This window comes from Pogoniulus pusillus, chromosome 26 (genome assembly GCF_015220805.1).
Source record: "Pogoniulus pusillus isolate bPogPus1 chromosome 26, bPogPus1.pri, whole genome shotgun sequence".
Classification (NCBI taxonomy): Eukaryota; Metazoa; Chordata; class Aves; order Piciformes; family Lybiidae; genus Pogoniulus; species Pogoniulus pusillus.
Genome location: NC_087289.1, coordinates 3,650,198 through 3,772,855, shown reverse-complemented (window position 1 = coordinate 3,772,855; position 122,658 = coordinate 3,650,198). Strand labels below are relative to the sequence as shown.

At 48.5% G+C, this 122,658-nt stretch overlaps 1 protein-coding gene and 2 long non-coding RNA genes across 6 annotated transcripts; all 3 read right to left on the bottom strand.

The window, feature by feature from the left end:
* Positions 1–10,140: 10,140 nt before the first annotated feature.
* P3H2 (prolyl 3-hydroxylase 2) lies at positions 10,141–83,465 on the bottom strand. Of its 2 annotated transcripts, none has more exons than XM_064164883.1 (15): positions 82,514–83,465; positions 28,865–29,011; positions 27,743–27,932; positions 24,594–24,725; positions 22,519–22,661; positions 20,324–20,413; positions 19,785–19,825; positions 18,797–18,891; positions 17,987–18,114; positions 16,327–16,422; positions 16,085–16,235; positions 14,761–14,878; positions 14,518–14,593; positions 13,493–13,633; positions 10,141–12,350 (listed from the first exon to the last, which is right to left on the bottom strand). In XM_064164883.1, the coding sequence occupies exons 1-15, from the start codon at positions 83,003–83,005 to the stop codon at positions 12,258–12,260; spliced, it is 2,133 nt and encodes a 710-aa protein (XP_064020953.1). In that variant the 5' UTR covers positions 83,006–83,465; the 3' UTR covers positions 10,141–12,257. The 2 variants fall into 2 exon arrangements, with proteins under 2 accessions (XP_064020953.1, XP_064020954.1); XM_064164884.1 differs by lacking the exon at positions 82,514–83,465 and adding an exon at positions 32,542–32,558.
* LOC135186820 (uncharacterized) lies at positions 43,482–45,050 on the bottom strand. The gene is made up of 2 exons (XR_010307122.1): positions 44,966–45,050; positions 43,482–44,185 (listed from the first exon to the last, which is right to left on the bottom strand). It is a non-coding gene; the product is annotated as an uncharacterized LOC135186820 (long non-coding RNA).
* Positions 83,466–85,485: 2,020 nt separating the features above from the next.
* LOC135186819 (uncharacterized) lies at positions 85,486–101,365 on the bottom strand. Of its 3 annotated transcripts, none has more exons than XR_010307119.1 (6): positions 101,331–101,365; positions 100,889–101,027; positions 94,208–94,388; positions 93,683–93,808; positions 92,947–93,062; positions 85,486–85,917 (listed from the first exon to the last, which is right to left on the bottom strand). It is a non-coding gene; the product is annotated as an uncharacterized LOC135186819 (long non-coding RNA). The 3 variants fall into 3 exon arrangements; XR_010307121.1 differs by lacking the exon at positions 85,486–85,917 and adding an exon at positions 92,464–92,667; XR_010307120.1 differs by lacking the exon at positions 94,208–94,388 and having other exon boundaries at positions 85,488–85,917.
* Positions 101,366–122,658: the final 21,293 nt, after the last annotated feature.

Sequence of the window (122,658 nt, the reverse complement as noted above, 5' to 3'; positions counted from 1 at the left end):
GGACTGTGCCCATGCCAACCAACACCACTGCCGCTGAGGCATTCACAAAGACCGAACGCATCCTCTGGCAAACCAGGAGAGAAGAGTGAGCTACCTCTAGGTAGCTCCTGGGAGCCAAAACCATCAAGATAAGCCCTTTGTTGGTGAACCTCTGTCCAGAGATGTCTCCAGAGCCAGGTCCTACCCCCCCCCAGAAGGTTGGTTGGCGGCACACTGGAAGCAAGCAGTCTTTCTGGGTTACTCCATGCTGTAGGCACAGCCGGAATGCATCAACACCCCAGGCTCCCAGCGCCACGTGTGCCATGCCCAAAGGCATGAGGGGTGCTCCAAGCACACACACAGCGCCGCGGCTGCAGAGGTCCTCCCTGCCCAAGCGATACGCATCTCTCCTTCCAGCTGAGAACATAGCGCCAGGCACGGTGCGGGGAACATGCCGCAGCCGGGAACTCCCACGGCAGCACCTGGCTGGAGCGCTGGTGGCCAGCTCCGTGCTCCCACGCCGCTTCGGCAGCCAGCTCAGCCAGTCTGGGTGGGGAGCCTGGCACCCTGCCAGCAGCACCCAGCGCCCTGCTGTGCACCTGCATAGCTCCGCAGGCTGCTGAGTGCAGAGGGGGGGCTCTGCCCTGGGGCTCCGTGCGGGCCGTTGGCTCGGAGGCTGCGCGCTGGCTCTGGCTGGGTTTGCTGATGCACGCTTTGAAAGCTTGTCCTGTTCATTTGGCCCACGTTCAGTTCTGCCCCGGGGCAAGCCAAACGCGAGAGTAGCCCCCAGCACTGAGTGGGCACCTGGCACAGTTGAGGGCTGTCTCATGGAGAGTTTGCAGCTCCCAAGTTGAAGCCAGGAAGGTGGAGAGGATGGCACTCACCTTGCCTGGCATGTGGGGAAGGGGTGTGCTGTGCTGGCAGCCGTGAGCAGCTTTTGTGAAGGATCTGAGCTCCAGGGCTATGGTGTACCCACGCAGGCGCTCTGCTCAGCAATGAGGTGCCCCTGTTGCTCACCCCTACCCTGGCCTCCAGGTAATTGGGTAAGAAATGTTACAACAGATCCTAGTAGTTTGTATCAAGGATGTTAGGAAACATAATATTGCACATAGTGCTGCATAACCCCCCCTGTGATTAATTAGCAGCGTGGGTGGCTGCACAATTGCATCAAGTTACTCACGTGCCATGACAAAAGGTGAGATACATGCAGCGATTTCTTATTCCAAAGATGTGGTCGAGCAGCTCATGCTGACCCTGAAAAAGAGGAGTTGCCAACTTGAAGATGACCACGAGTGTTTTCATAGAATTGTTTTGGTTGGAAATGGAGGTGTTTTTTACAGAGACAGGAGGAAATGAGTCACCTCTAGCACAGTGTACCTAGAAGGTGCTGCAGTGCCCACGTGTATGAAGCCCAGCCCCAGAGCAGTGTTCAGCAGCCTTCCCCCAGGGGAATATGTGACCCTCTGAAGGCTGACAGAGAGTTCTTGCACACTGAGCAAATGCCTAGCCCTGGGCATTGGCTTGTGTGAGCCAGTTCTCACCCTTCTGGCATTTAGGTGCTGGTCTGAGCCTCAAACCCACAACATTGTTTGAAAGACCTGAGCAGGGCTTCCATTTTGTAGAGGAGTAGCCTGTGGTGGTGCCTACCTGCACCTGAGAGTGAGCTGGAAGGCACCAACCTCATTGGTTACCTATAGCTTTAAGTGCCATCAAGGCAGTTACTTCTGTTACAGTTTCAGAGAACTTCAAAGAATCAGCCAGGTTGGAAGAGACCTCTAAGATCATCCAGTCCAACCTAGCACCCAGCCCTAGCCAGTCAACCAGACCATGGCACCAAGTGCCTCATCCAGGCTTTGCTTCAACACCTCCAGGGACGGCAACTCCACCACCTCCCTGGGCAGCCCATTCCAATGCCAATCACTCTCTCTGTGAAGAACTTCCTCCTAGCATCCAGCCTAGAACTCCTCTGGCACAACTTGAGGCTGTGTCCCCTTGTTCTGTTGCTGCTTGCCTGGCAGAGGAGACCAACCCCACCTGGCTACAGCCTCCCTTCAGGTAGCTGCAGACAACAATGAGGTCCCCCCCTGAGCCTCCTCTTCTGCAGGCTGCACACCCCCAGCTCCCTCAGCCTCTCCTCACAGGGCTGTGCTCCAGATCTCTCACCAGCTTCGTTGCCTGAGTTCTGGCATTCATTGCTGCTAAATTAGTGACTTGAGCAGAGAAGGCTGCCAGTGTTTAGAAGCCATCAGCGTGTGGGATTGGGTTGCACAGTGAAAGTTAAGGGCTCACTTGTGAAAACATATTCACACACACACTAGATTTGCACAACTCTTAACAGCTGTGTCTCAGCTTACCCCAAAGAAGAGATGGCTGAACATGCTGCACCTGGCCCTGAATCCAAGGGTGAAATTAGCAAGTAACCATCAGGGCAAGCACGTTACTATCAGACCACAGGCAGCAGCTGTCTCAGATTATTTCAGCCTTGCCTTGGAGGGGAGGAAATTGGACGTGACTGAAAGCCCTGCCGGGGTTGCCAGCAGTCAGATGAAGATGGGCAGGTGAGGAGGTGAAGGTGAAGGCACTCTGCTGTCTGAAGAGGTCTCAGGAGCAGAGTGAGCTGACTGAAATTCCCAGTTTAATGATTTTCTGTTGTTTCTGTAGCGTTGTCACCACTGCCAGAAAGCAGCACAGCATTACTGCAGCGGTTCACTGATGGGGCCCAGACAGAGAGCCTGCCTGGGAAGATGGCAGCACTTGACTCTTTCTCACAGCCTCAAGACGAACAAGTAGAGCCTTCCTTCTGCTCTATTTTAAGTGAAATGATGCCCAAGGAACACACTGGCTAACCCTTGCATGTCTGGTTAGGTCGGGGCTTCTAGAAGAACTTAGAGAAGCCTCTCACCTGGTTGAGCTGGTCACATCAAACCCAGTGAGGCTGCAGAAAAGAGTGCCCAAGATGGAAAGCTACACTAACACAGGCACACTGCCTAAGTCTGATTTGCTTCCTATTCATGCTGCTTTAGCTGGTTGTGAGCACCCTCACTGCAAGTGAGTGAAGAGCAATACTGACTGGGGTCAGGAGAGATGATGGAGAAGAAGATCTGCATGACACTTCTACAGCTAGCCTGTGTTTCCGGGTAGCACTCTGCCCTTTTACACCTCCCAGGGTGGAACAGGAGGTTCCCTTCAGTGCACTTATCCCTGTTTATACCAGATGTGACTGCAAAGCAAAGCTGACTGCAATCTGCTATGGCCTGGCAGCATGGCTGCTAATGACTTGCAGAGCTGCTGGGGGAGTGGAAAGTGTTTAGGAGGAAGCAGCAGCAGCCAGGTCATCCCATGGGAAGACTGGAGGTGATGGAAGTAAGATGCAGTAAGAAACAGGGGAAGATCCCAAAGCAGTGCCTGGATTGTGCATCTCTGTGGTCTCCCCTACGTGCCAGAACTATGTGTTCACAGTTGGGGCAGGTAGGTGCTGAAGGATGGCAGCTCTTCCACATAGCCTGGAGCATGGGCTACCATGCAGTGAGCTCCTGACCCGAAAGTTTCTTTTGCTGCTAGGCCCCTCACAAGAGCAGGAGAGATGTTTGTTATCTTTTGTCTTGTGGCGCCAGCAGTTGAGCAAGAAGAGCCGGAGGCCAGCTGTTGGCATCTGTATTCATGCCACCTGGAGCTCCCACTTAATCCTGCTGGGTGGAGGACTCAAAGGCTTGGTAACATTCCTGATATGGTGTATCTCACCTTTTTGTTTCAGTGTAATTAGTCTGAAAGGGGAGAAAGGATGTAGCATCTTCCACCTCGAGGGGAACGAACAGTACTTGCAGATCTGGCCTGATGCCCACCAAGCAGCCATGCTGGCAGCTCCTGCCAGCACGATGGGGCCCAGCAGCTGAGGGGCTGGCAGGCATGCTGGAGCTCCTGGCCTTGCAGCCCCCGTGCTCAGGCTGCCTTCGGGGCACTGGCAGGGTCATGGCTACTGGGTTAGTGCTGCACCAACTGCCGCAAGAGCTCTGTGTGGTGCCAGCTGAGCAGGGCAGGGTGCATGCTCCTCAGCCGTTCACCCTCGCTCTCTGCAGTGCCTGACTTTGGTGCAGATACCTTTACTTTCCAGATGAGTCCAGAAGGGTGGGCAAGCTCAAGCTGCCAGGAAAGCCTGGTAGCAGCACTGTGGGCTTCTAGCTGGCGAAGTGGAGCTGCAGTTTGCAGGGCACAGAAGAGCACAGCACATTGGTTGTTCAGGGCTGAGCTTTTTGGCATGTGAGCATCCTTCTTTTCACAGCCATCAGTGAGATGGTAAAAAGTCCTCCTGGGCTGCTTTGCTGTGAAGGCTGGCTCAGGCACCCTGGGAAGCACAGGGCACAGCCAATCTCAGGACAAACTCTGTATATTCTTCATCCCACCACTGTTGGAGCTGTTTCTGTTGTAGGGATGGTTGTTTGGAAAGTGGTTGCTCAGAGCACCTCAGGGTGCCAGCCACACTTGGCTCAGGGCTTTCCCTGAGGCCCCTTGGTGACAACTCCCTACTCTGCAGCTGTGCAAAACGAGGCTAGAATACAAGGCTGGGATTTTCAGCAATCACCTTACTGCTGCTGAGCAGCTCACAGCCTGCACCATCCTCTCCCCATGCCATGGGCTGCCTCTGTTAAAGACATTTTTTCCTTCGACCTGTTGGGTAGAGCAAGGAAGGGTGAGCTCACACAAGAGCTTTTTCCAGTGTGCTTGGGAAGGGAGTGGAATCAAAAAAACTGCTGTGTGAGGTGGCTGAGGACTTTCCACACCCTAGGGAGCCATCACCCCACACCCAGCTCCTCTGCTTGGAGGAGCTGGGCTGTGGCCCTGCCGCTGTAGGCAGGTAACTGTCACAGAGAAGATAGACATGAAACTATTCTACTCCTTCTGCCTCACCCAGGGCCAGAAGGGGTTTTTTGAAAACAAAAATAAAGGGGAAAATTCAGTCTCCACCCATCCACCCAATTTGGCCTGCAAATCAAATAAACCAGTCTCAGAGCTGGCACCACAGGAGCAGTGAATGCCAGCTCCCAGCCTCTCGCACACGGTGTTGAAATGAAAGATGAACAAACAACCCCCAGGTGCCTGGGGGCAGCAAACTGGTTTAAAGATGCTGGTGGCATGTTGGGGTTTTTTTTTGTTCCTGTGTGCTGGTGGGAGCAGATCCCTACAATCCCTGCAGTACTTGGCATCTGCTCCCCATGACATTGACCACCGCTGGACCATAGGCACATGTTGCTAAGGCTCCAGGAGAGGGGCTTCATCCAGAAACACACATCACCACAGGTGACTTTCATGGGCATCCTGATGGGGGGAGATGTGTCCAGTGGCTAACCACATGGGGAAGGGTAACTGAAGCTCAGGTGCCAATGTGGATGTGCTCAGCCACAGCAGAGAGACCTGCAGGGGCAAACCTTGTGCCAAGGTGCCCCAAAGCAGCTGTGTTCCCTGCCCCAGATGGGCACAATTGGCCTATGCATGGCTGGTTACCACAATTAACATGAGGGCTTTTAAAACACAGGGCTTTTGTTCCAGTGGCTTTCCAGCCAAAGCTCCTCTAGTAGAGCTGCTTCCACTCAGGGCTGGCTCTAGGTTTGCCATGAATGGACCTGTCCACAGGTGTGACAAAGATCTTTGCAAAGTTTTTCAGGGTTCCACATTCTCCTCTCTATGTGGGGGATTGTGAGAGAGATTCTTCTTCAGCTTTGCTACTTAAGGCACCATAAGCAGCTGGGAGGTGCCTTGCAGGGCATTCACAGCTCTTTCTCTATGGAATCACAGAAGTGTCAGGACTGGAAGGGACCTCAAGGTGGCCAAGAGAACCAGTGGCATGCTGTCCTCTATCAGGAACAGTGTGGCCAGTAGGACAAGGGAGGGTATTCAGTGCTCAACACTGGTCAGGCCACACCTTGAGTGTGTCCAGTTCTGGGCTCCTCAATTCAAGAGAGATGTTGAGATACCATCCCTAGAGATGTTCAAAACAAGACTGGATGAGGCACTTAGTGCCATGGTCTAGTTGATTGGACAGGGCTGGGGGATAGGTTGGACTGGATGATCTTGGAGGTCTCTTCCAACCTGGTTGATTCTTTGATTCTATGAGCATCCAGTTCAACTACCAACCCCCCCACTCTCACCCCACCCTCTCGCCACCAGTTTCAGTTCTTGCACTGAAGCTGCCCAATGAGCATTTCTCACCAGCAAAGCTTGGACCAGCCTTAAGCCCAGTATGTTCTGCTGATGTCAGGTGTAGAAGCACTGCCAGGAGGGGATGGGGATACTGGGCTACACTGGGAGGTCATCCACGCTGCTGACACTGCCAGGAGCAGCCAGGCCAGTCCAATGCAATGTGTTCCCCTCCCAGCCTGGGAGTAAAGCCAGCCTAAGGCCACTGCAAAACAAGCCAGGTGATAAAAGGAGAGCTTTCTTTGCTGCCTGACCTCGTGTGCCAGAGCCACGGGGCTTGCATGCCAGGCAGCATGGCAGCTGCCTCTCAGGGCAGCCCATCACAGTGGCAGGCTGATGGTGCTGCTGCCATCTCTGCTGTTAATCTTATTCCAGATAATGGAAGAGTAGAAGCTAAAATGAGCTCTCATTAATTCCCCCTGCCCTGCCCTGCTGAGCCTCAGGAAATACCTACTAGAACTGCCATTCTCATTATCCAAACCAGCCCTGGAAACGATCATTAGCTGGCTGGCTCCTATCCCAAGTGTGTCCACTAGCCAGCCCGACTCTGTTTGCCCACAGGGCCCTTGCATCACTTGCTCCTGCCATGGCATGCCCTGTGGATCCCTGTGCCCACACTCTCCTGCTGTGACCTCATCTGTTGCCCAGCTGGATGAAGGCTGAACTCCTGAGGCTCTGCAGGACTCTCCCCGACCCCAGAAGCAATGTGAGGGTGGGCAGGCAGCTCACCAAGTTTTGCTTTCTCAAGTTCTTGTGGTGTGTTTGACTTATTTTTTTGGACAGGGCTGGCTGGTGGCCAAGGGCTTGGGACATCTTCACATCTATGAGAGCTTTTTTTTGTTGTTGTTATTCTCCATAACAGTTTTGCTAAATGAGAAGGCAACAAATTCAGTGCCAGCTCTCACCATGTGTTTAAACCAAGCTAAAAGTGATGCTGGGCTGGCCATGACATCCACCAGTTTGCTGGTGTAGGCTGTGCTCTGAGGATGAGTGCCACACACACACTATGTTGTGCTTCAGGAGGATATGGGGTGGGGGAGAGGTCCTGTTCTCAGCAGCTTCTATTGCACCTATCCCTGTGAGGCCCCAGGCCCAAACTGAAGGCAGGGCATGAACAATGCAGGATTTGGCCTCACAAACAGAGGCACTGTTGTTTCTGGTGCTCTTGCTGCCACCAAGACACCTTGTACCTTGGTGCCTGCAATGGAAATGGGGTGGCAGGACAGGCACACCCACACATACCCATCCACACCTGGGAAAGAAGAGACTATTATGGGACCTAACCAAATGCACATCCAAGCAGCAACATTTCCTGCAGGAAAAGGTGTCTCTTCTGGTGGGGTATAGGAGCAGTTGTGGGAAATAAAGGAAGCTTTCTATATGTCTTTTCTTAAATGTAGTTCTTCCCCAAAGCTGGTTTGAGTTCACTAACAGCACTGTTATAGCCAGCTGTTTATTTTGTTGTTAGGTTTTGGGGGTTTTGGCATTTTTTGGGGGGAGAGGTTGGTTGGTTTAGTTTTCATTTTGTTCCTCCTCCTCATTCCCCTCATCCCCTCCCCCCCCCGCCAAGGCTGGGTAAGGGTAGTGACAGGGGGAAACAAGTCTCTTTTTCTTTAAGGACAGTGTTTTATGGGAAGATGTTTGGCCCTGTGGGAGAGCTCAGGTTGGTGCAGCCCAGGTTTAATCAGGGAGGGATAAACAGTACCCAGTGTGAATTCCATCTCCTTCCTCCACTCACATCTCCCCCCCTTGGCCAGGTCACTGCTGCTTGTAAGCAGACAGCAGCTGTAGCACAAAAGTGACAAATCAGTCCAAGCTCTGTCCCTATTCATGACCACAGTAGTGCTGAAACAGGGAGATCCTTGCACAGGGACTTGGCAATCTGAAGTGCAGCACCTGGCAGGTATGGTGCCTGCACCCGGTCAGAGACCAACCAGCAGGGCAGGGAGCTGGCAAAGAAATGCAGCTGCACGGTGAGATGATGTGGCAGCAGAAGAGGGGCTCCAGCAGAGCTAACTGCTGGCATGGCTTGTCACTGTCTCCCAAAAGTCATCAAAGCTGCTGTATTTTGGGCTGTCAGTCCAGCTCCTGGGAGATAAAAGGGACATAGAAAATACCCAAACACACTGCTTTAAAAGTGTACCATGCCCCAGCTAGGAATCAACAGGGATTAGTCACCACTCTGTGGAGCTGCTGGAGACTCACTTGTCCACACAGTCCTAAGCCAGCAATACTGGTGAGGTCCAGCTGGTTAAAATTATTGTCTCAAACAGTCTTGCAGGCTAATGCCTATGGGAACACTTAGGTTTTATTAGACTCTGTAGACACTGGACAGAACAGAGCTTTAAGTATTTCAGCCTTGACTGTAGATTCAGAGATCTGTAAATACCCACAAGTCTTGCTTCCAGGTGAAGTGTCAAGAGTATTTGGCTGGAAGGAAACCTCAATGGGCTTCTTGAAGTAAGGCCTTCATAGCTCAAAATGCTTCAGACTCCCTGCTGGCTCCCATTGGGGGCTGCTTGCCTGTACAAGTTGTTTTCCATCCCTCTGCATTAAGTGTCGGGTGCTGCATTGGGCTACCATGGCCTTTGCTAGCTGCTGGTCCCAGTGCCTCAGTGCCTGCATTGCCACTGGTTCTGGACACTGCTGCCTCATCTCTGACTGTGAAGTGCACCAAGTCATCTCCTTGATGAAACTGTCAGTTTTAATTGTAGTGGCTCGTGAAATGTTAATGATTCCTTGTATCAGTGGCACCAACTGACCTCTTTTAGCCCACCCCACAGCCCCTGGCAGCAGCTTTGTGCAAGGGGTAACCAAATTTAGCTTGAATCTACCTGACTGTCAGAAGAAAAGCTCTTTGCTGGTGAAGATCCTGTGCATTCAGTACCAGCTGCTTTCAGAGCAACAGCCACACTCAAGCACATGCACACAGACACACATAGAACCACTTCAGTTATTGTTTTAAATACTTCTAAATGCTGCTATGGTTTCTTTGAGTGGTTTGGCTTTGTTGTTTTTCTGGTTTGGTTGTGGGTTTTTTTTTCTTCCCTCACTGACTGTCATAAATCAACCCTGCCAATCTCACCCTATAGTGTCAGTAGTAGGAGCATAGCAGAGTTAACAAGGAACCAAGCCATGGCTCAAGCATCTCCAAACCACTCCTATTGCTGGTGGTAGAAATGGGTCATGCATAACAAATGGGAAACACATTAAGCTGGTTGTGGCTCTCTGCATGGCCAAGCCTTGGCCAGAGGAGCTTGGGCATATGTGTTGAAAGAGGAATGCATGCATTCAATTTTGTTAGCTTTCTTTTTCCAGGGATTTGGGTGCCCTATGGACATTCTGGATGTGACCCTGACATCTCTGGCAGCTGCCAGGCCCTTACATCAAATCAGAGAGTTAGTTAAAACTCATTTCTTAAAGGCCAATCTGCCTTGGTGGCTACCATCCCAGTCAGACACAAAAGAGACTCAAAAGCCTACACTGTCCTTTGATGCATGTCCCCAAGACCTCTGTAACTTGCTCCTGCAAGGCTACAGTGTGCTGATTAACTTGGCAACCACTGCTGTTGCAGTAGAAATGCAAATCCACTTCTGAGCTAGACTTTGTTTTTTCCCCCTTTCTGCTCTGCCAAACAGGAAAGTGCCTTTGACTCACTGCATTCCTGTTTCCTGGCTTCAGCTTGCCATGTACCACAGGCAAGTCTCAGCAGTGGAGCAGTGTGGGGAGCAGCATGGCCCAGGCAGCCCAGGGATTTGGAGTTTGTGTCTGCCATTGAGTCCTGAAACGTTGCATCCTTCTGAGGCTGCTCCACTGTTCTCCAAAGCTCCCCAGTCCAGCAGTGCACAGGGGCTGTGACACACTTCTCCATGAAACCCCAAAGGGAGAGGCACCATCATGAGCCAAATCACATCCTGCCCAGTCTTCCCTTCTAGTACCTGGCTAAAGAAAGACAGAGGCAAGCCCAGGTGTTGTGTTGAATTTATTTCCCCTGGATTTAGACAACAGCTCTGGCTAACCACCGCAGCCGCAGCAAACAAACCACGACCTGCAATGCTCCCTGCCTCATCTCCCCCCAGGAGGGTGGGATCTCCACAGCCCCCAGAAGAGGAGGGACTGCCTCGAGCAGGAAGATGTGGTTGTCAGGGAGATGGCAGCACAAACTCATGCTGAAGGTGCAGCATGGAGGAGTTAAGTCTTGAATACAACAGTGTGGTGTGAATGGGGAACAACACAATCAGTGTGTCAGCTCTCAAGCCACCTTCCTCTTCTTTCCACCAGTTTTTACCCTGGCTGGCTTAAAAAGGACTTGGAGTGAAGACATTTAAGCAGGGAAAGGTTTCTGAAAAGCATAGACCTGTAGGCAGTTCTTTGGGAACCAATATAAGGACTCTGTCAGCAGTCTAGGAGGAAGGCAGATAACCCCCAAGCAACAAGCTACACTGGTGGCTCAGAAACACTCAGAACGTTCTCCCCTGTAGATACCACACTGGAGGAGATGCAGCATATGACCCTTCCAGCATTTTCTAGGCAGTAATGGTGCTCCCTTCACAGTCTAAGCATTCATTTTTCCTGATGAGTTCCCCTTTGTCTTGCTCAGGGCAATCTGTTGAGGTCTCTACAGAAGGACCATGCTCATCTCCGGCCCTTGCAACCACTGACTAGATGAGAAGAGTGCTGCTGCGCCTGGACAACTTAGGTAGGTACAAGCTGCTCGAACAAAGAGAAAATACAATTCCCTAGTGGAAATTTTAAGTCCTAGAAATGCCAAAGCTGGCAATGGGGAGCAGGAAAAGACTAGGAAAGTGCCAGTGCAACAGGGAACTGAGCTAAGCTGCCCAGGGATGCAAACTCCTGCTGACATTCTTGCAGTGCTTTCTGGAGAGACAGCAGCCTTGCAATAAATTCATCAGCAAAGACTGATGCAACCTGCCTTGCAGGAACTGCTTTCCAGCAGCAGAAGCAGATGTTTGGTCAAAATAAAAGCTGTCTGGCAGTTTGGTGACTTCAGTGTGTTCTGGTGGGCAGGGGCTGCTCTTATCCCCCACACACACGTTAATGCAGTGGTGGGAGAGAGATGATTTACTGGCTTAGCAGCATGGCAAATCTCCTGTGATAAGCAGCATGAGCTTTCACTGCAACACCTGCAGACTGGATCAGAGAGAGTCTGAAGAAAAGTTGCTCACAGTGAACATCTGCTGCTTCTGCATGGTCAGGACAGCAGGAAGCAGCACTGGAAAGCCCATAAGCCCTTCAGATGCTTTTCAGTGTGGACCTGGAAATGGTAATTTAGAAGATGACATGAAGAACCTTGTGTTTTTTTCCAGCAGCAGCACTGGGCTGGAAGCTCAAAGGACGCAGTGTAAAGCAGTTTCTTTCATGCACCCCAAGCCATTATCAAGGGCAGGGACCCAACATGAATGACAGACTATTTCACCACAGTCAGCTGCAACTCAAAGACCTTCTTGCTTGTACACAGCTCCTGCTCCTGCCCATCAGGTGATTTCTGGAAGGTCTGCTCAGAATTAACACCCAAATGTGAGCTTTACATGGCTACAGAAATACACATTTTGCTAGGACTTGGGGTTTGCTTTGGTGTGGGTTTTTTTTTCCCTAAAAAGCCTATTTGAAACAGTGAAGAGATCTGAGATGGAAATAACTGAACCGTGCTCCAGTTTCCTTCAAGTATCACTGCCTGGGTCTTCAGCCAGCACTTAGCAAAGGCAGAAAGATTGGTCTGTTACCACACCTGAGATGTTTCTCTAGCAGGGGCTAAAGCAGCTATCTCTAGTGAAGGAAGACAAAAAAGGGATTCTCCAAGAGGGTATAGTAGGTCTCAATAAGTCCTGAGATGCACTAGGAAAGGGCAGGGAATCCCAGAGGCAGAATCAGCTGCAGCAGGAGGTGCTGGCAGAGAGATGAGAGGTCTCAGCAAGAGCTGTGCTAAACACAGAAGAGGCACTTCTGAAACTCCACCATCATATTAACCTGTTAATTTATACAGTGTCTCTGTACAAAAATAGAAGGGTTCTAATAAGATTAACAATATTAAATAAATATTTAATAGAAAAAGTCTTTGGCCTAGTTCATAGCTCATCCTTTGGGTTGATGTTCATTTCACTGGGTCCTCGATGCTCCTGGTCCAACATCGCAATCACTTCATCTGCCTGGATTCGCTCCTGCAAGAGAAGGGAAGAAACCGTAACAGCAGAGCTTCAGTGCCTGCTCCCAACTGATTCAGCACAGCCTGCTGGGAGGACCCGCGGGGAGCAGTTCATTTACAGACAGGCAGCATAGCTGAGAGGACACGGAACAGCCTGGGACTTGAGCCGAGGATTTGCTGGGTACAATCAATCAAATTACTCTGCATCTCAATGCCTTGTTCCCTCCTCCCTCCAGGGGCTGCAATAGCTGGGGCAGAGCTGGTCCCTTGCCACACTCCACTAGCAGATGCTACCACAACATACCCTCCTCCTGTCCCCTCCGCTTGATGTGGATTCCCAGCTCCCTGGGCAGGGCTGACCTCCTGCCATCCCTGTACCAAACACGGAGGAATTTCAGCTAGTGCCAAAAAGCAGGGATACAGAAAAGTGCATGTCTGAAGATAAGCTTCTCCCAACACCTCACCTGCAAAGGCACAAGACTTTTGCTCTCTCCCTGCATTTACTGTGGCGTGGAGGTCGCCTGCTGAAATGCATGACAGCCCAGATCTCCTAAGGTAGCCAGGTGCCCAGAGCCGTGGATTTCAGGCTGCAAACTGCTTTTGAGGACCTGGCAGCGGCCACACATCACTGGCCTCTGAGGCGTGCACGGCTGTGGAGGACGTGCCCGTCCATCAAGTTACTGCCACTAGGTGTCAGAAATGGCCAGCCCTGCGCAGAGCCCTGCCACAACCCAGCCCTGCACCCCGCGGGCCCACGGCGATGGGTGCCCAGAAGCATGGCCAGCAGGGGCCACCGGCTCATGTCCTCATGCTGGAATGCTGCTGACAGTGATGCAACGAGGGCAAAACAGATGCGCTGCAACTGGACGCTGAAGTTGGCCCTGGTTCCTCTGAGACGCTGGGTACCTCTCAGCTCCCCTCACACTGCGATAGAATGGAATGGAATGGAACAGACCAGGTTGGAAGAGACCTCCAAGATCATCCAGTCCAACCTATCCAATCTATGCATCCAGTCCAACCTATCCAACCAAGACCATCCAGTCCAGTCCTACCCAATAAACTGGACCATGGCACCAAGTGCCCCATCCAGGCTTTTCTTGAACACCTCCAGGGCTGGTGACTCTACCACCTCCCTGGGCAGCCCATTCCAGGACTCACCAGCTCTCTGTAAAGGGGGTCCAAGGTGAACCAGAGAGCCACAGCACACCGCTGGCCTTTGGTGACTGCCTTCACCCCGTGGGGGTTCTCTCCGCCCGAGGAGAAGCTGATCATTCGCCCACACTTGGGCTTGATGGAGGCCTGTGGGAAAGAGGCAACATCAGGATGGCAAGGAGCAGCACTGCTGCATGCACTGCCATCATCATGGGCTTGTCATGGGTCAGGGCCCTACTGGGCATCTCTCTGCGCTGCCCCAGGATCCACTGAGCTGCTCTGCAGGACAAGCAGATCTCAGGACATGGCTGTAAAAAGGTGTGGGGTGAACAGGGAGGTGTCAGGCTCGCTCCTGCTGTGCAGCCATATGCAGAAAGGAGATGGAGGTATAAAGCCTTTGCCAAACCTGCAGGTGACCACCTACAGCAAAACAGGGCCACAAGACAGCTCCAGGAGGTTCAGGGCAGCCCTGACATGAGCTATGAAATGTCCTCCTTGTTTATGCTGACTCTGTGACAGGTATCCTGCAGGACCTCAGGGACAGAAGTGCCTACGCAATCAATCCTGGTCTTAGGGAGATGCAACACACCCTTTAGCACCTATTGAGCTTTCAGAACTCCAGCAGGCTGCTCAGATGCTCTGCCCAAACATGGAGAGGATGCCCAGTCTCCCAGATTGCCCCATGTAGAGGTGGGGGCTTTGTCTTGAGCCCCATCCCTCTCAGGGACTGATGTCTACCACCATGACCTCCTCCAGGCCAGACACTGCGTGTGTACAGAGGCATTGCTTCATGTTTGACCACGAGATGGGGTGGCAACTTAGCAAGTCCTCTAGGCAGGCATAACTCTCAGCCACCCCTGTGACCTGCTTATTATCCAGCCCCATACAGCCTCTGAACAGGACACAGAAAGTCTCTTCACCTCTGCCAGCAGCATTTTGTATGGAATCTTTGCAAGACAGGAGCCAGAAGCTGCCTGGGAAGCCCAGAGCCCTGGTCCAGGCATGGCACTGGGCTCAGAGCACTGACTTACAGTCACAGTTTTGGCATCCATCTCGGTGAAAATGAACTCTCCACCTTCAAAATCCGCGTTCATGTACAGCAGGGCACTGAGGGAGGAAGTGGGAGACCTTTGTGAGAGGAGCAGCAGCAGCCAGGGCTCAGAGCTCCACTTCTGCTGTGCCTGGCATGTACCAGCTTCAGGGCTTACAGCCTGTGGAGCAAGATGCTTTGCTCTGGGGAGGGTCCCCAGCAGCAGCTCCTCCTTCCTCCCTACCTGTAATCCCGGAAGGTGTAAGCAGGAGGCTCCTTCCAGCACTCATTGGCCTCGGGGTCCAAGAGGCAGTTGTCAGCGTGGATGGGGTGGCTCAGGTCATTTCTCCTCTCCTGCTGGCCTAGGCAGGGCCATGTAGAAGAAGGAGGAAGGAGAAAGGGTGGATGAGATGGAAATGCCATGATTTGTGGGATCTGTCACAGTGGACTTGGGGAAAAAAAAGGGGGAAGAGGGGAGGGAGAACTGGATTGAAGTCAAAGTCATTAATATCCTTCTAGTTGAAGAGTAAATTCAGAGAGCAGAGGAAAGTAAAGTCAATCATACATAAAGTAGTCAGATCACAGTATCACAGTATCACCAAGGTTGGAAGAGACCTCATAGATCATCAAGGCTAGACCATGGCACCAAGTGCCACGTCCAATCCTGCCTTGAACAGCCCCAGGGACAGCGACTCCACCACCTCCCCGGGCAGCCCATTCCAGTGTCCAATGACTCTCTCAGTGAAGAACTTTCTCCTCACCTCAAGCCTAAATTTCACCTGGCACAGCTGAAGTCACAGTTACTTACCTTCTTTTTCCCCCCTCTCCAAACTGAACAATTCTTGCCTAAGCAAAATTAAGTATCTGGGCACAAACTAATCCATATTTATGATCCTTGGTAGTGAGGCAGTGCAAAGCAAACTGCCAGATGAAGGGTGGAGGTGGCTGAAAATGAGCTGCTCTGAGCTTTGGGTATAGTGGTCAGGCACTGGAATGAGCTGCCCAAGGAGGCAATTGAGTCACCAACCCTGGACATGTTTAAGGGTTGTTTGGATGTGGTGCTTAGGGATATGGTTTGAGGTGAACCTTGTAGAGTAGGGTTCTAGGTTGGATGTGGTGATCCTGAGGGGCTTTTCCAACCTGGATGTTTCTGTGATTCTGGAGAGAACCTGCCACAAGCCCACTACAGATGATATTCACAGGTGAGAGTAGGACAGGAAAGGCTGGGGAGAAAAGGCAACACATAAGGACTCTGCTCTCCACAGTTCTGCTTGTTCCTCAGTGCGTGGAAGTGAGATGGACAGCTTGGGGCTAGGAAGGAGAAGGGACCAAGAGAGGAGAGAAGAAGGAGGAGGAGGAAAAGTTGGAGATATAAAAACTAAACAACATCCCAGATATAAACAGCAGTGCTCATGCTGCTGTGGGGACAGATGCTTTGCACAGCCCTCAGCATCATGCAAAACAGAGCTCTGTCAGGCTTACATCCCCCACTCATAAAGTCCTCATGGAGGGGCTGAATGCCTCCTGTCCTCCCAGCCCTGCCCCACCGCCAGCCCCCGAGCCCTCACCGGAGAGGGCAGTGCGGCACACCAGGTGGGTGTAGGAGAAGTAAAGAGTGGAGTTGAGCATGAAGTAGGACTGGACGATCCTGCGAGCCTTCTCACTGATGTCGTAGAAGAGGCGGGCACTCTTCAGCGGGACGCGGCCCTCGTAGCCGTACTGGGCAAGGAGAAGCAGCAAGAGAGGGTCAGCGCTGCACACCGGCTGGGAAAGAAGGCATGGGAGAAGCAGAGGAGGGAAGCAGATGTACCTTGAGGGCTTTGAGGACAGTGGCTCCTTCAAATCTCTCATTTGGAGTGTGAGGGGAGGTTTTACCCCTGTAACCATCTCCAGCCAACATGATCCCCTGGAAGAGATGAACATGGTTGAGGGGTGAACTGGTTCTCCAGGAGAGGGGGCAGTACCGGGCATACTCTCCCCCAAACCCCCCAGGGCTGCATCGACTGTGACAGATGAATTGCAGCTTTCCACAGGCAGCTCATTCTCAGATGCTGAAAGATGGCCACCCACCTGCCAGATGGGAATGTTCAGGCACCCTGAGTCCCTTCTCTGACTTCACAGAACCACAGAAATGTTGAGGTTGGAAGAGACTTTTGACATCATCAAGCCCAGCCAGCTCCCTAGTGCTCACAACTCCACCAGTACCACTAAGCCACTAACACTAAACCAAGTGCCTAAGCACCACATCCACACATCTCCTAAACCCCTCCAGGGATAGTGGCTCTACCACTTCCCTGGGTGTCCTGTTCCAATGCTTGATAACCCTTTCTGGGAAGAATTTTTTCTTCATATCCAACCTGAACGTTCCAGGGCACAACTTGAGGCTGTTTTTGTCCTGTCACTTGTGTATGTGAGCTCAGAGGCCAACCCCATCTCACTCCAATCTCCTCGGAGGCAGCTGTAGAAGGCAATAAGGTCTCCCCTCAGCCTCTTCTTCTGAAGACGAAACAATCCCAGTTCCCTCAGCTATTCCTCATAAGACTTGTGTTCAAGGCCCTTCACCAGCTTATGTTGCGTGAGAAGGCCCAGCCAGGCCTGTGGATGAGCATCATAGAATCAACCAGGTTGGAAGAGACCTCCAAGATCATCCAGTCCAGCCTAGCACCCAGCCCTAGCCAGTCAACCAGACCATGGCACCAAGTGCCTCATCCAGGTTTTGCTTCAATAGGTGACTCCACCACCTCCCTGGGCAGCCCATTCCAATGCCAATCACTGTCTCTGACAACAACTTCCTCCAAACATCCAGCCTAGACCTCCCCCAGCACAACCTGAGACTGTGTCCCCTTGTTCTGTTGCTGGCTGCCTGGCAGAAGAGACCAACCCCCACCTGGCTACAGCCTCCCTTCAGGTAGTTGTAGACAGCAGTGAGGTCACCTCTGAGCCTCCTCTTCTGCAGGCTGCACACCCCCAGCTCCCTCAGCCTCTCCTCACAGGGCTGAGCTCCAGGCCCCTCACCAGCTTCCTTGCCCTTCTCTGGACACCTTCCAGCACCTCAACACCTCTCTTGAATTGGGGAGCCCAGAACTGGACACAGCACTCAAGGGGTGGCCTGAGCAGTGCTGAGTACAGGGGCAGAATAACCTCCCTTGTCCTGCTGGCCACACTGTTCCTGATACAGGCCATATCCTTTGGGTATAACATGTGGAGCTACTGCTGCATGGGCTCTGTCTTGCAGCATGTTTCTAAGAAGGGCTCAAGATAGAGCAGTCGTTTCTGTGCTGGGTGTGTTATGGAGGTCAATTATCTGACTGGTTTTCACAGGCATCCCTGCACAAGCTGCAACACTCAGAAGTGAGGCATGAACCCAGAGCCTCTCCAGGGGCTGATGGCACAAGCCAGATGCTGAGGAAGAGCATCAGGCACTCAGCCCATGTGTCCCTCACGTCCTTGCAGGGGCACTGCCTACTCACACTGGCCACCCTGTGAAGCTCTCTGCACTGCTCGTCCGAGATGACGTTATCCAGCAGCACTCGCTGGGTGCCGTTCAGCTGCTCTGAGTTGTAAACAAACTTCACGTCGCTGTAGAGAAGCGGGCCCCCTGATGGAAAGAAAGACACAAAATGAGCCTGCTGAACATGCCCTGGCCCTGCTGAACATGCCCTGGCCCTGCTGACATCTTGTACTGCATCTGAGGACCAGCCAAAGTCTGCTACCAGGGAAAGCGCTCCACAGCGGACTGCGGAGTTTGGCCTCATATCAGCAATGAAAGAAACAGAAGCAATGGAAACACCCAGAGATTAAATTAACTTGCTGCAAGAGCATCAGCATTTTCCACATTCTCATTTAGCTGTCTTGCAAATGCAGGGACCATAGCCAAAACCCATTGGGGCAGGGTAAGAGACATGAACATCATCTAATTTGGCTCTCCTGCCCAGAGTCCCACACCAGTTGGAGACTGTAAGCTGCCACTGTGTCTGCTCCCCGTGGACCTTGTCAGGCTGCAGTTGTCATCAGTGGCTTTTTTGTTGTATACACATAAAAAGCCTAATGCAGTCCTCAGCTCACAGTAAGCATCACTTGTTCTCTACCAAGAAGGGAGGCTGGGAGTGGATCCACAGCCCCCAAAATGCTGTGGCAGCACTGAAGACTTTTCTGACTCTTAAAACTTCAGCCCCCTCAGATAGAATTGGCTCTGATTACTCAGTGGCCAGACTTTGCAGTCTGCCATCACTAGAAATGGAAAAGTAAATGTGATTTTGTTGAAGCATTTTCAAACTTACCTTCCTTCAACTCTCGATCTGGTTTTGGGGTGGGTTTCTTTACCAGGGACAGCCGAGGTCCATCCTCTGGTTCACTGCTAACACTTGATGGGACACTGAGGAGCAAGAGAGAAGATAAGCATCATGACTTTGGCCATAGGTCACCAGTTCTGGGAATCATAGAATCATAGAATCAAACAGGTTGGAAGAGACCTCCAAGATCAGCCAGTCCAACCTAGCACCCAGCCCTAGCCAGTCAACAAGACCACGGCACCAAGTGCCTCATCCAGTCTTCTCTTCAACACCTCCAGGGATGGTGACTCCACCACCTCCCTGGGCAGCTCATTCCAGTGCCAATCACTCTCTCTGCCAACAACTTCCTCCTAACACCCAGCCTAGACCTGCCCTGGCACAACTTGAGACTGTGTCCCCTTGTTCCATTGCTGGTTGTCTGGGAGAAGAGACCAACCCCACCTGGCTACAACTTCCCTTCAGGTAGTTGTAGACAGCAATGAGGTCACCTCTGAGCCTCCTGTTCTCCAGGCTAAACAACTCCTGCTCCCTCAGCCTCTCCTCTGCTATTTTCCACCCTTCAGTAAACAACACATGAAAAAAGCAGGCAAATTGGTACTCTGTCCCAGTGTCACAATCATACAAGTAGAAGCCCTCACTCTCTTCTGTGGCAAATGTGTTTTTTCTGGTAATGGGAACAACAATCCCCACCAGCAAAACATGGACACCAGCAAACAGTATCACTTGCCTCATTGACCAAGCTCCCTCTAGCCCATAGCTGCTTTTGAGCCACTCAGCTAAAACAAGGTGTTTGTGGGGATATTTGTAATGGTAAGGTGCAAAGGGCCCTAACTGAAGTACATTAGTGTTTTGGGGTGGGCAGCATCTCCAGGTGGCAGGTTGGTACCCCACCGTGGACACCATGGGCATCATCCCCTTCACCCCACTGCAGGGACTAGTGAAGGCATAGGCTTGGCTGGGGCAGGCTGTGGCTCACCTGTGCTCGTCCTGGCGGGCGCCATACCTGTTCCAGTAGTTCTGTGGGAAGAAAAGAGAGGTCATACTCCTTAACTGAATGCTGCAGCTGAAGCCAGGGAGCTGCATGCCTTGCCTCACAGCCAGAGACACTGGCCAGCCTCTCTCCTATGGATCCATCTCACACAACTTTGGGCAACTGCCTGGGCTCACCAAATGGAAAACGTAACCCCAACTCAAACTGGCACCATGTGACAAGCACAGGGAGAGCCTGCCTTGGCTGGCCTTCTCTGTCCCACCTCATCACCATGGCAGGGGCTGAGGCAGAGCCAGAGTCAGATACCACGGCAGGGGCTGAGGCAGAGCCAGATACCATGGCAGCTTCTTCTTCAACCCAGGAATGGCTTCCTTGCTTGGTTTCCCATCCCACAGGGAATAAACTGGGCTAAAATCCAGCTCCTGAGTCAGCAACAGAGGACTCAGTTTGTAGGAGAGGGGAAGGGGAAGCTGTTCTCTAGCCATGAACGTAAAGGTCCTGGTGAGGGCAGACCCAGGCGTTACCGGCTCCGTGTAGGTGTAGCCCAGGCCAGCCGCAGCCACTTGCAAGAGGTGAGACTCCAGCTTATGGCGCCTCAGCAGCACTTTTGCTTCCTGAAAAGAAGACAAAAAAGAGAGGAGGAGTAGTTCCACATGCAGGCTTCACAAGACACAGGCAGCACACCTCTGCATTAAAAAGGATTTGCTTGTCATGTAGCAGTGCAGAGACTTCTCTGGGGTAAGGATGCTTGGGTCATGCATTAAACCAACCCTGGTCATGGGGATGGGATGCATAATACATTATAGAAGGGGAGTTCTTCAAAAGCTCATTTGGGAAGTCTGAATCCCCCAAATACATATCCATAGCTGGCAGAATCATAGAATCAACCAGGTTGGAAGAGACCTCCAAGCTCATCCAGCCCAACCTAGCACCCAGCCCTATGCAATCATCTAGACCATGGCACTAAGTGCCTCATCCAGGCTTTGCTTCAACACCTCCAGGGACGGTGACTCCACCACCTCCCTGGGCAGCCCATTCCAATGCCAATCACTCTCTCTGCCAACAACTTCCTCCTAAAATCCAGCCTAGACCTACCCTGGCACAACCTGAGACTGTGTCCCCTTGTTCTATTGCTGCTTGCCTGGCAGAAGAGACCAACCCCACCTGGCTACAGCCTCTCTTCAGGTAGTTGTAGACAGCAATGAGCTCTGCCCTGAGCCTCCTCTGCTGCAGGCTGCACACCCCCAGCTCCCTCAGCCTCTCCTCACAGGGCTGTGCTCCAGGCCCCTCACCAGCTTCCTTGCCCTTCTCTGGACACCTTCCAGCACCTCAACATCTCTCTTGAATTGAGGAGCCCAGAACTGGACACAGCACTCAAGGTGTGGCCTGAGCAGTGCTGAGTACAGGGGCAGAATAACCTCTCTTGTCCTGCTGCCCACACTGTTCCTGAGCCAGGCCAGGATGCCATTGGCTCTCTTGGCCACCTGGGCACACTGCTGGCTCATCTTCAGCTACTATCCACCAGTACCCCTAGGTCCCTTTCTGCCTGGCTGCTCTCCAGCCACTCTGCTGGGCACCTTGGAAAGCTTCTAAATACTTGTGCAAGAGTCTGGCCAGAGAAGCCTCAGCTGCAGAACGTGAGGCAGGTTCAGGTTGCAGGGGAAGGAACCTTGGCTGGGTTGTGCCTTGGTTCCACATCTGCACCACGGAGCCCACAGTCTGGGACATGCTGAGGGTGCTCAGACAGTGACCACAAAGCACAGCCAGCTGGAAATTTCTACAGAGAGACTTCAAAACACTGGAAAGAACCAAATGTTCCTGTCAGCTTCAGGCTTTTTTTTTGTCAGGAGAAGCAACAATTGTTCTTGTTTTATCAGTTCAACTTTCTTTTGTAGCATTTTACCAAATTCACCCTGCTTTCCTTGGAAATCAAGGAATTCACAAAGGGCTGGAGAACTCAGTTCCTGACTACTTCCTGCTTGTGGCACAAGAGGAATGAGCTTCAGCTGTGATGGGATGGAAGGAACTTAGAATCATAGAATGGTTTAGGTTGGAAGGGATTTCAAGGATCATCCAGTTGCAGCCCCCTGCCATAGGCAGGAGACACCTCCCACTAGAAGAGGTTGCTGCTGTTCTGCATTGTGAGAAAGGCAGCCCCAGGGCCACAGATAAAGCCTGCCCAGACCAGAGAAGAAGCAGGTCTCGCTGGATGACTCTTTGGTTGTCTGACCCCTGCCTAATGCTGGTGATAGCAAAGCTGCACCCTGCAGAACAGGCTGAGCACTGAACTTTGAGTTCAGTGACACGAGAGTAACGCTGACATCCTAACTTCCCCCTGGGAAAATATTTTTCAGCCCTTTCTGAGCAGAGGTTGCCCTCTGTTCTCCACTGCATTCCTCCTCCACATCCCCTCTGGAGCACTGAACGAGAGAAGGGGTTACATTGTTGAATCACTCAGTCATCACCCTCCCTGCCCTTGCTTAGGCCTTGCTAAGCTGAAGTGCCTGTTTCAAGAAGATCCTGTCTTCCACCTTCTCCTCCACACCAGTGGGTCTGGACTTGCCTCCTGACAATTAGCATCACCACTTAGTCCAGCATCCCCACATCTGTTTTCAAAGTGGTCTCACCGTGGGAAAGCTGCCAAGCTGCTTTTATTTTCAGTTTATGCTTTCCTTAAAGCACCCCACAAAGGGTGACATTAGGTGACACTCACTCTTACCTTTCTGGGTTTGATGGTGGCTGGATCAATTGTGCCTTCCAAGAGGCCCTCGTAATAACCTGCATTCTCCAAGACATCTTCATCATCTGGGTGGAAGAGGAGGTAGGACTTGGCACACTCCAGGGCTTTTACGTAGTCACCAACTGGGAGGCAACACAACAGTTGTCAAAGAGGGCAGAGAAGGGCACAGCCTCAGTGGTGGTGCTGGGAGCTTATGCAGGGTGCAGCAGGGCAGAGCCTGGGAGGGGAGCCTGCAGAGAGGGAGGGCACAGTCTGAGCTCTCCATCAGCTGAAGGGGGAGCCCAGCCCTTTACAAGGCTCTTTTGATGCAGCTTTGTCTTAACCACTCCATTTCCCCATCAGGAAAACTGAGGCACAGAGACACAACTTCTCTGTGGTCATACACAGGTCAGGTGGCATCCAACTGTGGCTGTGATGTCATTTGGCAGCAAACTGCCACTCCTCTGTGCAGCATCTCTCAGGGCTCGAGGGTATTTTACCCACCACATTAAAGTTACAATTGGGAAGAGGAATGAAAAAGCCTTTGTCAGCACAAAATGCTGCTGACCCCCACCCCAGCTTTCTTCCCACTTGGAATCATAGAATCAAGCAGGCTGGAAGAGACCTCCAAGATCATCCAGGCCAACCTAGCACCCAGCCCTATCCAATCAACCAGACCATGGCACTAAGTGCCCCATCCAGGCTTTTCATCAACACCTCCAGGGACGGTGACTCCACCACCTCCCTGGGCAGCCCATTCCAATGGCAAATCACTTCATTGCTGAAGCAGCTTTTGGTTGGAGCAGCAGTTTTGACTCTCACATTCTGCTCTTTTCAGGAAAGAGCTCTTAGCATAAGCCTGAGACAGGAGAATTCTGCCTAGATTTTCTTTCTTGTAACACAGCAAAACACTATACAGGCCCACCTGACTGCCTGCATTTTATAGCACCACCACCCCCTGATGTTTTGAAGTGTTGTCAACTCCTCCAGCTTCACTATGAATCTTAAAAGTATTTGGTAATTAGCAAAAATTGGCATCTCAAGGTAAGCTTGGGCTAACTTGTGTAGCTGTTGCATATTAACTTGTAAAATCTACCAATTCATTTCTGTGACTTGTATAAATCTCCAGAAGTTTCATGTCAAAAGGCAAATGAAAGGACCCTAAATACTGGAATGTGTGGATCAAGAACAGTGTGGCCAGTAGGACAAGGGAGGTTATTCTGCTCCTGTACTCAGCACTGCTCAGGCCACACCTTGAGTGCTGTGTCCAGTTCTGGGCTCCTCAATTCTAGAGAGATGTTGCAGTACTGGAAGGTGTCCACAGGAGGGCGACAAAGCTGGTGAGGGCCTGGAGCACAGCCCTGTGAGGAGAGGCTGAGGGAGCTGGGAGTGTGCAGCCTGCAGAAGAGGAGGCTCAGGGCAGAGCTCATTGCTGTCTACAACTACCTGAAGGGAGGTTGTAGCCAGGTGGGGTTGGGCTCTTCTGGGTCTCTTCTGCCAGGCACCCAGCAACAGAACAAGGGGACACAGTCTCAGGTTGTGCCAGGGGAGGTCTAGGCTGGATGTTAGGAGGAAGTTGTTGGCAGAGAGAGTGATTGGCATTGGAATGGGCTGCCCAGGGAGGTGGTGGAGGCACTGTCCCTGGGGGTGTTGAAGAAAAGCCTGGATGAGGCACTTAGTGCCATGGCCTGGTTGGTTGGCTAGGGCTGGGTGCTAGGTTGCACTGGATGATCTTGGAGGTCTCTTCCAACCTGGTTGATTCTGTGATTCTAAAAAACACATGATTTTTTTTAAAGAACAGTAACATTTAAGCTGCAGGTTTGGCTTTTAAGACCTGACTGACAATTTAAATCACTTTCACAAAAATGCTTACTTGCATTTCAGGCACCTTGGCTTTGGAAGAGCCAATTTCCAATGCTCCTTGCTTCCTGCCTCTTTCAGACCATGCTACTGCATCACAGTAGCACTGAGCTCAGGGGAATATGATCTTGGTTTCCACATGCACCAACTCCAAACTTGGACAAAACGAAGGAATACTCAGCAAGCACTACGAGGAATAGCAAAAGAGTCTTTACCTCTGTAGTAGGCAAACTGCAAGTAGTCATAATGGAGGGGAAGGAAATTTTCAATGGGCGAGATACGGCCGGAACGTGTGGCAAGTTCTCGGACACAGTCGTGTTTGCAGGCCAGGACTTGCATGTAGTGATCTGCCCAGGAAAGAGAGAGAAGACAGTCTGAACTGAGAAGGATGGTGATGGTGCTGAGAGGAGGACAGGCATAATAAATGTTTATAAGTATCTGAGGGCTGGGGATCAGGGAGGGGGGGACAGGCTCTGCTCACTTGCTCCCTGCAATGGGACAAGGAGCAATGGGTATAAGCTGCAGCACAGGAGGGTCCATCTCAACACAAGAGGGAACATCTTTACTGTAAGGATCACAGAGCACTGGAACATACTTCCCAGATGGGTTGTGGAGTCTTCTTCTCTAGAGACTTTCAAGGCCTGTCTGGATGTGTTCCTCTGTGACCTGAGCTAGATTGCATGGTCCTGCTTTGGCAGGGGAGTTAGACTAAATGATCTCTTTGGGTCCCTTCCATCCTGTGATCCTGTGACAGAGGTTAAATCTCTCCAACTGAAGGATGTGCAACTCATGTTGCTGTGGGCTCCTAAAGGAAGAGCTCAGGCTCCTTCCCTAATGGAGATCTGCAGTCATATTTTTGCTCTTCTTGATAGATGCCTTTCTTCTGTCAACTGTAGAGGGAGCTTGAGCATCTCTTTTGCGTGTTGGGTTGCCGCTGCCTCTGCCTAGGAAAGTTGGATGGGTGAAGTGCAGGTAGAGGGAATCTCTTCAAGCCCAAGAGCCAAATCAGAAAGGGTGGTCACCTGTGCTGTCCTCTTCTCACTCCCTTCCTTCAGCTCATTTTTAAACCTCTCCTTTCTGCAGCAAGAAAGGTTTGGAGGGCACTGGGAGGTTTAGGTAAGAGGGGTCAGAGTAGCTTCTCAAGCAGGATCAAGCAAGGTGCCTGCACTGTGGGTCTCAAAGACCTAAGGTGCAAATATCTGCAGCAAAATCCTTGTGTTTGCTGGTCCTTAAAGATGTGGCATCTCCCAGGAAAATGCATGCATGTGGTAACCATCTGCCATTAGCAAGGTCTCCTCATTGGTGGGAGTCCACAATATAGGCGTTGTATCAGCTGTACAAGTTGGGAGCCAGCACTGACATCTGTTTCCAGTTTGGAGCCTCTGCTGCAACGTACTTACAAATCTACTTCGCTTGCTCTGTCTCTGTACACCATTATAACCCTTAAGAAGTAAACACAGGCTTGAAAAAAACATGTGCTCAGCTACCAAAGCATTTTTTAGAGCTGCCAAAAAAACAGCCTGAGGAATTTGCAATGAAATCAAGTGGAAACTCAAACCAGTCCTGAATTGCTTTGAGCAGGTAGTCTGAGTAGTGACGTGATTTACCATGCACTTCCCAGGTATTACATTAATGGAAACAAGAAGGAAAAGGACATCAATAATCTTGTTGTAATGTAAACCTATTTAAGCATCCTAGACCTGGAATAATCTGTCACTGAGAAGCACAGCTTTTTCTTGGTAATGTCAAGATGCTCTAGACTGGACTCAATTCACTGAAATGCATCTGTCCCTGGGGTGGAGAAGCGAGAGTGGTTCAACCCCATGCAGCAATACAGCAAAGCAGCCTGGGACTGAAAGGAGAAATGAGTTTTGAAGACACTTAAACTTTTTTTTTGGTGTATTCATGTTGCCACTCACATTGAAACACTTGGGACTGAGCACCTTGAACTCAGTGGTAAACTCTGGATCATACTGTCCTGGAAGGAACTATGTAGCTCCCTATAGCAAAGCAGTTGCATTCTGTATCTTATTTCCCATCGTGTGCCCTCACTCCCCTGTTTCTTTGGATGCCTGAATGGCCCTGGGATTTGGAGCTGTTATTCCCAGATATATCTGGCTAAGCCAAATGACAGCACTTGCAGAGACCATCTGGCTTGTTCTCCCTCCCAGGTGATGTGTTAAGGACCATCACTCTATGACCACGTCTGCACTCCACATGATCCAGCACAGAAACATCCCTGCTCGCTGGAGCTGTACATGACTTGCACAGCACAGAAACAATTTTAAAGTGACCAAAAACTGTTTGATGAGCAGCAGCTTTCCATGAGAAGGAAGATGAGTTTTCTCTGCCAGCAAAGGCTGGAGGGCTTGATGTGCCCTTGGTGTCCTGGTCATGGCTTTAAAAAGCAGGCATGATCAGCTGATGGTTACACTGGTACCAAGTCAGCCCTTACAACACTCCTCAGAGTTTTTTGCATGGATAAATAAAAAGAACAAGGCAGCCTCCCATCCCAGTTATGTTGGTAGTTTCTCATCTTGGTTGTTTCAACTAGATTTCCTGTCTTGACACAAACAGAATTACACAAAACCGAAACATAATCTGCATCCAAGCAAAGTTTTTCCAACACAAGAAGCAAAACTGCAGAGCTTGACACAGCTCCCAGCCCATGAGCAGATAAATAAGGTTTCTGTCACCAAACAAACCTTAATTTACTGTTCTTCTTTCCCTTGCAACTAATTAGATGTAATCTCATTTCAACTGAGAATGAACCATTTTAATCCCCTCTGGCTCAGAGACACGCACACAGATCTGAAGATTACTCAGTAATGTTCAATCCTCCCCAGAGATTTCACTCAAGACCATAATTTGATGGGCCTCTGCTAATGACAAATCCATCCTTTTGGATGAGGAGGAAATCTATGTTCTGAGTCTTTTTGGCAGCTTTCCTGGCTATCTGGAGCATGACCAAGAGGACCCTGCTGCTCTCTTCATATGCACTGAAGAACAGAGTAACAGAAACAGAGGCCAGCAAGAGTTAGAGTCCAGTGAGGTATGAGAGCCTGTGTACAGAGGGAAACTGAGGCAGTTTAGGTTATGGCAGCTTTACTTCCAGCTCTTAAAGAATGCTCTACACATCTGGAAATGTAGTTCTTCTCATATTGCTTTGTTCAGGACCAAATGGAAATGTTCTAGCCTCCTGTCCTCTGTATTTTCTGGCCTTTCAAGTGCCTCCTGCAGCATTATTCGTGAGCAGCAGTGACGGAAGGGAAGACAATTCAAGTCCAGCCAAAGGTCCAAAGTCAATAATTAAAAGCATCAGAGGGCCAAGGGTGAGAACCTTAAATATGCAAGAAGGTCTCACCTGCAATAGCTTCATAGAGGCCAGCCTTATACTCCAAGTACTCATGCTCCTCAAACCTCTGAGGTCCCTCACACATGATCTGGCAGTCCTCGTCCTCTGAGTAGTATCCTTTCAACGCACGCTCCAAGAAGTCAATGGCCAGCCCATACTCCTCCTTGTCATAATGCCTTACTCCAGCACTGTAGTCCTCCTGCAAAGTAGGTAGGCAGAAGACAAGACCACGAGTTGGCTCTGCTGCTCAGGCCACAGCATCTTGCCCCTTGCAACTGGAGGTACTTCTCAAAAACAAAGCACAAGGGAGCAGGGACAGAAGGATCTCCCTGGATACCTACCAGATGTAAGCTGTTATACCTAACCATGTTTAAGCCATCAATGGACCTTTGGACTAGTGCAGCCTTGTAATCCTGCCTCAGTGCTCTTCTGAACTCCTTCCTACTCAGAAAATCCTCAGTGCCACTGCTGGATTATTTGTATTACATGAAAAAAATAATCCTTTTTCTTTGTTTTCACCTTTGCATCCAACAACTGTGCTGAATGCCAAGGGAAAAGAACTGCTCTTGACTGAAGCAGAACTGTCTTGGAATTGCCCCTAATAAGCACCACCATTAATTACATCCACAACCACTTCTGCTTCCTTATGTCTTGTGACACCAGTAAGTTGGTGGCCTTGGAATTTGTGTTGGGCTTTTGTTTGAGGAGGTGGAAAAAACTGTCACTCTCCCAACATGCCACCCCTGAACTCTCACCAACACCACCACTCACGTGCATCTGCCCTGCCCAGGTGGGAGAACTCAGCTCAAAAGGAACACAAGCCCCCTCTGTCCATCAGTGTCCATGGAGGCACCTGTCAAAGTCGCCTGCTGGTGGACATTCACAGCTATGGATGACCCCAGAATTCCCTGATGCGAGGGACCAGCTTGGACATGTGGACATCAAACAAAGAGCAGAGAGAGCCTTGAAAAAGTAGCAGATGGCTGGCCTTAAAGGAGAGCAGTAAGAGGGAGAGTTTGCTGTATTAAAACATGGACTTCAGCAAGAATCATCCCACTCACAGAGGATGCTTCTCTGGCCTCCTAAATCTCTCCTGACAGGCACCCAGGCACCTCTTTAGCCCAGACTCACCATGTGCTGTTTGGCTTCCCGGTCAATCAAGCTGACTTTCCCTGCTGTGGTCTTGTAATTCTCAATGTCCTGTTGTATTTCCATGTGCTCAGGGTTTGCCATGAAGAAGGTGTGAGCTGCATTTGCCGCCTCCTCCAGCTTGTTCAGCTGTAACAGGATAAGAAAGTGAGTTGGTGATGTAGGACAGTTGATGCTGCACTCTGACACCTATACCTTTAACACTCATTTGACACCATTGGACTAGGCAATGACTGGGGTAAGCAAGGAAGACCTGAACACAGGCTAAAGGAAACAGATTAAATGAGAGCAAAGCTCAGTGCAAGGAAAATTGGAGGAGCCAGAGTTCCTAAGAGCCAGACAGGTCATTTATTTGTCTGCAGCATCATCTTCTGCTGATGGAAGCCAGTCTATTTTCCAGTTGTACATCCTTCAAACTCAGCTACTCCAACTCCCTGCACAGACTCAGGTGGAGAGGTGGTCTCATGAGGTATGAGACAGAGGAAAGGAAAGCTATGTCCAACTGTTCTCCTTGATAGTGAAAGAGACATTGAACCCTGTCCTACTGCTGCTAGGCTTCTAAAAGCCAGTAGGCTCTGGCACATCCATGCTATGTGCCATCATGCTACAGCAGCTCACCTGCAGACACCTGCCCAGGTACCCATCAGACAAAAGGGCTAGTAAAGTGACAAGAACTGAAAAAGAGGCCAGCAGAGAATCATGAGCACACTGCTCTTGAGGAGGACTAGCTGGAATAGGGTAAGAGCAACAGGTTCAACTGGGCTGGACGAGGAGAGCTCACTTGTGAGCACCTGTGCAAATCACTTGGCAAATCTGCTCCTATTTGGAAAGTGAAGCTCTCTGCGAGTTGTTTAACTTGGCAGACTGATGCCTCCTTTCCTAGTGTACATAAAGCTTCTCAAGACTTTGTAAAATACAGGGTGAAGACTGGATGAGGCACTTCATGCCATGGTCTAGTTGACTGGATAGGGCTGGGTGCTAGGTTGGACTGGATGATCTTGCAGGTCTCTTCCAACCTGGATGATTCTATGATAGCATCTGATACAGGATAAAGGACTGTCCAAAGCATCTGACAATAATCATGCTGGATGTAGGTGGGGCTGCTGCTGCAGTGGGTCAAGATGGGGCAAGAGGAGCTGCTGACCTGATCCAGAGGAATGCCATTAAGCCACTGTTTGAGCTACTTGCAGAACTGCATTCTTCCACTCCACGAACAGAATCATAGAATCAAGCAGGTTGGAAGAGACCTCCAAGATCATCCAGTCCAACCTAGCACCCAGCCCTAGCCAGTCAATCAGACCATGGAACTAAGTGCCTCATCCAGGCTTTTCTTGAACACCTCCAGGGACAGCGACTCCACCACCTCCCTGGGCAGCCCATTCCAATGCCAAGCACTCTCTCTGCCAACAACTTCCTCCTCACATCCAGCCTAGACCTCCCCTGGCACAACTTGAGACTGTGTCCCCTTGTTCTGTTGCTGGTTGCCTGGGAGGAGAGACCAAACCCCACCTGTCTACAACCACCTCCCTTCAGGTATTTATAGACTCACAGACAGTATTTTGTCTGTGCAGGCTTAGAAGGGACAAAATGCATTTCAGTGAGGGAAAGAGACCCTCAAGAGACAAGCTGCAAGAGTCTGTTGTGGGATAATCTCTTTTCCTTTAGTTCTAGCTCATTTTCAGAAAGCTGTCAGAAACTATCACAGATGCTAGGATGACTTTAGTTACTCCTGCATAAAATCCACCCCTGTGAGACAGGAGGAGCTGATTTCCAGACACAATAGAAAATCCTTTTTCCTCCCTTGAAACAAGGCTCATCCTGTGTCTAATCCTACTGGCTTCTTCACAGCAGAGATGACCTTTGGAGTTTGCTAAGTGGACTCAAAGCAGGACATTTCAACTCAACACTTTCCAATTCATCACATCCCATACTTGCCTTAGAAATATTCGAGTCACATAAGGAAGCCAACAGCTGCTCAGCTTGGGGGAGTTTAAGTGTACATAAAAGCAAATTCCTAACTGGTAAGACATGGTCAGCATCTAGCACTGACATTAATTATGAAACACTCTGGGAAATCTTATGTCAAAAGAGTTTGAACTCAAGAGAGGCAGGATATTTTGGTGTTTAAAGGGCTGGGATGCAGGACACTTGGACTTAGTTCCTGGCCCTGTCATAATCTCCTTGTGCAGCCACCGGAACAAAAAACCACCAAACCATTTTGTTTTCATTGTGCTTGATTTTCCATTGTTTTAAATGAATAACAATAAAAAATTATCAGCATTTCTCCCACAGGCTAATCATTTTGTTTATTTAGATGGTGAGCAACTTGGGGCCCATAAGCATATGCAAAAGCACTCATAGAATCGATCAGATTGGTAAGAGACTTCCAAGCTCATCCACTCCAACCTAGCACCCAGCCATATCCAGTCAACTAAACCATGGCACTAAGTGCATCATCCAGGCTTCTCTTCAACACCTCCAGGATGGCAACTCCACCACCTCCCTGGGCAGCCCATTCCAAGGCCAATCACTCTCTCTGCCAACAACTTCCTCCTAACATCCAGCCTAGACCTCCCCCAGCACAACCTGAGACTGTGTCCCCTTCTATTGCACACACACAACAGAAGGGAATTCTGATTTTTTATACAACCATTGCTGAATGAAAATCAGCAAGGGAAAAAAATGACATCTGTAGAATGACAACCTTCATTCACATTCTAGGGTCTGCTTCTTCACCTCACTGGAATGAGATCGCTGGACTGTTACCAAACCCTGTGGATTTTAGACAGAGAGGATACATCAAATCAGAACACCAGCACTGAGAAAGCCCTAGGAAGATCCTGTCCATATTGAGGAGAGGCTGAGGGAGCTGGGGTTGTTTAGCCTGGAGAAGAGGAGACTCAGGGGTGACCTCATGTAGTCTACAACTACCTGAAGGGAGGCTGTAGCCAGGTGGGGTTGGTCTCTTCTGCCAGGCAACCAGCAACAGAACAAGGGGACACAGTCTCAGGTTGTGCCAGGGGAGGTCTAGGCTGGATGTTAGGAGGAAGTGTTTGGCAGAGAGAGTGATTGGCATTGGAATGGGCTGCCCAGGGAGGTGGTGGAGTCACTGTCTCTGGAGGTGTTCAAGCAAAGCCTGGATGAGGCACTTAGTGCCATGGTCTGGTTGACTGGCTAGGGCTGGGTGCTAGGTTGGACTGGACGATCTTGGAGGTCTCTTCCAATCTGGGTGATTCTATGAAAAGAGGAGCAAAAGTCAGAGGATTTTAGAAGGAGCATTGCCAAGGCAATACTGATTCTGACTGCCTGAGACAAGGGGTCACAGGGCATGATCTACTGAAGACCTCAGACTATTTTCCACAAGTTTCCATTTCATTGACCATATTACCAGACACTGGCAGCTCTCATGCATTCTGCATGGCTGTCGTAATCCAATCTGTTTCTATATTAAGGCATAGACTGAACTAAAACCTCATTTTTGGGGGTGGGGGAAAGTCATAAGCTTTATAGACTGGAAGATGGGTCAGATCTCTCAAAAGCCCAGTGTTTCTTACCACATCAAGACTGGATCTACCTGCACACAACCTCGGTTAATTGCTGAGTGAATGAGCTTGGCATAGAGTTTGTGAGGAAAAAAAGATGACAACCATTCAGCTGACCTAGAAACCAAACTCTCAGACTTCCCAGACAGCTCCTGGTTTTCTCAGCAGATCCTGCTTTTCCATAGCTCTGCTGCTGTGTTGTATCAAAGGCTTAGTGCACTGGGCTCTGCAGAGGAGGGAGGCTCTGCAGCCTGTAAGCACAGATAACAAGGGAAATAAAAAGTTCAGTGTCATGAAGGATTAAGCTCGTTGTTTCTATGCAGGGCTTACTGCCTGGGCAAGCAGAAGCAAGTAGCAGTGAGGTGGCTATAAACAGCATGTGACCTTGTCTCAAATATTTTATTACTGCAAATACAGAAGGAAAAAATTCTACTGAGAAGTCAATCAGGGATTTTTTTCACTCTGCTGATGGGATTGTATGTTCTTAGTACGATGCTTGAGCTCTCTGCAACCCACCTGGGCACCTGCTAAGCCCATGGCAATGCTAGATTGAAGAGCAAGGTAAGCACATGGCAGAAAAGGGTCTTAGTAGGAATAGGTACCGAGTGACAAAGATGTGAAGTGGCCTTTGAGGTCATGAACACACCATCCCCTGCTTTCCCAGGAGCTTGCCAGTTTATCATCTGTCACTTCAAGTAGGTAAGGAATGAACGGTCGCTGCCATTGCTACTACTGCGATAGTGGGCAGCAGTGGTGACCTCTTGGACACTCCACATGTAACTTTTCAGAAGCCTTCTCCACTGTCAAAATGCAGGCAACCTACAGTGTACTTCGGATCACTCCTCTCAGACCACTTCAGTGTGCCTCGATGTGGGCTGCTGCTCACCGCTTACTCTGGCAGACTCAAATCCAAACTGAAGGAACTTGGGGTTGACTGAAGGAACTTGGGGATGCTTAGCCTGGAGAAGAGGATGCTCAGGAGTGATCTCATTGCTGGCTACAACTACCTGAAGGGAGGGGATAGCCAGGTGGGGGTTGGTCTCTTCTGCCAGGCAAGCAGCAGCAGAACAAGAGGACACAGTCTCAAGTTGTGCTGGGGGAGGTCTAGGCTGGATGTTAGGAGGAAGTTGTTGGCAGAGAGAGTGATTGGCATTGGAATGGGCTGCCCAGGGAGGTGGTGGAGTCACCATCCCTGGAGGTGTTCAAGAAAAGCCTGGATGAGGCACTTAGTGCCATGGTTTAGTTGACTGGCTAGGGCTGGGTGCTAGGCTGGACTGGATGATCTTGGAGGTCTCTTCCAACCTGGTTGATTCTAGGACTCAGAACAAACTTGGACAACTGGCACAGGGAAACCTTTTCATGGGCAATGAATCTTAGGAAGCTTTTTGTTATTCAAACAAGCAATTTTTCATTCCACAAACATATGTGGATTGGCAGGCACATGGTCAAAAGAGGTGACCAGACATTGAATTAGTCTCCAGTACTGGCAGAGACTTGGGAATTTCAAACCAAACTGAACAAAGCATTTTGATATTCTTCAGGGCACAAATTCTTTCAACTGACCAAGACAGAAATCAGGTTACCTAAGAGATCTCTCATGTGAGCCAGGCTGGCAGGATTTACATCACTGTGCACAAGTATGCACCAAGCAGATGGACTGCATCCCCCACCTGAAAAGATCATTTTGCATTGAGAAAGCAAACTACACTGAGAAACTTCCTTCCTTCCCTCTCTGACATTCTTCTTTGTTCCCAGGCAGGTAAGAATGAAGATGTTCACACATTTCTGGCCATGCATTATATGCTTCAGTGCACAGGTGGTGTAACAGACAGGGCATTACTCACAGCAAGCAACTTGCAAAGCAATTTCCCAACAAGAAGGATCCTTCCCACATAAATCTGAAACACACTGAGGCATTGCAGGATTCATCCACAGAGCAAGCTGTGGGGAATGTGTTTGTGCTTACTGAACCTTCAGTCTGGCAGACTGTGAAAAACAATGTCCTGTGTAAACATTCAGTTCTAACATATTCTGATGACAGCTAAAAATTCTATGTGAAAGTATTTCCCATGAGCAAAAATTCCAGGAATATATAGTGCAGGCTCTGCTGGGAAAAAACCCTACCCCCTAGATTGGTTTTGGTTTGTTTTAATCATCTTTTAACTGTACTTCTTTCTCCTGGTATGACAGAGCACCAACCAAGGGGTGTTCTGTGTTTGGGCTTTAACCTGGCTTTGGAAGGAAAGGGCTGGGAGCTGCTTTTGGTTGGAATATTCCAGCCAAAGATGCATTCTGAGCATTGCTGTGTCAAAGTGGTGAAAAGGCTGTGGAGTTGGTTATGCTTTCCTAAGCTAAATCCTCTGTATGAGAGAAGTTGTTTGTCAGTCTGAAGAGCCTGGACAGGTTGTCCTTGGGAAGTGCATCATGAAGAGTGAGTCCAGTGGGTGTAGGGAGGTTCTCATCTCACTCCCCTCTGCCCTGGGGAGACCACACCTGCAATACTGTGACCTGTTTTGGGCTCCTCAGTTCGAGAGGGATCTGCTGGAGAGAGTCCGAGGGAGGCTGTGAGGATGGATGGGGGACATGAACATCTAGTTGATTGGACAGGGCTGGGTGATGGGTTGGACTGCATAATCTTGGAGGTCTCTTCCAACCTGGCTGATTGTAAGACTCTTGTACATATGACAGTCAGATCACAGGCAGAGATGGCAGTACATGGACTTTAACACATTACTCTAGAAGAGAAGCCACTTCTGACAGCTGACAGCTGGTCACTTATCCCCTTCCCTCCAGCTGCAAACACAAAACCACTGCCAACACACAACAGTCACACCAGCCAGAGCTGCAGAACACCCCAGATGGTGAGCTCTGAGCAGCTCCTTTAGAAACCACATCTAGCTGGAAATGGGTTCTTTCTGTGCTTTTTAAGGATGCCAGCACCATTTGAAAGCTAAGTAAGAGCTTGGCTTAAAATCTGCACTTGAAAAGGTGGGATGTATTCAGACCTCAGGAATCTGTGCAGATGCTTGCCCATGAGGTTCCTACAAGCCAAAGTTTTCCTTAGTCAGGTAATGAGAGATGAGCAGCATGGGAGAAACAATACAGATACAGACTAATGGCAAGAAGTAGTACTAGATACCAAAAGGTGGAGAGGGGAGAGATAAAACTAGCCAGGCTTTCCAGAGCAATGGTCAGAGCACCTCAGTCACTGCACATCAGGGAAAGAATCAGTCAAAGATTAGCCCATAAAGTTGAGCAACTGGAAATAGTCCATGACTATCCTCTCCTCACAGACCACCAGCAAGAGTCCTCTCAGCCATAGTTTGTTAGACAAATAAAATGCTTTCATCTGATATATTGACTGGTAACAGACACAGAGGCAACTGGTCCCCTGCAAAGAGTTTCAGAGTATCTAGGAGGAGTGAGGTGAATCTTGCTAAGCCTGCTGGCAAGCAGTGAGGGAGCCCTTTGCCTGTGAAGAGAGGAAGGTCAAGGCTGAAATGCTTCAGTCTGATGAAGGCTAAAACTGATAGCATGCTTCTAGGGGAAAACCAGAACTAAACAAAACCTGGCAGGTAGTTAAAAGGGCTGTGGGGTGCATGGCGTAAGTGTGAGTCACCAGAGGAAGCAGACAGGGCACTCTCTCCAGCAGCAGAGATGTCACAGTAACATGACAACATTCTACATTTCCACAGTGTTTTCCAGCCTTAGGAAGCTCAAGGTATCTGATTTGGGCCAGAAACAAAGCAAGCTCCTCTGTGATGAAAGCAGCGAAGCAAGGTGATGACAGCGAGATGGAATGAGGAACGCCCGGCAGAGGGTCACCGCGCAGTGCTTCTACAGACAGTCTGATGGCGTCCAAGATCCCAGCACAAGGAGACTCTACAACACAGCCATGAGCCCAGAAACAAGCTCAGGGGGGTTTATCTTAAGGAGGATGAAAGCCAAGCTCCGATAGATAGAGAAGCAGAAGCACTCAAAAGACTTCTTCTCAGTGGAGTCACTAAAACCACAAGGACATACAACCTATTCTCACAGCAGTGAGATAAGAGTTAGACTCTCGTGACTGGATAACAAATCCTACACCAGTGCTGGTGAATAACCTGGGGGCTGTGCAGGACAGGCAGGGGAAGAATAACCTCCATTGTCCTGCTGCCCACACTGCTCCTGATACAGGCCAGAATGCCACTATCTCTCCAGCCCACCTGGGCACACTGCTGCCTCATGTTCAGCTACTATCTACCAGTGCCCCCAGGTCCCTTTCTTCCTGGCTGCTCTCAGCCACTCTGGCCCCAGCCTGTAGTACTGCTTGGGGTTGTTGTGGCCAAAGTGCAGAACCCTGCACTTGGCCTTCTTCAATCTCATCTCATTGGCCTCTTCCCACTCATCCAGCCTGTCCAGGTCCCTCTGCAGGGCTCTCCTACCTTCCAACAGATCAACACCTGCTCCTAGCTTGGTGTCATCTGCAAACTTACTGATGCAGGACTCAGTCCCCTTGTCCAGATCATTCTGCCCCTGTACTGAACACTGGTCAGGCCATACCTTGAGTACTGTGTCCAGTGCTGGGCCCCTCAATTCAAGAGAGTTGTTGAGGTGGCTGGAAGGTGCACTGCTACTAATTTGAGAGAGGAATTGCTGGCTCTGAAAGAAGAGTAGCATCAGCCTCCGACAGCCCAGGGATGCGCTATGGAGCAGTGTACACTGCCGCATGGGCTCCTGCTGCAGCTTTAGCATCTCCTGCAGAGTCACACCAGGGTGAATTTGGCTCACACTTCAGTAAGCAAGGCCATGTAACACTTGGACAGTTGCCTCCATACATGACACACACCACAAGTCTCAGATGGATTTGCTGCCTCTGAAATGAAAACGCCTTGCTTGTTTTCCCCAGCCGTGGCTTGGTAATCATTACTAAACACTTATCATCCAAATGGCCTTCGTTACTGAGAGCCTGGACCTAATTACACCAGGAAACACTCTGCTTTTTCTTCAGACACTGAGAAATGCAGGTTTTGGGGCCCTCTTTCTACAAAGTCAAACTGCTCAGGTTAGCAGAGCAGGTAGGGAAGAGGAGGGGAATAAAAATGCAAGCAAATCTCAAAAGGCAAACTGCAGAGATCATTCCAAGATACTCTGGCTTCAAGTAAGCATCATTAATAACAACAATTCAATGTCACAGCCATTTCATCTCCCCTTCCTCTTTCATTCATCTTAGCTGAGCCCTGCGAGGCCCCTGCAAAGAGGGATCATTTTCCCTAGCCTGGAGGTAAGGAGTCTGATGTCTCCTGGTAAATCAGAACCAGATCTCAGGGTCACTGGCTGCTAACACCATTCCTCAGAGGAGTGAAACAAGCCCTCGCAGCTCCATTTCCTTATCAGGACATCTGAGACAGTGGTGGGATGAAAGGGTCTTTGCCGAGTATGCTGCATGGACCAGCACTTTCAAATCCCTCCTTTGTACTATGGAGCTGGCTGGGATCTTGAGTTACAATCACCCCCTTGTAATAGAGCTCAGAGTATCACCATCAAATCAAACCATTGGTTAATTGGTGAACCAAGAAGTCCCCTATAAATGCACACTAACAGAGGCTGCAATGCCAGCAGCACCAAAATGAAGACCTGCTGCTGTAGCAGCATCAGTTTTACCTTGTGGAATGCCCAGGAGCTGCTGCCTATCCCAGTGACCATCCAAACAGCATCTGCGGGTGCCACGTCCAATGGGAACAACCTACAGCAAACCTGCTTTGGGAAGACTTATGCTAAGGGGTTGTGTTTCCTCTGAGGTTTCCAGGCAGCTTCACTAATCCTATCATCCTGTCTGGGAGAGAGACTACAGAAAGCTATGGGCCCTCTCAGTGCTGCAGTATTCCCTCCACAAAAGCTGGTGGCATAGCATGGGTAGGATAAGTTAGCTGCCAGCTTCATCAGTGTACATGTGGCCAAAGGGGTGATGATGTGGGCACTTGTCTGTCCTGAAGAGCAACAAAGACATGTGCCCACTGCAAAGGGCTGATCAGTAGCACATTTCACACTTCTGACTCTGGGTTGCTCTCCTACAGGTATCTACCTTCACCTTTTTTCTTCCTCCCAGCCAAAAGGTGGAACTGAGATGCAGACTTATAACCCTGGGCAAGAGCAGTCCACAGACTGGACTCCTGGGGATTGATATAATCCAGAAGGGAGACCAAGGCCAGCACTTCCTATCGATCACTGCACTGACCAAGCACCAAACTGGAGGCACTAAACAGATTCAGTGAAACAGAGCTGAGGTTGTTGGTACCAGTATCCTTCCTGGCCTCTCCGATTCTATCTGGTCCAGCCCCTCTGCTAGACCAGGATAATTTAGAGCAGATCACACTGGAATGCATCCAGGTGGTTCCTGAATATCTCCAGAGAGGGAGACTCCACAATCTCCCTGGGTTCCAGTTCTTATCACACAAAGACATATACAGGCAGTGCTGCCCCTCACGGGGATGCTGGCAGGGGCCCTGCCTAACACAAACTATTGCTAATCACAGCACCAATGCGTTCTGCATCCTCACTGCCAGCTCCAGCCCCACCACTGATGTCAGCCACGCAGGCTGAAAGGCATTACCTGCTATCCAGGGCAAAAGTGTTTTCTAGCACCCAAAAAATGAGCAGCTGCCTGCCCCCGCTGAGGACATGGCTGAAGTCATGCTCCTGCCAGAAGCCAGTGCTCTCCAAGCACTTCTGAGGCAAGTCTGGGTTTCTGTTTTTAGCTTCTGGCTCTAGTCCTGACTTACTGGGAATTCTTTACCACTCAACTAAGCACCTCCATGACTCGGTTTCCCTATTAAAAGTGAAGGATGAATCTCTTGTCCCTGGCTGCTAGGAGGTTGAATGACAGCATTTAAATACTTCAAATGACATTTCAGGGCTTAAGACATTGCAAGGTTTTTCTGTTGATCTTAAAATCATGCACCAAGCTCACTCAATCCTTTCTAAGTGGCTCTTTGTCACTGTTCCCATCCACGCCCTGGCTCCTCTTTGAAAGGCCAATACCATAAATGGCTGTTTAGTGACTTAGACCTAGAAAGAAGTCAAATAGGGTCAGTCTCACTAGAGCTTTGCTGCCCTAAGCTGTGGCCAGGAAGGGGTGGCTTCCCACTCACAACCCTCCCTTCTCCCCAATCCACAGGGAACAGCAGTCTGTCTGTCCACGGAGCCTCCAACGTGGGTGGGTGTCTCCTGCTCCTCTGCAAAGAAGCTTTTCATCTCCAGTGGAAACAGCAAAGATGGAAAATGCAGATGATGTCAACATTAAGTAAGAGAATTAGGAAAATAGCAGAGCCTCCTTAATCAATCATGCTTGGACAGGGAGGGGTTTATGTGCACAAAGACTTCACTGAAATTCTTCTTTTGCATTTATCCACAGGAAAGGAAAAAAAATATCTGGTGAGTGAAGAAATTGCCAGATGTTGATTCACCCTTTCTTCTTTGCAACTGTTTCCATTTGCTTCAAAAGCCAATCTGCAAATCCAGGGGCCCTCAAAAAAATAGAATGTATTAGACTTCAGAAAATAAAACTTGCAAGCAGCTCCACTGGCAGCATACAACGTGGACCAAGGCAGAGGAACTCTGCTGGCTAGCAGATGCCACAACAACCCCAAGCAGCACTACAGGCTGGGGACAGAGTGGCTGGAGAGCAGCCAGGCAGAGAGGGACCTGGGGATGCTGGGAGATAGTGGCTGAACATGAGCCAGCAGTGTGCCCAGGTGGCCAGGAGAGCCAATGGCATCCTGGCCTGGCTCAGGAACAGTGTGGCCAGCAGGACAAGGGAGGTTATTCTGCCTCTGTACTCAGCACTGCTCAGGCCACACCTTGAGTGCTGTGTCCAGTTCTGGGCTCCTCAATTCTAGAGAGATGTTGAGGTGCTGGAAGGTGTCCAGAGAAGGGCAACAAAGCTGCGAGGGGCCTGGAGCACAGCCCTGTGAGGAGAGGCTGAGGGAGCTGGGGGTGTGCAGCCTGCAGCAGAGGAGGCTCAGGGCAGAGCTCATTGCTGGCTGCAGCTACCTGAAGGGAGGTTGTAGCCAGGTGGGGTTGGTCTCTTCTTCCCAGACAACCAGCAACAGAACAAGAGGATACAGTCTCAAGTTGTGCTGGGGTGGGGGGAAGTACCAGCTGGATGTTAGAAGGAAGTTCTTCACAGAGAGAGTGATTGCTGTCCCTGGAGGTGTTGAAGCAAAGCCTGGATGAGGCACTTAGTGCCATGGTCTGTTTGACTGGATAGGGCTGGGTGCTAGGTTGGACTGGATGATGTTGGAGGTCTCTTCCAACCTGCTTGATTCTATGATTTAATCCATCAATAGCTAGCTGTAAATTTGTTTAGGACATAAATGTTGGAAAGCAGTGCAGCTCTCTGGGCAGCCCATTCCAGTGGCAAATCACACTGTGAAGATCTTCCTCCCAACATCCAGCCTAGACCTCCCCCAGCACAACTTGAGACTGAGACCAAGTCACAAAGTCTATTGTCTCATTTACTCATTTTGCCTCTTGGCATGAGCACCTAACCATAATACTACCTTTAATTCTGGTTCCTTTTTTAACAAGAGTCACTTTGGACTCACTTTCCACACAGTCTTCCTGTTTGATTGAGGGCAAAACAGCTGCTCATTTCAAGAAGCTGTTGGAAAAAACATTCATCTGCTCCCAGCTCAGACTACACTTAAAAAAACAAAGCAGGGCATACTTCTGAAATTAAAAAGAAAATATATCTAATGCTTAAAGATGCTTTTAAAAGTACAAATATCAAGAACATTTGACAAATGTGTTTTGGTCATTGCTGAGGCTAATTCAAAACATAAATCCATTTCACTGGAAATGTGGCTTTCTCTCCAATAGAAATGTGGGACATGGAATAAAATCTGCAGGGCCTAAATGGTGATTTGGTTGGCAAACAGAAGCATGGGCAGACTTGCACAGCTAGCACCCATACTGCTTTCAGCCCTGTGGGTTAGTGTTTATAGGTGCTTCCAAGGATGGCAGCATCCCTTCCCTCCCACTCTTCAGCAGTGTTTCCCTGATGCAGGATGCTCCTGAGCTCCTCCCTGTGTAGGGAAACATTTCACACAACTGAAGCCATCCTTACAAGTCCACGAAGCAAGAAACAGGGCACAGATCTCTCAATGGCACTGTGGTCAGCAAAGTGTGGCACTGCAGCGTGGAGCCTGCTTTGGGGTCCTGAATCTACCCACAAGCTTTAAAGGTCTGGGATATGCTGCTCAGCTCAGATTGCAGCACTGGTGCATGCAGCAAAAACAGTCCAGGAATGATGCAAGTATGTAAGAAAAAAAGTCCAGTTTCAAGTGACAGCAGCAAAAAGCTCTCTGGCTGCCAGACCACAAACCAGCGGCAGAAGTTTCCCTCTCTCTCATCGTACTTGACATGAGACCTGAGCCAGGCTCCTTCTTCAGCAGCTTGCTAAAGGGTTTACCATGAGGCTGTCCTTATGTCTGATTCCCAGGTGCATACAGAGCTGCCCTTGAACTGGCAAGGTGAAGAGATTCTGATTTATGGGGCACTGCCACCAGAAAAAGTACTTCCTTGTGCCTTGGGTCAAGAGGGACAACACCAACTTCCAATTTACCATTAATCCCAGTTTGGATTTTACACCAGACCAATAACAGCAACTTCTTTGAGCAAAAAAAGACTTGCTCTGAGTGAAACACTGGGAGGGGTCAGAGCCTCAGTTGACCTTTGCAATAGCTGTGCACTCAGGTTTGCCTGGGCATGCAGATGGGCTTCTCACTGCAGCTTGAGATTCAAATTCTCCTTCAGACAGGGGCCTGGATGCCTCAAACCAGGGCTGCAAGGCAATTGCTGCACCTCACTCATGCCATAACACACTTGTGCCCAATAGGTCAGCTGGCCTGCGAGCACTTCTGGCCCCAGGTTATGCAGGGAAGGAGGTCAGGCATAAGATGCTCATTAACTGCACAGAACAGTCCTCTTCAGCAGCCCTACTATAGAAAAGCTGTTCCTTCTGTATCTGGTGACAGAGGTCTGAAGAGTCAGCTCTGAGCCAGCTGGTCAGTGCAGTGCCAAACAAATAATGAGAAGGGGGCTAGCTCTTTCTCCCATGGCTAAGTCAACTGAAGGCTTTAAGGTGCCCTCATTCCAGAGAGCTAATGAACAAGAAGGGAAGGCACTAGAGTCCAAATCTGGAAGAGAAGGACAACAAGGACAAGAAGCATACAATAAAGCTTAGCTTTTGGAAAGCAGATGGACCAAAATCATGCAAAAAAGTTTCATGGTCCCTCAACAGGAAATAAGTGATGACATACCAGAGAAGGGCAACAAGGGTGGTGAAGGGCCTGGAACACAAACCCTATGAGGAGAGGCTGAGGGAGCTGGGGGTGTGCAGCCTGCAGAAGAGGAGGCTCAGGGCTGACCTCATGGCTGGCTACAACTACCTGAAGGGAGGCTGTAGCCAGGTGGGGTTGGTCTCTTCTGCCAGGCAACCAGCAATAGAACAAGGGGACACAGTCTCAAGTTGTGCCAGGGGAGGTCTAGGCTGGATGTTAGGAGGAAGTTGTTAGCAGAGAGAGTGATTGGCATTGGAATGGGCTGTCCAGGGAGGTGGTGGAGTTACCATGCCTGGAAGTGTCCAAAACAAGCCTGGCTGAGGCACTTAGTGCCATGGTCTGGTTGACTGGCTAGGGCTGGGTGCTAGGTTGGCCTGGATGATCTTGGAGGTCTCTTCCAACCTGTTGATTCTATGATTCTATGTTCCTGTGCCAACAGCTGACACATGGCTGCAGGGTAACTGCATGGACTCCCACATTACTTTAAAAACTTGTTTGGAGCTGCATAGCAAGGTCAGAGGAGCTTCAAGTCTTACAGAGCAGTGCCTCTGCAGAAGACCCACTGCTGTGGGAGACCCTATTCCATCAGGAACCAGGCTGCACAGAGGAGCTGCATATACCCCTGCCACCCACAGAAGACATTCAGGGCTCACTGCAGATAGCTGCTGATACAAGATCAAAGCAGCAGCCTCCCTTCCCTTTCCCCCTTCAAGAAAACAGCACTCAGACCCAAAATGTGTTCAAAGGGTTCATTGTTGTCTGGCCAGCACAAGCAATGCTAGAATCTAGCCTGGTTGTGGACAAGGTTCTGCATGTCTCAAGCAGGCTACAGCACTTCTGAGAGTCCCCTTTATCCTCAAGAGGGACTTTTTTGTTTGCTTTCAACGTTATGCACCAGAAACAAAACATTCTTTCCTCCTGCTGCTCTCCCCTTCTCTCTTATCAGCAGCAGTCATTGGCATTTGCACTGATGAAATTGCCAGGCTGTTTTTGGAAGGATCTGAGTATTTGTGTTCTCTGCTTATCTCAGCATTGGCATACAGCAACAAAATCCTTGAGGACTCACCCACAGAGTTCTGCCATACTGGAAAACAGGGTGGATATCTCCAGAAAATCTTGGATTTCATAGTGCTTCTAATTGGAACTTCAAGCAGTGAGTCTGGCACAAGGCAGATACTCAGTTATGACCAGAAAGAACAAAACCCATGCTCCTTGTGAGCCTCCTGAAAAGGCTCTGACTCTCCAACTGCAATGCTGCAAAACCCATTCAACCTCTAATGATCATCTTTTACTCAGCCTGGTTTCTGGCTCATGATACTACAGCCAGCCTCTCTGTAGATGCATCTCCCACATGGTTTTGCTTTTCAGAGTGATCTTCTCTTTGGGAGAAGTTTGCTGGCATTACCAAGTGAACTGGAGCTCCTAACATGTTGGTTTCCCTGGAAAGCAGCACATTAGGAAATAGTCACAGCTGACACATCAGAATAAGCATTTTTGCTCATTAACCTATTAATTTACTCCCACCAGAACAGCCTCCCTACTGTTCCACATTAGTGCTTCCATACCCTGCAGCAAGCAGGCACACATGAGCATCACCAGCAGATCTGCTTTGAAGCAGCCCACAGTGCTGCCAGTCAAAGAAGGAGGCAGGAGCCTGGGCCACAGCCATGACTCACTCTCCAGCCCCTGCCAAAGAAGTAGTTTTGGAGCGAGAAAGCAACGGAAAGACTTAAATTACAAAGCTGGTGAAACAAAATGAAACAAAAACCCTCCTCAGTTCTCCTTGCTTGGATCCAGCAGGGTGGACCAAAGGTGGAGCTTTTCCAAAGAGGAAAGCATGAGAAGTGTCAGAGCATGGCATGGTGCTGCACCAACACAGGGATGGCCTCTGGCCAAGCAAACTTCTCTTCTACCCAAGTGAAATGTCCCTTTCAGCATTCCACCACCTGCTCCAGTCAAGTGTCTGTGCCCATGCTGCTGTTTGGCACACAGAATGAGAGCCAATGCACTGTCAACATGCTCTGTAAGGTGCTGCCAACCATGCTGGTGCTGGGTGGGTTTCTCTCACTCCTCTCTGCTGCACAGCATTAAAAGCAGTAAAGCATGAGCCAATAATGCACACTTGCAGCCCAGAAGGCCATTTGCATCCTGGCCAGCATTAAAAGCAGCAGCAGCAGACAGAGAGGTGATTCTGCCACTTTGCTCTGGTAAGATCTTACCTGAAGTACTGAGTCCAGCTCTGGAGCCCTCAACACAGGAAGGACATCGACCTGAAAGACTGGGTCCAGAAGGAGGGCCATAAAGATTGGTGGGGGTGGAACACCTATAAGGACAGACCCATAAACCACATTGCTGTGAAGGAAACTGGAGGCACAGTGATGATGATTCAGGCTGGCATGAGATAGACTCCATTTCTCTGGTCCCTCAAGTCAGTATCTGCTTAGGCTGACTAAACATCTACTACTGATAAGACCAGAAAAAGCCTGGAGTGCTAGTGACATGGACTTACAAGCATCACACTGACCCAGGAGACTGCCACACTAGGACTCATCCAGCCATCTCCACAGGTTCAGTGACAAAGCTGAGAGTGATGCTCATGGCTGCACTCAGCACCAAGCATGGTATCAGCCCAGAGCAGCATAGCTGCTGCATGCACAATGCCAGGACAAAGGCTGATAAAGCCTAGGAGCTGTTCTGGCAGGAGTTAGTCACATCAGCCTAGCAACAGTGAGGAAGGCAGTCTGCAGACCAAGCTCCCAACATAAACCTGGATGTCACAACTCCAGCCATTGTCAGTGTCATTTTTAACTTAGCATGCAAAACAAACCACAAAAGCTAATTTCACTTCTAAGCATCAGCAGCCAGCTTCTAGCACAGAACCTTTCCTGTACATTCTCCCAGCCAACTTTTAAGATAAAAAGCTGTCATTGGGATTACTGGGAAAAAAACAGAGATGAGTCACTTGGATTGAGTCTGCAAGACGAGGAGAAAGGAGGCTTAGCCATGGGAATGGGTCTGGACCAGCTTGGAGTTGATGGAGTAAGCAGACTCTTGCTATTGGAGTTCAGAGTTGTTGCAAGATATACATCCCAGGGGAGTCAACACCAAGTCAAACCTGACCTCTCTTCCTGTGCTTATGTCCCTAGTCCAGGATGCTTCCTACACAGGAAAATCCATTATATCCCATCCCACACACACACTTTGCTCAAAATCCTTCTTTGCCAAGTTTCAGCAGACAGCTGAGATTTGACACTCAAGCTACTAACTTGGGCAGGTGTCGTTTCAGAGCCAGGAGGATGGCAACAGCAGGCTCACTTTTTGCCACAGCTCTCCATGCCTGGTAAGGGGTCAGGCATCACAGAGTGAGGAGGATGCTATGCCATTGCCCTTGTGAGATCCCACTGACGAGCCAAGTAGGCTGGAAGAGCTCCCAGGAAAGCAAGGCAGATTATTTTCAAATAAAAGGTCTGATTAGACCTTTCTACTACTAATAATATCAAAATAGTGTACTGCTTACATTGCCACTCGAGCAGAAAATGATCATAGAATCATAGAATCAAGCAGGTTGGAAGAGAACTCCAAGATCATCCAGTCCAACCTATCACCCAGCCCTAACCAATCAACTAGACCATGGCACTAAGTGCCTCATCCAGGCTTTTCTTGAAGACCTCCAAGGATGGTGCCAAATACAGTGCAAAAAGCAGAAACCACAGGTGAAGTGGACTGGAATAATGTGGTATCTGCAAGAACAACTGCCTTCAAGAGCCCTTTTCTCCTGCACATCGGGAGGTCTGTGACCCACAAGCTATCAACTCCCACTCACCACCCCATGGGAACTCTCCCACACTCCTGCCTGTTCATTGCTGGTAAACTGGCAAGTGTCTCCTTCAAGCTACAGCAAGCCCCTGGAGAACAGGAGCCAGATGGTCCTCTCGCCCACTCTGATGTGCTAGAGGAAGGACATCCTCACTTTCTACTCCTGAGAGCCATTCAAGTGCACTTTACCCAGTGCAAAGGGGAGCTTTTGGCTGGCGTTCGACCCCAACAATGAACTGTGGCTGGAGGAGTCTGACCTGTGGCCTCTCAGCTCTTAACATCTGCAGATGGTATCTCCTTGCCACAACACAGAACAGCCACTTAGATTTTTGATGCCTTGGCTCTCCCATAGCGAGTCCATCAGCTCCCACCTGCCCCACAGCCCAGAGGGAGCCTGAGCTCTCTGGGGCAGGGAGGGTCTGGTAACATGCCTCTACACTGATGAGCAAACTCAAGCACTGACCTTTGGTGACTCCCTGCTGCTATGGCAGCAAAAATAAATAAAAGCAGGAATACCAAAGAATGAATCAAAGCTATTTACTGGAACTCTCTAGAGTGTTCCTAAATCAGCTGCCCTCTTCCCCCCCGCCTTTATCCTTCCCTCTGTACATCCTGGGTAAAAGCCAGAGCACAAGATAGGAGGGCAGCAGGAAACACACAAGAGCTCATGCTTAGCAGGTGACCTGCAGTGGTGGATAAAGACACTGTAAATATTCAGGATGTTTCCAGGCTGCACCTTCCTGAAAGCAGAGAGCTTTCATTATCTCAACACACAAGGATGCTCATGCACAGCAGCAGGCATGCTGCAACAGCAGCCCTGCCATAGAAAGTTGTTACTTCTGTATCTTGTGACAGCATGATTGATATCTTTATTGATGAGCTGGAGCAGGGGGCTGAGTCCAGCATCAGGAGGTTTGCAGATGACACCAAGCAGGTGTTGATCTGTTGGAGGGTAGGAGAGCCCTGCAGAGGGACCTGGACAGGCTGGATGGGTGGGAAGAGACCAACAGGATGAGATTGAACAAGGCCAAGTGCAGGGTTCTACACTTTGGCCACAACAACCCCAAGCAGTGCTACAGGCTGGGGACAGAGTGGCTGAGAGCAGCCAGGCAGAGAGAGACCTGGGGGTACTGGTAGACAGTAGCTGAACATGAGCCAGCAGTGTGCCCAGGTGGGCAGGAGAGCCAATGGCATCCTGGCCTGCATCAGGAACAGTGTGGGCAGCAGGACAAGGGAGGTTATTCTGTCCCTGTGCTCAGCACTGCTCAGGTCACACCTTGAGTGCTGTGTCCAGTTCTGGGCTCCTCAATTCTAGAGAGATGTTGAGGTGCTGGAAAGTGTCCAGAGAAGGGCAATGAAGTTGGTAAGGGGCCTGGAGCACAGCCCTGTGAGGAGAGGCTGAGGGAGCTGGGGGTGTGCAGCCTGCAGAAGAGGAGGCTCAGGAGTGACCTCATTGCTGGCTACAACTACCTGAAGGGAGGCTGTAGCCAGGTGGGGTTGGTCTCTTCTCCCAGGCAAGCACAGAACAAGAGGACACAGTGTCAAGTTGTTCTGGGGGAGGTCTAGGCTGGATGTTAGGAGGAAGTTGTTAGCAGAGAGAGTGATTGGCATTGGAATGGGCTGCCCAGGGAGGTGGTGGAGTTGCTGTCCCTGGAGGCGTTGAAGAAAAGCCTGGATGGGTCTAGTTGACTGGATAGGGCTGTGTGATGGGTTGGACTGGATGTCAGTTGTCTGCTAATTGGCTGTAACTGGATAACTGAATAAAATGGGATGAGGCAGGGTTTAGCACATTCCAGAACTCAGCTGCCTTTCAACCCAAAACTTACACCAGCAGAGCCCATGAAAGTCTCTGGAAACACCTAGGCTGAGAGGCTCAAGCCTCAGCCTTCTCAGAACTCAACTCATCCTATAGCCCAGCAGCTGAAGCAGGGCATGGGATGGTGGGAGACTGCTCAGGGCATGAACAATGCATAGCTGCTAGCCTTTGAAGGAAGGGGTTAAAAGGTAGGGATGCAGGTAGCTTTGGATAAGCAGGATGATGGAGTTGGCAAACCCCTGAACCCTCTGGGATGCTAAGACCAGATGACTTCTGCTGCTTTTAGTAGTCTGTGCAGAGAATGGATTCTTTTTCCATACACAAGTCAAATTATTACCTTGCTCTCAAGGAGGAGACACTTCTCTCTCTCACATCCATCTAGTTAATGTACATTTGTGGCTCCTCAAGGGGAGGCAAAGACTAAGGACCTCCACTGCACTGCTCAGCTCTTTGTTTCCTAGGAGCAAGCAGCCCCTTTGCTTCCAGAGGGCAACCCTGAGTGGTGAAGGGCAGCAGTCAGGGCTGGGATCCAGGTTGGGCTTGCTGCTCGCAGTGCTTCGGATGGTTGCACCAGAGAGAAAAATAAGTAAAGCCAGAAATTAACTAGGGGGCTAGGGAGTTAAATGTCATGAGGTGTCTGACAGCTGGAAAATGTGAGCAGCCATTGTCTGCAGCCCCCCTACAGCTCCTCCTGCCAAGCCAGTCTGATGAAAGCAGCAGTAACAAAGCGTTAAGAGCCAAGGCTGGAAATATTGACTCCCCTCTGTGTCCTGCTGCTCCCATGGAGGGAACGCTGCGGCTCCGAGGTCAGCCCGCCCCAGCTCGCAGGCTTCCCTGCGTCCCCGGCCCCTGCCCTCTCGCCTCCCCCTTGCTGCTTTGAGGCAGCGGTTCCAAGGCTGGTGCCAAGAAGCCTGGGGAGGCCGCAACAGGAGCTTTCTCATCTTTCACTGCCTCACAACAGCTGGGCTCCCTCTCCCACACAGCTGTGATGCTGCTGCTGTCACCACGGGGCTGAGCGAACTGCTTCGAGCACAGCTTCTGTCTCCACTGAGCTGAGACGGGGAGGGAAGAAGCAAGCCAGCTAAGCCCCACGCCACCAAACACTCAAGAATGTTCCTCCTGCTCCTTCTCCCAGAGCCGCTGACAGGAGATGCTAGAGCCCCTAGGAGCTGGCAGCTGCCAACTGAAACAAACCCATCCTCTGACAACCCTTAAACCGCTGCTTCAGCCTGCACTGCGCTGGCTACACGGAAAGAGAAAGTCGCCAAGAGCTTCAACATCTCCCACCAGCAGTCAGCAACTCTAAGGGTATCAACAGTTCATCTATCCCTTGATCTTCAGGCTACCTTCCCTCCTAGCAGCTCATACCATGCTCTTTATGCCCAGACTGGCCACTTACCTGCCCCTAGCAGCACTCTGAGCTTCCCCCAGCATCAAACTGATCAGGAGCAAACCTGAGTTGGGAGCATGCTGGGGAATGCTGGAGGAAGGAACCTGGTGCTGGGAATAAGATTTGATGCCTTCTTTCCTTTAAAGTTTCCAGAGGGTTTTCATCAGAAAACCACAGAACTTCTCAGATTGGAAAAGACCTTCAAGGTCATCGAGTTCAATCATCAGTTTCACACTGACAAGTCCTTGACTAAACCAAATCCCTCAGCACAACATTAAATCACTATGAATCGCTTTGGTTGGAAAGGACCACCAGGACCATCCAGTCCAACCTTCATCCCGGCATCCTTCATCACTAGACCACAGCCTCAAGCACCACATCCACTCATTTTTTTAACACCTTCAGGGATGGCAAATCCATCACCTCCCTGAGCAGCCTGTTCCAGTGCCTCAGTAAAGAACTTCCTCCCAACATCCAACCTAAACCTCCTCTGATGCACCTTGAAGCCATTTCCTCTTGCCCTGTCATTAGTAATTCGGGAGAAGAGACCAGCTCCAGCCTCACTACAACCTCCTTTTATGTATGTCTAACATACTTGCTAAGTAGAAGACAGCAGGCAAAGAAAGAGATGTTCAGCTTAGACTGAACCCACCCAGTAGCATACAGAAAATACCCTCATGTTTCAAAGGGTATCTTTAAAACAACTGACAACACACCCACCTTCCAGGTTTCAAGCTAAAGAGTAGTGTGAGAGGTTAGCCAGAAAGCCACTCCCAGCTGATCACAGAGGAGGATTTTTAAATGATTATAGCAGAATTTCCTTTGTCCTGCAAATCTGCTAACTGCTGGAATCTTGGAAAAGAACAGGGTGAGATCTACCTCCCTTCTCTGTTCACAGTTGCAGGTGCAGACCCATTCCTGCATGCATAAAGGAACACAACTCTACTGTAACTCTCTAATTTGAAACCTCAAATGTTGTTCATCTGGAACAGGGAGGGGGGGAAGGGGATGAGGAAAGAACTGAGAAGAAGCTTAGACTTGGACTCTTTCATCTCATTGTGCCTTTGCAACCTTGCAGTGTCCTTTAGGAGTTCACAAGCAAGAGTGTCCTGCAGTGTTACTGCACACATATACACACTGAGGTATCTCACTGGTTTATGCATGGGGGTAAAATCCTGTGGAGCACTGAATGACACCAATACCCCTTCACCTTAAGAGCTGTTTGCTCAGCACCTCATCAGATAATACAACTGCAACAAATCCACAGCAACAGCATGACAGGTACACACCCCCAGACACATGCAAAAGCAATAACTGAGATCCCAAAGGTGTTCATCTGCTCATCACTTCCCCTGCTGAGTCCCACACACTTGGCAAAGAGTAAGAAGATTCACATCAAGGCAATTCATTTGGGTATAAACCCACATTTTCCTTGGCATCTTCCTTACTGGATACCCACTAACTCCAAAAAGAGCATCAGAATGCCTCACAGCAGCTTGTTGCAAAGCCTTTGTGCCTCTTTCCAGGCCAGGTGCTTTCCTCTACTTAGCCTCCATCCAATTGGGAAACACACATTTAATGACATTCATTTATGTCCAAGCCTACTGAAAAATAAGTGGATTAACAGTTGATCTGGAAAAAGAACTAAGCTCTATTGCAGTGTGGTGCTGCCTGTGTCCTTTGGTTGTGATGTAATGCAGGCAATTAAGACTTCTCCTGCACAAGAGGCACTGGGGATTTAATGCTGTGGCACAGCCAGCCCTGCTACCTGCAATGCATTTAGCAGACAGCAGAAACCCAAAGCCTCATCCATCTATCTTTGATCTCTTGTTCCAGTCCTTCCTTCCAAGTTTGGAAGCCATTTGACCACTGCAGAGGCTTAGTGCACTTCTGCAGATGGATGTAAACTGCTCTCTGAACTCATAAGCTACATAAGTTAATCTCCAGGCAGCAGAAGAATACACTCACTCATTCATGCCTTCACTCAATCCACTGTCCTCCAAGATCCACATATGGATACTCTGCTTGAACACAGCCTTTCCACTGCAGCAGACAGTTAATGCTACAAACCAGCTGGCTAGGAGCTGGCTACTGAGTTTGAACATCAACACCTTCCTGTTTGCACTTCCCTCTGGAGAGCGTAACCAGCCCAGCATTGCTGAGGCTCCAGCTTCCCAGGGAAAGATCCCTCTGCCAGCAGAGATTGAGGCTACACAAGCCTTCCCTGCCTCTAGACCTCAAAGTCCCCTAGTGCAGGGTAGCAAACAACAACAGAACCAAAGCCACCACCACAAAATTAGAGCCAGAATGGTGAAGCACCTAGCACATCCATCCATGGGTGCAGACACCTGACTGCACATACACACTAACCAGAGGCCTGGAAGCAGTGGGAGTGCTCAGCCCAGACATCAGGGCAATGCAGCTGGGCGGGGGGAAAGTACATTTCCAGGATGCTGTGCTAAAAGGAGGTAAGCTCTGCCTGAAGTGTGTGATGGTTTGTGCGTTGCCTGCCCCCCTACTCCTATGAAATCACCCAGACTAGACTCAGCCAAGCTGAAAATTAAGATGAAGCTTTATATTTACAGCTTAGCACAATATCCAAGTAGATATTTACAATATATACAGCTATGGACAGAAATAAACTACTTAAAGGTAATACAGAAACACAACAACCCTCTCAGAAACCAGAGTCCCCAGGAGGGGCTCCCAACCACCTTTACACCTCCTTTCCACACCTCTACCTTATCCCCAGACTTTGCCTTACATGCAAGGTGAGATTGGAGAATTGGCATGGGGAGTTAGAAAGCAGAAGGATTAGTTACACAGACAGCAGGTTAGGGAGAGAAAGGCAGGCAGGCAGCCAGAGAGCAACACATTTATGTTTATGTTCTTAATTTTATACATCTCAGCAAGCCTATGAGTGAAATAGACATCACCACTGTTTCCTTTCCACAGCCTAGAATCTAATTCTTCTCACCAAAATATCCTAGTTAGCCTCAAACTAGCACAAAGTGTCTCTCAGCTGAGGGCACAGCAGCATGTAAAGACATAAAGACAACCACAGCATTTCCAGCCCCTACACAGGTAACCTGCATGGGGCTGCTCTGCTCCGCACAACTTGGTGGCTACCACACCATGCCCACTCTCCACATGCTTAAACCAACCATGGCAATAGACAGAAACGAACCTAACACTTTCCCTTCCAATCTATACCACACTTAGCTGCTGGCTCTAAGAGTTAGCTCTGCATGAGGAAGAAGGAATAGAAGAATGAAAAATTGGTAACAGCTTTTGCAACCCAGTGAAAAAGTGCTGCAGCATTTGGCAGACCATAAAGACCTGCACCAAATCACTTTGGTCCACGCTTCCTCAGAGCTTTGCTTGCCCCCCTTTGCAGCACAGCCAGAATGCAGAGCTGGCACGCTCTCTCCTTTAATTAAGCAACAGCAATTAGGCAACACATTTTTAAGCAGTTGTCTCACAGCCAAGCTTGCTGTTCCTTGGGAAAAGGCTGGCAACCAGCAACTGTGTTCAAAGCACCAAATGACTGGGTCAGAAAGAGGGAGCTTGATACGTAAACAGCTCTGTCACTAATTACCCCCTGCCTTCCAGTGAATTGCCCTGGCTGTGCTCCATGAGAGCCTCGACTTCCTCAGAGACAGGGCAAGCAGGCAGGGATGCTGCAAAGAACAGTGGTTTGCCTGATGGCTGAAGCAGAGCTCAGGACATAGAACAGCCTCACTGAATATTGAGTGTTGTACAAACCCAGACATCAAAAGCCAGTTACATGGAGGGGTCCTTCTCAGTGTGGGCTTGGAAGATTCAGTCACCTGGCCCACAGGCTCTGGTGCTTTTTACAATAGATTGCATAGGAGAGTTTCCTTCTCTGGAGAGTTTCAAGACCCACATGGATATGTTCCTATTCCAACTACAGGTGATCTTGCTTTTGGAAGAGGGGTTGGACTTGACCTCTGGAGGTCCCTTCCAGCCTCTAACACATTATGATTCCTTGAGAGAGGCTGGTTTTCCCGAGTCCTTTGGAGATGAATTCAGAGGTTACTGTCCCCTTCTCAGAAACTCCTCTTGAGAGATCTAGCAGACTGGGGGAAAGGGGAAGACTCTACCACACTGGCAGGGAACTGCACCCAGCTTTCCTCCTGTGACAGCTGGGGTGTTACCCACCACCCCACTCTTATGAAATCACCCAAACTAGACTCAGTTGCCTGGAAGTTAAGGAATGAAGCTTTGTATTTACAGTTCAGCACAATATACAAGCAGATACTCACAATATTTACAGCTATAGACAGAAATAGACAAGTTAAAGGTAATACAGAAGCAGGACACCCCTCCCAGAAACCATAGTCTCCAGGAAGGGCTACCAACCACCCTTCCACCTCCTTTCCACCCCTCTACCTTATCCCAGACTTTGCCTTACATGCAAGGTGAGCTGTGAGGGCTGGCAAGGGGGGTTAGAAGCAGAATTAGTTGAGTTACACAGGGAGAAAAAGCACAGGCACTGATTGACTTACCTATGCTTTGTGTTCTTGTTTTTATACATCTCAGCAAGCCTATGAGTGAAGTAGACATCACCACAGTTTCCTTTTCACAGCCTATCATGTAATTGCTCTCACTAAACTATTCCAGTTAGCCTCAAACTAGCACACCTCCTTGCCCCAGCAGGGATCTGGGACTTTACACGTGGTGCTGAAAACACGTGCCAAAAATCCCTGAGAAAAGTGCTGGGTGACTCTCACACAGACAGCACTCAGCAGCTGAGATATAAAATGGAGCTAAGATGATAAATTTTGGGGTGAGATGCTAAATTTTGGGGTGAGGTATAAAATGGAGATAAGATGTAAATTGAATTAAGATGCTAAATTTTGGGGTAAGATGCTAAATTGGGGTAAGATATAAAATGGAGATGGGATGCTAAATTTTGGAGTAAGATGCTAAATTGGGGCAAGATATAAAATGGAGATGGGATGCTAAATTTTGGGGTGGGATGCTAAATTTTGGGGCAAGATATAAACTGGAGGTAAGATGCTAAACTGGGGTAGGATGCTAAATTTTGGATAAGATGCTAAATTGGGGTAAGATCTAAAATGGAGCTAAGATGCTAAATTTTGGGGTGGGATGCTAAATTGGGGTGAGATATAAAATGGAGATAAGATGTAAATTGAAGTAGGATGCTAAATTTTGGGGTGAGATATAAAATGGAGATATGATGCTAAATTTTGGGGTGGGATGCTAAATTTTAGGGTAAGATGCTAAATTGGGGTAAGATATAAAATGGAGATAAGATGCTGAATTTTGGGGTAGGATACAAAATGGAGATAAGATGCTAAATTTTGGGGTGGGATGCTAAATTGGGGTAAGATACAAAATGGAGATAAGATGTTAAATTTTGGGGTGGGATGCTAAATTGGGGTAAGATACAAAATGGAGATAAGATGCTAAATTTTGGGGTGGGATGCTAAATTGGGGTAAGATACAAAATGGAGATAAGATGCTAAATTTTGGGGTGGGATGCTAAATTGGGGTAAGATACAAAATGGAGATAAGATGCTAAATTTTGGGGTGGGATGCTAAATTGGGGTAAGATACAAAATGGAGATAAGATGCTAAATTTTGGGGTGGGATGCTAAATTGGGGTAAGATACAAAATGGAGATAAGATGCTAAATTTTGGGGTGGGATGCTAAATTTTGGGGTGGGATATTCAAATGGAGATAAGATGTAAATTGAGGTGAGATGCTGAATTTGGGGGCGAGATGCTAAATTGATGTAAGATGTGTCCCTGCCCATGGCAGGGAGGTTGGAACTAGATGATCCTTGTGGTCCCTGCCATCCCTGACCGATTCTATGCTAATTGGTTCTATGCTGACAGCATCTGAGCCACCATGGTCGACTGAGAAGCAGCAGCAGGCAGCAGTCAGGCTGGCACCGATCCCCTAGCAGCACTGCTGCTCTGTGTCTGCTTTGCCTCCCCTTTGGGCCATCTTATCTAAGAGTTCAGGGAAGCTACAAGCAAAATTCTGTAACAAAACCCCAGGATATCTTATTAAAGTATTGGCTGCTTCTCCTCTGCTTTGGTAAGGACAGAGGTTGCCAAGGACACCCAGTAAATCACACAGACATGCTCCACTTCTCTCTCTGCCGAACATTAAAGTGTTTCCCAAGTGTTGAACCTCTTCAAGCCATTCCTCTTCTGCTTTCATCTGTAATATCTACAGTGCTTCTGAGATGTTCCTGCAGCTATTCTAAATTATCAAGGATCGGAAAGCAGGCTTCATCTGCATCCCTAAAGGTCAATCACATCATTTTGCTCCAACATGCCAAACAGGCCAGAGGAAAACAAACATATGGAGTTTGTCAAAGGAAGATAAATGCACAGCCCTGCCCCAAAGGAAAGCTAAAGCCCTAAGCTAAGAAAGATGGTTTTAAATAGTCTTTCCTATTTGTTTAGACAGGGGTAACATGAAATGCTTGGGTGCTAGCAAGATACTCCAAGCTATGTGGGTTTTCCTTTGTATTTCCAAGGGGTGGTAAATCTCTCTTTGCTATTTCAAGAGAATGACACCATAAAAATTTTGCACTCAAGCTTAAATGCAGTTTTGCAGATCTGAGGGAAGTCTAGAAGCCCTAGGACAGCCCCAAGTAGCTTCTTCCCTGTTCAGCTCACATCATCAACATTATGCAGAAAGCATGGCTGCCAGGGCAGGAATCCCATCCTAGGGAACAGGAAAAGCTTTGCAGCCTGAAATCATTATAAACACCAAATTGCAAGCTCTGAATTAGATATCACCTTACTGGCTAACCCTGGTTCAAGCAATGTGGGCAACAGCATGCAGGGCATGTCCTGTACTACACAGGTTGCCTCGTCTGCTCGCTGTGGTATCCATCTGGTACCACTTTGAGTTCATTTCCCAAGGAGGTGATGGGCATGGGGAGCATGGAGGCCCTGCCTTAGCTATCACATGATGGCATGCAAACTCCCAGCTATCCAGGGATGTGTGGGACATGCCTCACCATGGGCATTTCACACATCCAGTATCAGCCAGGTGAAAGCAAAGCCACATCTCCAGCCATGAGACCTGCTAGTTCTGCCCTTGCCAGCTGTGCTGCCCAACAGGCTGTCATTCCAAGAGAGATGTCAAGAGATCAAGTGAAGACAAAAACATGCTTACCAACAGTTCTGAGTTACAGAGATGGAGAACAAAGCATGCCCAAGGGAGCAATAGTGGTCTGAAGGGACTGCACCGAGCTGGAAAGCTAAGCTTGCTTGCTCCTCACAAGGCAGAGGAAAATCCAGCACCCCTTGACAGCCTCCAAAAGAGTTTCTTTTCCTAACCATCCTCATTTCCATCTCCATGTGACCAGCAAGGTGACTCACTCATGATCTATAAGCAGCACTTACTCTCATGGTCCAGACCCTATGCAGAGGCTCACATCCCAATCCCCACAAGCACTGCTCAGGCCCTCAGTGCAAGATGCAGAATCATGCTTCAGATGAAAGCATACTATGGATTTAAGTTACCTGTTTGCAAGCTGTGTTTTCTCAGAAGTCAAAAATAATCTAATACAAAGGAACATCACAAAAGCTTCTCCAACGACCTCACTTACTGGTCAGTCTGCAACTCTCAAAGTAGCATCCCTCGTTTCTGGTTCATGTACTGCTTCGCTGCCTTTAACCGCGCTTTCCCCCCAAACTGGCACGCTCATGCCTAAAGGACTAATTTCCATTACCTCAAGAGCTATCAAATTCCAAACCTTTTCTGCAGCTTCAGGTTTTCACACTCTGGTTACAGACACCTCATTAGGCTTCCCACATTTGGTCCAGGCTACAAGGTGTTTTGCGACACGCCAAAATCAATCAGCGCAACTCTCTGATTACAGAAGGGCTCCAAAGTGTCTCATGCCTTAGAAAAACCCACCAAAACAAACACACACACACACACCCCAAAGAGAAGAAATTAAGCAGATGGCCCACAGTACTCTGAGATTGGCAGTTTTCTCCCTGGAAAACTTCTAGTAACCCCAGTTCCAAAAGTAACACAAGGAAGCAGTCTCGGAAAACATTTTGATCTCTGTGTACAAGAGAGAATCATAGAATCAAGCAGGTTGGAAGAGACCTCCAAGATCACCCAGGCCAACCTAGCACCCAGCCCTATGCAGTCATCTAGACCATGGCACTAAGTGCCTTATCCAGGCTTTTCTTCTACACCTCCAGGGATGGTGACTCCACCACCTCCCTGGGCAGCTCATTCCAATGCCAACCACTCTCTCTGGCAAGAATTTCCTCCTAACATCCAGCCTAGACCTTCCCCAGCACAACTTGAGACTGTGTCCCCTTGTTCTATTGCTGGTTGTCTGGGAGAAGAGATCAACCCCACCTGGCTACAACCTCCCTTCTCTTCTCCCCATGCTGCAGCAGCAGCAGAGCCAAGTTCCTGCAGGCAGGAGCACACTGCAGAGCTCACGTACTCTTTGGGAACTGCCTCAGCCTTGCAGAGGCTGACAGCACTTGTTTGGATTTCTTCTTGGAATGAAACCTTGCTTGAAACACTGGATTTTCTCCACTTACTCAACTTTCCTTCTGTAACACAAAGCAATACTCTTTCCCCTATAAAAACTGAAGTTGCAAGAGCACAGCCTCCTCAATTTCAAGGCATTTATGTTTTTTGGCCCACACAGTCTCAGCATCACCCCCTGCCAAGCACTACTTGCTGCTTGGAAGGCTGACAAAATAAGATCAGCCATAAACAAATGAACTTTAACTCCACTGAAGGTTGAGGAAGGGAAAGGGGAAAAGGGAAGAGGCAGTTAGAATTCTACACTTCTTAACTAGAACTCTAACTCTGGAAAAAAAAACAATTGCAAATAGAATTCAAAGGGTATATATAAAGCTGTTTGCAATCAATACTACAAAGTGGCAGATGTGCTAAGAGCAAATGGTATCAGACAACTACAGCTTCTGCTCTTTTACAATAGTGAAGGATGATGACCCTGCTGCAAAGTGACAGCACACCTGTGCACTTGTCTGCTGTTGTCTGGCAGTATATTATGTTAAGTATGAAGCCAGGATGAGGAGAAGATGATTATCAGCTCTCATTGGAGTCAGAAATAACAGAGTGAGTGGAAGAGGTGGAAAACACATCTCCAGTTCTCTAAAGAGAACTTATCTAAGAGCTTTAGACCAAAGGAGCCAACATTCCCATGTGCTTTTATCCATATACACAACTGCGATAGAGAGCTGTAGGTTGAGTTGCTTATTGATGCTTTATACCTGAAAAGGAATAAAGGAAGGCAGAAAGTCACCCTCCCAGTTTGGATAGTTGGAATTCAGCATAGCAATCTGACCTATACTAAGTTCCTATCCACTTGAGTATTACTTGGAGGAGATACTTAACCACTGTTAAGAATATCCTGTGCTTCCAGTTTGTAATACAAGTTACTTTACAAAGAATCTGAGTTACCTCAGAGGAAGAGAATGATGAGAGACTTCCTCTGTTTGGATTTGACAATTCATTACCCAGTGGCAGGGAATTTATTTATAAGTGTGACCACAGTAAAACACTAAGGGACTTGTTGGCTTCAACATTCACTGCAGCTTCATGGTGCTGTAGCTGGCTCAGCACCCATGATGAGAGCTTATCCCATTTAGCAGCTCCCAGCAAAGCAAAAGGCTCCTTGAATGCCATCTGCTTCCAAATCAACACTCTGCAGCTCTTCCTCTGCCCTCTAGATCCCCATGACCTCAGGCAGTAGCCTCCAGCATCTTTCATGTCTGCTGCCACACCAGACCATGTGCAGCCATTGCACTGCATACCAATAAGCAAAGGCTCAGCACCATGAACTCTCTTGCCCTGGGAACTGGAGAATCCCACAACACTGAACAACAGGAAGCATTAAATCAGCATCTGCTGTGGAAAAATACTACAAGAAACTACTCACTGCTCACTTTTGGCCCTGAATGCAGCTTCCTCAGTAAATTAACAACCTAGAACAGGAAATGTTACCTTTGTCTATCCATCGCCTCCAAAACATCTGCTCATCTGCACATGCTGCCAGTGCTCTCAAGCAGGCTTCACCCCTCCTAGCTCTGTATCTGTCACAAATCCCTCAGTAGGAAGAGCTCTTTCCATAAGCATTCTCCTCCACGAAAAAAAAAATACCTTTTTAGCCCTTTGTAGTTTTAACTCAGCCTTGGGCTTACAGACACAGGATACACACAGAGAGCAAATAACCTGACTTCTGCAGGAATCTAACTGCTGGACTAACGTGAAAGTGGGCTGCTCCTGCAAACAGCACATCTCACAGTAACACCAGTCCTAGGAGTCCCACTGCAGGACACAAGCAGCAAGAAACACAAACTCTGTGCTTTGGGAAAAGCAAACACAAGCCAGAGTCCAGCAGAGCTGTGACCCCTCCACCCCAGCAGCCTGCCCAGCCTGCCTCCTTCCCACACACAAACACACATCCTCATTGTTAATCCAGCACAGGAATCTATGCTAACTATCTGCATGAAAGCCAACTTCAATAGCATCACCTACACAGTGAAACTGCCTCCTTTTTTGTTTCTTCTTTGTCCCTGAATAGTTCTGCCAAGAACTTTTAGACTTTTTTGCCCAGGGAGGTGGTGGAGTCACCATGCCTGGAGGTGTTCAAGCAAAGCCTGGATGAGGCACTTAGTGCCATGGTCTGGTTGATTGGCTAGGGCTGGGTGCTAGGTTGGCCTGGATGATCTTGGAGGTCTCTTCCAACCTGGTTGATTCTATGAAGGAGTTGACTGAGTCACCAATAAATTATAATGAGGGGCAGCAGAAAGGAGGTGACAATTTCAGCCCAAAGGCAAGGTGGCAAATCCTCATGCAAATTATCACTACACTTTGAGTGTATGGTGGATGCAAACCCTCTGGACAAAGTCCAAAAGCAATCAGACAAGTTAATACAGAAAGAAAAAAATCAGTGGGAGCTTCCACAGGCACAGGCACCACCTCAGTTCTGGAGGCTGAGCAAGTATCTTCCCCTCAATACCCAATGCTGTTTACTCCTGGGGACCTCTATTCTAACTAGATGCAGCTGCCTAAAAAGCCAAAAACAAACCCCCCCTCTCCCACCATACCATCAATCATCTGTCTTCTTGTGCACACAATGATACTAAGAATAACAACAACAACAATAACAAAAAGCCTGGGACAAAGAGGTTTTTCCTCAGCAGAAATATCAAATGTGGTTTCTGCACTGCATGTCCCTTGTCTGTTATCGTGAGAACCTTCCAAAGAGCAGAACTACAGGGAAGAGTTTAAGGCACATCTGGCATGGGGCTCGTGTTTATCTGGAGGGGATCTTAATTGAAACTGAGAAGTTCTAATGAAGATGGAATCCCTACCAATCTTGCCAGCACTCAAACAGGAAATCCCAGGTGGGAAACTGTTTGCCTTCCAACTCTGCCTTCTCCTGAAACAAGATGTTATGGAGCCCTGAGTTGGTCAGGGAGTGTGTCACATCTCCTCAGATTCCATGATGCTCCTTGGTACCCTATTGAATCCAACAGCACACATCCAGGAAAGGCAAAGATTCAAAGCTGCTTGATTGCTGTCACAGATACCTTTGAAAACACTGGAGTATAAAAATCAATCCAAAGCTGCTTGACTGCTGTCACAGATACCTTTGAAAACACTGGAGTATAGAAATCAATCCAAAGCTGCTTGACTGCTGTCACAGATACCTTTGAAACCACTGAGGTATAGAAATCAATCTGTAGAGCAAGATCACCAAACTCAAACACAGGCTGGGCAAGGAGTGGCTCAAGAGCAGTCTCAAGGAGGAGGACTTGGAAGTGTCAGTTGATGATAGGCTAAGGTGAGCCAGCAATGCACACTTGCAGTCCAGAAGGCAAACTGTACCCTGGGATGCATCAAAAGAAGTGTGACCAGCAAGACAAGATCTTGGAGGTCTCTTCCAACCTGCTTGATTCCATGATAATGCAGCCCTGGGAACTCAGAGATACCAGTCTGTGAATATTCCAAAAAGCCTCTCTGTGATTAAAGCTCTTTGCTTTGATTCTGTTTGCTCTGTACTGTGCCTTCTGCTTCAGCAGAAAGGAGCCTCTCCAGTCCTTCTGGAGGGCAAGCAGTAAACTGACTCCTGCCTCAGCAGGGAGGTTGGACTCAATGATCTCTGGAGGTCTCTTCCAACTTCTAAAGTTCTGGGACTCTGTGTAACAAGACAGATGAATCTCCTCCTCTACTCTGCTTTCACAAGACCCAACCTGGAGCACTGCGTTCAGTTCTGGTGCCCCCAGTACTAGAGAGACATGGAGCTGCTGGAATGGGTCCAGAGAAGTGCCACAAAGATGACCAGAGGGCTGGAGAACCCCAGAGGACAGGCTGCTAGAGTCAGGGCTGTTCAGCCTGGAGAAAATAAGGCTCCAGGGAGACTTTAAAGGAACCTTCCAGTATTTGAAGGGGGCCTACAAGAAAGCCATGAAGGGACTTTCAGAAGGACCTGTGTGATAGGATGAGAGGGAATGGATTTAAACTTGAGGAGGGTAGATTTAGAATGGATGTTAGGAAGAAATTCTTACAGGGAGGGCAGTGAGACACTGGCATAGGTTGCCCAAAGAGGTTGTGGATTCCCCCTCCCTGGAGGTGCTTGAGGACAGGCTGGATGAGGCCTTAAACAGCCTGGTCTAGTGGAAGGTATCCCTGCCAATGGCAAGGGAGTTGGAACTAGATGATCTTCAAGGTCCCTTCCAACCTAAACCATTCTGTGAATCTATGCATCAGTGTTTCAGGCACAGGCAGGCAGCCACTCCTGCCTATATCAGCCTTCTCCTCAGCTGGTACCTCAAGCTTCATCCTCCAAGAGTGCCCATAGAGCCTCTGATTGCTTCCATGCACTGTGACGTTTCAGCTGGAGCATCTATTGCATGAGAAACACCAACAAGTTGCTTGATGAAATTCAGATTAGCACTTCACACCTTTCAGGATAAAAACAACCAGAGGAAACTGGGATTCACCCCAAGACACACTAGATAATTCACATTAATCAGAAGACACTTGCCTCATTCCCACTTCTCTGCCTCCTCTTCTCCAGCAAGATAAATGGCAAAGAAAACAAACCAACACTGTCTACATTTTTCTTCTGCAAGTTTCCATGAGTCTAGCCTGCCTCAGCTGTGCACTGGAAAATAAACCTGAGCTCTGCTCTCTCTCAAAGGCCAAGATGAAGAGCCTGTGTATAGCCAAGAATACAAAAGCCCATAACTCTCTACATTTTCCAGACTCTATTCCAGGCTGGTTACTTGTAAGTGAAGCTGTGAAAGAAGTATAGCAACTTCCTTCCCTGAAACAATCCCAAACAAATGTCACAATACAGGCATCTTCTAGCATCTTCCCCAGCTGCCTTTCTGTGTCAGCACTACAGTGGCTTCTCAGCCCAGCAAGGTTTCCCAGCTCCAAGTGCCACAGCAGCCACTATCACAGCCCAAAATGCCATGGCCAGAAAGCATCCTGAATCCCCAGGGCTGAAACAGGAGGGTGATCAGCTCTCCAAGAGGTACACGCCAGTGTTTGCCTCTGGAACTTCAGTGTGAGGTTCCTGGCAGCTGTCAGTAGTCAGTCAGTTGCTATCCTACAGGACAAGATGTCAAACTGCAGGCTCTTGGTTTAAAAGCCTTGTGACCAAAAGGCTCTCAGTGAATCTGGTCCATCCTGTGACTTCCCAGACAAAGCCACGTTGGTATTTCTGTTCTGCCCCACTCAGTGCTGCTTCTGTTGACACGGTGCCAGGACAGCAATCCCCACATGCCAGTGAGGAACTCAGAGTTCAAAGCTGTTCCCAGATTCCATATGTCACAGGGCTTCGATGCACTGAGCCTCTGAAGCCATAGGATCAATCATGGTCCCTGGATGGAAAAGAGATGAAAATCCAGGTCTTTGCTCTGCTCCTTCCCTGTAGGATGAATTGAGTGCTTTAATTCTATTTTTAGCTGAAACCACAATGACCAGCTGGGAGGTCTGCAAGGGTGGAAAAACCTGGGAAGTCTGAGACACAACTTACATCATCTCTGGGCTGCATCTGCTTAATTCAGCAAGCTGTAAGGGGGTAAGACCAACATTTGTGGTAACCAAGAGCCTCCTCCCCTTGCAAACATGCGGTTGTGGCACAGCCAGCTTCCTAGCAAGCACTGCCTTCAGAAGTAAAGGGGAAGTGAAATACAGATCCTTTTCTTATCTAGCAGATAACAGCAAGACCTTCTCTGTAGGGAGTCTGAAATGTCAGCTGAATCAGGGAAGCAGCTCCAGCACCATGGCTTTAGTGGTAAAAGCCCTGCCTACTGCTTACCACACTGGGACAGGCAGCAGCTGGAGCATCAGCATCCACCAAAAGACAGTCTTGGGAATCTTAAGGAAAGACCAAGAGTTGTTTCCCATTTACATCCTACTTGTGGATTTTGCTAACCAGAAGCAGAGAGTGGAAACGTGTGGCTGAGCTGATGAGGCTGATAGCATCAGACAGGCAGAGAAGCTACAGAAGAAACATGAATCAAGTCACACCTGCTGCCCCACAACAAGTTTAGACCAAACATTCACACTGTGCTGATGAAGAACTCTTGTTCTCCTGCCAACACAGGCAGTGCAGTGAAGCCTCCATCCCTCTGTGGGTATATGCAGTGAAAACATGTAACCCCCCACAGCACAGAAGTCACAGCTTTTCTTCCCCATGGCCAAGTCCTTTTTTTCACACCCACAAATTTATATTAGATATGAGCAAGTAACATTGATAATTCCTGTCTGGTTATTAACTTGCTGCTTAAACAATAAATAGTGTGATTAAAAAGCATCTGGGTGAGAAAACAGAGGCTTTACTAAACATAAAACACCAGCTAAGCACTATGAACTCATTCTTAAGCTCCCTAAAAATGAAGAGCAGCTGCCTGGCATTGATTCTCCAGGAAGTAGTAAAAGCAGCACTCAGAGCAGCTCTGGATGCTTCTGAAAATAGTCATTAGCTTGTGCCAAAGGAAACAATCCCTTTATTTAATATGTGTCTGATTTAAAAATAAGTAAATAGGTTAAAAATGAGAGAGTCTGGAGAGATACACAGAATGCATTGCCTGCTGTCTTTGCCTCTCTCCACGTGTCAGCAAGTGGAACTTGAGCAGACTGAAATGGTGAGTTCAGAGGGTTCAAGTCATAGAATCAACCAGGTTGGAAGAGACCTCCAAGATCATCCAGGCCAACCTAGCAACCAGCCCTGTCCAATCAACCAGATCATGGCACTAAGTGCCTCATCCAGGCTTCTCTTGAACACCTCCAGGGACAGCGACTCCACCACCTCCCTGGGCAGCCCATTCCAATGCCAATCACTCTCTCTGCCAACAATTTCCTCCTAACATCCAACCTAGATCTCCTCTGGCACAACTTGAGACTGTGTCCCCTTGGTCTCTTCTGCCAGGCAATCAGCAACAGACCAACTCCACCTGGCTACAACCTACCTTCAGGTAGTTGTAGACAGCAATGAGCTCTGCCCTGAGCCTCCTCTTCTGCAGGCTGCACACCCCCAGCTCCCTCAGCCTCTCCTCATAGGGTTTGTGTTCCAGAACTTTTGCCCTTGATGTTCCATTTGCCATCGATTTCAGTTGTGTGGGGTCAAGCTACACACAAAAAAAGACAAGAACTGAAATCTTTACCAAGTCTTAGCAGTAACTCAGTGAGAAAAAAGTCCTGAGCAGCTCCAGGTACTGCCTGCTGGCAGAGGTCTGCCTAGAATTTTTACATAGCAGTTTTAGGCTCTTTACAGAGCAGTGCCTTACACTGAAAACAGTGTCCTGGTGTGCAACCACTCAGGATAAAAGGCTTGGCAAAAAAATTACATTTTTAGCTCCTGGATAACTCTTCTGGTCTGTGTTATAATTAGCAGGAGTCATAAAGTTGGAAGGAAACTTGATGGGGCTCAGTGGTGAACGTGGGGAGGGGATGCTCATGCCAAGGAGGACATGTGCCATCCCAGGGAGAGCTGAAGTCCTCTGCTAAGAAACTTGCACCCAGAAGAAGTGCTAGAGAAGTGTTGTGACTGCCTGTGTCATGATGCCCTGCTAACTCAGTGGTGAATCACTGAAGCAATACACAAGTCTCTGGAATAACCGTGAGAGAAAGCAGGGAAAGCTCCCAGCAGAGCATGACAAAAAGCTCTGGAGTTATTTAAAGCATGGAAAATACCAAGAACAGCCCATGAAATGGCAGCTGTTTGGGACTGGTCTTTTATAAGCTGCTCTAAAGAAAGCACTGAATATCCTACTTATGCTGATAATTATATGGGTCAGCTTCCACACTCAGTGCAGTTGCACGGAGGTAGCCAGGGAACAAGACACATTCATACTCCAACTTTAACACCACTGCCACCCAGATCCATATGTGATCCTGGCCTTCTACCCTGTGCTTAAACCATAATAAACTGTCTTCTGCACTCAAGGAAAAACTAAAATTAATCCAGAGAAGGTTTTAGTGCAAAGGCTGGCTGCTTTTCTGTGGTTTACTGAGGTAATGAAGCTTCAACAGAGGCTTACACAATGTCAGAGTGGAAGAAATTCTAAGCATCTGCTAGAAAGGTTTGAAGTTACTCAAAAGCCTTACTGATAGGATTTCAGAGCCAGCTACTCTGTTCAGACACTGCTGTGCGAGCAAACATGTCTTTCAAAACCACATGTGGCCAGGCTAGTCATACTTCCAGTCTTGTTCCCTGCCATTCATAAGTAGGAGTGTGAAGCAGCAGGGCAAATCAAATAAATGACTTCATTCCTCTGGGGATATGAGCAAATGTGAACGAAGAAGCAAACGTTTGCAAATTCAGCATGCCACAGTTTTGCCAAAGTTTTCTTCCAGGGAGGAACTCTGAAGGAGTCAAGGAACACAACTGCTATCCTCCTTCCTAAAGCTCTGTGCTCCAGAGTGCACTCAAGTGTGCATGCACAGTAAGCTCTCAGGTCTCCCAAGCCCACAGGCTCCCCTGCTTGACTCTGCAGGAGAGATCACAGGGCAGAATCACAGAATCATAGAACCAACCAGGTTGGAAGAGACCTCCAAGAGCATCCAGTCCAACCTAGCACCCAGCCCTATCCAATCAACTAGACCATAGAATCATAGAATCAACCAGGTTGGAAGAGACCTCCAAGATCATCTGGTCCAACCTAGCACCCAGCCCTAGCCAATCAACCATGGCACTAAGTGCCTCATCCAGGCTTTTCTTGAACACCTCCAGGGATGGTGCCTCCACCACCTCCCTGGGCAGCCCATTCCAATGCCAATCACTCTCTCTGCCAACAACTTCCTCCTAACATCCAGCCTATACTTTCCCCAGCACAACTTGAGACTGTGTTCTGTAAGTGGACAGAAAGATGTACACCCCAGAGCTTGAGGTGCTGCATCCCATTCCAAGTAAGTGTACCCTTTGTGCAAAGGCCAAAAGCTCCTGGAAATCCCTCACTTTGTAGCAGAGAGGGTGTTTATGAACAGGCTAAGATACTCCCAGTTGCTAACCTGGGAACCATTAAAAGGCCAATCAGCTCCACTGTGAATTTTCTTCTGCAACAATGTGTGTAACCCTAATGCAGAAAAGGAATGTGCCTGTGCTTGCTGCTGACCCATGCCCCACAACAGAAAGGTTGTATTATAAATATGAAATCTCCTGATGGGATCTAGATTGAAAAAAAAACCAAACCCAACTGATTTTGCACATGCTTCAGTGATGGGAAAACCTCACTCACATCCTACCTGAGAGCAACCCAGGTTAAACCTCTCCAGCTACCTGGTGTGGAAGACCTGCCTCCTGCTAGAGGAAGGACTACAGCCCTGGGTGACAGTGCAGGCTTTGTCAGACACTTGGTACACAGGCTCTACAGGAGTGGGAGCAAAGCTACGTGGCCTTCGTAACCATGAAACAGACAAAATACTTGACAAGGAAAAAGACAAGAGCAACAGCCACTGGCTTTGTGCACAGCCTGGGCCCTGTGAGATAGTAGCATCACCTCCCTCTTTCCCAGCCACAGCAGAGTCTGCCTGGCTGCTCAGTCCCAGCAGGAACTCTTGCTCCAGTTTTGTCCACAAAGAAATTCAAATCCAACATTTTTGCACGTTTCCCCTTTCAAAACACACCAAGACCATTACTGCTCATCCTCCTCAAAACTTGATGTTCCCTGCACCATGACAGCATCCCCATGACCTCCTCCTCCGCTTTAGCACAGGAGTCTGTGCCAAGCACATTAGACACTGTGACTTGTTTCCTCCTAATTCCCCTACCACTTTTGCTTCCTGCCCCAATTTTCTCACTTCCATTTCTCTTTTGGCTCTCCCATGGGAAGAAGACTGAAACATGCTCCAGAGCTGACACTGCAGTTCACTCCATGGATCTGAAGTCAAGCAGAATATCAACTTTCCAGAACACTCTCAATGGATGTTGAAATAATTATTTTTCCAGCAGTGACTTTTTTTTTCCCCTTTTAAAGCAAAGCAATATGAAAAATAGATAAAGTCTCACAGAAAAAAAAAAAAGAGTCACTCAGCAACTCTTTAAAAGCAGCACAGCTGCAGACAGGATGAGCTGTCAGCCCTGCTCAGCCCAGTGGCTGGTTAGGCTATGAAGATAGGTCTGACTCTTCCTGCACTAGCTCCTGCTGATGGTTGTAGGGCTTTTGCAGATGAGGTATAGCAGAAAGCAACACAGAGGTGCACAGAGCAGGTTCCCAGGGGAATTTGTGGTGTGATGAGATTTATGGCATGATTTGGTGATGTGACAGAGGGATAGGATTGTGTTCAGGACACTGAAGACCCCCACTTCACCTTTTGTCTTTGGCCAGTTGTATCCTGCTCTGTGAAAGGAGAACTTTTGTCCCTGCACAAGGCAGCTGGCTTTCCAGATTTAGACCAGGTCCCATCCAAAAAGTGTCTGTAACACAGGAACCACCCCAAAAAACCCTCTTGGGTCATATTTCCTATAACAATCCTATGAGGCTTTAAAGGCCCAAAACAAGGAGAATCATTTTGCTGCAGCCTGGCAATACTTTTGAGCTCCCACACATCTGAGAAGCTCCATTTCCTCCAGATCCTAAGGATGTCATCAGGTACTGAGGATCCTTTAAATAGCAGCAGTAGCTCAAGGAAAAGCATCTGGAATAAAACACACTGAAGGTTGTGAAGTCAAAAAGATCTTTGCAAAGGTATTAAGGAATACCTAAGCACAAGTGTTTGCTGTGCCACTGAAAGACACTGTGAAGGAGCTTTAACAAAGGGTCATGCATGAAACTGATCTGTCCTGGACCCACAGCACTTCCATGCATGTCTCTTCTTTCACATGTAGAGCAGTTGTGACTGTTCATACTGCTGGCTTCCACTGAGAGGACAGTTAGCTCATGCTCTGCTAATAAGCCCAGCAGCACCACTGACTCTGAGCAAACTGTTTCCAAATTGGGCAGGCCATCTTTAATGAGTCTGCCAGTGTTTATGCATGCTGTTCCTGCTGGAGCTGACTTGCAGTGCACAGACACCAGGCAGCGCATCTGCCGCTCTCCAGACACGCAATGTCACTCGTGTCTTACAATGCCAAGTGCCTGGTGTATAATTGCTGCACATCAAACCCATTCCACAGATGGGTAAATGAGGGCACAGAGGGCTGGGCTGGATCAAATCCAGGCGTTTCTGTCCTCCCTCATGAACTGGCCACAGCAGCACTTGCCTAGGTCATATGCTCCCGAATGAAACACAGTTGGGACTCTCAGGCTTTTGCATGAGGTCTGTCAGATAACACCTCAGCACTTCAGAACAAAACCCCCAACAGGCTGGATTCAAAACACACACAATGAAGTTATGCTTTAGTAAAGCATCAGGCATCAACTCAAAGTCATTAGAAGCAGTGCAAGTAAGTCCACAGCAAGTACAGGCACCCACTCAGCTTTTTCTTTGTCACACTCCTGCTTATGCTAACAACCTCCAGCTTCGAGCTTTCAGATCAAAGCACAGATACAGCAGTGCCATTAACACAGTATAAACCCACGGGTTTTATTGCTAATATCACCAGATTCCAAATCCAGACACCTGTGGTGAGGACACTGCTAAATCCATCACCAACTTACAGCGTACATTCTGGCAGTCTGAGCAGTTGTCCTCAGGACAGACCAAGAACAAAGTGTGCAAGTCAGGAAGCTCCAAACTCTGCTGTTTTCAACAGTATTTGGTACACACCTCTGCCTGAAGTGCCCTAGCATTGACATCCTTATGTTGTCACCATTCACTGGCAAGACAAAGCCTCTGCTCACACAGAGCAGCATCCTGGCTCTGAAACAAGAGATAGCTGCTGAGCACTGGTTTATGACTCCTAGTGCTAAGAGCAGATTTAGTTCTCCATGCTCAGGACGGCTAAAACACTCAATATATGTAAGAGCAGAGGGCAAAACTTTCTAAGACATAAGAGAGAAAAAACAGCACAACCTAATCTACTGCTGTTTTGCAACAGAAGAATGTACAAGGATAACCTCTGAAAGTCCTGATGGTCCTTCTGGCACATAGGTAACACTATGGAGAGAAAAGCAGCTTGTCCTTTCCTTCTTACCTTTAGAAAGACAGACAGTGAAGCAGTTCATACAATGTGCTATTGACCCAGCTGTACCACAGCACCTAGAAGCACTGAGCACTACACCAGCATACTGCTTCACTTGGCACAATCACCCTGATCACTTCCCAGAGGTGTGTCTAGGCTTGACCACATTTTTACCTCAGTGAAATAAGTCCTTATGGGGCCAAGCATTATTGGCTCTTACACCTGAGCTGTGCCTCCAGTCTCAGGTGTGCAGCATAGGCAAACAGCAGTAGGGGTTTTCCTGGTCACCACCACAACTCTGTGCATATCTACACGTGTGAGAAGACTCTGAGATACACACCTAGAGCCTGCAAGAGCAGAAGTGTCAATTCCAATTAGCCAGACACCGCCATTCAGCACAGGGTGGCTACAAAACCAAAGCAACCTCAAAGAGCATCACAGAAGATACCTAAGGACCTAGAGTCATTTCTAAGCATGGCTTCTCCAGCAGACTCCACTGACAGACACACTTGGCAGCTGAAATGCATAAAACAATAGCAAAGAAACAGGAATGCAAACACTAAGCCTGGAGCATGCAAACCTTTCCTATGTAACCCTTCTCAAAGGCAGCATGAAGGACAAAACAGTTCCTACACTCTGTTTTCCAAGAGAATTGAGCACACTGATTACCAGCAAGGCAGTGACAGCTTTAAGTGTGGTAACCATCAAAGAAAAAGTCCAGGTGAATGATTATTTCATTGAATCAGTCAGGGTTGGAAGGGACCACAAGGATCATCTAGTTCCAAGCACCTTGCCACCCTACCCTAGATCAGGCTGGACAGAGCCTCACCCAGGCTGGCCTTAAACATGTCCAGGGATGGGGCCTCAAGCACCTCCCTGGGCAACCCATTCCAGCCTCTCACCACTCTCATGCTCAACAACTTCCTCCTCACATCCAGTCTGAACCTACCCACCTCCAGCTTTGCTCCATTCCCCACAGTCCTGTCACTCCCTGAGAGCCTGAAAAGTCCTTCCCCAGCTTTTTTATAGGCCCCCTTCAGATACTGGAAGGCCACAAGAAGGTCACCTGGGAGCCTCCTCTTCTCCAGACCAAACAGTACCAACTCTCTCAGTCTGTCCTCACAGGAGAGGTGCTGCAGCCCTCTGATCACCCAGTGGCTCCAGCACATCCACATCCACGGGGGCTCTAGAACTGGATGCAGTACTCCAGGTGGGGTCTCACCACAGTGGAGTAGAGGGGGAGAATCACCTCCCTTGCCCTGCTGGCCACACTTCTCTGATGTAGCCCAGGCTCTGGTTGGTTCTCTGGGCTGCAAGTGCACACTGCTAGCTCATGTTGAGCTTCTTGTCCAGCAGCACCCCCAAGTCCCTCTCCTCATGGCTGCTCTCCAGCCAGTCACTGCCCAGCCTCAACCACAGATCCTTTGGATGAGGCTTGGCAGCCCAAATGGGAAGTGCTTTCCAACAGCAGCACAGTGCAACGTACCACAAGTCAATGCTCTTCCTTTCAGGCCATTTCAGTGAAGCTCTACAGTTTCTCATCTGCTTCCAAAGAGACAGAGTAAGTCAGGACACGGATGCCCCAGAATATCTATAAGCCTCAGAACAGGCAGTGCCTTGGCAAAAACCACTTTAAAAACAGAGCTTTCTAAGCAAGGGAATCAACAGACTCCACTTCAGTCCCTGGGCAGTCACAGTAACACCTTCAGTAAACATTTTGAAGATATTTTCCAAGCTCTTTCTGTACCACACTGATCTTTTCTGGCAAGGTATACACTTGGCTCCATCTTCAAAAGAAGTGGCACCCACAGCCCTGGGCTGTGAACTTCAGCACATGTCCCCATCACACCCCCAGGAGTACAGCCCAATCTCAAAAAGCAGTTTAGGCAGTGCCCTACTTGCTGTACTCTCACACAGGATTTGCCCACTCTGGCTTTGCAGCAAAGCTGCAAGCAGAAGGCTGTCTAGATTCAAGTGTCCCTGTCTCTAACCATGACAGGGCACAGCGTAGAATCATAGAATCAACCAGGTTGGAAGAGACCTCCAAGATCAGCCAGTCCAACCTAGCACCCAGCCCTAGCCAGTCAACCAGACCATGGCACTAAGTGCCTCATCCAGGCTTTTCTTCAACACCTCCAGGGACGATGACTCCACCACCTCCCTGGGCAGCCCATTCCAATGGCAAATCATCTTTTGCAGGGACACAAAGCGAGATCAAGGCCACCACTGCAACTCATTTGGAAAAACAATGGTGAAAAGTAAGACATCTGTGTCTTAACACACACTTGCCTGATTTTTTTGGCTTAGATTACACTGCAAAACCCCTGTGTGCTAGAGGGATAGGAGCACATACAAGAACCTGAGTGTCTTTACACTGAATAGGAACAGAGGACTTGGCAATGTGTCTCCACGCAAAGGAAGGAGCAATGATGGTTGGCAAGACTGAAAGCAAAGCATTAGGTCTGTCAGGGCAAAAAACAAAGAGCCTCATGTGGGTCAGCGAGCAGCTGTATTAACAGCAGTTGCTATTTACTGCAGCCACAGCTATTCCCAATGCCTCTGTTGTGTCCAACCCCCCTTACACCAGCAGTAGTACCCACACTGGCCATGCTACAGACAGCTCAGGCATACATGTGCCGAAGGGTGACAGCGTGGCATCACCCTGAGCAAACCTGCTGATGGAAGAGAAGCAGCAGAGCATCTCACACTGCTCCCTTGAGCCAACAGCATCCCCAAAAGGTGCTTCTGATGCTAATAAATCATAACTCCAAAGCTTAAGGATATAATTTGCTACAATGGAGACAAGACTGTTCTAAAAGGTGCTAACATGAGTTTCCCAGGCTTCAAGCATAGAACACATCTCCCATAGGAGGCCCCCTCGCTCAGCATGCTGAGAGAAACCACTGACTACACACCTGATGTTAGTGCCTTGCTGTGAAACTCTTGGGGTGAAGGTAAAATTTGGTGGTACAGTCCATTGCTGACAACAGCCTTTCATTTCCTTCTCCTTCAAGGGTTTTCTGCCACCTCCCACACATTCCACTCACCCACAATAGTGCACACTTTAGTGATACGAACAAAAATGTTTCTCCTGCCCATGGCCACTTCACTTTTATCACCTCCTAGCTGCCCTATGTCACTAATGAGATTCTCCTGAACCAGCCTGGCTGCAAACTCTACATGATCTGAGACCCACCATCAGGGGTAGGGAGTGGAGGGTGATGATAGCTGCCACTGGACCACCTCTCAGTGGCAAGCCTGTCACCTCCGTGCTGTGAGGGGACAAGCATGGTCAGCATGCTGTCCCCCACCCTATCTGCTTCCCATCTCAGCACAAGCACAGACTCAGCCTTTCATCCACTCCTAGAAGAAGAGTTTCTCTCCTTTTTTTAACAGTGAACGTGAAGCTACAAGTGAGTATTTGGCCTTCACAACTGATGGGCTGCAGCCAAACTCTGCCATATGTTCCAGCTAATACATGTGGGCTTCACTTCCCATCCAAGAAAGGAAAAAAAAAGAACATTGATGAGTAGGGATTCAGCAGGAGCATGTGGGAAGGAAGAGGTGGAGAGAAGATGCTATTTTTGTTGCTATAATTATTTGGTGGCCAAATCCCTGACCCTTGACATCGACTCTGGAAGGTCTGTTTAACTGACCAGTTGTCATGGAAAGGAGGATGACTGGTTGAGGGGGTACAGGCTGACAAGGAACAGCTCTTTGTTGCCTGAACCCACCCACAGGCAGACCCCCTGCCTTCATTAGTCATCACCAGCTCACAGCCAAGAAATAAACCCATCAATATCTTCCTGCCAATACACTGGCTGGAAACGAAAGCATTCAGGGAACTTGGTCCCCTCCTTCTTGCCATCAGTGACTGTGAAAAAACACAGGCCAAGTTCTGATCTCAGTTTCCCCAGTGTAAAGGCAGAGAAACTCCACAGCCTCCAGCTAGGTCACTCCAGGTTCACAGTGATTTATCCAGTCTCAGCCTGGCCTTGGTCCAGACAACACATATGGAAATATGCCATGTGCAGAGTACAGGGGTCTCTGCTTCTCGGGAACAAACCCAATCACACTGACTAATTCCTACCACCTCCAAAGGAATAAACTAAGACAAATAACCCCTGAATCCCTTGTTCCAGATGTCAAGAACTGCTTCAAGCCCAGAGTCTTGATAGCAGGGCTCCTGCAGTGCTCGAGAAGTCAGTAACTGAGCCATTTGCTGCCAACATGATGGTTTTTCACCACTGCCCACACCATCCCTGATGAAATCACCAGTTGTATGAGGAAATGGGAATAATCCTTGTTGGAACCTCGGGAACTGCTAGGGAGTGCTGGGCATAAGTTCTCTTAGCAGAGCTAAATTGCATTGCTCATTCAACACAGCTCATTACCAACTGCCACTCATTATTCCTGGGGCCAAGGACAACAAAAGGACTCAGCAGTAGCCAGAGCATAGCTCACTAGGATCTATGGATAAAATATACTAGGCAGCAGTAAAAGCCATTTAACAAATCTCAGTGCAATGTGGGATGTGGATGAGGCTGTTCAGGAGCAAGGAGCAGCCCAGCAGAGGGAAGGCATCATGAAATGAGGGGAAAGTGAGGTGCAAAGAGCCATGGAACATTTTTGAGATAGGCCATGGAAAGGGCAGGTTCCAAAGTCACAGCACAGCAGGAAGAGTCTGCTCTCTAAAGCCAACAGGCTCACCTGCACTATCAGTGCCCAGATTGGACCAAGTTAGAATGTTAACCTATCTCATGTGCTGAGATGCCTTTAGATCAAGACTTCAAGGTGTAGAGAAATAATGTCAGTCACACCACTGTCTTCTCCATCATCCATGCCACAGCACCAGGGATTGCCAAGAAAGAAGGAGAAATCCAGGCTTACCTTTTTTTCCCCTCCTAAGGACTGAGAAATACTGCAGGCTGGGACCTGTCATCAGTGTGTTTGGGAGACCTAGCATGACTGCATAGCTATGAGGTGAGAAAGAAGAACCTGGCAAGACAAAAGAGTAGCCCTGGCCATAACGTGGCTGATTACTAGCTTGTGTGAAATGAGCTCAGTAGGTCTAAGACCAGTTTGTGCTAGCTGGTTATGCTCAGATTTGCTGTAGCACTAAGTAGGGCTGTGCCAATTTACTATCAGTTGAAATTACATGGAAATCTGTAAAGATCATGATTTTCAGCTTTGGATTGGCTCCATTAAAAAAATACCAGCACTTCCCCCACCCCAGACCACCAAAAAACCCTGAAACAACCCAAACAAGAAACATCATACACAAAAAAAACACCATCAGAAAGTTATTGCTTTCTACACTTAGGCTAACTTTTAATACAGCACCAGCCTGGACTCAAGTCACAAAAGTCAAAACTGAGTCTCCTGTGAAAATCATAGAATCACAGAATCAATGAGGTTGGAAGAGACCTCCAAGATCATCCAGGCCAACCTAGCACCCAGCCTTGTCCAATCAACTAGACCATGGCACTAAATGCGTTGGACTTGATGATCTGTGAGGTCTCTTCCAACCCTGATGATACTGTGACACTGTGTGAATCCAGGCTTTGCTTCAACACCTCCAGGGACAGCAACTCCACCACCTCCCTGGGCAGCCCATTCCAATGCCAATCACTCTCTCTGCCAACAACTTCCTCCTAACATCCAGCCTAGACCTCCCCCAGCACAACTTGAGACTGTGTCCCCTTGTTCTGTTGCTGGTTGTCTGGCAGCAGAGCCCAACCCCACCTGGCCACAGCCTCCCTTCAGGTAGTTGCAGACAGCAATGAGCTCTGCCCTGAGCCTCCTCTGCTGCAGGCTGCACACCCCCAGCTCCCTCAGCCTCTCCTCACAGGGCTGTGCTCCAGGCCCCTCACCAGCTTTGTCACCCTTCTCTGGACACCTTCCAGCACCTCAACATCTCTCTTGAATTAAGGAGCCCAGAACTGGAATTGCAGAGCCTAGAACAAGGGCAGAGGCGGTTAGTTCAGCTGGGACCCAACCACTGAGATTCAAGAGTTTTCCATCCCATAAACTGAGTTTATTTTTGTCTACATAATTTTAACTTTCTGAGCACTAACATTTACCCTCTGGTGAGGACTAGGAATGCTCTCTCAGGAAATCTAAATAAAGAGACATTCCAAGAGGTTAGTCCTGAGATGTATTTATTTATCCAATATCTGAGTAACACCAATTCTCTAGATCAAAGATAAATAAGCACTGCTAATAGTAATAATCCATATAATAATGATTATCTGACACTCCTATAGGTCTTTGTCTGGGATGTGTCATATAAATCCTATGAAAACAAGTCCAACTGACCAGGCAGACCTCACAAGATAGGTGGTAGCCGTGGTGAGCAACAGCCTCAGAAGGCTGCTTCTGCAAAGACTTAAAGCAGCAGGGGGTGATTCCACGTCACAACTCTATGCAAAATCACCACATCTTCCCCAAAGGCTATGGTTCACCCCAGGCCAGGGCCTTTTATCTGCTCATGTCCACAAAGCATCATGGCCTGACGGAAAACAGAACAAAATGTTCATGGAAAATATCAGCCCTTGAGTGGAATGAACCAAATTCCCAAAGCAGCTACCCTGGTGTGAATCCAAAGTCACTCTGTAATCCTGAGGTAGGTAATACAGATGCCTGTCAAGGAGACAAAAAGAGCCTGGCTTAGCACAACAGTGAGCAGCAGCAAGTAGTTACTCAAGGTGGAAGGAATTTGGTGGAGATGTCTTAACATCCATCCTAAGGCTTACTACAGATACTCAGAGACAGATGCTCAAGCATAACTGGTGGCAAGGCTCGTGTAAGCATTGCCAGAAGACAGAAGGATGGGCTTTTGTCAAGTCATTATTGTGTCTGCACTGCGTTTCAGATATTCTGGTGACACAGATAAGCAGGGGAACACCTAAGCATTGCCAGAAGACAGAAGGATGGTCTTTTATCAAGTCATTATGGTGCCTGTGTTGCTGGAGAGCAGCCCTGTGGAGAGACCTGGGGGTCCTGGTGGCTAACAAGCTACCCACGGCACAGCAATGTGTTCTTGTGGCCAAGAAGGCAAATTGAATCCTGGGGTGTATTGGGAGGAGTGTGTCCAGCAGATCAAGGGAGGTTCTCCTCCCACTCTACTCTGCCCTGGTGAGACCTCGTCTTGAAGACTGTGTTCAGTTTTGGGCTCCCCAGCTGAAGAGGGACAGGAATCTGATGGAGAGAGTCCAGCAGAGGGCTACGAGGATGATTAGGGGACAGGAGGGCATGGCTTGTGAGGAGAGGCTGAGGGACCTGGGGCTGCTTAGTCTGGAGAAAAGAAGATTTAGAAGGGATTTGATAAATGTTTATAAGTATCTGAAGGCTGCCAGGAGAGTGGGACAGGCTCTGCTCACTGCTCCCTGGGATAGGACAAAGAGCAAAGGGTGTAAGCTGCAGCAAAAGAGGTTCCATCTCAACACAAGGGGAACTTCTTTACTGGAAGGGTCACAGACCACTGGAACAGGCTCCCCAAAGAGGTTGTGGAGTCTCCTTCTCTGGAGCCTTTCAAGGCCTGTCTGGATGTGTTCCTCTGTGACCTGTGTCAGATAGCATTGTCCTGCTCTGGCAGGGGAGTTGGACTCGATGATCTCTTTGCATCCCTTCCAACCCCTAACATCCTGTGATCCTGTGACTTCAGAGATTTTGGTGACACAGGTAAGCAGGGGAACATGTAAGCATTGCCAGAAGACAGAAGGATGGTCTTTTATCAAGTCATTATCGTGCCTGTGTTGCATTTCAGAGATTTTGGTGACACAGGTAAGCAGGAGGACACCGTGCAACCCATGGGCACACTCCCAGCAGTGCCCCCTGCACTGCTCCAGCAGCAGCAGCTTGGAAGACCTGGCAGAGAATATAACAGTGCAAAGTTCTTGCAAAAAAAAAAATCCCTAGAAAGATTAAGTTGCTTGTGTAAAGTTTTTGTGAACAGAAAAAGATTGGGGTTTTTAAAACAGCTTTGAAGAACAAATAAACAGCCTCTCCCACAACACAGAAAACCTAAACATTGTGTTTATGCTTGCAACACTTTAAATCATGGTTAACAGAACTGAAGCACATCTCAGAGACAGCAAGAGATGAGGGAAAGGGGCCTTGAGGCAAGGGTAGCAAAGTCCATGAGAATCAAGACCTGGGTTTGTAGTCAACATCATGATCAACTTTGCAGGTTAATTTTGTACCAAGTTGACTTGCAGCAGTCAGTGCAGGGACTGGAAGCGATGCTCTGGCTCAGGATTCAGGGCAGAGCATCAGCAGCAAGCTCAAACACAGCTACTGAGTCAGCACCGTGCTACCAGCAAATACTCTCCTAGTGTACATTGCTTTCCTCTTCTCCACTAGGAAAAAAACCACCCAAAGGAGGGGTTAGGAACACCATGGCCTGCAGGCTAGGGTTTAACAGAAACAGGAAGACTAAAGCAGCAAATTGAGGAGGATGTGATTAATGAAATATTTAAGAGGACAAAGAGATCCACACACACACCTGCCAAGCCTAGAAGGCATTTCACTGACAAAGACCATGCAGCCAGCACAAAGTAGAGGGTCATGAGTGCAAGGAAGCTGCCCTGCCCGTGGGACGTGACATCAGAAATGCACTGAAGGACCATTTCTCTGTCTGCTGGAAAGCCCATTACATGCACTACAAAAGCTAAATCCCATTTTCTCATCACTACCTGCTTCCACATCTTCTCAAAACCCATCCCACCCTAACTGCCTCAGCCAGCTGTACCCACTATATGTCTGTATTACCTGCAAACATCAGCTCCCAAGGAAAAGGAAACTTACAATGCAGAAAGCTGCCAAGGAGACCTGCAAGCACATTGGGGCTGCATCTGCTCGTTCAATGCAATTTATCTACTGTGTCTGTAGAGACTGCAGTCGACCTGGTCAGACTGCAGTCAGAGACCTGGTCCAGTTTGAAGTTCACAAAAACCTTCATCTCCATTCACAAGCTGTCCTGCAATGCACCATAGCTTCCCCTCTTACTACGCTTCAATCACCAAAACTACTCAGATCACCTCTGTGAAACAGAGCAGGGGACTTCCCAAGGTAATTGTTCCATAAGAGTGTAAAGAAATAAAATCAGGAAATAATTTAGGAACTGATAGGATGATGTGGAGTCAGAAGCTGATGGTGCCTGTTCTTATAGAGGGATCATATCAATGGTATTTCACCTAACTACATCTTCATTTCTCTGTCCCTCTACAGTGTGCCATGCAGGAGTGATCTCAAGCGTCCACTCAGAAGCAAGAGCAACATTGTTCAGGGCAGCCACTGCTATAGTCCAGTTACCAGCAAAAAAAGTCCAAATTCTCCAATCCTGACATCAGTTTTCCATCAATGCACTGCAGAGATTAATGCAACTCACCGTGACTGGGCCAGGCTGTGCTGGCACTCACTCTGCAGTGAGCGACCAGGGGTAATGGGAGGTCCCAGGCTGCTCCCAGGGCACATAGTGCAGCACCACTGCCCCCAAGGCAGTACACACAGTACTGGTCAACATTTGGCCTGTGCATCTGTCCAGCAGGAGTGAAAGCCTTTGCTTTTCGTACCCCACATGAGTGTTACAAGGATTAGCTCATGTTTATTCAGCAACACTTTTCAAAGCACCGCATGAGAGCCAAAGCCTTTCCTTCTTTTTTCATCTGTTCCCTGCTCTGTCACTCCCTCTTGAAGGGATGTGTTTCTCCCCTCCTGAGAAACAAATAAGCACGGGGTCAGTGAGAGTGGGAGGTGGGAAGCACATTCCAGGCTGTTCCTCCTCTCTCAAACCACAAATGCCATCAACCCCTGGCCAGCAAATGCCCAGTATCCAGACCTCCCCACGCAGCCCATGAGGGGTGAGACAGGATACGCAGCAGGATGTTTAACCTCATCTCATTTCCTTTTTGGTTTCAAGGAGCAAAACAGGAGTGTCAAATAGCTGCCCCTGGAGCTGTGCAGCCAGCCCATGAACCTAGAGCAAAGCAGGAGGGCTCTGCACAGGCCCCACTTTACAGTTACCTCTTTCAGACAAAACACCAAGTGGTTGCTGCCGCCAAGGTCTCCCTGGAGGGTGCATGTGCTAATACACCCCAGCCCTAGGGGTACATGCCAAAGCCTTGGCACAAGGGATAGTTCATATCTGAGCATACATAAGACATTAGGCCTCATCATGTTTTGTGCAAGTGCAGGCAAATCCAACGTGGGACATTTTCTTCTGTGCACAGACTTGTTGAGCTAGACCAAAAGAACAATCCTGGGAACAGAGCTCACACACGGGCAGCACAAGGTGAGGATGTGGCCACCACACATAGCTCTGCAGGACAAAACTGATAAGAGCAGGGCTTAGAAAGCCCAAGAGCATCAGCAAGGGTTAAGGGAAAATGCATTAAAAACATAAACAGCTCTATTAGAAGAGTACTTTCCACTGGCTAAAGTGTCCAAAACCTGGGCACTCATGCAGACAGCAAGAACATCCTCTGCTCCATCAGACAGCAGCAAAATCAAAGTATTAGCACGAACATAAAACCTCCAGACATTGCAAGAGCAAATTGAGTCATATGTAAGAAAGAAGGCTGTTTTCAGCACCTTGCATTGATAAGCTTACAATAGCGTTTTAAATCAAAGATAATATAAACCTCAGACCCAGTACAGACTGAAACAGAAGAACTGCCTACATCCCAAAATGTTAGGCTATCCATTTTGTGGAAATGGAAGAAAAAAAACCCTATTCACTAATTTAGTAGGGAAAATTTTAACAAGCTTGACATGAACAAGCCTTTGTGATTCTGGAAAAGGCTTTGAATTTGAGAGAAGAAATCACTTAACCTTTTATCATGACAACTTTAGCATCACTTTCCACAGATGGTGGCAATTATATAGAGCATCTTTCAGGATGAGAACTGCTGAAGAACTCTCCCAGCTTCACTGGGATCATATATAAGCCAAACTACAGTTTTAGTTCCCTTCCAGAATATCTTTCATGTCTTCTATGCAGCACATGCACATCAGAGTTTAAGCCAATGCAGCCCCAGCCCCTAATTTGTAAAAAATGACATAAAGGCAATAGTCAAAAAAGAAATACAGAAAAAGCAACACAGCTACAATCTCCCTGAATGGTTTACAGCACAGAAGCTGGTGATTTGCCTCCTTGCTCTGCTGCTGTGTAGGCACTGCACCACGGGCACTGGCACTGCCTAAAGCAGATGTTTGATCCTCCACCTAGGAATGGATTTCAGTAGAATTAACCCTCCCCGTGCTCTGCTGTGCAGGTCTTTACCCACTGAACTGCCTGTAGCAACTGAAAGATTGTGAATGCACTCAGATAAAGCACAAATCCAGAGGGAAATGTTTAAAACATTCAGCTTGGCATGAAAAAAAAAAAAAAAACAAAACCCATTTCTGTCCTTACTAGTTATAAACAGGAAGACTTACTACAGGTACCTAACTTAACAGAGCAGGTCTTGAACAGAAGCAAAACCATCATTAAATATCAGAGGAGGGGGGTGGGGGTGGTGTTAATTTTTTTCTTCCATTTGGCAAAGAAGTTCAAAGAACAATACCATTTTCCTCAGGGAAGGTAACAGCTAAAAGGCAGAAGTTACTGGGATCATACTCAAGATGCCAGTGGTTGCCAAACGCTACTTGTCCAGTGCTATGCCAAGTATTCTGCGTCACACAACAGGATCGGTAGCAGAGGCGATGATGAACCTCACAGCTTCAGGCACGCCCCCAGCTCCTCGAACACATTATTTCAGTTCGACCAAGAGGGCAACCCCCTGGCAGAGGGCAATGGAGCGTTACAGGGGGGCTTCTGGGGGCTTCTCTCTGCAAACTGAAGGCAGATCGCTTTCTGAATTATACTATGCTACACTGAAAGACAAAGAAAACATTCCAACTCCAACACAAAACCAGGAAAAGCATAGGTAAGACCAAGCTGGAGGGAGTCCAAGTTGTCATCCAAGATGCTCTGTGTAGGGGACAGGCCATGGCCACCCACTGTACCCATCTGTAAGAATGGAGTGGACGAACGCATCCGGGCGGCTTTAGAGGCGGAAGGAGCAGAACCACACCTGGGATTTTTGGGGAGGATGGAAGGGAGGATAACCTTTAGGGAGGGGAGCAGGGGCCAGGCGGTACCTACCTGGATGTATGCTCGCTGCAGGTAGCTGTAGGGCACCCTGCGCTGGAAGTCGGCGCGCACCTCCTCGGCGGTGCGGTGGCGGGAGGCGGCTCCCAGGCGCGGCTCCTCGCAGTTCCGCACGCAACCGGCCCGCCGCAGCACCGAGCCCAAGAAGGGCAAGTCACCGCCGGCTCCCGGGCCCGGCGACACCAACCGCACCTGCCCGCGGCAGCGCCGGCGGCACTGCAACCGCGCGGCCCGCAGCTCCCGCCGGCTGCGCAGCGCCCGTTCCAGGCACCGCGCCGCGCCCGCGAAGTCTCCGCCGTAGTAAGCCTCCACGCCGCTGGCGTAGAGCGCGTCGAAGGGCTCCAGCGGGCCGCCATCCCCCGAGCACACGCCGCCCGCCCGGCACGCCGCTGGCAGCAGCACCGCCGGCAGCAGCAGCAGCAACAGGACGGCCCCCAAGGGCCGGCTCCCGGATGCCATTGCCGCCGCACCGGCGGTCCCTGCCATGGGACCCGGGGGTCTGTACAATGGGGAGCGGGAGTTCCGCTGTAACGAGGGGTCCAGGCAGCGTGTAACGGGACTCGGTATGATAGGGTCCGGAGTTCGGCGCAGTGGAATCCACCGCAGTGGGGTCCGAGGATCTGTGGAACGGGAGCCAGGCACAATGCAGTAGACCTTGATGGGATAGGGTCCGGGGTTCCGTTCAGCAGAAGAGTACCCTACAAAGGACCTCAGCGCGGTGGGATCCGAGGGTCCGTGTGATGGAGCGCGGTGCGACAGAGCCCGGAGTTGCGTGCACCGGCTCTCGGTGTTACGGGCTCCGGGCGAGGGGTCTTGGCTGCTGCTGTGCTCTAAGCAGTGGCGGGGCCGCAACGCGACTCCCTGCACGCCGGGCCCTGTGCCGCCCTCCCGCGCAGCCGGCACCTCTTAAAGGGCCCCGCGCCGCCGGCCCGGCCCCGCCCGCGCCGCCCGCCCTGCCCCGGCCTCCCCGCAGCGAGCTGGGGACGCGGAGCCGGCGCAGCCACCGACTGGGCGCCGCCCGGAGCATCCCAGCTGTGCCGCTGGCCCCGTGGCTGCAGAGGCTTCTCAGAGACGGCGTGAAGTGCAGATTGCCGCGGGGTGGCTTAAATGGCACCAGCAACCTTGGCTGACTCTCCTCCCCGCCGTGCCCGCATCTCCTGCTGCCCTGCATCCCCACGCCCGGCGTTGTTCTTCCCAGAGTGCTGCTTTCTGCTCCTCTGCGGGGCTGTAGCTTGGGGGGCGTTTTCCGCTGGATTCACCACTCCTAGCCCCTCTTGTCCCCGCAGCCTCCCACCACGGGGAGTTCTTTAAGTGATTGACTGATGAAGCCTTTTCGTCTCCCAGCTGTGTGTTTGTCTTGCTTCCTCCAATATTTCTCTCTTCCAGTCCTGTAAAGCCCTGCACTGCCAAAACTGTTGCTGGGGTTTTTTTTGTTGGTTTGGGGTTTTTTAACATGAATTTTAAAGCATTCTTGTGACGAGTAGCTTGGCAGTGCAGCCTAGTGACACATCGAAAAAGAACTCTGAGTTGGCATTTTAAATAATCTCATTGTTGAACACCTGTTACCGCAAAGTTTTTCCTACTAATACATTTAATTTGCCTGAAATTGGCTGCTCCTGAGGGAGAGGGAATAGGCAATTCCTGGATGCCATTAAACAATATACAGTAAGCTGTTCTGGGCTGTAGTACTCCAAAGTCTGTGTGTATGGCATTGTGCTCAGTGTGATGGTTTGGGTGTTCCCCACCCCTCCTCACTTTGGAAAATCACCCAGACTAGACTCAGTGGCTCTGGAAATTGAATGAACAATGCACAATGTACAAGCAGATATTTACAATATATACAGCTATAGACAGAAATATACAAGGTAAAAGGTAATACAGAAACACAACTCCCCTCCCAGAAACCTGAGTCCCCAGGAGGGGCTCACAACCACTCTTCCACCTTCCCTCTACCCCTCAACCTTACCCAAGATCTTGCCTTATGTTTAAGGTGGTGTGGAAGGTCGGCCAGGGGGGTTAGGAAGCAGGTGGATTAATCACAAAGACAGCAGGTTAGGTTAGAGAGAGAAGTGCACCCCACAAAGTCCAGACAGCCTCTGCCTTATCTATGTTTTTGTTCTTATACATCTCAGCAAACCTATGAGTGCAGTAGACATCACCATTGCTTCCTTTTCACAGCCTGTAATCTAACTCTTCTCACCAAAACATTCTGGCTAGCTTCAAACTAGCACACTCAGTATGGTTTCTCACAAGGGCTTCTGGCCTTAGGTATGTCACATTTCAGGGCTACCTCTACAGGTGTTGGCTATCTTTATGCAGACCAAACCAGATTCAATTAGGAGATGCTAGAAACCTGTTTGGTCTAGATTCCATTGTATTCTTCACAGTCACGTTGTGCTTGCCACTCTGCTGCTCTAGTGGCTTTGATAAAATTGTGTCTTGGTCACACTGCTGTGTCCAAGATCAGAGACAGGGTTCAGCATCCTCTCTTTGGGCAAGTGATCAGATTATGGATCTGCTTTACAACAGTTCCACGTAAGGATGGATTTACTGGAGTTCCTGGTGAAAAGCTTTCCCATCTGGCACAGGTTTCATAACAACCTTCCTTGTTACAGTATCACAGTATCATCAAGGTTGGAAGAGACCTCATAGATCATCCAGTCCAACCCTTTACCACAGAGCTCAAGGCTAGACCATGGCACCAAGTGCCACGTCCAATCCTGCCTTGAACAGCTCCAGGGACAGCAACTCCACCACCTCCCCGGGCAGCCCATTCCAGTGTCCAATGACTCTCTCAGGGAAGAACTTTCTCCTCACCTCCAGCCTAAATTTCCCCTGGCACAGCCTGAGGCTGTGTCCTCTCATTCTGGTGCTGGCCACCTGAGAGAAGAAAGCAACCTCCTCCTGGCCACAACCACCCCTCAGGTAGTTGCTTTCTTGCAAATTGGCACAAAACATTTTAAAGGTCTGAGTGTTCCTCCATCCCTCTGCCCTGCTAGACTGGCATGCTGGGGCTGGGACTCCCAATGCAAGAACCAAACACCCCAGAGGAGATTTACCAGTGAGAAAGGTAAATGCTGTAACCATTTGCCTGTGCAATATATGTTCTCAGGTCCAGATAAAGCCTTTTGCAAGGGAAGGGTTATCAGCACTCCTGGGGAAAAGAAGTTATGTGAGAGAGCTACTTCAGCCTTCTAAAGTGGCACAGAGGTGCCACTGGTGACTGCACAAGTTTACAGTGAGTCAGCTCTACCCCAAACCACAAAGACAAAGCAACTGGCTCTTTGTGTGCACTTTCTGAAGGATGTACTTCAGATGATCTCTTTGATGTTGTTTGTAATTCCACATTGTTTCCAAGTCAGTGACATTTCTGCATGTGCAGTGATAACACTGAGGCCCTGCACAGGAAGGGATGCAGAAAAAACATGAATGGTTAAGAGAGAGAATGAAGTCAGACAAAACATTTTGTTTCAGACAGATTCATTTTCTGATCCAGATGTTTCTAAAAGTCCTTTTTGAAACAGCAAAGAGAAGCTTCTTAGTGTTGACACCTTGCAGTCTAATTCTGCTGTGTTTCCTTTCATTTTCTCTATAGCCACCCACCAAGTCTATGACCAGACTGCCACTATCCCAGCCCTGCAGTCCCCCTCTTCCCTGGGGCCATGCTTGCTATGTTCACAAAAATTCATGCTTTCCCTCACCTTCTTGCTTCATTGCTACCAAATTAGGACAAAATGCAAAAAAATTGTTGGCACATACAAGGCACTCAACATGGAGTATCTAGAATCAGTCAGGGCTGGAAAGGACCACAAGGATCATCTAGTTCCAACCCCCCTGCCATGAGCAGGGACACCCTACTACTCTAGGTCAGGCTGGCCACAGCCTCAGCCAGCCTGGCATTAAACACTTCCAGTGATGGAGCCTCAACCAACTCCCTGGGCGACCCATTCCAGGCTCTCACCACTCTCATGCTCAACAACTTCCTCCTCACCTCCAGGCTGAACCCACCCATCTCCAGCTTCACTCCATTCCCCTCAGTCTTGTCACTCCCTGATATCCTGAAAAGTCCCTCCCCAGCTTTTTTGTAGGCTCCTTTCAGATACTGAAAGGCCACAAGAAGGTCACTTCAGTGCCTCCTCTTCTCCAGACTGCACAGCCCCAACTCTCTCAGTCTGTCCTCATAGCAGAGCTGCTGCAGCCCTCTGAGCATCCTCACGGCCCTTCTCTGGACACACTCCAGCATCTCCACATCCCTCTTGTAATAGGGCCTCCAGAACTGGATGCAGTACTTCAGGTAGGGTCTCACCAGAGTGAAGTAGAGCACATTCACATCCCTCTTGTAACAGGGGCTCCAGAACTGGATGCAGCACTCCAGGTGGGGTCCCACCAGAGTGGAGTAGAGGGGGAGAACCTTGAGCAACCACCTTTATTTTTACATCCTTGGTTACTGCCTGAATGAAAAAGCAGCAACGATGGAAAGAGGTTTGCTGGTCTGCTGGTGGGGGTCTTGTTCTTGCAGAAGATCTGAACCACAGCAGCTCAGCAGTGCAGCTGCTACAGCCAGCAGCATGCTAGGCAAGGGCTCGCCTTCAGCGCTGGAAAGGAGTAGGGTTTAGAAGCTGCACAGGTATAAAGGCAGGATTTGACACAGCTGAGCAATGACTAGTTTAGGATGTTAAACCTGTGAATCAGGCCTCCAGATGCCTGATGCATCATCCCTCATGCCTCTCATGAAAGGAATAATTCTAAAAATGTTACACCCCAGCCCGTGTTCAGATGTTGATCCTGGCCCCTGTGCAGTTGCTCTGAAAGACCTCCTACGTAAATAGATTCATCTGAAGCTTTTTTTTGTTTCATTAGTCCTTGAGAACAACTCTGATATGTGGGTCAAACCACTGGTGACTTGGCAAGGAGATAAGAGCAAATTTCAGAATGCCTTTCAAAATGTCCTTTCAACCTCTGTTTCACAAGCAGACCTAAGTTTCAAGCCCTCTCTGTTGCATTGCTAGGCTTTGCCTTCGTATTTAATTCATGGACAAACTTCTTCATTCCCAAATCAAACACAAGTCACCTCTTCAGCCACATACCTTAGTGAGAGAGCTTTGAATCAGATGGAAAGCACAACACCCTCTCACCAAAGGGCTTTGGTCCTTGCCTCATGTACAGAAGCGCATGAATATATGAAGGAAACCATCACTGAAGTACTTCATTATTTAGAGCCAAATCCAGGCCTGAATTCAGCAGAATAACTCCACCTGCCCAAAAGCTTTTTTTCTTTAATCTATTGTGGATGTTAAGTGATGGCAGGAAATTAATGCCTAACAATCAGCTGTGCTGCAATAATAATTAGACAGCACATTTTGGGACTCTCCTACTAGGAGAAGTCTTATCATCAGAGTCACAGAAACCCAGTCTAGGTTTGGGATGGAGTGAAAGGATGAGTGACTGAGGAAGCATTAGCTCTGTAAATTAACATTATTATTATATTATTATTTTATAGTAACATTTTTGTTATTGTTTTGAAATTATTTTTACTGTTTATTGACTTTATTACATCATCATTATATATTATTATTTAAATTGTTAATTTATGTTATTGATTTTTAATTGTTTATTATTTATTGTTTTATTATTATACTGTTATCTTGTTATGTATTATTATAATTATTATTTCATATTATTACTTTTCAATTATTATTCATTGCTTTATTACATTATTATATTGTAGTTACATACTATTTAATTATTAATTTGAATTATTAATTATGGTATTAGTCATTGTTTATTATATTATCTTGTTATATGTTAATTATTAATTTGTATTATTACTTTAACTATTTTGTTATTTGTTTATTATATTATCTTGTCAATACATATCATTTTATTATCAATTTGTAGTATGACTTTAACTATTTTATTATTTATTGGTTTATTATTAGATTGCTTTATTGTTATATATCATTATTTTAAACATAATTTGTAGTATTAATTTTAAACTATTTTATTATTTATTGGTTTATTATTAGATTGCTTTATTGTTATATATCATTATTTTAAACATAATTTGTAGTATTAATTTTAAACTATTTTATTATTTATTGGGTTATTATTAGATTGCTTTATTGTTATATATCATTATTTTAAACATAATTTGTAGTATTAATTTTAAACTATTTTATTATTTATTGGGTTATTATTAGATTGCTTTATTGTTATATATCATTATTTTAAACATAATTTGTAGTATTAATTTTAAACTATTTTATTATTTATTGGGTTATTATTAGATTGCTTTATTGTTATATATCATTATTTTAAACATAATTTGTAGTATTAATTTTAAACTATTTTATTATTTATTGGGTTATTATATTGTTATCTTGTTGTTACATATTATTTTTATTATTAATTTGTAGGATTACATTTTCACTATTTTATTTATTGTTTTATTATTATATTGTTTTATTACTGTTACATATTATTATTTTAAATGACTAATTTGTGTTATTACATTAATATTATTATTATTATTGTTGTTGTTATATATTATATGACTGTGTCCAGTTCTGGGCCCTTCAATTCAAGAGAGATCTTGAGATTCTGGAAGGTGTCCAGAGATGAGCAACAAAGCTGGTGAGGGGCCTGGAACACAAACCCTATGAGGAGAGGCTGAGGGAGCTGGGGGTGTGCAGCCTGCAGAAGAGGAGGCTCAGGGCAGAGCTCATTGCTGTCTACAACTCCCTGAAGGGAGGCTGTAGCCAGGTGGGGTTGGGTTCTGCTGCCAGGCAACCAGCAATAGAACAAGGGGACACAGTCTCAAGTTGTGCCAGGGCAGGTCTAGGCTGGATGTTAGGGGGAAGTTGTTGGCAGAGAGAGTGATTGGCATTGGAATGGGCTGCCCAGGGAGGTGGTGGAGGCACCATCCCTGGAGGTGTTGAAGAAAAGCCTGGATGAGGCACTTAGTGCCATGGTCTGGTTGACTGGCTAGGGCTGGGTGCTAGGTTGGACTGGCTGATCTTGGAGGTCTCTTCCAACCTGGTTGATTCTATGATTCTACTTTGAGCTTTCTGGAATAGTAGATGAATGTCAAGACACCTAATCTCTAATTTACTGTGGAGTTCATTTCTCACCCTGCAAATCTGAGATGGCAACGGAGGGAGGCAGGTGGATTCTGTGCTCCTTCTCCATAACTTGGGAATGGGTGCAGTGAAGAGAAGTGGGAGGTTTCCTTTTTTCTTAACCCATGACTCTGGATTACAAACCTTTTGGCCACCTCCAAAGGCCAGCTAAATTTTGAGTAAGCTCACATGAAGCCTCAAAAGAGAGATTCTATGACCTATATTGTTTAGGATGACGACAATAACATTAAGGAATTACTATGCTGTGGTTTACATAGCACTTTTCCTGCACTGACAGCACCACACCAAAAAAAAGCTATGTATTTAGAGAGAGCTGTTGCTGTGAGCAGGAAGGTACCTATAAATGACAAGCAGAAAGTTTAAGCATATGACCCAGTTATTTTCAATGCATAGTCCAGAGTTAATGAGACGTGTGAATGGTTTCATTGTGTAACAGTCTGAACTCCAGCTGTAAACTGTGGTGGTTTCAGTTTCAGAGGGTGAACAGGGTCCAGTTCATGACTGCTGTAATTGGACTGAAGTTGGTGACACTGCCAAAATAATGGGTCAAGTGTAGAGCGTGTGCATGCACAGCCAGAGTCTGGCTACAGCTCTAGAAGGTCCCACACACAGTGAATGGAATCTGCTAGTTGAGGCAGCCTGTTTGAGGAATCTTTGAAGGATGTGAAATTCATCTAGGAGGGACAGAGCCACAGGTGATGTTTCTCTCCCTTTCCCATGCTATCATCATTGCAGCCAGTTAATGCCCACTTGCAACTGGTTCCACCTGCCCTCTGTGCTAAGCATCTTCCAGATGCTCCTTTGCTGTGTATGTAGAAGGTCCTTGTCCATGCACACTATCAAGTACCTAATTTCTGCCTTCTTCACCAACATTTTGTTGGATCCAACCAAGATTGGTTCCTTTTAAGCAGTCAAATTTCATCCCAGATTTACCCTGGACCTGTGGTCCACTTACTTCACACAGAATGCTCTTTTGTCTGGCTGGGACAACCCAGCTAGTTCAGAAAGCTTTGGATGCTCATCTTAGAAGACAAGTTGTCTGTAGTGATGCAGATCCACATCTGGAGCACATATTCAGGGTGCTGCTTCTCTTGTTCTCCATACTTCATTTGGAAGGCAAGAAAAGGCAGTAAGCCAAGGCTGCTCCTGGACACGCTCTACTCTACCTGGCAGACAGCACAGCTGCAGAGCTCCCTTCTGCATGCAGCAGCACACACTGGAGAAGCTCATCAAGGAACCCATCTAGCCTCTGGCAGAAGGACTGATAAGGATTCAGCAGGTGAGGTGGTGGAGACATGCCACACATTGCAAAACCTACTCTTCTGCCCAAAATCAAGCTGTTGCTGGAGATGAGAGCATTCAGACTGAATCGCCCAGGCTCCCATGCAGCTGGCATGGATGTTTGTGGACTCATCCTCTCTCCAGGGAAGAGCTCCCAATGAAAACCACAACCAAACTCTGGGGTAAACATCTAGCAGAGTTGATTCCCAGGTTTCCTCACTCTGACAGCTCTGCTGCCTGCAACAGGATTGTTTATGTTGGAATGCAGCTGCTATTGAGTGACATGGGAAAACCAGTTGGTGAAATTGAGATGGGGGGCACTAGTGAAAATACTCAAGGACCCCTCAAAAGCTGCCTGAAGTAATTTACATCTGTTAATGGGAGTTCATTTGATGTTTCCATCAAAATCCATTGTGGCCACATTTTTCTCTGCATGAGGGAGCTGGGGTTGTTTAGCCTGGAGAAGGGGAGGCTCAGGGGGGACCTCATTGCTGTCTACAACTACCTGAAGGAAGGTTGTAGCCAGGTGGGATCGGGTTCTGCTGCCAGGCAAGCAGCAACAGAACAAGCAGACACAGTCTCAAGTTGTGCCAGGGGAAGTATAGGTTGGTGTTATGAGGAAGTTGTTGCCAGAGAGAGTGATTGGCATTGGAATGGGTTGCCCAGAGAGGTGGTGGAGTCACTGTCCCTGGAGGTGTTGAAGCAAGCCTGGATGAGGCACTTAGTGCCATGGTCTGGTTGATTGGATAGGGCTGGATGCTAGGTTGGACTGGATGATTTTGGAGGTCTCTTCCAACCTGGTTGATTCTATCATTCTACGATTCATAATCTGGCCACCTTAATGCATTTATTACTTTTGTCATTCCCTTTATCAGTTCTTGTCTGGTCTCAAAACATCTTGCAGCACTTGTAAAACATTTCAAAATAAGATTATATGAAAGCCAGAAGGTGTGCTGAGCCAGGTGGGGTAGATGCTGCATCCCAACCCAAAACATAGCTTGCAAACAACAAGGCTTTATCCACAGACCTTTCTCCCCATATTGCCTAGCAGTGATAGAGTAGTTCTCCAAGAATAAGTGTTTCCTTTCCCCACAGAGCTTTCTGAGAGAGCCAGGCCCCACCTATTGTGGTAAGAAAGAAGGAAATATCAGGCAGCAGGAAGAGGCCCTCTAGGAGGGCAACCCAAAAGGAGAGAAAGGAGAGTTGGGGGAAACCTATTGTCCTGCCCTAACTTCAGAGGAGAAAGAGCTGTAATGGAAGACCAAGAGGCTGAGAAATGAATTTGTTAATAGTAGGACACATGCAGCAGAGAGAAGCTCCCTTGAAGCTGGATGAGGCACTTAGTGCCATGGTCTAGTTGACTGGCTATGGCTGGGGGATAAGTTGGGCTGGATGATCTTCGAGGTCTCTTCCAACCTGTTTGATTCTATGATTCTATAAGAGGCACAGCTGAGCCCAGCAGTGATAACTGGAAGCACTGCCATGCCAGGCAGGGCCATGGCAGCATGGCAGAGCAGGAGGCTTTTTAGCTGCCACTCTTCTCCAAATTTCAGTTTCATGATTCAGTGAAAAGGCAGGGGGCTGAGAGACTATAAAATACATCAAGCTCACTTCTTTCACAAGTATCAAGTTTCTTGTGGCTCCATTTTTGTGGACCACGTTGTAAGTTAATGCAGTTCTGCCTAAATCCAACCAAAAGCCATAAATCAGCATCTACAGGCTGATCATCTGCAACACAAGGGATGGTAAAGTATAAGTTAGCATAGCTCAGTACCTGATCCCTGATCTCCTCAAAGACATGCCCTGGTTAAAAGTCAATAATCTGAAAGAGAGTGATGTTGGAGCAAATCATGAACATAAAGTCCCAGAGGTGGTTAAAATTAATATACTCCAAAGTGCTTTTGGCAGAATAATTTCTTACTGCAAGGTGTTAGGTTTATGTGACAGCAGTTTTCATCCTAGAGAATCCTAAAATAGACTGCTAATGCTACATACATAAAAACTCACCTCACTGTAGCTGCTAGGCAGACAGGTTGTTGGCACAGTGCTTCTCATCCAGATGTGGGAAAGACATAACCAATGAGGGACATCTGAGCAAAATCCTGTCTTAAGGGAAATCATCCCTGGGAAAGCAAACAGAACTCTGATTCTTAACATTTCTTGTAATAGTCATGATTTCTTGCTAACAGAGGACATGAATTGATAAACATGAGCAACCTGTGCTGCAGAGTGTCCTTGAGTCCATCCCAGAGGCAGGAACTAAGATGGTAAAGCATACCCCCACATGCAGCTGCAGGAGGCAGGGTCTGCTGGCTGCAGGAGGCTGACCCTACAAGTTGTTTATGTAAGTTTAACCTATCTGTACCTCACACATAACCTTAAGCCTATCTGTGCCTTCCACATGTACCACTCTTAACTATGCATGCCTCTTCCAAGCTAGCATATAAGCCACTGCATCACTGCAATAAAGGTGGAGAACAGTGACATAGCCATATTGGTGCTCCAATTGGTACTCTGGGGTGCAATACCAGCACTCTGGGGCTCCTGGTCTTTTCTCACAGATGTAATTTGGGAGGCAGAGCACTGAAGCCAAAATTGGTGGCCGTGGGGCAAATGAGAGAAAACAGATACCAAAGCTGGGGTGTGAGCATGCAGTGGACCAAGGATTCACCTGGAGATGCATCCATGGCAGCTATTGTGCATTGCTTGGTATCACCTTGATAAAAAACAGCAGCAATAGTACCTGCTGGCCTCCAGCCCATGAGGAACTGCCTTGATTAGCCCCAGCTGAAAAGTCCAACTAAAAGGAACCAGGAGAGATGTGCAGGAGATTGCACTATCATTCATCCTCTTACTCCATCCTTTGCACCTGTGTCAATAGTTAAGGAAAGATGGATGCTGCATGAGTTCTATGCAGGGCTGGAAACAGTGAGGGGAGGCTGGAATGGGTGGCTTAATGACACCATTACTTGCAGAGCTGCTGCAAGCCAGTGGAAAACATTCTGATTGGGAACAGTTCTGCCAACCCAAGAGATGACATGTTCCCTTTTCTCTTCACTTCTCTTCCCCCATGGCTAATTTTTAGTCTTTGTTAGAGCAGAAGCAAAGCTGGATGAGTTCCCCTGCAGCAGCACATTTATCCTGGTTTTACAGTGGTATAAGGTACAGGAAAATATGAGTATCAAACCCGTGGGGTATGGTGGAGCAGTGGTACAAGTGACTCCAGTTTGCTCAAGATAAACCCCAAACCTGTGAGATCAGTATGCACCTTGAGCTCTTCCATGACATCATCTCCTCCCTTTCTAAGGGATGCCAAGTGTCAGCTGCATGCCAGCTGGTGGTGGCACAGCAGAGGGTGACTAACATCAGCTGGGGAACATATGGCTGGAGCAGCAAATCCCAAATGGTGATAACAGAGTGGAAAATATCTTGTCTCATTGAAGTGCTCCCTATAATTAGAGAAATTATAGAAGAGAAACACTGCTGAAGAACGAGAAGGGAAATCTCCTCTGTGATCCCTGTGGTGTAAGTGCTCTGTGAAAGCTGATGTTGCTGTGATTAGTGTCTGATCCTCCAAGGGCATCAGGAGAAGGCCCACAGGGAGTAGATCCCCAGAATACTCAAGCAGGCAAGTGAGTGGCCTGAAATCACTTAGGACAGAACCAGATCTCCTGACTCTCCTTCCTGAGATGCTCTCTACTGTAGTAAAGAGGGTGTCACTGGCACCAGCTTTTTGCTACAGCTCCAGCAGTTTCATCAGGGCCTTTTTTGGCTGAGGATAGATGTGGCAGGGGGGAGCAGGTCTTAAGTCTTACTCCAATTCCTAAAAATAGTCTACACTCACTTGCTCCCTCTCCCCCAGATTGCATTACCTTTGGGACTTGTCCCAAACAAAAAAAAGACTGAGGAGGGTAGCCAAGATGAGATGATGTCTAAATACAGTAGCAAGGACCCAGCTTTCCTTAATTTTCTCCTTTCTGTAATACAGCTTCTAGTCAAAAATAAGTAAGCCACAGACAGTGCTGCTTTTGTGTCTGCTCCTTGCATCGAAGATCTCAGCTGTTAGAAATTAGAGTGTGGTTACTCCTTTGACCCCTGTAATTTTTCCAGAGAACAGTGATCCGTTCTCCCAAGCATCCTCCTGGCCAAGCCTTCAGGACTAGGAGTGAAATTCATTCAGTTTGCCAGGCCAAGGGTGCTTTTTGAAGTATATGCCCAGAGGAGGAGAGCTAAAAGCTTCAGCAACCTTTTGCTGCACTAATCCATCACAGTGACAAGCGGATGGCTTGAATGGGTTGGATCCTTATGGAAGGAGGAGGGAGACTTCTCAGGAGAAGCTGAATGTTAATGGCAAAAGAAATATGCAGAAGCCTTAATCTTTGTGCCAGGGTTTATTTTGTATTTAAGAAGATTCTGACTTTATCATTCATCAGTGTGCTAGTTTGAAGCTAGCTAGAATGTTTTGGTGAGAAGAACTGGATTACAGGCTGTGAAAAGGAAACAGTGGTGATGTCTACTTCACTCATAGGCTTGCTGAGAGGTATAAGAGCAAGAATCCAAACATAGATAAGGGAGTCAGGAGTTGCTCTCTGTCCAGGCTTTGAGCTGCATTTCTCTTTCTCTAACCTAACCTGATTAATCCACCTGCTTCCCAACCCCCCCTGGCCAACCCCCCATTCATCCTTGGGCACAAGGCAATGTCTAGGGTAAGGTAGAGGGGTGGGAGAAGGTGAAAGGGCAGTTGTGAGCCCCTCCTGGGGAGTCAGGTTTCTGGGAGGGTTGCTGTGTTTCTGTATTGCCTTCTACCTTGTCTATTTCTGTCTATAACTGCACATATATAGTAAATATCTGCTTGTATCTTGTGCTAAACTGTAAATAAAAGCTTCACTCAATTTCCAGAGCTCGCTGAGTCTGGTCTGGATGATTTTCCAAAGTGTGGGGGGGTGGGGAACACCCAAACCATCACACAGGCAAGGCTCTAAAAGCAACAGAGCTCAAGGAGAAAAGAGAGATGATAGAATCAACCAGGTTGGAAGAGACCTCCAAGATCAGCCAGGCCAACCTAGCACCCAGCCCTAGCCAGTCAACCAGACCATGGCACTAAGTGCCTCACCCAGGCTTTGCTTCAACACCTCCAGGGATGGTGCCTCCACCACCTCCCTGGGCAGCCCATTCCAATGCCAATCACTCTCTCTGTGAAGAACTTCCTCCTAACATCCAGCCTATACTTCCCCTGGCACAACTTGAGACTGTGTCCTCTTGTTCTGTTGCTGGTTGCCTGGGAGAAGAGACCAACCCCACCTGGCTACAACCTCCCTCCAGATAGTTGTAGACAGCAATGAGCTCTGCCCTGAGCCTCCTCTTCTGCAGGCTGCACACCCCCAGCTCCCTCAGCCTCTCCTCATAGGGTTTGTGCTCCAGGCCCCTCACAGCTTTGTTGCCCTTCTCTGGACACCTTCCAGCACCTCAACATCTCTCTTGAATTGAGGGGCCCAGAACTGGACACAGTACTCAAGGTGTGGCCTGATCAGTATGTGATGAAGTACATGATCAAACCCCTGCCCCTTTGGAGGTCTTAAGGAGCAGTCAGTCTGCTTTCCTGCAGACAGAAGTGCACCTTGGGACAAACCAGGCTGATACTTTACAAGGTTTTCAAGCGTATCTTGTGCTCATTTTTCCAAACTTCTGGGAAAAAGGAGAGTGCAAGGGGAATTTTATCCCTAGTTAGTTTTATGGAGTGCATTGAGGGAGAGTGGCTTTATTTCCTGAGCTAGACATCCCTCCAAGCGTCGCGTTGCGTTTCTTCGCTGGGGACGCAGGGCAGCGTTTTATGGCCTCGTGTAAATTGCTTGTTGTTTTATTGAAGCATAAAACCAACTTGGCAAGGCTACAGCTTCCCATTATCTTTCCATTGGGTGGGCAATAATTCCTTAAACAAACACAGAGCCTTATTAAACGCTCAAATAGCTAGAAATCAAAACAACCGAAGAACAAGGGCGTCCAATATGCCGTGGTAATGAAGAAATGAATGTGCTTTTTAACTACTGAACACAATTCAATGGGGAAAACCACCTCCAGAGCTAAAATAAAAGCCACTCTGATCTTAGCACTGCCTGCAGTGTTTCTTTGGGGTTTTTTTTCCTGTTTCTGTCCCTGCCTGTATGTCCCAGGTTTGGGCTGATCCCTCCCCCGGGAAGAAAATTCACAACACAAAACCCCCTACTTTTTTTGAAAGTCAGGGAAAGATGAAATTGTATTTTCTTATAGTATAACAATGTAAAGAGAAATAATAACTAGAGAAGGAAGGAAGGAAAAAAACAACAATACAATAACCTTAAGGGAGATGGGGGAGAGGTCAGGCGGCGGCGAAGCAGCAGTAGCCAAAACAGCAGCCGGGGAAGATAGGCGAAGCTGCAGCAGCAGAAGCCAGCAGGAGAAGGGGCAGAACAAACTGTGCTTCTAGACATTAAGTTCTTGATGCTCCAATGAAATGATATTAATTTATCTATTGTTGCCATTTATGTGGCCTATCCCTGGAATGTTCATCTCTCCCCTATGTCTGAGCTAGAGGATCAGCTCAAACGGCCACACTGTAAGCATGCTGCTGGTTATGACTGCTGACCAAATTCCAAGGGTCTGCTGATATTCTGCCTCCAGAGCAATCTGCAGATATTAATCCAGTAGGCAAAGGAGGGTCTGGCAGAGTTTCCTGTATTGGCTCAGCCCTTGGAGAGGGATGTGTGCCAGTGCTGGGCTCTGCACTGGGGCTGTTGCCTCTTTCTACATGCATGGGATGGAGACCAAACCAACAGCTAACCCTCTTCTGCAGCTTTGTGAAGGATGATCTCATCTCAGGCAAACCTAAGCACATTCATCACAAGGAATCTGTGAATCATCCCTGGGAAACTTTTCCCCCTCTGCACTAACCATCTGACCAGAACAGCACATACTGCATTGACCAGAGCATGCCTGCCTCTTGTGGTAGGCCTGATGGGCCCAAGATAAGCTTATTCATGTCCTGCCTCACCTAGGCATGCTTTTCTGCTCCACCAGAGAGGCAAGCATGGGAAATGCACACAAAAGAACCTGGAGCCACTGAGTCTGGCCTGCCCAGGGTCCTGTGGTAAGCTGCACACACTTAGCTTGTGCCTGCCTAGTGCAAGGTCTGTGCTTTTCCCACATTAGGGAACAGTGAGCCTATGGCTTTGCCTAATATGATAAGGTTTGGCTACCTACCATCCTGATTGGCTATTCTGTGTCCAAAGGGCAATTCATCTCAGCCCACATGGATAAAAGGAGATATGCAGGTAAACAACCTGCTTTTGCTTCTCTGCTCTGCTGTTGCCTGCTGCTTATTGCTTGCCTGTAAACTCCACTGCCACCAGTTACCAGGAGCAGACCCTGGATGCCTGCACACGATCAGCCTGTGTGATGAGAGTGACATCGTGCTGGGACTGCTCAACATCTGCCTCTGCACTGAAAGTCCTGCTTAGAATTCCTGGACATAACAGATAGTCCAGAAGAAGCCAGGAGACAAGGTGAGAGATTGTCTGCCTCTTTCCCCAGAGGCCAGGAAGATTCAAGTCTCAATGTCCAACAAGACAGAGTCCCCTGAAAGCATTTGGGCACTGTCTGGACTGTGGCTAAGCCCCACGAGCTGGGTAATAACACTAATTCTTCCAACCTCAAGATAGTCAGGTTGACAGGAACGTCAAAAATCTCAGATCCTCTTCCTCAGAACTTGCAGCAATTCCCTGCAGGGCATTAACCATGGCTGTGTAGAACCCTCAGAGGTCCACTGGCCTAAAAACAGGAGGTGCAGGTGAAGACTGAAGAAGGACCTATGTAAAAGCATACGCCAGAACAAACTGAGCATCAGGTCAATAGGAAGAGATGAACAAGTGAGTAGAGAGCCTGAGTCAGATAACACTGCCTGCATTCACACAGCCCATCTGATGGTGCTAGATTTTCCCCAGTTGAAGTCGTATCCACTACACACAGGCTTTGTGCTTCCAGGAGGGGAAACACTACCTGCTAAAGGGAGGTGTTTGGTTTTCCAGGGGGCATTGAATCTCATGGGCATCTGCAAAGGCAGCCTGCTCAGTCAGATTTAGCTTTTAGGGAAAAGGAGGGTAATTCCTGCTCTCAGATGAGAGGATGGTGTGGAAGGAGCTCAGGCAGCTGTTGGAAATGGCAGTAAAGTCATTAGGAGTTCTCATAAATCATCTGTGAGCATTTGGATGCTTCATTTTATGCTTATGCCAACACCCTCACTTTCTAGGCCAAACATCACTTGAGTTTGCTGGAGTTTCCCCAGTGAGGCTTGGCCAGGAGAAAATAGGACCATTTTCTTTAACTCTGTGTCAGGTTTTTGATCACAAAAATGTCACAGCAATTCAGTTTGCCCTGCGCTACACGCCCAGTTTTGCACGTACACAAACACTGCTGTGTGAATAGAGCGAGCTTCTGTGCTCAAGATAGCACTACTTGAGGTTTACATGTGTCCTGACTAAAAGCTATGTCAAGGCTGAGTTCCTTCTGCCCTCAGCACAGAACAGGATCAACGCAGAAGTTGGTGGAGTTTGCCCCAAGACCAAGGGAAATGAGCTGCCAGCGCCAGGAGCATTTCACTTCTCTTCAGTGGTTTGACCACATGCAGCACTTAGCACAGCAAAACTGCCAGCTGAGACACCTTGGTGACATTCAACAAGCTGACAGTGAGACAACAAATCCTTGCATTTGGGAACCAAGATGCTGCCTCTCCCCATTTCAAAGGGGGATTGCCTGTACAGACACTCATGAATACACAGTGTGCTCTTCTAACTCCACACCTCCAACCATCCTATTTGTCTTATATGTGTCTTAGTTGTTTTTTCCCCCTCTTCTTTATCTAAATGGCTAGGAAAGATAAAGTGTCCCTCCTCTAAACATACTTTGAGCCAAATTTGTATCATGTATCAGAGCTGCCTATTTATTTTACAGTATCACAGTATCACCAAGGTTGGAAGAGACCTCACAGATCATCAAGTCCAACCCTTTACCACAGAGCTCAAGGCCAGACCATGGCACCAAGTGCCACATCCAATCCTGCCTTGAACAGCTCCAGGGACGGCGACTCCACCACCTCCCCGGGCAGCCCATTCCAGTGTCCAATGACTCTCTCAGGGAAGAACTTTCTCCTCACCTCCAGCCTAAATCTCCCCTGGTGTAGCTTGAGGCTGTCCTCTTGTTCTGGTGCTGGCCACCTGAGAGAAGAGAGTAACCTCCCCCTGGCCACAACCACCCCTCAGGTAGTTGTAGACAGCAATAAGGTCACCCCTGAGCCTCCTCTTCTCCAGGCTAACCAATCCCAGCTCCCTCAGCCTCTCCTCATAGGGCTGTGCTCAAAGAGGTTTCTGCTGAATTCCAGGACAGTTGTAAGCACAAAAATGAAACCAGGTCCTCCAGGCAACTACTTCTGTCTGAAAGGCTGATAGGTGGTAGGAGATAACCAGCACTGCCTGCTACTAAATGATCTCTTACAGAGGCAGGTGCATATGAGAAAGTTCTGGCAAAACTCTCTAGCCACATGTAATATTTCAGTGACTGCCAGGTTAAATACAGCAATCTTGCTACCATAGAGGCAGCTATGTTGGTTTATTTCACCTATAGAGCTAGTCCAGACATTAGGTGTGGAGGTTATTTGTGCACCTCCTCATGAGACCAGGAAGCAACATAACTTATTAGACACAGAGCAATTTTTAGAACACATACATGTCATGGCAGCACTTAGAACTTGTGCAAAGTGCTGTACAAATGCAGGATCAAACACCCCCCCCCCCAGCCCTCTCTCTCAGAATCTCACAGGATAAAATCAGATAGCATTTAGACACAGAGAAAAGTGCATAAAAAAGAAACTTAGGATACCTAAAAAAAAAAAAACCCACCAGCACTCATCTGATTTACTCACCATGTTGATTGGCATCCAATTCCTTCTGTCTGCAGCCTGGTCTAGTTTCAGAGGATAACTGCTACCTGGGGAGAGCAGGTATTTGGGCTCGTGAAGGGTCTGGCCTCAAGGTGTTACTTGAAGACGCAGGCTAGGGACACTGAAGGATGGAGAACAAAATCTTTTAGGGAATACTTTTAGGCTGAGACCTGACTTATTAGTATAGCCATCAGGTGTCCAGTCTTACACAAGCAATTTTCAATAGGAAAAGGAAAGAAATGTTTTCTAGACTCTCTAAGGTCAAATAAAGTTGCTGTGATGAGGCTAATTAGCAGCTGCTACTTGAAGGCTGCTGCTCTCTGTGCCATACCTGCTGAGTATAGAGCTGAGAAAATATCTCCTAGGTGCACTTGAGCTGGACAGAAGACAAAATTCAAGTTAGGTCTCTGCACAAGCCTCTTACCTCTCTGGAGCTGTATCCAAAGGACTCAATGGCTGAGCAGCACTTTGAAAGCCACAGGTGCTACTTATAGAAGTAAGCACCTGTGACCTGATTCTAATTGGAGACCAACAGATGTGATGCTGCCTTCCCACTTGCTCCCTGTGATAGGACAAGGAGCAATGGGTGTTAAGTTGCAGCAAAAGAGGTTCAGCCTCAACATAAGGGGAACTTCTTTACTGGAAGGGTCACAGAGCACTGGAACAGGCTCCCCAGAGAGGTTGTGGGGTCTCCTTCTCTGGAGCCTTTCAAGGCCTGTCTGGATGTGTTCCTCTGTGATCTGTGTCAGATAGTATTGTCCTGCTCTGGCAGGGGGGTTGGACTGGATGATCTCCTTGGGTCCCTTCCAACCCCTAACATCCTATCATCCTGTCATCCTAATTTTGTGCCAAAAAGCATATGTGTTTGTAGGACCTCTGCTTTAACCTCAGACCACAAAGTAGTTCATATCATAGGAAATCACAGAATCATGCTTTGTATTCTCCTCATTCTTCAGTGTGTAGCTTCAGATCTCATGCAGTGCAAGCATTTAAATATTGCTCTGAGGACACAACTTCACTTTAAGCTGTTCTCTGACCTTTTATGCAATCCCTAAATGCTTCTCTGCCACTCACTGATTCCTTTGCTCAAGAGGGAAATACCAATCAGCTTCATCTTAGCTGTGTAAAATGACTCCATGCAAAATGAAACTGAAATAGAGCAACAATTTTTTATGTGCCTTTTGAGGCATTGATATGACTGCATAGAGCTGGGTGCTAGGTTGGACTGGATGATCTTGGAGGTCTCTTCCAACCTGGTTGATTCTATGATTCTGTATGCTGGTTTTTCAGGGCATAGCATATTTAATGTATCTAGAACACAATCTTTATTCACACCAGCGAGCACCCACAAGCACCATCATCCTGAGCAAGTGCTGCCAGAGGGTTTTCAAACACCTGGAAGTCAGCCAGTTTGGGGAAAGCAGAAAACCTCCACCCAAGGTGAGCACCTCCTGCCAGACCTCTAGACAAACCAGAGACAAGAATGCTTGAAGGTGCAGAAGTGTCCCGGATCTCTGTGGCCATTCTCTAGCCAGGGAATAGGACAATTATAGCAGGAACTTTCAAAAAAACAAGGAAATGCCTGAGGCAAACAGACCACAAGGAAAGCTTTCACTCAGAGTCTTTGACAGAGTTGCAGAGGAATGTCTTCTGCTCAGAGGTGCTGCCCACAAGTGCAGGTGGAGACACAGCCTGTGCTCTGTGCCTATGGTACCTGTAGAGGCAATGATGCAGTGGTCATCAGGCAAGCCCTACTGAAGGTTAGGGTCACAGCATCACAGTATCACCAAGGTTGGAAGAGACCTCATAGATCACCAAGTCCAACCCTTTACCACAGAGCTCAAGGCTAGACCATGGAGTCCCGCACCACAGCTAAGCTCTGGCATCCCTCCCAAACCAGATGTTCCCACACTGCTGCTCCTTGCTGAGACAGAGCCTTGACGAGCATGGCTAAACCTCATTAAACCTCATTAAAAGCAGCATGACTAAGAGGTGGCCATGGAGGCCCTGTACAGCCTCTGCATTCTCTTCCTCTGATGCTGAGCAGAAGCCCGGATGGATTATTTTTAATATCAACAACTATTTACTGGCCTGAGAGGGACTCTGCAGGACTGTGGCACGATCTTTGTTGTCACAGCATCCAGTTTCTGCTCTAGTGAATAATGAAAAAGCAACTGCCAGAAAGAGGGAGGGGAAAAAAATGCAGTGTAGCTGAGGCTGGTGTGCAGCATGCTGAGCTAGAGCCACTGCTCCTGGCAGGGGCTTTGCTAGGGTGGCCTTGTGCCCAGCTACTGTACAACAGGAGACACACAAAAGATCATGCTAGACCAAGGTCTCAGCGTGAATTTAGAGGGGTTGGAGCAACTGGACATGCCATTTTCCCTCCAAATATAAATCAACTTCTGGCTGTTTTCACTCCTGTGGAATAGCAAGTGTCTGAGTGCTGGGCAAATTCCCAGGTCAGATAGAAGCACAACACTTAGTTAAATGGCCATGATGCTTTTTAAATCAAACACATAATGCTTGTGGATGGCCCACTCCAGGCATTTGCACAACGTGACCAGATGCTAACAGACAAGTGTGAGATGGGATGTAAAGACCTCTGACATCCCTGTGGCTATGCTGTAATTGTCACTGTTATGGTACCTTTTACACTCAGGTTAACTGTCACTAAAGCATATGCACAGCAGAAGCTGGCTGTTCTGACTGCAAGCAGCTGCATCTGTCAGGATGGTTCTTCTTCTGCAATGAAAGCTGAAGGATGGTGGGTCCAGAGCATAGGATCTCACTATTAGGAATCATGCTTGGACTGTCCTTGCTCTGGCATGCCAAGAAGTACAAAGATTAAACTGGTCCATAGGTATGTGTAAGAATCTTAGATTCATTGATGTTCAATGTCTCCATTGAATTGGGAGTCCAGAAGGAGGTTCAGCAGAGTTTCCTACACAATGTGCATCTTTGTTACACAGGGTTTGGTAAACTCATCTCATCATGCACTCAGTCACCAGCTCTACTGCTGCAACTGTCCTCAAGTAGCCAGTTTGGCTATTCTCTGGGTAAGGGGAGCTGCCACATGGCACAGGACTAAAGCCATCAGGCTCATTTTGCAGAGGAAGCACTTGACTCCTTCCTGATGGTCCTGGATGATCCCATGGATGTCCTTGAGAGAACTCTTCCCTTTCCCCATCCTGGATGGATTACAAGTAATCTAACTAACATCCCAGGCACTGTGGGGTTCATGGCACCACTTTCCAAAAGAAGCCTGTTCCATGCATGGTACATTTGGGGGTGTGGAGAAATTTAGTTTGTGGTGCTCTGAATGCCCAGAGATTTAAGAGGGGGGGGGGAAAGTCCTTTTTTCTCTTTTTCCTGCCTTCAGGTTTCTGGGGTTTTTTTAATGAAATACCCTAAGTGATAACACAACCATTTCAAGAGCTCACTGCTGCTGATTATTTTCTCCAGTGAAAAACCTAAGTGCTCCTTTACTCATTAAGATGGTCAAATTTATTCTGCCAAATAGCTCAGAGGCATCCCAGTACCCAATGGAAATGGTGGTAGCTTTCCCACTGCTTCAAACAGGCACAAAATATTCCCAAGGCTGGAAACTCTAAATTACCTGCATCTGTTCTGCACATTTCTGAAGCCTTCCAACTACTAACAAGACCATCATGTTGTAAGAATAAGCACAGCTATTTGAAACATCAGTGAGATTGTATGTCTCAGTCTAAGCCCTGGGCTATTCCATTTGATTGGAAAAGTGCCATAAGGAAATCAGAATTTGGCCTCAAGTGTGCTTAAAACTAAGGCCAGATTCTTCAGCATGCTGCATGCACAAGGAGTAACCCTTGGCTGAGGGTTCATGGGAGGGTTCTGTAGCTGTCCAGGAATTGTGAATGCTTCCCTGTTACCTTATCCTCAGCCACTTGGCTACAATGGGTGCAGAGAACAAAAGAAGGACACAGCATCCTGTAAACTGGAGCAGTGAGGGTGGCTTCCCTTCTCTCCATGGAATGAGAGGTCAAGGAGGGAACTATAGGAGTGTCTGAGAACATGTAGTAGTCTCAGAGTACAGAGAGAGGTATATAGGAAGTGGTTGGAGAGTTGCTGGTGGGCAAGCAAGGGGCCCACATTGCATGAGAAATTTGGGATGAGATGAGATGAGATGAGATGATGAGATGAGATGAGATGAGATGAGATGAGATGAGATGAGATGAGATGAGATGAGATGAGATGAGATGCACTGGTTGTGAAGGGTGTGGCAGGAGAATGAACCATTGGAGACAAGCTATAGTCTCCCTGGTTTTGTCTTCCCTAACTCCTGTGTCAGCTCCCAGTCTCGCAGCCCTCCTGCCCCCCTCTCAGCTCTTCCCCTGGGACTGGAGTGCAAGGGAGGATTGCTGAAAATTCATGCTAGAGCAGAGGAGAGTGTGAGGATCATGCTGGTTGCAGGCAAACCCAAGGGGACACGGAAAACCCAGGATGGCACAGACAGGATATGAACACAAGGGAGACCCCCCCACTCCTAGGTGTGTGTGTGCTTGCCCACGCTCCCAACTTGGGAGAATTTAAGGCTCTAAAACACAAAATCAAAAAATACCAGCCCATGGTGAGAACTCTCCCTTTCCTCTGCCCTGCACTTGTCCCACCCAGTATTGCTCCATCCTACCAGGGTGGTAACATGCCCAGAGGACAGGCTGCTGCCCCTTACATCCCCCTCTGGTATCTTGTCCACTCCCACAGGACACAATGGTGCCTGGGCACTGAATTTATCCCATCTCGAAGGAGTAAGCTAACTCCTTGCCACCTGAGAAGTGTCTGCTTTAATTGGGACACCCAAAAAGGAAAATGAATTTGATGGAAGGATAGGATTAAGTTTGCATAATTCTTGCGTAACAGAGCTGAATGCTGCACAAAGCAAACAAAACCCAAAGAAAAGAGGAGGGCAGAGGTGAGGCAGAGAGGCTGAGCTCTTCTGTTCTAACTTCTGAAGTTGTAGCTGGCAGCCTCTCAAAAAATCCAGTCAGCATTTTGGAGGCAGAACTGCGAGGCTGTCCTGAGAGGGAGGAAAACAGGACTGGAGAACAAAGCCATGCCTTTTATTGGCGAGTGTGGGCTCAAGGGGATTAGCAGGGACAAAGGCTCCCTTCTGAGTCACTCCTCTGCCCTTCATTCCCTGCAAGGCGGGCGAGCGGCAGCTCCCGCACTCAAGGGCAGGAGAAAGGGACAGGGGCAGGAACCTTCGGCTCCAAAGCAAATTCCTCCCCGTCCTCCACGCGGTCCCTCGGCTGAAGGTTGGATAACGCACGCCGAGGACTCGGCAGAACAAAAACTGAGTCGAAGCAGCACACCCAGAGTTGTTCGGGACGCCTCTGTAGCCGAGAGCACAGGGGTCTGCGTATCAGGATGCGGGGCCGAGAGCCTGATAACCTCTGCGGTAGCTTCTGCCCCCCTCACGCCGCTTCGTCCCTGCAGCACCGCGGCCGTGCGGAGGCGGTGCCAAGCTCATGGCGCCATCTACCGGCCGCTCCTCGCACCACAGCCTGACTCAGCCGTGCCGCTCGCCTCGACCTCGGCACTCGCCTAGCTCCTTGGCAATCACACGAAAGACTCCCTACCAACGGCACGAAGCTGTCTCAGGGCTGCCGAGCAGCTCCACATCTCTGTTTTCTCCCTTCTTCACTCTGCTGCCTTTCCCAGCTGTGTACAGCAGCCGCTTTCCCATCGCGTGGTACCCTCCCGGTCACACTCTTCGGCTTTCAAAGCGCTCGAGGCACGCTCTGCTCCAGACTGTACCGCTCGGATTTCCCTCGTGTGAAAGTGCAAGTGCATTGATGCTATTTATGTGCTTCTTGCCAAGCTTGCTCGGTATGGGCAGCTTGCAAATCTGCAGCAGCCCAGCTCTGCCAAAAAAGGCACAAGGCTTGGTCCAGAGGCCGGAAATTTCATGTGTTGGGCTTTGCATCAGACAAATGAGCTGATGAAAGAATCATGCTTGACTTCTCCAAAGAAAAACGAACAGGCTCGTGGCAGTCTAATGCACACAGACTGGTCACATCGTCCCTGACAGGGTCATATACACAAAAGGCTGCAAAAACTCTTCAGGGAGTCTTAATGAGAGTAGTCTGCTTTAAGTTCTCAAATGAAGTGAACATTGTTTGCCTGCATGGAAGGCAGTAATATTAACACTGCATTTCAGGTATGTACAGCACTTTGCAGGGATTAACTACTTAATCCTTATAACAGCTCCAAGCAACTTTAGCTGAAGCATCATTATCTCCCATTTTATGGGGAGGTGGGATTTCTCCAAGCCTAAACTTAAGAGCTGTTTCCAGACTCTGGGCTGGTGGTCAGTCTAACTGTCCCAGCTGCCATCTTCTGAATGTGCACATAGGCACATGAGATAGTTCAAAGCACTCATCATCATCATCTTTCAAGGTCCCTTTCAGCCCCTAACGTTCTGTGATCTGTGATCTGACTGACAGGAGGGACCATGCTCATGTTTTCTTCAGTTAATATGAACACACACCCCATGAGCAGCCCAGCCTGCATACTTTGCTTCAAGCAGGTCTGGAAGCCTGACAGAATGACCATCTCTGGCTCGTTTTGTCATCTTTGCTTTCATATTACATGGAAAACTGTCACATAAAAAGCCTTGCAGGAGAGTGTTCCTGATGATCCTGTAATCTTGTGCAGCATCCAGTGTGGAAACATGCCTGACAGAGTCAAGCTTCTTTCTTCCTGGGCAGTTTTTCCACACTTTGCTTCAGTATTCTCAGTGCTTTCACCTGTGGAGCATTTGCCAAGCTTTGCCCAAGACATTTCAGAGCAGGTTCCTTTCACAAAGCACAGCAAACAGGATATGAATTGCATAGGTAAGCCCCATACTAAGTTTTGTGGGATTGCAGTTAACAAGATTTGCACTGCTGTTATTAATAATGCAAGACCAGAAGGCCCCTCCTCAGTCATAGCTGCTCCTGGGATATAAGTTTTGATTGCAGATGAGGTTTTTTATGGACTTTCCAGTCCTTGTTTCCTTTCCTGAGAGTGCTAATCTGAGCATCCACCACCTGGGTCAATGCAGTAACCCTATGGCTGTGGTTTCAAAAGTACACAAATGGCCATGGTAGTAGCTGTTGCAGCCACCAAAAGAGCAGTGAGAGCTGCTCTGTCTGTAGATGACAGGGCTCTCCAGGGGAGAGGCTGCCAGTGTGCAAGCAGACTGGCCAGAGTCCTGCAGAAAGCTGGGAGCAGGCTGCTACTGTCCTCTGTGTGCCCTGAAGAACACTGAGTGAAGAGAGACACCAAGATGATGAAATGTTGTGATAAGCTCTAACTTAGCACTGAGGTCCTTCCTACCTTTTCCAGGGAGTTGCATGTGACAGGGAGTAATGTGGGCAGATGAGGGCAGGACAATCTGCAAGCTCCTGAGGTCACTTTTCTAGGACTTGCTGCCCATGGTTTTGTGGTCCTATCCTCCAGACAAACCCTGCACCAAGCAAAACAACAACTGGAAAGTTTAAGACTGTGGATCTCAGCAAATGGGTCACATCACTCCAGCAGCCCATGTCCCAACAGGGACAGGAACTAAACGCAACCCACACACACCCTTCCTCTCCTCATACCTAGACGATGATTTTCTCCTCAGCATCCTAGCGAAATCCTGTCTCAAGGCAAGATCTGAAGGAGGATAAGAAGGATCTTACAGACTGATTCAAAGAGTTTGAAGGGCGAAGCATGAGAACACACTGCATGGCAAGGCAGGCTGCGGAACAACCAGGTGGACTGGCAGCCTATGTTGTAACCAAGGTCAGGAACCCGACAGAAAGGGGCAGACAGCAAAGGCTGTGCAAACCCAGCATGACCAATGTAGGGTGGCTGGAAATCCATGCTCCAGGAACCAGAGGCAGGCACGGCCTAGACTGAGCACCTGCAGGTGGAGCTACGAGAGCAGCTCCGAAGGAAAAGCAGCAGCAACCACTGCTGCCTGCACAGCCCCGGGGGGTTGGAGAGTGAGGCAGGTGGCAAGGCAAGGATGGTGGGTAGCACATTAACCTTTCAAGGTTAGGGTGAATAGGGCTCTGAGCAACCTGATCTAGTTAAGTGTCTCCCTGTTCACTGCAGGGGGCGCGGACTAGGTGAACTTTAAATATCTCTTCCAACCCAAAGCATTATATGGCACTCACCTGGTCACAAACTGGTACAGGAAGGTCAGGGCTCACCAGACCAGGAAACAGTCTTGTGTTGAGAAGAAACAGACGATACTGCGCAATGAGTTTCCTAACTAGGGCAAGAAAACTCTGAGATGGAAGGGAAAAGCCTTGCCAACAGCAGAAGTATGCAGACTGACAGCCACTATCCCAAATGTCAAGGCACTTGCTCAGAAACAGGATGAAATTCATGTCCTGCACAGTTTAAGACAGGGAGTAGGAGTACCCCCACGTGGAGCAGACTTCACCTCGGCAGACTTTTCAGTTAGCTTAAATACTCAATATTCACTGACCCAGAGAGACAGACCTTGTCCCCAGGGTCTGGCTACAGGAGGTCTTTCTAGACCCTTCTGAGATTTCTGTTTCTTTGTTTGTTCCCTGAAAAACCAACAAACAGAACCCCCCCCCTCCTTCCCAAAGCACAAAGATTTTCTCCAAGGAGAAACATAATGCCACCAAATTCTCTGTATAGTTCTCCAGTTGTGTGGGAAATTGTTACTCTGAGCCCTACTCCTACACAACCTTGTACAGGGCAGTGGCGAGGGCAGTGCCCTCCTGGTGCCCTGCCGCTGTACCACACCCCAGAGAGAACGTGGGGTTCCCTGAGCATCTCCCCTTCCCACCCCACATCCCTTCACCATGCAGGAATGGTTGCCTCAGGGATTTTGGGGTGCTCCAGAAGCCTTTGCCAAGACAGGTGCAGTTCTCTGGTGGCTCAGCTGGCTGCACTCTCAGCTCCACTTTGGAAGTGGGAGCACTTGAAGCGGAAACTCATCCCAGAGCCGTCCAGGAGCAGCAGGTTCCTGCATTCTTGGCAGAGGAAAAGCAGATAAAAAAATCACCAAGCGAGCAGAGGCAATGGTGTGAGTAGAAGTGGGGGATGTTCAGTTTTAGCTCTGTGTGTCAATGTGTGGGGGTAGACATGAGGGTGTACAGTCCCTGCAGAATGCTCTGCTGGCTGGTAAAAGTCTCTTGAAGCCATTGCACCCAGAAAACAGCCCATCCCCTGTACATATCTCCTGGGTCAGTCATTGGCTCCATTTCACCTGAAAAAATAATGTCTCTTTCTTGCTGTTGTTTAGTTTGAGTGTAGGCAGGAAGGGTGAGGGTGTACAAGGACACGATCAGCTGGTGAGAGATAAATGTTCAGCAACAGAGAACATACCCACGACCCTGCTTATTTCTCCTCCAAGCTCCTTGCAGCACTCTGAACCTGTCTCCTCAGCAGCAGGACTGTGCTCCCTGTGCAGTGTGAGCCCTGCTCGTGTGTTCATTTCCCAGGCTCAGCTGCTCCGAGGTGACCCTGCTCCCTGGGATGGGCTGCAGGATCCAACTATCCAGGAGGCCAAACAAGGAAAGCCTTTCTTGGCAGGGGAGAAAAAGGACCTGGGAGGCCCCCTCAGCTCAGGTGACCCACTCGACCCCCATTACAAACAGCTATAAATCCTCCTGTTTCACCGCAGCAGCATTCTCAGGCACTCCCCCGTCTCGCTGGAGCTGGGCCTGGCTCTGCAAAGCATGTCAGTGCTGGCCGGCGCTGGAAGGCGAATGCGCCGCTGCCTGGCTTATTTATCAGAGCGTTCTGCTGGCTGAGAATGGAGCTGACTTTAACCAGTGCATGGCAGAGCTGGGCACAAGCTGCCTGCTTGGCTTTGCTGGGCTCCCTGCAGGACCGGTTCACCCAGACCGTGTTATCCAGCTTCATCAAGGCTCAGCGTTGTCCTTGCCAAGAGCCCTGGTGACACTGCTCTGGGCACCCTCATGCCATTGCCGTCAGCTGCACTCATTCGCTGTCTGCATGTGCAGTTAGGAGCAAGCAGTTCATTTCCAGCGGGCACAGAAGGGCGAGGCTCCTGCACGCCCCATGAATGGACTACCTGCCAGTCGAGACTTTAGAGAAAGGTTAACTTGAAAGAGATTAGCTGAACATCCATATCTGTTCTCAGACTCTCTCCCACCTCTGTTCATCCCAGGCAGAAAACTGGAAAACGATCTGCCACATCTGCCTTCCCCCAGCTCCATCCCATCGCCCCAGCAAGGCTGTGCTTGGGAGTCTCCACATTCCGCTGTCACCTTCCCACCCTACACCTTCACCAATCTCGCCTCCCTAACCAAGCCTCCAAGCACCCCCTTCTTTCTAAATCCCCTTTTCAGTGCAGCCTGTCCCACCTCTCCTTCTTCCAGGGTCACCCCTCTCCTTCCAGGATCCTCTCCCTCTACCTCCTCCCCATCCCAAGTCTTTCTTGCTGGCTTGGTTCTTTCTCAAAGATAAGCCCGCCAGGGATGTAGGAGCAGCCATGTGCGCCCCACACAGGCAAAAGCCCTCTGGCAGGGCTGTTACCTCGGCTCCCTGCCACCCAGCATCACAGGTTTTGTTAGCCTGGGGCAAGGGGGAGTCCATGGGTACCTATTTATCATAGTTCATGGGTGCTCGATACCATGGAAATCTGATGTTTCATTTAAATGATGCTAATCGTCCCCATTGGGACTTACCCACAGTAATGGCACAACAGGCTGCAGTCCCCATGAATCACACCTGGTGCAGAGCTCAGCTCCTCCTTTGGCAGATGGAGAAATGAAAGGCACGGTGGAAACCGTGTGGATAAGGGTGACACAAGCTTGTTCCCGCTTCAAGGTGCCAGGGGATGACCCATGCAGGAGGCAGAGTGCTCGTCCCGGAGTGCTGCCCTGCACCGCAGCTTCTGCCCCTTCCTGGCACTCGCGGCACAAGCTGCCATCAGGGAGGCTGCAGCGTCCAGCTGTGGCTTTCGGGGGCCAGCGGCGGAGGACACGCGTGGCCGTGCGCCCGCAGGTAGCGCAGGCAGGGGAGCGGCGGCGGAGGCTGGCGGGGCAGTTTCTAGGCAGCAGGGCTGCGAGCCGTGCGGCGATCGGGCGGAGAGTCACGCAGGTTGAGTCAATCGTGTCTTCCTCCCGGTTTCTCCCCATCGATTATGAAAGGAGCCGAGATGGCTGCCGCAGATACCGATCCTCATTGTCCCCATGTCCCCCTCGCCCCTCGCCCCTCGCTGACTGCCGTGGGCTCTGCTCTGCAGCAGCAGCCACCCTCAGGGTGACCCATCACCTTAAAGCCAAGTACTAGAGGAGCCGAGCCCTTGAAGATCTGCAGCCTCTGGGGCACAGACCTGAGATCTCTAAACTGCTTTTAAGAGGTTTCTGGCCTTTTGGTTGAACACCACCACTATCTGCACAGCTTACCTGCTCCAGGAAGCCAGAACCTGCTAAAACTCACCAAATTTCCACCACTACCTCGTTTGTTTCTTGTTTTGGTGGTGGTTTTTTTCGGTTTGGTTTGGGGTTTTTTTGGCTGGTTGGTTGGTTTTTGGTTTAATTTGGGGTTTGGTTATTTTTTTTTCCCTGCTCAGTCCCTAAAGGCTTGACTGCCCATGGCTAGCTGCGTCCCACCCAGCTTTCTGAGATTCAACAATATTATCCTTGGGAGTGTTAAACACATAAAAGAATCACATGTGGCTAACCTAAACAACAAACCTAGGGCTTCCAACAGATACTTCCTCACCAGCCCAACCCAGCTATCCAGGATGTGTGTGCATCTAAATGATCACACCGGGTAGCATCTAGATATTTGCCATCATCTGCAAACCTTTCTATTAAACCATTTTCTGGCGCTGCAATAAGTTCATCCCGGCCCAATGTTTTAAATGGATGGAAACAATCTTGGCTCCCGTGCAGGGGATTATTGCATCCAGGGACATATCCATCACCTCTTGATCCTTGTGCAGTGCCTACATTTGAGATGAAGCACCCCGGTGCTCAGATGCCTCCATCCCTCATCCGATTTTGCTTTCCTGCTTTGAAAGCCATCAGTTTCCACTAGCAGAATACTTCTCTGGTGCTAAGAACTGTTGTTCAGAAGGTGCCAGCTCTCTCAGTTGCTCCACACTTAGGACTGCTGTGGCTTTTTGGTTTGCTTTTGTGGGTTGGGTTTGTTTTTTTCAGGAATACCGTAAGTAAATTCACAGCTGAACAGCAGTGGGAATGGAAACCCTCAGAGCTGAGGGCTGCCGAGGTTACAGGTATGGTAATTCCAAACTGATCCTCCTTTGTGCTGATAACAGGGCTGGCTATTGTTTTCCTGAAGTCCGCACGTCCTAAACCACCACAGGCATAAATAACCGCAGTGAGCATGTGCTTTTGAAGCCCTTTCTAAAACATTGCTGGAATTTAAGCTTTAAAAATAAAATCAGGACCCTGATTCTGCTTTTTTTTTTTTTTCCAAACTCAAAAAGCAAAAACTCCATTGGCTCAAAAGGAAGAAGGATCTAGATCTTAAATACTACTTAAAAAAGGGCAAATTTACCCCTCTTTTTTTCTTTTTTTCTTTCGTTCTTCTGATGCAAAAATAAAGTCTGAAAGCTTTCAGCGTTTCCTTGGGTTTGGGGGTTTCTGGTTTTTTCAGCTTTTTTTTCCCCCCTCTCCTTTTATTTCCTTTTTTAGCTGTAGAAAGTCAGATCTTATCTGAAGTGACTCAACACTGAAAATCTCCCGCTTTTGACATGTTGGCTCTGGCAATGACGATCATTTAGGTTAAGCTTTGTCTTTGGCTATAGCATAGACTCTTAGTTTTCACTTGAGCACTGGCTCACACTGGCCACCCTTTCATCTTTTCATGTTCTACCACTGGGATGCTGAGACTGCAAACTTCAAACAGCTAAAGAAGGAAAACGAAGGAGAACAAGGAGCAATGGGTGTAAGTTGCAGCAAAAGAGGTTCCGCCTCAACACAAGGGGGAACTTCTTTACTGGAAGAGTCGCAGATCACTGAAACAGGCTCCCCAGAGAGGTTGTGGAGTCTTCTTCTCTGGAGCCTTTCAAGGCCTGTCTGGATGCGTTCCTCTGTGACCTGTGTTAGATAGTGTTGCCCTGCTCTGGCAGGGAGGTTGGACTCGATGATCTCTTTGGGTCCCTTCCAACCCCTAACATCCTGTGACATCTAAATTAGCAGGATGCTTTCACGGGGTATTTCCTGGTGAAAACCAAGGTACCTTTTGGTAGTAGAGATTTGGTGATCCTTCACTTGGCCTCTGAACCTTCATTTTACTTCTGTTGCATGCAAGCTGTTGCTCTGCAGTCCCTTCATCATCGATGCAGCAGCAAAGCACATGATGTAGTGGCAAAGCAGGAGAAAAACCCTGAATAAATTGCTCTCCCAATATATATATTTAGGATAGGACACAAGAAGGGGAGGGGGGGGGGGAGAGGGGGAATGGCCCTGTATCCCACTCTTCCCCATCTCCTCTTACACCCGAAAAGATCCTGGCCTGACCAAGGTACAAGATGCTCACAGTTACATCACCACAATCGTGAAGCTGTAAACACCTTGTTACTTGGGGCTTAATTCCCCTTGGTGTAAGAGGGCTGTTTGGCTGATGTTTGTGCCATGGATCCTCAGCTCCTCATGTCCCAGCTTAGAGAGATCATAATTACATCTCACCTTACCGATGTTTTTGGCTTGCCTGCCTTGAATTGCTTTCACAGACCTGTTCGACTTGTTTGTCTGCTGCTTATTATTCAGCACAAGCCCCCACCCACTACCCTTTCATGTACATTCATGTTTGTGTCTAAAAGCCACAAAGGGACATTTTTTTGAGGGGGAAGGTGATGAGTGTTGGCTGCTCGCTGGACCCTCATCTCCCTGAACTCCTGGGGCCACGCTGTGGGGCAGGGAGAGTTCTGTGCTCAGTCCAGCACACAGCAAGGACAAAACAGCAGCTGGCTCGGTAAGAGTGAGTCACTCGGTTTCAAAATACGGAACATTTAATGAGATGCTTCCTGAAACCTGAGTTTTGCTCCCACAAAGCACAGAAGCAAACGCAAAGCAAAGCAAGAAGCTAAGGAGAGGGCACAGACACAGACTCAATTAGAACCACTGCCCAAGCCCTTCCTGCTTCCCCTCCTTGGAACTGCAAAGTGGGAGTCACACAGGCAAGTGCAGGTATCACTAATGGGAACAACCTCTCCAGGTGAAACTTTGCATGCTCCAATGATGCCAGCTCCTATCAAATGAGGAAAACTTGGCCTCCAGCTGGCTCTTTGTGCAACATGCCTCTGACACTAGCAGTGAGAATTCCCTCACTGAACACAGGGCTGCCCTTTCATTCCAAGTTTGATCTTACCTGTTGCAAAAGGACTTTCTATACGTAGAGGAACTTTCCAAGGGTGAAGAATGATGCAGGGGATTTCAGACTGCTCCGATTTGGTATGAAGAGATGACTCTGCAGCTCCACAAGCAGCAATTAAATGGAGGGTTCTTGCAGCAGGCATCTTGCATTTCGGTGTTGCCCTTTAGATAATGACCCCAGCCTATAGCAGTATTTAAGCTTGCACTCAGATCTATAAATCCTGGAGTGACTCCTTTGTTGAGTGTCTGATTTATACAAGTCTGAAGCCACACCGTGGTTTAAGTGGTGCTTCCCAGTAAAGCCAAATGGGAGAGTTGGACTGAGTCAGCCATGAGACTGTTCTCAGCTGGTGGGCATATCTTCCTGCTCAAGGGTATCTGTGTATCCATCAGGATCCCAAGATTTAACCAAGCTGTGCCAAGGTGCCCAGCAGCTGAGTTCCTACAAAGGAGCAGCTCAAGCTGGCTGCCCTACAGGACAACTCGTAGGGCACACATCTGCCCTAGGTGTGCTCAAAGGTGAAAATAGGGCCAGCTTGAACAAAGGCAACCTGTGCAGGTGCTGGAAGTTGTGGTGTCAGTGTGAGTGGTGGAAGACTTATTTTATGTTCCTGCTCTGGCCAGTCTGGGGGCTGCAAATGTCCTCCTGAGAAAGTGCCCCACCTTTAGGCTGGTGGCTTTTCTGTGTGGCTCCCTGTCCTCCACTCCGGTCAAGGTGTGCCTGGGTGTGAAAGCACTCATCAAGAAAGGGAGGACTTGGACAAGACTTCTGTGCTTCTGGTGAGTCAGCCACCACTCTGGACATCTGAATCACTCAGTATTTGTATCCAAAGGCCTGTCTCCAGGAGGTATGATCCCTCCATTGCCCCTCCCTGCATGCTGCTGCAGAGCCAATGCTGTTGCAGGAAAAGGCTCCGTGGCTCTCTTTGGGCGGCTAGGTGCAGGTGTATGAGGGAAGCAGGGGTCACTAAGGTTTCATTAGAGTTATGAGATGCTGACGTTGGAGCAAGCCTGAGCATGAGAGGCAGTTGTGATGGCAAATTCCAGGAGAGGAGAAGCTGCACCAGAACAAAGGAAGTTTGTCCAAGGACACAAACACAAAGATAAGTCCTCATTGTTGCAGCTCTAAGAGAGAGGTGAAACTGTTTCTAGCCAGGCAAAGCTCCCTGCCTCGCAGCCATCCCTTATTTGTCACCCAAATTACGTCGAGTCCTGGGGCAGCACCTATCTGTATTAAACCAAGTTATTTGCATCCAAAAAGAGTCACTGAAAAAAAAAGAAGTTCCAGGCAATGCTGCTGATCTTGTTCACCTGACCTCCTTTAAGATTATGATTTGCTTTGGATTTTATTCATGCTCCTCTGGCATTTGATTCCAGTGGAGTTATTCTTGCCTTGCCACAGCGTAACTGAGCTGATCATCAGATTTAACCATGCAAAGAGTACACTTCCCCAGGCAGTGCCAGCTAGGAGCTGTGTCAGAGGCAGATGTGGGAATCCTTCCTCCACCTGGCCTCTGCTCTCGGTGCTGCCTGCTCACCCTGATAGAGAGCTCAGGCACTGAAACTGCCTGTGACCTTAGTGGAAAAAGGGAGAGTCTTTCTGGATGACTCACAGCATTGAATATTACATTGGGAAACAAACTGAGATCAGTAAATCCGTTTGCTTTCATTTTCAGGAGTGACTGTTCTGCTGGATGGGTATCGGGGGGACAAAAGGTGGTTTGTTTATCCAAAAGGAGAAAGGGCTTAGCTGAAGTTTCGGTGGCTGCTGAGAGCCCAGAATCAGTAGCTGAGGATTGCCTCAGACCAATTGCAGATCGTGATGGCATTTTCAAATAGTAACAGTTTGGAGAGATTGGGATCATTTCTGGATTTGAACTGATGGGAGCACCCGAAGGAAGCAGGGCTCACCACTAGCGTTGTCGGAAGCTCACCAACTGCGTTCAGGATGTTTTAGCTGAGAACTCAAGAGCTTTCTGTTCAATTAGCTGCAGCCATGGGTTTCTGTCATCAGAGCCCCTTGCTAATTAGGTCCTGTGTACCCCTTCCTGCACTAACAGAAGAAGAATTACATCGTTGACCTGCAGCTAGTTTAATGTGATTAAATTCAAAGCTGGCTGTAGCTTTTAACTGTTTGCTAAATGCTTGCTATGGACAAGATCTTTGCTTGTTTGCATACAGACCTCAACCAAATGAGAAAAGGGATATGATGACAGAGGTAGCTGTAACAGCAGGATAAAAGGAAAACCTCTTCCCTTCCTGTGTTGTTGCACAAACAAATGGGCTCAGCCCTTTTCCCAGAGGGAATCTCAATTAAAAATAACAGAAGTTGCCCCACAAATGGCAGCAGTCCTGAGTTTTCCTTACTCTTATCATGGAATCACAAAAGATAGCTGAGTGGAAAAGACCTCAAAGATCATCCAGCCCAACACTAAAACATGTCCTTAAGCACCAGGTCCACACACTGCTTGGACACCCCCAGGGAGAGTGACTCCACCACTGCCCTGGGCAGACCATGCCAATATTGGATAACCCTTCCACTGAAGAAGGATTTCCTAATATCCAGGCACAACATCCTGTGATGGCAGCTTGTAATGTAATCCAACCCTGTCACTTGTCATCAAAGAGGCTGGCTGCCTCCTTGCTCCAACCTCCCTTCAGGTAGCTGCAGAGAGTGATGAGGTTCCCCCCTCAGCCTCCTCATCTCCAGACTGAACAACCCCAGCTCCCTCAGACACTACTTGTAGGCCATGTGCTCCAGGCCCTTCTCGAGCCTCAGTGCCCTTCTCTGGACACACTTCAGCACCTCAATATCCTTCCTACAGTGAGGGGCCCAGAACTGAACACAGTATTCAAGCTGTGGCCTTACCAGTGATGAGTACAGGAGGATGATCACATCCCTGATGTCGCTAGAAGCCTTTTTCAAGCAGATGCTGTGATCCTGTCCAATGTTCTGGCATTCACCCTTGCAGAGTTAGTCCAGTGTGCATGTCACCTGTAACACATGCATATGTCACCTGAGTGTGTTCATGCTCACACACACTTTTACTCCTGCAGCTCCTACAATGGACCCCCCTTTCTCCCCTGTACTGAGTATCTTCACCCTGCTGGAAGGCTGCCTGGGCTGTGCTGTGTTACTGACACACATGCACAGTGCTTCCAAAAGGCAGAATTACCTTGAGAGTCAGACTTCACCAGTCAGCTTAAAATTTGACTGATCATCTGTAACAGAATCTCACTAACTGGTTTGCACAGATGAGTAAGAGCAGATACTGCTGATTTTTTAATTGCTACCATCGAGTTTAATTGGATGTTCAAGATGAATGAGTGTAAGCACACAGAGGCGGGTGTGGGAATGTGTCCCAGATTGCACCCACCACATTCTTCTGGCCTTCTTTGGAAGTAGATATCATCATTAGAGTAACCAGCCATAGCCATCCCACAGGTTTTGGGTTGGATGGAGCCCAGACCCTGCCTTTCCCACCTGCCCTGGTCAACCATGTGGGAAGCTCCACCCTGTTCTTCTGGTCTGAGTATAAAACAGCCTCCACAAGTTTGAGTTGGCTGCCTTTTGCCAGAACTAAATTTGCATGAGAGACATCTGCCAGGAGAAAAGAAATCTCTGACATGGAAGAGCTTGCACTGCCAAGGGGATTCCAAGAAGCTCAGGAAGAAAGGGAGCAAGTGCTGAGCTAGTGGTGTTAGGAGCAGACCCATGCTCCATCTCAGGCTGGCCGTTAGGGCACATCCATCAGCAAGTGCACCGGTGGTCTCCACAAATATGTGACCACCTATCTCGAGAAGAAAAACACCACTGTGGATGCTGTCAGAAACAGCCTTTAGTAGGAAATCATTGCAATTGCTCTTAAGAGGAAAATTCATGGCTCTGAGAGGAAGCTTTCTGGTCTCGATTAGCTGCATTGTGATTTGTTTTGCAGATGAATTCCGGGGGGAGAAGGAAGAGTGGGGTTTTTTCCACTCTTTTCTCAGCACTTCTGAGCTTCTTTCAGTTCAGGGGAGGAAGAAAAAGAAAAAGAAAAGGAATACTCAAACGTCCTGCAAGAGTCTCCTGTGGGAAATCATGGATGTCACTGCTTTTAGCTCCTTTTGGTCTAGGAAATAAGAATCAAAATCACTCATGTAACAGGCAAGTCCCAAACAAGCCTTTCTGTAACCCTCTTCGTGGAAATACCCACACTGCTTTACTCAGACATCTCCCTTCTGGGAAGCCAGGAGCAGGGCATGTCCTGCACTTCCTGTGCCATCTGCTGCTATTCTGTGAGAAAGGCCAACCTGATCCAGAGATGAAGCTGTAGCCAGGCCTGGCACCCTCTATACTTTATTTCCTACAATTTCCATAGGTATCTCTTCTTTAAAATCAATAGGAAAAGCCAAGTTCTGCTCCAAAGTGGAGTCTTGGCACTGCAGTTCCTGGTGTAGGCTCATTAACGCTGATCACAACAGTCCTGCTTCTCCACAGCTTTTGCTGCGCTTTGGTCATGCATGAGCAAGCTAATTTAAATATAGATTTGATTCTTTGCCACTCTTAATACATCACTGATTTTTTTCAAGCTCTGGGCTGTTTGTATGGCCCCTGGCACAGCTAAACAGAAGCCACTGCTCAGAGGGGCTGGAGAGGGACAACATTTAAGCAGTACCTAAAGGACTGGGGTTAGCAGAGCACTGATGGAAGCCTCTGCCAGTCGTTGTGCAGAGTGTGCCACTGCCTCTTTCACACAGCATGCTTCTTATTCTCCAGGTGAAGAATAGGAGGAAAGGGAGGGCTAACTTCTGAAAGCTAGGACACAGATAAGCAAGTTCACCAATATTAGGAGGGCTAAGCTGGCATAGAACAGGTACTTTAAGAATCAGCTTGAATCCCCTCCAAAGTCCATGTGGTTCTTGGGTCCAGGCAGACAAAGCAATGCAATCATTAAAGTGTTCTCAGTGTTGACACACACTGCTAAGCTCTGTGCATGCCAAGATAAAAAGAGGCAGCCTCCACTAGTCTATTATTCAGTGCTAGACAACTTGATTATGATGGAAACAAGCTACACTTTTGCAATGTTGACATTGTGATCTATGGTAACAAACAAGTTATAAAAGGCCTGTCACATTTTGAACTCCTGCTATGGCTGTAATGGATGTTTTAAACTGAATCCAAGGCACTGATCTATCTTCTCTGGAAAAAGCTCCTCATGCAAGGCGAGATTATGTAAAAGCAGTTTTCTTTTGCTTGGGTCATGATGTCATCACCTTTCAAAGCTGGCCTGAGTCTGGTTCTAGGGGAGAACTGTAAGGAAATTCCTGTTCAAGCATGGTCTTGTGGTGACAAGAGCTGCTCTGCATCAGAACTAATTCGTGCCTACAGCAGGCTTAGGTGTGTGGAAGGAAAGCTCGGTCGTTTTTTATGCACCAAATGCTCTTACTTATTTTATGTTCTAGTTTCTGAAAACTTCTGCAGAAAGCCTGGGAGCTCTGCTGGCCTGATGTGCCCTGGGCTTCCCTGGTGACAGTCATGGTCCTACCACACTGCTCCTTCGCCTCTGAGCTGAAGGGTCTCAGTCCTACTCCCTGCCTTCTGCTGGTTAGACTATCCGTGTGGCAGAGCTAGAAGAAACAGATTTGCTCAGCTTAGCACGCTGCAGAGGCGGCAAGAGCACACAGCCAGCAAGGATGGAGCACAGAAGACAGCTTGAAGCTTTTCCAGCTTGAAGACAAAGTAGTCCACATTTTTTCTGTGCCTGCAACCAGAACCAAGTAACTCATCACAGCTGGCCAGTCCCAAAGCAATGCACCAAGTCCCCAAGCCAAGGGCATGGCGTATTTCTAGTGGAGGAGGAAGACATTTAGAGCACCAGCATATGTGACAGGAGGCTCAAGTTCAAATCTCATGGATCTGCTGGCATTTCCCTTTATTTCAGGGATTTAAGGTTCAGGCCTACAGTTTGCCTGCTGCCCATCATCTGTAGCAAGAACAAACACACTGTCCTAACCCAACAGGCTGCTCTGAGAAGGTGAAGAATTGGGTGTGCAGGTAAAACTGTAAAGCAACATGTAAGTCCTGTGGAGACAAATTCTTGCTCGTGAGTTAGCTTGAATTTCAAACAAGTATTTTCTCTAACTGGAGGGCTTAGCCCTGAGACTTCCCCTGAAACAAGAAGCAGACAGCCTGGAGCAGTCCCATGAGCTGAAGTGCTGCAGAGGTGTAAGCAATTATTAATAACAAATCTCTAGGCAAACGGGGAGGTGTGTTTGGGCCACGACACTGTTGTGTCTTAGAGCAGCACCAGGTCACAAACCTGTAATTATTCACACTCGTGCAAGTCTGTCTGCACAGAGTCTGCACAGAGTCTACCACCCTAACGCTCCAGTCTGTGCCCTGAGACCATTCATGCTATTGCTGCTACCACATCTGGTACTAACAACAATATTCTCACTGTCATTGTCTGGACTCAAAAAGCAGCAGTCAGAGGAAAGCTTGCGGATGAGAGGTGGAACTTTGTTTTTTTGATACTGTTATCAGTGATTTGGGGCCAGTTCAAAAGCTTTAGAGAACTATTTATTGATCCCAGTGCTGACACTCTAAGTATAATTAACCTGGGCAATAGTTCTCAAGAAAGAGTGAGCATTACCCACAGCAGACTCTGGGCTATCACATCCTACCTTCAGCAAAAGAGTTGCAAAACACTGGAAAAGGCTGCACAGGAAAGTGGTGGAGTAACCATCCCTGGAGGTGTTTTGAAGTTGTACAGATGTGGTGCAGAGGGATGTGGTTTAGCGGAGACCTGGTGGTGCTAGTTTAATGGTTGGACTTGGTGTTCTTAAAGGTCTCCAACCAAAACAAATCTATGGTTCTGTGTCTGGCTCTGGAGGGTTCAGGGAGCTGCTCCTACTTCATGGAGGGCAGAGATACTGCCCCGTTACTTTTGCACAGCCAAGTGTGGGGGTGTTTTTCATGTCAATGGAACATACCACAGCTCCAGTGTGAGCAAACACATTAACATGAACAGAGCCTTTTCCCCAAGCTAAACATATTACCACATCAGCAAATTACAGGGCACTGTAAATTAGACTCCCTCTTGTGCAGACACTGCTTCCTGGGCCAAGGCCACATCCCTCCCTTAAGGAGGGCAGCAACAGAAAGTTTCATTACTCCTTAGTCTGCCCTGCCTCTTGCACAGGACTGCATGCTTGGGCACAGTCATCTTTCAGCTCATGCTGCTGGTTACATCCCATGCATATTCCCCAAAGGATGCTTTTGCTCTGTTGCACTATGCCAAGGACTGGTAAACCTGGACAAAAGGGACAACCCATAGATCTGGGTCAGAGGCAGGGCATCTTCACTCATTGGTTAGACCACTCCTTGAGTACTGTGTTCAGTTCTGG

Excerpts from the sequence above, each read along its gene's own strand:
- P3H2 (XM_064164883.1), bottom strand. The coding sequence starts at position 83,005 with ATGGCAGGGACCGCCGGTGCGGCGGCAATGGCATCCGGGAGCCGGCCC. Across the intron at positions 27,933-28,864 it reads GGGAAGCCAAACAGCACATG|GAGGACTACAGTGCTGGAGT; the intron begins GTGAGTCTGGGC and ends CCTACTTTGCAG. Across the intron at positions 13,634-14,517 it reads TGGATGCCAAAACTGTGACT|GCCTCCATCAAGCCCAAGTG; the intron begins GTAAGTCAGTGC and ends TCTTTCCCACAG.